This window comes from Accipiter gentilis, chromosome 5, assembly GCF_929443795.1.
Source record: "Accipiter gentilis chromosome 5, bAccGen1.1, whole genome shotgun sequence".
Taxonomy (NCBI): Eukaryota; Metazoa; Chordata; class Aves; order Accipitriformes; family Accipitridae; genus Astur; species Astur gentilis.
In genome coordinates, this window is record NC_064884.1 from 36384885 (window position 1) to 36529063 (window position 144179).

The window sequence follows — 144179 nt, forward strand, 5'->3', positions numbered from 1 at the left end:
CTTTTAAATGAAAAACCTCCAAGGCTGTACAGCACGTACAGCAGGGTGGGTAGTTTCATCCAGGCAGATGGCTGCACTCCTGCATATTCAATGCTCTTGTCTCCCCTGGATGCACTTGCACTGGGTGAGCCGGCAAGAAACAACTGAGGGAAATGTAAACCCTCCCAGATTTGTGAACTCTGCAAAGATTCACCCTTTCCAGTGTATCTATACACCATTTTCCCTCCAGGTGGAAAGTGCAGTGGTTTTCCTTATTCAGAGCTATTATTTAAAAAGCACCAGGTGGGCTGGAGCCTGCTGAGCAGTGTCAGCTCCCATGGAGGGTCCTCTGCCTTGCCTCTGCCACCCATGACCAGCTGGGGGGTGGGGGGCATGTGGGTGCTGGAGGGGGCAAGCGGGTGCTGTGCCTCCTGCCTTGCCAGGTACCATTTGCTCCTGATGACAAGCTCAGACATCCCCGTCAAGGAGTCCTGGCACAGCCACTTTGTCCGGTACCTAGATCCGCTGCAATTCCCAAATGGCACCATGTCCAACAGGGCCTTCCTCATGCAGAAAGGCTCTTGCTACAGATTTTAGGCAGGATTTGGATTTCTGTGATGCTGAGATCCCCGACTTGAATAGATCTTTACCCAGGTTTATTTGCTAAAACTTTTGACCCAAATATTCAGACCTCTGGGTTTGGGTGGTTCCCCCCCCAGCTGCCATGTCTTGCTAGTGCAGTTTACCTTACCTCAGGAACAGCTGCTGCCCCAGGTGAGAATTGCATATGTCTTTAACTAGTCAGCGTTCAAGTCAGTCCTTGATTCATAATCCAGAAAAGGCCTTTAAAATCTGCACTCAAGGCTCAGGTGGCATTTAATGTACAAGGCTAGCTAAGCTCAATACCCCACTGCATGAGTGCCACTATTGCACTGCAGCCCCCATCCTTGAGGAGGACCCTCAGGAAGGGGAGAATCGAAGCCAAAGGGGGACCAGGTAGCAGTGCTGCTCATGGCAGCATTCAGAGCCATGATGGGAACAGTGAAAAGCAAGAAGAGGACAAAGTTATCAATGTTGGTCATTTCAATGCAAAGCCAACAGGCTGCAACAGGCAGCAATATATTGACCATGCGGTATTAGAGAAGTGCCTTACCGTGAGCGGTCTGAAACCCTGTCATCTAGAGATCCTTCTTTCTAATATGCTGCTTTGTTTTTAAAAGCCTCTCCCAGGCTCTAGCAGTCAGGTTCTAGGAGGAAATATTCCGGGAGTAGTGAAAGGCAGTTTTCTGGAGACCCCCCACAGCTAAGGGCTGGGACCAGCTCCCTCTGCTTGTCATGCCGTGCGTATACCACCGCATAATTTGGCTCCCCGCTTCAGTGCTAGGCTACGGTCCCCACCTTGCACATGGCTGCTTAAATCTCAGCCCACTCCCAGACTCCCGACTGGGGTGCAGTGATCACCTTGCTCCGAAACAAAACCCAGATACAGTTCTGCAGGGGGCTGCCCCATACCCAGTGTGGATGAGCGGGCACCAGGTTCGGCTCCCCATGCCGCACAGAGCCCTCCAACAGCATCGCACTGAAACATCACCAGCCCACAGCATTTTGCTATAAAAATCCCATTCAGCTCACCAGTTAACACTGTCTTCCCCTCATTTCAGACACCAAATTGGCAAAACACACACACACGCAACATCCAAAGGAGACCGCATGCCCACTGTTAGCAGCAGGGACACCACCAGTGTGCTTCCGTGGGCAAGGGGGTCTGAGCAGCTCGGGTGGGAAGGCTGGAGCAGTGAGTGAGGCTGGAATCCCTGGAGCAGGTACGTCCAGCAGCAGAGGTGTAGCCTGAGACTTCAGAGCCAGCTCTGTGCTGGTCCCCCAGCAGCAGGCAAGTGGGGGCAGAGCCATGGGCACACGGAAAAAACCCATGTGGAAAAAACCCCATGTGGAGTTGCCCTACACCAGGGTGGCCACCCAGGTGGCAACTCACCTGGGATAACCTGCAACAGATAATCCACGCTGCATAACTGTCCCACACCAGATAATCTGCACCGGCTGCCCCACAGAGGGGAAGTGTGCCAGGGGATGGTGCCATGTCTCTTGCTCAGGCTCTGCTGTTCCCCCTCCGCTCCTACACTGGGACCAACTCCCCAGGGCACAAACCTCCTCCTCCTTGGCCCCACGCTCTCCCCACCAGGCAGCCCTTGGTGCCCCACCTGCAGGGCACCCACTGGAGACAGTGCCAGGAGCCTCCCGACACAGGGCTGGCCCCGTACCATCACTGTGCTTAACGACCAGCAGGCAAACCTGCGCTGGGGGGCACAAGCACACCATCAAAACATCTGGGAAAAGCCTCGTAATATTCGTTTGCCTCTCTTCCTAAAGATGTAGAACAAATACCGAACTGCTTAAGTACACCTAATAAATTACAGGCTATAGCTATTTGGCAGTTACAGTTTAAGCAATGCAAGACAATTTGTAAGTTATACAATTTTAACTTTTGTTTTTAAAGTTTCATTTATGATAGAAAAATCAGCAAGATAAGAGATCCCCCATATAGTTTTACTTTGGGCGGGGGGGGCAGGGAGGGGAATCAAATCCCCAGTGCTACAATACCTCAGGGTCCCAAAAGGGACTGGCAGATGTGCTAATGCTTCTGGTTGTACTGAACATGTTTTCATGGTATCTCAACTGTTACAACTGAGAACCCAAAGGCCAACGATGCCATTAACTTAAGGAAGACATACTGTGCTTGGGTCTTCAGAAGGAAATTAATTTTTTTCTTGTTTTTTTTTTTTTTTTTTTTAAAGAGTAGAGAGTCTTGTTGCTGATGACTTATACTGCCAAGAACATCATCTCTTGAGAAGCACTCTGATAGGAAATTCATAAAAATGCAACTTCTTCAAATGAGAAAGATTTCCATTTTGGAAAGTCTCTTTCCAACAGAAGTCAAAATTATACACTGTAGGGCAGCAGTCTCTGGTCCCTCAACTTTGCTTCCAGAGGGCTGGGGATCTGAATCCACGCTCAACAAAAACCACATCAGCTAACAGGCATACACCTGCAGTTGCCAGGATCCTCTTCATCTGCAAAAAAAACAGTGCCAGAAGTAAGCATCATGTCAGTTGACACAGACCTCTTCCACAACACCCTCCTCCTCAAAAGCAACGTGGCTTTCTGCTCCCCTGCTCTGCACAGATTCTGGCATCAGCCACTGCAGTTGTCATCACTTGTGGCACCTAAGATACCGAAAGACAGAAAGCTACCATTGCACTTGTGAGAAATCACCATCCCTGTGCTCTTCCTCGCTACTGCACTGGCTCCCTCAAACAGTCATCCAAGTCCAAAGGCAGGCAGCCTGCAAGGTGCCTGCAAAACCAAAGAGAACTGAAGTCCTGACACTTATCATCTATGAGGGGCCTGCCAAAAGCTGCAAAGGTCCTAGGAACAACATGACACTCTCTGGGCAATCAGGAAGGGTGATGAGCTGTCCTATACCCTGAAGGACACTGTGCCTTACTACCCTGCCGCTTTCTTGAGAAATGCTAAAACTATATACAGATGCATACAGAATGCTCACCCTAACCCCTGCTAGATAATCTCACCATCATTCCTGTTAAGAGAGACGGTATCAGCAACTTACACAGTATACAGCAAAACTGGTGAAAAAAACAAGGTTCCATCTTCAATAAAGTCAGGAATTCCAGGAAAACGCAATGCACCTAGAATAAAAAAAATGCATACTATCAAACCACCTAGCCACCCCTGAACACTCAATACAAAAGCCCTGAAAAAAAAAGAAGCTGCATACAAGCATACTTTCTACTATACATGCTGCTGAACCTTGACCAGTGCTGAAGCTCTTACCTCAAACAGACACCTCCACTTCTCTAAACTGCAAAACACTTCTGCCCAAACAGCCGTGCAAACTCAAAAGCTGCAGAGGACTGCAGGGATGGCTGAGCACCAACACCAGAGCACCCCAGGAACAGCCTGAGCTCCCTGAGCAGAGGCTGTGGCTCATAGAGCCCGGGTCCTGCCCACCCCCTTCCCACAACCACCTGGGAAAGGGGCAGGGAGAACCACCACAAGGCGTTAAGATGGCTGGAGGAGCAGCAGGGCTTTCCTCATCCATCCCCGATTTTCAGCGTGTGAAGCGCTGAACAGAGAAAGCGACCCTGACTGGAAATGACGATACCTGCTCTTGTACTATGGCTACATCTATTGTATTGGCGATGTGACTGGGTAAGGAATGAAACTTAATTTTTCTGGGGTGTAGGTAGAAAAAGATAGATGTCCTACTAAGCTATGTGAGAAAGTAGTTCATGAAATGCAATAGTAATATTGTTATCAAAAATGATGTGCTTTAGTTCCTGTAAAAAAACCCCAAATGCTATGGGGCTACGCTTCATTTCTAGCAAGACTGTGCATCCCACCTAACTTCTAACAGAACTACCTTCTGGATAGGACTGAATGACAAAGCAGAATTAGATCCCATAAGAATCCCTTCTCAAAAATATCTCTGCTTGCAAAGTAAATTATTTATGGTAAATTGCCAGCAATTCAGTCACCTTGACAGTCTCTCCAGCTGACTCCCTTAAGAGAACTAGATGAGTCCCAAAGAGAGAAAACACCAAAAAACCCATGGAACTATAAGAAATGTATCAGAAACTGTATGAAGCAGCCTAATTAACACTGAAGTAGCTAAAAAAGAAAAATAAATTGCACAACAAAACAAAAACCACCATGGGAGATGTATCAATAAAAATAGATGAAGGCTATCACCTCCTCTGAAAAACCCAAGAGGAGATCTGAGCTGACTGTAGACATTTTGGGGGGTACCAGATACCAAACGGAAACTTAATATAAGACAGAAAACAAAAAGACTGCTCTGGAGGACAAAGATGGCTTTGGAACAGGTTCTGACAGAGCGAGAGGCATTGTCACAGGGATTAGAAAGGTCCCGAAGGGGCCAGAGAAACCAAAGAAGGCTTAGGGCTGCAATGAGCTCACAAGGGAATTGAACAAAGTACAGATGTCCTCAAGGGACTGGGACCCTACAGAGGCATGCCAAATGGATGAGAGGACAGAAAGACCGACTGGGGTAATGGATGCAGACTCAGGAAGGGTTCTGAGGGGAAAAGAGGGGTGCAAAGTGTCCTCCCGAGCTAAAACGGGGCTCTAGGGCATAGGGGATGTCTCGTGACAGCTTGGCAAAGGCAGCAGAGGCGTCCCAAGGGGGCCTGAGAGACCAAAGCAGCCTCGGAGATAACAATGAGGGACTCTGAAGGGGATTGTGACAAAGTACAGATGTCGTCAGGGGGTTGGGGTCTGAACGGAGGCATCCGAAATGGCAAAGAGTAAGATAAGAGCTGTCTGAAGAGCACAACAAATTAAAATTGAAAGGAAGCTGAAGTGCTACAAGAGTGCTGTGGAGTACAAGAAAGGACTCAGAAGACAGAGAGAGTAGAGGAATTAGGAGGGGGCAGGGTGAGAAAAGAAGGCTTGGAGACACAGTGAGGGCGTTGGAGCCTCAGGAGGGTATCTAGGCAAACTACAGATGCCTGAGAGAGGAACCGAACAGAGACACCCTCGATGGCAGAGAGAAGGATAAAGGAGCGCTGCGTAGCAAAGAAAGAAGGGAGGCTCTGATGGAACGAGAGAGAGGGAAAGGGAGATAAAGTGCTATAAGGTGCTGTGGAGATTGAGAGAAGTCTGTAATTTGGAACATGCATTCACCAAAAACCCACGACACCTAGGAAGGCCTATGTTTCCTTTTTATTAGTCGGAGGAGACATAGCTGCTATTTTGTTAATCACGTCCATTGGGATCTGATGACGTCGATCTTTCCATTTTATTCCTAAAAACTGGATCTCCTGTGCAGGTCCCTTGACCTTACTTTGTTTTATGGCAGAACCAGCTTTCAGAAGGTTTTGGATTATTTTCTTCCCTTTCTCAAAAACTTCTGCTGTGTTGCCCCATAAGATGATGTCATCAGCAAGTGTTCTGGAGCTTCACCCTCCTCCAGTGCAGTCTGGATTAGTCCATGGCAAATGGTGGGGCTGTGTTTCCACCCTTGGGGCAGTTGATTCCAGGTGTACTGGATGCCCCTCCAAGTAAAAGCAAACAGTGGCTGGCACTCTGGTGCCAGAGGGATTGAGAAAAATGCATTAGCGATGTCAGCTGTGGCGTACCACTTGGCTGCCTTTGACTCTAGTTCGTATTGAAGTTCTAGCATGTCCGTCACGGCAGCACTCAGCGGTGGCGTGACTTCATTCAGGCCACGATAATCAACTGTTAGTCTCCATGCTCCATTAGACTTTCGCACTGGCCATATGGAACTGTTAAAGGGTGAGTGAGTTTTGCTGATGACTCCATGGCTCTCCGGTTGGCGAATCAACTTATGGATGGGAATCAGGGAGTCTCGGTTGGTGTGATGTTGCTGCCAGTGCACCATTGTGGTAGCAATTGGTATTTGTTGTTCTTCAACCCTCAGTGACCCCACAACTGAAGGGTCTTGAGAGAGACAAGGCAGGGTAGACAGCTGTTTAATTCCCTCTGTTTCCAAGGCAGCTATACCAAAAGCCCACCGATACCCCTTTGGGTCCTTAAAATACCCTCTCTAGGTAGTCTATGCCAAGGACGCACGGAGCCTCTGGGCCAGTCACAATGGGGTGTTTCTGCCACCCATTCCCAGTTAGACTTACTTCAGCCTGCAGTACAGTTAGCTGTTGGGATCCCCCCGTCACACCAGCAATACGAACGGGTTCTGCCCCTTTACAACTTGATGGCATTAGAGTGCACTGTGCGCCGGTGTCTAGTAGAGCCTTGTACTCCTGTGGGTCTGACGTGCCAGGCCATCGAATCCACACAGTCCAAGAGACCCGGTTATCCCTTTCCTCCACCTGGCTGGAGGCAGGGCCCTTCTAATCCTGGACAGAATATTTGTTACTCACTTCTTGTAAAAATGACTTAGAAGTCCCTTCAAGAGTATCAGAAGTAAGATCAGCCCTTCTACTCTGTCTGGAAACTGGAGCACCATTTTTCCTGGAAGAATCCCCTTTTGTGGTGTTTTTTCCTCACAACTCACGTACCCGTGCATCTAGGACCGAGGTCGGTTTTCCCTCCCACTTCCTCATGTCCTCTCTGTGGCCACACAGGTAAAACCACAGGGCACCTTGTGGTGTGTACCTTCTATATTCTCTCTTGAGCAGAGGAACACTCGCTCCTAATTGCTGAGATAAATTTTCGATCAGTTTTTGGACTTTTTGCACGGTTTTTCCACAGTTGAGCCTCAGGCTCATAGGGAGGAAGAGAGATTTTCTTTGTATTGCCAGAGCTGGTGAGCCATTTCATTAATCATCAGTGCCTCTTCGTCTTTTCCAGGTCAGTACTGCCGATGGGTTGGCATACGATGGTGGTGTGTTCCATACAAACTTCCACCAGGTGTGTTGTGTGCATTGGACTTCGGCTGGAGGAGAAGGGGAAGATGAAGGGAGGTGTCTCCTCCGTGGACTGGCTCTCCGAGGAGAAAAGGTAAAAGGTGTAATTATTAATAGTTTCTGGTAGATGGCTCCCGCAGTACAGAGGTGATGGCAATGCTGAATACAAATACCAGATTAGTTTCATGACCAGCAATTCTATCGTATCATAAACCAGTGTTACAAAGTACAACAACATAACTTTAGCCCAGTTCCCACAGGTGATAAACAGCACAACAGGGAGGATATACTGCAAGTAAGGTATTACAAAATGCAACTTTAACAAGCACACCAACTTAGAGAGCAAATAAATCAACATTGCCAGCAGGGACTATTGAACCAATATAATGAATGCTTATAACAAACTTGTTCTAATGCATTCCAGTCAGATCTGTCGTTATCTCAACCCTTTGAGCCCCACGTTGGGTGCCAAAAAAGACTGTCGTGGTTTAACCCCAGCCAGCAACTAAGCAGCGTGCAGCTGCTCGCTCACCCCCCCCCCCCCCCTCCCCGTGGGATGGGGGAGAGAACTGAAAAAAAAAAAAAGGTAAAACTCTTGGGTAAAGATAAAGACAGATAATAGGACAGACAGAAAGAAAATAATAATGATAATAACAATAAACTGACAACAATAATAAAAAAGGAATTGGAATATCCAAACCAAGTGATGCACAATGCAATTGCTTGCCACCCACTGACCAATGCCCAGTTATTTCCCGTGCAGTGATCTGCACCCAGCTCCCCCAGTTTACATGCTGGGCATGACATCGCACAGTGTGGAATACCCCTTTGTCCAGTTTGGGTCAGCTGCCCTGGCTGCGTCCCCTCCCAACTTCTTGTGCCCCTCCAGCCTTCTCGCTGGCTGGGCATGAGAAGCTGAAAACCCCTTGACTTGGTATAAACACGACTTCCCAACAACTGAAAACATCAGCGTGTTACCAACGGTCTTCTCATACTGAAGCCGAGACGTGGCGCTGTACCGGGCACAAAAAGGCGATTATCGCCGTCCCAGCCGAAGCCGGGACGCGTGGGCAGGAGCTGGGGTGCAGGTGGGAGGGACGGGCACCCGCCCCGTGCGTGGGAGAAGGCTGGTGGGTGGGCGAGCCGTGCCTGCCTGCGCCCGCCCGGGGCCGATCCCCCTCCCCACCCCACCCCCCCCCCCCCCGGCCGCGAGGGCTCAGTGCCACAGAGGACGCGAGCACAGGGAGCGCGCGGCGTGTGTAACACGCGTGGGCCGCCCGAAACTCCCGCGGGTGGCCGAGGGACGGGGGCGCGGCGCTCGGCGTCTCCCCGGGGCGAACTCTAACGAAGGAGCCAGGTGAGATGCTACCGGGACCGACGGCCCGGGGCGGGGCGGCTGGACCGGGGCGGGCGGCGGGTACCGGGGTGGGGGCGGAGGGCCGGCGGCCGCCCGCCTCCGCGGGGCCGCCCCGCTGCAGTCTCCCGGCAGCCCGGGAGGAGGAGACGGCGGGGCGCGCAGGAAGGAGCGGGGCAGCCCCGCGGAGACGGACGCCGGGCGGGCGGCAGCTCCGCGCCCCCCCCCCCTCCCCCCCCCCACGCCCCCCGCCGCCGCTCCCGCCGCCCGCGCCCCGCGGCCCCCCGGCCCCATGGCAGGGCCCGCCGCCCCCCGCGGCCCGCCGCGGCCCTGGGCCGCCCTGCTGCTCCTCGCCGCCCTGCTGCCCGCCGCCGCACCAGGTAAGGCAGCCCGGCGGTACCTCCGGCTCTGCGGGCGCGGGGCTGAGCCTTCGCTGGCCCACGCGTGTCGCCGACGGCCTCCGCGCCCCGCTGCTGCCGCGGCATCGCGGGGGGATGCCCGGGCCGGGACGAGCCGAGCCGAGCCGAGCCGGGCTGCCTCCCGTGCTGAAGCACCTGCTGCTGCCCCGGGTTTGTGCCGGTGCCTCCGGGGCGAGCTGCTCCCCCCCCTGCCCCCCCGCAGGCAGGGGAGGGGGTCCCGAGCGGAATGGGGGGGGGGGGGGGGGCTGCAAAGCCGGGCAAGCCCCGGCATTGAGGGTTTGGGGGACCCCCGCGGCTCTCGGAGACCGGGACGCCCTCCCTCCCCCCCCCCCCCCCCCCCCCCCCGCAGCTCTGCCCGCTGCGGCTCGGCTGCGCTTGGGGCAGCTCCGGGGCGCGGGGCTGCAGCCCGCAAGGATGCTCCCGGTCCAACGGAGGGCTGCTCCCCTCTTGCCTTTAGCCCGTGGGTGCCTTATTCCCGCTGGCACCGGGTGCCGGTCCCTTCGTCCCGCCTGGGCTCGCCGGGAGAGCCCCGCTTGCGCGGTTAACGGCGTTGACAGCGGGCAGCTCCCGTGCTGAGCATCTCCCTGGAAAGTCAGGCGAGATCCCTCTTTTCTTCATTCCCACCGCCGGAGCCCTGTGGATCGGACCCTGGATCAGCCTGGGTGAGGCTGGGGCTGCTGCCGGGACTCCCCGGGCTCTCAGCCTCTGGTTCCAACTGCTCTGGAGGTGGGTGGGGGGTGGCAGATCTCCCCCGTCCTCCCCCGTGTGTAAGTTACAGCGTAGGAGAACTGCAGCCCCTGCCGCACTGCTTGCACCGCAGGCAATGCCGAGCCCCGGATCTGTCTCGGCTTGTGGCCACGAGGTCTTTGCACCAGAGCGCGGCTAGAGACAGGGTGTAGAGGGACATACGGCGGCACTTCAGCACCAGAATTTAACTGCTGAGGTTACATCGGCCGGGGGACACCTGCTGCCTGGCTCTGGATGTGGTGGCTGTCTCATCTCCAGCCTGGTGCTGTAGTTGCAGAGCAGCCAGCCAAGGACGGTGGCATCTCCCCCCCCAGCAGCTCTGGGCTGGGCAGGAGAACCCGGGACCTAACGTCACCCGCAGCTCCTGGTGAGTTTTAGTGTGCAGCTAAACAAACTGGAAAGATCTGCTTAACCCGGAGCAAGGAAAAGATCACCGAGCCTGGTTTGAAGACCCTGTGCAGGCCTCTCTCTCTTCGTGGGCTGCCGAAGGTGCGTGGCTCGCAGGGTGCGTGGTCGCAGAGTAGCGGCGGGGTGTGTTTGAAGGAGGCTGAGGGCAGAGCAGCTTTGCTGGCAGGTACCCACGTATCCACTGCCGTCTCTTTTCCCATGACGTGCTGTGCCTGTCCAGGTTAAGCCTGGGATCACTCTCCTGGAAGTGGATTTGTAGTAGCGCTCCTCTGTGGCAGTGGGAAATGGAGGGGGAACTGCATCTGCTGTCCCTGGGGCTGCCTGCTGGCAAGTGAGAGGGGAGGCAGGGAAGGGAGCAGGGGAGTTTGTGTGGCGGTGGCATGGGCAACATCCGTCGGAAGTGTCACAGCCTCTGAGGAAAAGTGCTAGCTGTTGAGCACAGGCAGGCTTTTGCTTCTCTGACTGTGTAATGTCTAAAGTGATTCTGCGGGAGTCTGCAACTTCACTGAAAATTTTGGATGTAACATCCATGCAGTCTTTCTGCGTTTGCAGACCCACACCAATGCGCTGTAAAACCACGCCAATTTCTGAACAAACCCAAATGTCTTGGCATAGCGCTGCGCAGAGCTCTGCGTGCTTCCCAGCTACGGACCTCTGGAGCGCACCAAAACCTGCTGGAGTGGGAACGCTGTGCTCTTAACCCCAGAGCAGCTATACAGGACTGGGTGTGGGCTGCATGTGTGCTCCTTGTTCCTGGTGGTATGCTGGCCACGCTGAGTGGGCACCACTTCTCCTGTCTGGAGAGTAGTTTATAAGCCACTGAAGCCGGACTGTGCCCTGAACAAGTGCAGTCTCAGGCAGGAGGGCTGCTGGGTGCTGGAGTCCTTTCTCAGGGGGTAAAAGCTATTGCTGAGTGCCTTTGCTGCCCTTGACCCTGCTTTCTCATCTTCTAGCTGTGTTTGAAATGGTCCCTTCCCATCCTCCTTTCCTCCTCGCCTTTCCAGCACACACTCTGTCCAGGTGACCTGTCCCAAACTCACTCTGCACTTTGGAGCCTTTGCCCAAGTGCCGTGTCTGGGAGACGGGGAGGCTGCCTTGGCTCCGCGGAGGGGCTCCGACAAAGGAAATGAAAGAGCCCTTCAATTTTTGTCCAGGGAAAGAAAGAAAAGATCTTTTTTCCCAGTGAGGGTCTGGCATTGGGCTGGTGCTATCATTGATGATGCTTCTCTTTATCAAAATGGAATGTCTGCCCGGGATTGCTGTGGGCAGCCTCTCGGGCCAAGGAAGCGTAAGAGAAGAGTGTTGTGCTAGAGCCGGCCTAGGGGCAGATGCCATTTGTGTATTGCCAAGAGAGGTTTTTGTTGCTTGCTGCCAGAACCCGTGTGTGGAAGGATGGATACTGGCAGAGGAAAGCAGTCTTCCTGTAGAAACCCTCCTTGGTTGCTTTTATACGAACAATATTCAAGCACCACCTGTGGCCGGTGGGAGAAATTTGGGAAGGAACCCAAACAGAACCCAGCAGAAGAGGCTGTGCTCAGAGCGAGAGACTTTCTGACAGCAGCACTAACTCTCATTTTCCCTCCTTGTCTAGACTGTGTGACATAAACAGAGAAAGCAGAAGGGTCTCCAAGGGAATTTTCCACTTCATTTAGCTCGAAGGAATGCATCTTCTCAGTTATGTAGGACAATGCTGTAATGGTCTTAACTGTATAGCTCTGTACCAGCCTCTGGGTGTGTCAGAGGTATGAAAGCCCTTGTGCCGTCCAAGTCTGTAATTCCAGCTCTTCAGACAGCACATGCATTGAGGCTGGCTGGACATGTGGTTAAGAAGATGCTTTCAGAAGCTGATCTATACAGAAAGAAAATAGGGGGGGTCTGAGTAGATCGTGCAGCAGGACAAAAATGTGGCATGCTTTCACTCTGCCAGCAGAGGGAATGGGATCTCGTCTGTATGATCCAGTGCGTTGGGTGGGCATTCATATGCCCCAAAAATACAGCTCCTTCCTCAGACACGCTCAGTGCTCAAGTGACACTGATATTTCTCCTGCAGGACACTGAAATGGGAAAAGTGCCTTCTGAGTCTCAAGATAACTGAGGCTGGACTTCATGTCTGCACCAAGTTGTGTGTAGCTATCTGCAGGTGCTCTGTTGTCTTCAGTTCAATGAAGTGAAGCAGTATTTTCAGCAGGCTCAGTTTCTGGTGTGTGTCCAGGACCTGGACCCATGGTTTCTCCAGGGAGAAGCTGTGTCGCCCAGCTCTCTCCATCACTGGGGAAGTGCTACGGAGTGTGGCTAAGGTGGCATTGGGATGTGCTGGCATCAGGCATCGGGTCTCTCAAAATTACACTGCTGCAGCTCAGGTATAACCAGGAACCTTTCCTGACCAAAGACCTCCAGAGTGAGCCTGTGTTTAGTAGCCTGAGCGTGATCCCAAATATTCAAAAACCTGCAGCCAAACTGGTACCTTTTTTCTCCTTTTTAGTTTTGACATGTTAGGAGCTTGTTTAACTGGAGTTACCTGTCTTCCTAAATTAGTGTTCCTTAACTCCCCCCTCACCTGCCCAAGTGAACTGTCCATAACTAGGTGCATGCGTGTATCATGGGAACATTTACCACTTGTTGCTCGTGTGATTTCTGCTGAGGGGAAGGAGGAAACACAGATGTTTTAGCTATGCCTCCTGTAGAAAGCTAATGCACTAAGCAGGTGAAGTGCTAATGCACTAAGCAGGTGAAGTGCTCACTTCTCCAGAGGGAACGGCATAGACGTCGATGTGCCTTCGTCTCGGGAAGCTCTGTACCGCTGTTTTCTCCCCGAAGTCGCAAGCGTACTGCACTCTTGTGCAGCCTTGAGAGGGCAGTCCCAGCCCTGCAGATACTGCGCTGATCCCTCAGGCAGGTACAAGCACTCCCTGTTGTGCCTTTCTCATCCCCAAATCGCCACTCGTCTTTTCTGTTTTACAGCCCCGTGAAGCAGCAACGGTTTCACTGGTGTGTTGCACTACAGGACTGCTTTTATTCCTTGAGTGCAGTTGAAATTTTATTTGCGTGGAACTATGAGTGTTTTCCTTATTCCCCAAGACGAGAGATTGTTTCACCTCTGCAGCACATACCCCTGCCCAGCATGGGAGGGAGGGATGAACTGCTGGGTTGTGAGGCAGTGAAATCCAGAGGGGAGCAGCAGATCTTGAAGCTGGGGAGATCCTTTCCCTCTGGCTCATGAGGAGCCCAAGTATTCTGCTTCCATGTGGGCTGAGAACTTGCATTGAAGCTATGTTTGCACTGACACCACAGCCTCTGAGGAGTGGTATGGCTTACGTTTTCAGGGCAATAGAGGAGTGATGGGTCTCTTGAAGAAATGGAAGGTCGTCTGGAGGATCCTTTGCTATGCGTGACCCAGTATAAAGCCTTTGAAATCATGTTTATATCTTCTTATATGTGTTTGCTATACTGCCGCTTATTCTGCTGCGCTGTTGGCTGCAAAACCTACAGTGTGTGTCGAATGTTCACAAACTGCAGTGCCAAAATAAGCACTGCCAAGATCAAGACAGTGGCTTAAAAAGCACAAGATTTAAAAAATAAGAACTGCTGAGATCTTTTGCTTTGCTGTCTGTTCTCTGAGTCTCGGGACACACGTTTCTAAGCTTTGCTCCACACCCTGGATGTCTAGGGATTTAGAGGGATGGTATGGTTTAGTCTGCATCTGCACTGCCTGCCTCTTACCAAAGAGGCATTTAGATGAGCGAGGGGATTTTGCACTGACTCTGTACCTGGCTAGATGGACTCCTGATGCTCTGATCCCAGCTCTCGCATTTATTCCTACTTGCAGGCACCAGCAGCATTTGCCTGCAGCACCTCTGTAGTTGGATTCATTTCCTTTGGGGGCATACAAGCACCTGGAAAGTGTCAGGTTTCCCTGGTTCCTCTAAACTTTAGACAAGCTTGTAATGAAAAGGAGCTTTTTCTATGGTGGACCACACGGTTGAGTGCTTAACTACTATACTGGTAGCGGAGTTAACAAGAGCAACATCAAACTGTTTACACGGCAGCCCCTTCATTGCATGGTCTTGTCTTGCCTAGGGAGGTGGGAGGTTGTGCTGACAGGTCCTGTGCCTGTGGTCCTCATCAAGACCTGTACAGGCTGCTGAGCTCCCTCTGCCTCCTTCATCCTGGGGCGGATCCTGGTACCCACCTCTCTCCAGACCTCTCGTCCTGCGTCCTGCCCTCCTAAGGCACGTGGCTTCTGGGTTTCTGACACGCATAGCTCTGCAGACGCTGATTCCTCCTCCCGGGTTCCCTGGGACTGCTCTCTGGGATGTAATGTAAGGTCTTCTCTCTTCCTCTGCCCCTCAGAGTTTCTGCAAATGTATGTTCAAGCTTCAGGGTGTTTTGTACCGATCACAGCATTTTCAGGACGGTTAAAATCTGTGCAGGTTCTATCATACGCTTCCCGAACAGCAGTCACCCTACCTCACTCTCATCAAACTCATAACCCCTGGCCCGCTGTTAGCCCTTCACAAATTACATCTGCGCTGTGGGACGCAGGAGCTCTTCCCGCGTGCCAGGTCGGGGTGCGTACCCTGGCTGTGTCTCACCCCGTGCTGAAATCAGTCTGCGCCTGTGGCTCCATTTTGGTGTAGGTGCTTGCATTTGGCAGAGTTGGTCTATACTTAAAGCCAATAACCCAACGAGTGGAGAAACAAGGAAAGGTGGAAGAAAGACCCAAGTCATGTAGAAACTGCGTGCTCTAAACAGAGAGCTTTTCCTAAACAGAGGTAATATTGTTAGTTGCATCAGATGAAATACTGAAATCCTGTTACAAGGAAGGCGGTCCAAGCTGCTTCTTGCCCTGGAAGAAAACCTAAAAGGTACATCCAAATTTAACTATGTACGTATTAGAAAGCAATCTGGAGCAGTGTGTGTTTTAAATCACCCCTCTTCAGTGAGTAACTTGATCATCAAATCAGCTCTTCATTAAACAGAGTAAATTACTCTTTGAGGACTGTGGAGTGTGTTCATATTTCATTGTTCCAGTGCAGCTATTTCACTATTACTCAGTCATCAAGTCCTCTTGGGCATCTTGCAATGGTCCCAGTTCCAGCAAATCTTTCCGACTGTTGTATTTCTCTGGCATTAAACTGATTGTTTTTCCACTGGAGGAGTCGGTTGTTTTTAATATATACATCTGCTGCAAAATAAGAGGCAACTCTTCAAATGGTTATTTGTCATCATGTTTACTCTATAGTTGGCTGCAATATTTTGGCTGAAACTTTTTTTGGGGAGAAAGTGCAGAACTGCTGGAGCTGCAATGTTAGTTTTTCCTCATCTCTAAAAAGAAGACCAAAATAAGAGAAATTGAATAGACAATATGATTAGTTGTGGTACGCTGCAATGAAGTGCTTTATCCCTCCTCTCAGAGTGGCATCCTTGGAAGGGCGTACACCGTGGGAAGGGCCTTACTTGGTAACAGGCAACAACTACTGAGTTTACCTTAAAACTCCTGCAACAGCAAGCAGCAGATGTGACTGGCAAACCATTCTGCCGTGGCTGGTGGCTCACAACACCCAGCTCCCAGCCCGAGCCCTGCCACCCACCTGGCCAGCCCTCGCAGACCCCCCAGATGCTCCCGCTGCCGAAGGAGGGGAGCGTGGGAGCAGCACCCCATGCCCACCCCTGCTGCCCCTCCGGCAGCATCAGAAGCAGCGAGCCCTGGGCGTTTGCCCTCTGGTCTCTGCTCTCCTGTAGCAGAAGTAGCCGGGCTTCGTGTTTTCAGCCTTGGGAAGACAGCGTTTAGTTTTGCCCGTGCTACTGAGGTCCTTGGGCCAGAGCATGGCAGCATGAAGGCTGCGGCCAGATAGATGGAGGGCTGGATTTAGATGCTGTTATTCCTGCTTGGTAGTGTCTTGCTTCACATGGCAGCCCCGCTGAAATACCTAACAGCATCAGAATCCATCCCTGCATGTACAGTTGAGCTGCACTTTCACGTAATTTGAATGCCTTTCCCTTTCATCACCTTTTGAAGCCATGCCGAGTTTGGTGACGTAATTGTGTGGTCTTTAGCATCGTATGCTTTGCAGATGGCCCTGCAGCTCACGCACGGAGAGGTTGTAGCAGCATGAAGCCAACAGTGGTCCAGGGACTTGGCAGAAGGCTTGCTGGACTTTGCAGGAGTGGGTGCTGTGGGTTCTTAGTTCGCAGCCTTACCGTCTGCGTCAGCTGAGCTTCGTGTTGCCTTCTCTCCTCCCTGTGCTGTCAGTTTGACATTTCTGGTCTCCCAAAGTAAATGTATTATAAACAATTTAAGAGCGAATGGCAGTGATGGAAAGGCTCCATCTGGCTCGGCTGGACTGAGACTTCAGCCTGATTTCAGGTTGCATATATTTTTAATATACATATTTGGTAAGTGTCTGAGGTCTTATTACTGGGGAGGCGGGCTGGCAATCACAAGACCTGGTTACATTCATAGGTGCGCGACAAACTTTTCAAGTGGCATCTCACCTTTTCTGGGCTCCGTTGGCCCTGTTTTAAAAACGAGTTGAATGTTTTTTCCCACACTGTGGTGCTGGAGAACTGCCCAATCTAAGCCACTGTTCTCTTCTACTTGAAACTTTTGAAACAAGAAGTAATGACTGAAATCTTTTGTGAGATGCTCAGTGGTATCTCTGCAGGGTTTTATCAAACCTCAGTAAGAGACTGTTGGCTTTGTACTGTCTGTCTCTGCTGTAGACTCCCTCTTGTCTATTGTGTATTGGGCTGTGATTTGTGATACGCTTAAATACACGCTTACCTGCTGTGTGTGGTGGTACTCCCTGAAATCACTGGACGCTGGTGAAGGAAGTACATGCATGTTATTTTGCTGGATCGAACCTGCAAAGTGATGTGCTTTGGTGTCTGCCTCTCCAATCTGGGGATGTTAATCCAGCTGCACCACAGATTGGTGCTTGAGGATAAATTTGGCTTGGTGATCAGGTGACGTTTCTTTGGTGATAGAGACTGTGAGCACAGGTGTGGAAAGCCTGAAAATGTGGAGTATGCCAGCTTTCTATTTATTCCAGTCAGTGAACTTCAGAGTCTGCTTGGGACTGTTTAGAAAGTGATTTTTAATTCCTGCTTTTTATTGACTTCTGGTTCCTTAACTTGTTTGTTTTACGAGTGAAATTATTTACTATCAATCTAGATACTTGCTCTGTTGTAGGATCTTAGGGCAGCTTTGGTGATGCTGGAGCCCTTCTCCTGAGTCTCAGGCCCAAAGCTGTATGTGAGCAGAGGAGAGGGGAAGAGCTGCCCTTGGAGTGCATGGCCGTAAAGACCTGAATATCTTTTCCTACCACAATGACCCACCAAGAACGTTCTGAATGGCATCCATCCCTTGAAGTATCTGGTGCTTGCAGACACAGAAGAAATTGCTTTATTCCCAAAGAAACAAAGCCCACAGAAAATGAAATTAAACAGAAAAATAAGCTCTTCTGTAACGGCACAGCAACTGTATTTAAAACCTAGAAAGTCTAAACCTTAGACAGCAGTATTAGCAAGCCAAATTTGCTTGTCAGATGTGTATAGTAATGTACTTTTTTGTTTGCAATGTGATGATTGCTGTGCCAGGGCACCGAGTTCCTGCTCTTCACTCTTAATGGCTACCATAAGTCAAGCTGCTCCTCCAAGAACACGAGTGCATGCTTAAATTGGTGCCAGGGGACCGACCGCTCAGCAGGCACTGCATGCGTCTTCATGAAAGCCCTTCTTGGTCAGGGGCAGAGCTGCTGGGTTTCAGCTGCTGAGTGCAAGGTAATACCTGTTTATTGCCATGACATGTCTCGAACCATACGTGCTCCTCAGCCGCCCTCCCAGCAGTTCAGTCCCCAGTGCAGGACGTGTCATGCCCTTGGAAGTGCCGATTGTTGAGGGCCAGACACCTCCGCAAACACACTCGCTTCTTTCCTCTGCTAAAACAGTTTATTTAAATTACCCTTGGGGAGGGATGATGAGTGGTGTGAGACATTGTGGGGTTCTGGTCATGTTTGGTACCACGCTGTGCAGGTCGGGCTGGAAACCTGCAGCTAATGATGCGACAGGGGAATGAGAATGAGTGTTAAGACCTTGGAGGGCTGGAAATAGATTTCAGACCACCACTTCAGAAAAGTTAAAAGGGAATGGCTTTGTACTGGCTTAGGTCTTTCCTTGTGGTGGTGACAAGCCAGCTGTCCCACGTTGTGCTAGCACAGGGCAGAGGAACTGTGCTGGAAGGCTGGTGTGGGCATGGGGGGAAGGAACCATCCATCTATGTGTCAGCAGAGGGCAGGGAGAAGGAAATATAACACAAAACAAGTTTGTTTTTTTTTTTCCTAGCACCAGCAGGGAGAGAGGAAGGATGTCAGCCCAGTGGAGAGAGATGAAGTGAGAGCTCAGATAATGATGGACCCCAGGGTCTGGTGGGGTAAGCATCAGAGTAACTGATGAGTTAGTATGGATGTTTCTGGAAGAAGATGGTGTCCCTGAAGAGAGGGGGGATTATTTTTAGCATGTTTCCACCATTCTACCTCTTGCTTCCCTTGGGGGGAAACAATTTTTTTCTTAAGACCAGAGCCTTGCAGAACAAGCTGCTAGTAATTGCAGTAAGGGTGGCAGAAACAGACCCTATGAAGCCAAACATAAGAGCCTCCATAAAATTAGCCATAGTGTTTGCAAGATTTTTGGCCATGAGAAAGGAACCATTTGGCTTTTTCAGCAAGAGGGCCTCTTGCAAATATATATTTTAAGCTGTTTGTGCTGTACAAATATATATATATATATTTTCGAATTTCATTATCACTACAAGCAGTCCCTGTAAAAACTGAGAAGGCAAACAGTGAAACTGAAATGTCTGTAGAAGCTTTTGAGCAATTTGGGGCCCCTTTCTATGGAAGGAAATCACTGTGTTTCAGGAAGCTTTGCTGCTTTAACAAAATGTTTGTGCTACTGAACGGTAGCAGATGGCCAACCCAGAAGATAGTAGCGAGTTGCTTAAGCTACTTGTAAAGCAGTGCAAATTTCTTTGCCTTACTAGTAGCGGCCATATGTTATTGTCATAGAAGTAAGGGTTGGTTTTCAGCAGGAGCTCATTATAGGGACTGTTGGTGATGGGATGTTCAGAGCTCACAAGCAAAGCAGGCAATGCCAGATGGGTGTTTTGGTATTTGAAAGCTTCATTCCTCGGAACTGCACCAGTGCCAGCTCAGCGTCAGAGCATCACCTAGCAGCAGTCAGAGAGTGTACTGTATCTGTACATCCTTTCACTCCCCCCACTCCTTCCAAATCTCCCACTTTGGGTGTTCAAACAAGGATACATGAATAACACAAAATAAGAGTCCATGCACATTGGTGATGTATGGTTCTGGCAGGCTGCCAGATATGGCATGTTAAAGACTCTGGAAGTCTATCATGGTCCTTCTTGAGACTTACTCTCCTGATTTTTGCAGAGAGTTTGTTGACTTGAAGGGTTGATTTTCTTCCCCAGATGTCCCTCTGGCTGTATATCCCATTGGTCAGGGATGCTCTGTGCTGGATGGGGAGAAGCCGCAAGTTTTGCACCACAACTTTGGGGGCCAAACCATCAGCTGCTTTGTAGATATTTGTATTTTCAGTTCTAGATATCCCTGGGCTAAATCAAGGAAGATGGCATGGATTCTTTTTTACAAACCTGCAGAGCTGTGAGTGCATCTTTTCGATACGTTCAGCTGCTTTTCAAGGGTATTAATTGGGTAAAATCTTTGCTGACCTTCCCAGCTAGTAGTTGACAGACCATGATGTGTAAACCGATAGGGTGATTGCAAGCGGCTGCTGCCATTTGCCTCGGTCATGTCTGCTCAGCTATGGTAGGACTAGTTACAGAGTAATGTGCAACACAACCTAGGGCTTTGCATGAGGGCATCACTTTGAATATGACTGCAGAAGTTTGCTATTTGAAAATGAAATGAAATAAGAAGGTCATTTATCAGTAATGAAGATCTGTGCTTATCCATTTCTTATTTGAGCCCAACCTAGTGCAGAGCTCCTAAGAATAGTGATAATACTATTCTGGCCATTTCCTTGGCATGTGTTTTATCTAGTACCTAGGAGTTTTGCACTTTGGAAGACTTGGAGTGTGTGCTGCCAGCTTCCCTTTCCAGGGTATAAAGCTAGGGGTGTACTATTTGGAAGATCTTTTACAATAAGTAATGTGGAATAAAGTTATTTAGAAGAATCAGGGCTGGTGTTATTTCAAGACATGAATTGTGAACATGTTTATATTACAGGTAGATAAATAATGTTTTAGTGTTTTTTATTTGTGTTTTTTCATGAAGAGGAAGAAGCAAAGACTGTGTTATTTTAGGACTTTTTTTCCAATCCCTGTAAAAAAACTTAATCTCTGAGAACTGCTAATGAAAGAGCAGAGACTAATGTTGAGCCAGCGTTTTGTTCTTGGGAAACCTGTACTTTGGGAATCTCTCAAACTTTTCTGATTTATGAAAGGTTTGCAATGTAAAATAAAAATGGAGAGTTTTAACTTTTTTTTTTCCTTCAATACATGATGAAGCTTGAATTCCTACACTCTGACTTTGTGAGTCTCAGGCATTTTTGGCAGTTTCTAGTGGAAAGTTGAATGGGCACTTCAACTAGAGATGGAATGGAAAGACTTTACATAAACATGTGAATCTCTAGTAGATTAAAAAATCTGCGCTACTTTACAGGGTAAGGGAGCAGGTTTAGATATATTGAGGTGTTTTTGGAGAGAGGTGTAAACCAACACCCCCCACATACAAGTAATCCAGAGCCCTTAAGGAGGATGATTTGGTGAAGTCTGTGATATGCATAAAGGAATGAACCAAAAGCAGAGCCACACCATCCAGCTTGCCAACACTTGGATCCAAAGCTAATCTTTGCTTCAGAAATGTCTCACTGACCCTTTTTTCCTTTTCCTTTTTCTTTCTTTTTTTTTTTTTTCTGTGTGTGAAAATCACAGTGTCTGGGATTTTCAAAATCCCAGGTATCTAAAGAGCAGTTGAAGCCATGAGTTTTTGGCTAATTGTGGCTTGGTTAACACTTGTCACTGTTTCCACAAATGACTGATGTAATCCATTTGGTGGGTGTGAAAGTGCCCAAGATGAATGGTTTTTTCAGAGGCTCTGTAGAGTGGGGATGTGAATGTGAAGGTGGCCGAGAGTTCAGTTCCCCCCCACAACCCGACAGTACAGAGAAGGTTAGCATTTGTCTCCTGCTTTGACGATCTGGCATAAAACATCCCAGCAGCCAAGAGTTGCATGAGGTTTGGAAGGAAATGATGTGTTTGAATAGGAGTATTTCATTAAAAATACAATTCACAGATAAAGTGAATAATACGAACTAAGCATATAAAGCTTTGTGCTTTATGGATGTGGGTAACCACTGCTTGATGAGGTTGGAGTGAAAGCTGGTGCAGAAAGAGAACTGCACTGCCTGCTGTGACTTTCCATAAGCCTAGTCCATATCTCCCATCAGGATAATTACGCACAGTATTTTCTTCAGCCTTTGAACAAGCAGGGCCCTATTCTTCACTTGACTGCCTCTGTAACGTGCCACTGATTTTAACGAGATTGCACTGACGTGAAAGCAGAGCAATGGAGTGAAGATTTAGGTTCATAAGAAGTAATCCAGGTGCACAGCATAAAGATGCCGCCACGGTTTAGCTAGCCTCCTAATGAGCAGTGCAATTTTAGTAGGTGTGTTTTCCTCCTTGGAGATCTATGGCCATACCTGCAGGAAGCAGGACAGAGGTTGGCTCACGGGAGCACATGCTTTGGCTCTGACTTGTGTCCCCTGCCAACCCACTTCAAAGCTAGCTCGGGCTGCTGGGACATGGGGAGGGGAGCAGTGGTGGAGGGGATGCATGACAGCCTAGAAACAATACTCTCTCTTTTTTTTTTTAACTACCTTGCCTTTGGGCATCCTCTGAGGCCCACCGAGAGGGGAATAGGCTGGTTCATCTGCAAGCCATCCGTACGGGGTGAGAATAAACATGGATAGGCTGCAATGCAGTGACTCCCAGACCCAGGTCCCACGTCCAGATGGGGCAGAGCAGCATCGTGCAAGCTCCATGCTGGTGTCAGTGCTGGAGAGAAGGGTGTCTGTGGGCTTGTGGTCCTGCTCAGCAGGGTTACCCTTCCTGTCTTGCCATGCCTGTGTGGGCATCAGCTGTGCTTGGAGAAGCAGCAGCTGTGGCTGGTTGCATCTTCAACTTACAGCTCTGCGTATGTTCCCTTGTGTGGAAGTCTCTAAAGAGAGCTTTCCCTTGGTGGCAGCTCCACAGAATATGAGAAAGCCACTGAGATTAAGTCGGTCTGAGCAATTTTTTGTCTTCTTCCATGTTTTTACGAAACCATCAGAAATTTCAGATAAATGGAGCAGTGCTAGCAGATGATCTCATTTCTTCCTACCGCCATGGTGGGTTTTACCGTGTGTATTTGTACCAGGGGTCAATTCTTTCTCGTAGAAACACATGTAGAGATTATGGCTCAGAAGCAGCAGCTCTCAGCATGGGAGTCCGTATATTTTACAAGAGGGATAATGTCCATCCTGGCGCAAGCTTCGTGTTCGTGCCTTTTTTGCTGTTGTTGTGGCTTCCAGCAGCCCCTCACCCCTGACAGCCTTTGAACTGTTTGGGGGATGAGCGGCAGACTGGGACAGCGGAGGGGAAAGGGGAGCCCTGCTTTCCAGAAGCTTGCGGTGGAAGGGCCTGTTGAAACCCACGGGTTTGCCCTGGACGCCAGTGGTGGATGGATCCTGCCCATGCAGGCAGATATGCTCACACGTGTGTGCCCTTGGATCTGCCCGAGGAGCCGTGGAGTCGCTCAGGGGGATCCTGCTGCCTCTCAGGGAATCTCTCAGGGGATGTTTCTTCTCCTACCTTCTCCTGCTGCACTCAGAGACAGCGATGTGGTGGGCTTAAAGCCACTTTCTCGCCACGAAAGAAAGCGTCACCTCTTGTGATACCAACGGGCTGCTTTAACGTTGTTTAAACTGTGCATCTGGGGCCGATGCAGTTAAAGGCTGTAGGCTTTGTAGAGGCGGCTGTGAGAAGTGCGTAAGGATGCTGCACGTGCGCAGGTGGAAGTCAGGGATGTCCCAGGAGAGACGTGGCTTCCAAGGATTCAGCACCGCATGGCAGGTTTCTCTTCTGTGGTGTCCACGTCTTCTCTTCAATGGACGGTGTATTTTCGATGCCTGATTTGACAGCAAAACATGCATAAAAAAGCAGCATGAGTCAGGTGGCCCTGATTTTAAAGAGGAAGGACTAACTAAAATTTTAGGTCTGTTAGGTTTGTGGCAATGTTATGTTTGCTCTTTACTTTCCTGACATGGTTTTGAGGTGCTGTAAGCTTCATTTTAGACTGTCAGAAACACAGAAGTTACCTCACTTTTGAGTGAATAAAGAGGGTGAATACGAAAACAAGAACAAACTGGAGGTGAAAATGATGTGGAGACTACAGTCATGAACACAGTGTGGAAAGCCAGACGCTCTGAAGGGGTGCATTTTCTTCCAGACAATGTCTTGCCACAGCATGAGTTGCTCGGTGCGGGTTCACGTTCTGATTTTCTCAGGCAGTTTTCCTTCCCATCACTGCACTTCTGACTAGGGCTAGAGAACAGCCTATACAAGGATTATCTAGAGGAAAACAAGCTCAGTTAACTTTATCCTGTGCTTTTGTCACATTTGTGATTGCAGTCAGATTAAATTCAGACCGCACCACTTAAAGCACCCTTAGGCTCTGATTTATCTCAGAAACACGGCTTAAGATGTTGTAAGTTGATATTTGTGCTATTTCTCCAATTGAATATCCACCGAAGCCAAGGAATGTGAGTTTCTTGCCCGCTAGGAAAGGTCTGAGCCTCACCGGAGCTGCCAGCCGAGACAGCCGTGAGCCCTGCAGGGTGATGCAGTGTCAGCACTGGGAAACCTCAGGTGCATCTCGGGGAAGAAGCACTAGTATTCCCTCCTTCCTAAGGACGAGGGACTGAAGGGATGTGTGTGGAGGAATCGTTGGGATCAATGGCTTTATCAGGCCTGTTGACTGCTCATGCTACTCCTTTTTGTCATATGGATGGTGTAAAAGTAATAGGTTAGCTTTGCTATGTACTTGCTTTTCTGTTAAATCAGTGAGTCCCCTTCCTGCAAACCAAATTCCCAGTGATAGGCATGATAAAGGAGAGGTTCCCACTGAAGCCAGGGAGCTTTGGGTCAAACCTGGAGTACCACAGAGGCCCAGTCCCTCCTTACCCACTTCCATTTTTAAGCCTGGAAAAGGTTAGACTTAAAGTCAGTAAACAAAGAATGAAAGGATACCTGCATATACATTTGAAACTCACTCCAGTATTAAAGATTTGACATGTATTTGTTATCAAAAGCTTAAAGGCTGTAAACCTAATTCTGCTGATGGTGCCACCTAATCCAGTTGTGCTCTCATCCTGCCACTGTTCGCTGGACTCTGGAGGAACAGCTGGTGCCAGAGTGGTGGCTCTGTCCTGCATGGGAAGACAAATCCTTACGTTGTCAGTTGTTTTGGCAGTACCTCTGGCCAATGTAGTTAAGCCATGTCAAAGAGAACACTACATCAGAAATAAAATGTTTTCGCCAGATGAAGAGCCTCAAATACTTCAAATGTAAGCAAGCTAATAATATCAGGACCTTGAAAGAGTCATTGAAGAGAATCCCAAGGGAAAATTAGAAAGAGAAATTATAGAAAGAAAAACAGAGTAATACCAAGGTGACTTACTATTACCACCAGCCAGGTGGAAGAGAGGTATGTAGACAAAGGGATAATTCGAGTGGCAGTTTTAAAAGTCACTTTCCAATACTGCTTTTGAAGTAGGCAGTTTTAAAAGCACTTCCGAAATGGGTCTGCCAAATGTTCAGCTTTTTCCATTTTTTATTAGGGAGTGGAGAATAATTAAAGTTTTTATGACATACAAAGTACATTCTTCACTAAATGTCGCTCCATTTTGCATTTACAATTGAAGATTTTATTGTAGAAGGCTTACAGCTCTATATACTGTACCTAATTTTACAGTCTATGCTATATCCATCCATCTCCATCTCACTGCCTTATGCTTGGAAGTTTTCAGGAAGCCTGGTGCTGGAATGGGTTTCATGTTTTATTCTCCCAGAAGTGGCTGCTGAGTCGAACAGTGGGCTGTAGTTCTCCAGGAACTGAAACAGTGGCTTGATGCAAACCATGTGTTTTGGAGCCTAGGCTGTGCACTTTGCGTGGGTGGCAGCAGGGAGCCCCAGGGACTGGAGCTGTGCAGCTAGGAGAGCTTGCAACCTTCCTTCTCAATTCTTCTGGACTGTCGGGGTGGGTTTTTTCTTGTCTTGATGGACCTGAAAGAGCAATGATTTGATGCCTCTGCCTCCAGAGCGGGGGTAGGTTTCAAAATAAGCTGGAGACAGAGGGTGCTACCAAGCTGTCAGCTGGGAGTGCACCAAGGAGCTTTGGATGAAGTCTTGAATCAAAGAACTCAAATGCATGTAGTGAGGGATATTTTTAAATGCTTGTGAGACAAATGTCAATCTTCAACTGACGATCATAAGTGAAAAATACATGCTGTAGTGAAACAGTTACGTAAAATAAAGCAAAAGGGCTTTTCTTAAGGTATAGCTCTCCACAGCATCTTTTGAGAAGAGTGTAGAAAGGGAAGGATGGAAAATACAAGCTTTCCTTTTTTTTTTTTTTAAATTAAAACAGTGGTGCATCTGGCAGCTGTATGGCTCAGAATGGACGGCTTTTGCTGTTACTGCTCTGGGCCCAGTTGGAGGAACTGATACCATGAATTTTTGGTTGCTTAGTTTATGCATGCAGCAAAGCACAACTTACGGAATCTCAGTTCTCCCCTGCTGACTGTCATGTTTTTACCCCTTTGTCATGCTGGCTGTTTGTGAGATGTCAATGCCTTTTGTAGTTGTGATTCTGCAGGTAACCGGAGGTGGGCCTTAATCCATCCCTGTGTTTCTGTGCTTGGTACATGGTTGTTTTTGTCTGAGCATCTTGGCTGACAAGCCCTCCCCAAGGGGTATGCTCTGGATGGCCACACTGATCCAAGTGAAGCTTTTCCATCTCCTGCAATGACAGTTCAAGCCAACCAGTCAGACGTACAAGGCGGCAGGTTTAGAGGGCAGCTCTGTCCTCATGGCAGCTGACGAGGAGGACGTCCTGCCAGGAATGTGCAAACCAGATACCTGTCGTCTCTGCCTCACCTGTGGTCGCAGTGACTGTACACTTCATTGTTTTGATGCTGGTGTTCTTTGTAGTGCCTATACCTGCCTGATGAGCAATATGGTCACTGATTTCTTCTTGCAGTTTAAAGTTTTTGGCTGTATAAATACACTAGCAGAGTTAGATGAGCAACGTGATGATTGGGAGCAAGATAGCAAGGGCACAGTCTTCAGGGAGAACAGACAGACAATTAAAACCCAATAAATCAATGGAAAGGAGTGGCTTCTCTGTCACTGCATATAAGTCAGTTCCAGGTCCCTGTAGGGCACGGTATGGAGAAGCAATCTGACACCTTCTGTGCTTGTCCCTTGGGATCCAGCTTGGTTCTGCTAGCTCAGAGAGGCGCTGGTTGTTAGTCATGAGATAATCATGTTCAGCTTGAGGTAACCCTGGAAAGCTATAATCTTTAAGCAGAGAATTTCCAGAGGAAAAAGGGCAAACCTCCCCCAAAATTACCAAGGAAAGAAATGAGGAGGCTTAGAGTCACCAGTAGCAGATATGGTAAAGGGCATAACTAAATAATTTTTATTTAACTACCCCTGTACAACACAAAGGAGAGGAGCAACTCTTTAAATGGAAAACTCTATTTCTGGAACCCATGAGAAGACTTAGGATTTCGTACAACACGTAGGGTATCTGTGAAACTTATTGTTGGTAGATAATATGGAATCAAAACACGAGCAGTTGAAAAGGAAAGGTATTTTTGTAACTTCCTGAATACATTGCATTGCCTAAGAGATCTTAGGAATAGGGTGTGTTGTACAGAGTAGAAGACTGCTGGTAACTCCTCAGAAAATAAGTTTATTCAATGGGAAGTGCTCTTTGCAAAGATTTTGCCAGTGCTCCTCGTGGGAACTCCAGCATCCATTTGGCATTACGTTTTTAGAGACAGCCCATAGTGCCTCAGTCCCTGGGTGCTGTGATGTTTCTCCTTTCTTCTAGCTCTGAGGTCATGTTTTCTAGATCTCTTACTGTGTTTCTACCTCTCCTCTTGACTTTCCTCAGTGGGCCTGTATTTTTCTTAAAACATAGTAACTGGCTATGCGACACAGTTCTTACAGCAGTGAATTTCCACTGCACAGTAGAATATAATAATCTTCAGTGATCCGGCCAGAATTATATTCATTTTTTTGGACAACATCACATTGTTCTTTTGGTTAATCTGTGAGCAGCTACAACCACCAGATCCTTGTCTTGAATACTACTGCTTTGCATGTTATTCTCCATTTGATATTTACTTCTTTGTGGTGTCTTTTGATTTTTTCAATGTGTGTTACCTGTTCTAAATTTCATCTGAGTCACATATCTGTTTTATATCCATGTATCTGTAACTGTAGGGAAATGTTAAGCCTGCAAGCACATGCGTATTGCTAGAATGTTTTTATTATTATATGTATATCCTCTTTTTCACAAACATTAGTGTTTAAAAGCCTTAAATAATAGAAATTCAGGAAACTCCAAGTTAAAGTTGCAGTCTTGTCCCCACGGCAGTGCTGAAGTCTGTCCCAGAGGAGCTGGGAGCGTCAAGTCCTCTGCCTGCATTAGAGGGAACAGCCTAGCACTGTTCATGGTCTGGAATAGTATTTGGAATGTTATTGCTGGTAACTCTCATAGTAAAAGTATGTACATCTATCATTTTGGATACATCAGGAAAGGCAGGGAAGAAGCTGTTCTCCGTACAGATGCTGTGGCACCCCACAGAGCCGTACCGCTCGCAGGTCTTCTGCCATGTCCTCCAAGCTTACTGGTGTCGAGGCATTAGGAGAATGTCTCGGTTTAGGGTATGTGTTTGACAATGGAGACGTGAAGCTTGCAGAGGACACAGACTAGTTTTGACTTTGAACAAGATGCATGGGATGAATGGAGGTAATGACCAGGGTCATGGTGTGAGAAGGGGATCTGTGATGGAAAGCATTTTGAAATAAACTGGTTGCGGCCCCTTTGCCCTCCTGCCCCTATAGCAGAAGTGCTTCTTAATCCTCCTCCAGCTCAGCCCGGTGGTGAGGTCGGCCACGGTCAGGGCATCCCCACGCCTTTGCCAGCTGGTTTTGCCTGCCGTGTCCCCACAAGGAGCCCCCAGAGGTGATCTCACTCCGGTACCTCCTTTCCTCCAACTCAGTGAAGAGGCAGGTGTTGGACAACACCCCGGATGGACGCTTGCAGACCAGGGCCACGGCTGTGGTGTGCTCTCACAGCCCCTGCGGGGTGGCTGGGGTGTTTTACCGCAACGGTGGTTTGGTCACTGGAGAAACCCTGACAGGAGGCATCCGAAGGCAGCGGGTGTGAGAGAGGAGGGTAGCCCAGGCTCCGCGGACCCCTTCAAAGGGTGCTGATGCAGAAGGAAGTCTGTGCGTGGATGTCAGTAGGAGAACGTGAAGCCTTCAACAACTCACTGTTGGTTGTTCTTAAGTAATAATACATGTATTAATCGTGTAGAAATACGTTGTTGAGTTTGGAAAATGCCCTAGTCCTACTGTGCTTAGCATTCAGAGGGCTCTTCAAAGGGAGCACTGGAAACTTCTGCTGATGCTGTCAATTTAAAGAATGTCCTCTGGATGCCAGGTAACTCCTCTACGGATGTATAATGAATCGCTTTGCTTAAATCAGACATTACCATTGGATACTGGTCCTCTGCCCAAAACTCCTGGCCAGAGCCCGGTGAATTATGGCACACTTTCCATTGTGCTTTGCAGGAACTAAAGCGTTCCAGTCCCCGCTTTCTGCGCCAAGCAGAAGTGTGTGGAAATGTGCTGAGCGATTTTTTTTTTTTCCTGCGAGAAACAAAGGATTTATGTGTCGCTTGCCTCCCCTGCTTTAACTGATTGGCTTATTTTCCAGGAGGAGATCTGATGCTGAGTGTATAAATTAGTGGCATTTAAAAAGTTGATTAGCCCACATAGGGACAAGGTTGACAGTGCATTTTAAGATGCTAGGGGACCTACCAACCTGGTAAGCCTGAGGCTGGCTTTGTTCTCCCATTTCAGTCCTACTTTCTCTGATTGTACACTTATGCTTTTACACGTGTTAACTGCTGCAGTGCTATAAAGATCCCCACTAGACCTAGTGCTATGCTCTGTGCCATGGCTGTTCTGAAGTAAATCACTGAGCCCAGAGTCTTCTGGCATTAGAGCCGTCAGCACATCTCAGTTCAGAGGGCCACATCAGCACTGTTTGAGCTGGCTCACCAACTGCAGGAAATATCTTTGCAGAGTGAACTCTTCTCAGGATGGACCCGATCCAGCCCTCATTGAAGCTGGTGGAATTGCTTCCATTTTCTCAACGGAGCTTGGATCAAACCATCAACTTAAAAAAAAATAAAAATCCATTAATACTTTGCCAAAGTGACATGGTGCATTAATTTCTGGGTGGAAAACAAGTATTGTCCTGTGATATTTTGTCTGTCCTCTTTCTTCTTCTACTTTTCTGCTGATGTGGCTTTGGGATAGCTGTATGGACATAGGTAACAGTGAGAGTATGTGAAGGCGAGGAGCAAAGCAGCCACCCCTGTGTGGATTGCTGGATGAGAAAGGTGGGATGTTCTCTTTCCCTTGTTCCTCTCAGTTATGGTAAAATGCCATTTTTCTTTTCCTGTTCATGAATAACAACTGGATTGAAAGTCTTGAGTTGCATGAAGGACTACAGAGCTTTAGGCACCTGGCTCTGCTAGTAAAGCTCTGCTTTCTCCTTTTTCAAATACACTCTATTTCATAATCTTTTTCAAATCAGGTGAAAAAATAAAATGGTGTATCGGAATTGTCCCAACCCTTAAAGCCAATGCACAAAGTGATTTACCTGCTGGAAGATGGTAGAGCAGCATGTGGAAAACAATGCCCATTGCGGGCATGAAGAAGGGATGGGTGATCATGTTGCAAAGTATTTTTTAAAACAATAAACTCTTTTTCCTGGCGAAGGGCTGGCCATGATAAAGCCCTTGGTACGTGGATACTGCCACCTGAGCACGGGGCTTTCCCCCCTGGGCTTTCCTGGTGCCTCCTGCAGGGCTGGTGTCCCTCAGTCTTTCTGCACCCCTGGCCAGATCCCTGTCTTGGTTTCAAAAGTTGCCAAACAAGGGCAGTTGTAGAGGTGCCCTAGGATGTGTTTGCCACGTGCGCTATGAACTTGAGCATCACCGCTCAAGCAGTTGCATTTAGGAGAGGCTGACGCAATAGGTTCTAGGAGCATGGATGATTTACAAAGGGTCTTACCTCACAAATGAAATTCATTTTAGAGTTGCCAGCTGAAGAATCAAAAAGTAGTGCCTCTTTTTTTCTGTTTGCTTATTTGCTGTCATTTTTTGCTACAAGTACAGCTGATAGCTTCATGGTGGTAGGGCTTGGATACTTATGAGAGTACATGGTATACAGGAGTGTAACATCCCAAAGAAATAGCTCAGAAATCTAGGAACGACAGTTGGCTGAGGTACTTTTCCAGCCCTGGTGGTCGGTTTTGGGAGGGATGCTGCACTACGTTTGTAAACTGAATTGCTCAGCTCTGAAACTGGATTGCTTTTGCAGATTGGCAGTGGATTGGTAGTGGTGCAAGGTTATTACCTCAGAGGACAATTGGTTGTGCTTAGGGAGCAGTTAAATACTTCTTAAGACAGGGGTCTACTCTTTGAGGATGGTGAATGAACTCAGCAGTTTGACACATTTTATTTAATCTTCCATACTCTTTGGTAAAGCAGCAATGGTCTCAAATCCAGGGTACAGAGTCAATCAGTGTCATTTGATGCTTAGAACTTAATTTAAAAATTAAAAATAATAATAAAAACCACCCTCTTCCCCCCCAGCAAAACAAAATAAGCAAAAAATCCCACCAGTTTGCTGTTGCAGTGTAGACTACGATGATTTTTGGTCAAGTTGTCCATGACAGGATTTCGTTTGCCAGCTGGCATTTTTGGCCTTTTTTAATGAAGGTAGTTGATCGCTTTCTGATGAGTTCGTTATCTCTAAGCAGCTACAACTTCTCTCTTCAAGCTGTTACTTTGCCCATGGCTGGGTCACTGTGCTTAGCCTCCCAGACTTCTGCCTGAAGTGAAAAGAGAGGTTGGTAGATGTTTATAGACTATATGAACATTGTCTACTAACTGTGCCAAATATGTGTCCTCTCTCCAGCAGAACACGTTTTATAGGTCCAGTTTTCCAGTCCTGAAGTAATGGCACATAGAAGGAAAATGTAGAAAAATTTTTGCTGACTAGGGAAGGCAAAAGCAAACATTCTGTACCTAAGACCTGTGGTGGTAAATTGAAGTCCCTGATTTTTTGTGACCTCATATTTCAACTACTTTTTTGCACTTATATCTTAATAGGTTTGAGTTGCTTGGGATATTTTTCCCCACAGTTATATATTGATTATTAGGGGTCAGTACTTCCCTTTTCTTCTGGAGCTGTTTTGTGTTTTCCTTTGCTAGATAATTGATGAGGCCCTCTGAAGAATCTATGTGTTTTGGCAAGTGCAAGCTGCCTCCTTGTGTGGTTGTTTAGAGGATGTTTTACCCTCAGCTTAGACCTCATGCTTTGGGCTTACATCATTTGTAAAATGTTCTCCCACAGTTCTGACACGCACAGAAACTTTGGCAGTACTAGTGGACGTTTCAACTGCGAAAAGTCAATACAAGGCTTTAATCAGCCCTGCATTTTGGGGCCAAGATACTATACACAAATTCCTGCAGCTGTAGGTAATGTTGGATTTCTACACTGAAGAGAGCATGAGGGAGTGACTCTTTCTCATTTTCCAGAACATAGAAAAGGATTTGATTTTATTTTAATTGCAGGTAGCTCTTTAGATGAGGTCTGAAGATGTTTACCAGTTGATTTAGTTTGGCCAGAGTGGAGTTCCAGAAAACTGTTAAATCAGTGTGAAAAAATTGGTGATGCTTACAGGAGCAAATAATGGGGAGATGGGGAAGAATCAACCTCCAGTTCAATCAAGCACTTGGTAGCTGTTCCCAACATTTCTTAGACAAAAAAAGGAGTTGGGAGTGAATGCATCTGAAGACAGCTTTTTCATTGCTACTGATGTGGGACCATGTCCAGAGTTTGTTGAAATCCAGCTGAGTTCCTGGTGTGCCAGAGTAGGTGTTAGATGGGGAGCAGACAGCTGCAGCCCTGAACGCTTTCATAAAGGTCATCTCTACTGTCTCTGATAGGAGAGACCACAGGCGCTGTAGTAGCTGTCAGCTGTGCAGCTTTCATGCTGATCCAAAATCTTGTCTTGGGACCTGTTAGGGCCATCTTCCGCTGAGGATTCAGGCAACCTGCCCAAGTTTAGACCATTGCAAAAGGTAGGGAGAGATGCCTGGCAGGATCAGACTGCAGCCCAGGGAAGCGGTGGAAATGTTCCCTGCTGCTCAGGTGCCCTAAAAGGGACCGGTGTCCTGGGCCATTTCTGGATGCCCATTTCTGTGCTGGGTGGGACTCAGCTGGCCTGGATGGAGCTGTGGAATTGATGCTGGGAATGAACAGCAGTGCAATGTATCCATCCTGTGATGAGGAGATGTGTTACGCCAGGTAGCGAGCAAGATATTGGGGTTTCTGTTTGTGCTTGGTCCTCCTGTTGGTAAATCTACCGCTTCCTGCATCACTGGGAGTGCAAACTCCCGGATATAACCTGACGTGTCTTTTCTCCCCGTGGGAGGATGAGATTTTGTTTACAGATCTCCGCACGGCTGTTGCTGAGATCGGTGTACTTGTATACCTGGCAGGTATCCGGGAGCTTCTCTTGTTGCTCAACCTCCACAGTCCCAGGGTTGTCCTCCCCCTGGAAATCCAGGCTATTTCCTGAAGCCGAGACGAGAGGAGGGGACGAGGGCAGGAGAGTGCTCCGGTGCAGGGGCTGTGACAGCGGGAGGCAGTGCCTTGCTGTCCCACGGGGGACTTAAGGAGTGGGAGATGTCCCGACTGGGGAGGGCCAGTCCTATGGCGCAGCTGAGCCCGGCGGGACAGCAGCCCCGCAGGTGCTCGTACGAGGTGGTGTGAGCTCGGCTTCACCTTCTCCCTCTGCGTGGCTTTGGCCAGGGCCTTTCAGCCTTGTGCCAGACCAGGCTGATGGTGCCCGGGCTGCGGGCTACAGCGGGATGGGCGAGCTGCTTCCACTGCTCTTTGTTTTTAATAAGAAATCCCTTTCTTGTCGAGGCTGGCACAGAGTTTGCACAAAAATACTGGGTTTGATGGATCAGCAGTTACCAGGAAAGCCATTTAAACCATTCTCTGTTAGCTCCTTCCTGGATGCCTTCAGGTTTCTGCCTGTCAAACTGTGACACGGAAGGGTAAATACAACCTAGAGCTAACGAGTGAAATGGCAACAATGGCCAGTAAAGTGTGCTGCTACCATGAGGAAAGTTAATCAAAGCCTTAGAAAGCCCTGGTTTTAAAATCTCCACTGATCCCCTGCATTCAGCATTATGGTCGATAAACTTCTCTTTGCCTAAAGCCACATTTGTTTTAGATTGAATACTTTCCATATGGCGCTCTGGCTGGGCTGGTTCCTTTTGTATCTTTTGTCCCTTAAAACTCTCCATTTAACTGCAGTTGGAAGCTGCGGCTTTGACTGGGGGAACAAAGCTGATGGGCTGCAGCATCCCCCCCGGCCACCCTGGGCCGGCGGCGATTCTATGAACCTGCTTCTTTCTATGATACAAGCTCTCATCCTAGGCAGCTGGTGCAGCACTGGAACAGGTCCACAGGAACGCTGTGCCATCTCCGTCCTGGGACGTTTTGAAGACTGAGCTAGGAAAAACCAGGGCTGGCCTCACGCAGTGTTGGAGACAGTTTGTCTTTGAGCAGGAGGTTGAGAAGAGGCCTCCGAGGGTCTGAATTTTGCCCTCTTCCAGTTCTCCGTGGTGGTGCTGTGAATGAAGGCTGTGTGCCTACATGATCAGTGACTAAGGGGCTTTTGAAATCTGTGTTGAGCAACTGCTCAGGAGAGAAAGAAAAAGAAACCGTGTGGGAGCAGGTGGTTTTTTTAATAGAGTGCGTGACTGAGAACATTCCTTGAAAAGTAGTCAGGGAGCTTCATGAAAGCAACCATATTTATTGTATAGCAAAAAGCATTTATTGTTTGTTAAACACTTAGGACCAGGTCCCCTGCTGTGATCCAGCTAGTATGCACTGCTCTGGCAACACGAAGTGTCTGTAAAACCAGTTTAATTGGCTGATTAATCTGGGTTTGTAGCTGCTTAGTTTTGCTGGAGTGGTGAGGAGCAGGCAGAAGAGAGAAGCTGCTGAAGTCCATGTGTTTAAGCTGATGATCCATCTCTCTGTAGGCAAAATAAAAAGGCAAGTTTTACCATGCTGAGCTGCTGCTCAGTGTTTCAGTAGACGAGTGGAGTTCCCTGGGAGTGCACGGTTCTCTGCCTATGTTATACACCTCAGCCACACTGAAACCTTGCGTTTCTCACAGGGGTTTCAAGAGAAGCTCTGCAAACAGCTTTGAGAGCCACTGTGATCCCTTCCAAAAGGTAATTTAATAGAAGATCATTTGTTGGGAGTGCGTAAGAAGATGCAACCTTGTCAGCAGATCAAGACCAGTGAGCAGTTTGGTTATAGAAGGTGTCACTGAGCAGAAATATTGAAAAAGGACCTGCTTTTGATGTGTGTAGGGACATGCAGACATCAGTACTTCAAGTAACATGTTTAAGTGCTGTCATGAGTAAATACGAACTCCTGAACTGGTGCTGGAAAGCAGACCTCGCTGTTGCTCTGATGGGGTACTTTGGCGCATTGTCTTTCGTTGTCTGTCCAGGTCTCTGGCAGCTGTTGCTGTCCCAGCCTCTTGTTCTCTTGACGTTGCTGTGATTGCAATGACTGGCTTAGCCATTGAGTGAGAGGGTTTGAATACAGCGCGTAACCTCTGTGCTGGCAGGTTCACACAACCTTGTGCTTGGTGGAATGCTATTGCTAGAAGAGACTGAGACGGTCCTGCTTTGAGTGCAAAATGTAAAAGATAAGAGGTAAAAAATCACTGCAAGTGTGGGAGATCTCAATCCTGGCTGGTGCTACCAGCACCTTTCTTCCTGCTGTCTGCTCTGCTTGCTGCCTGCGCACTGGCATGGTGCGGGTCATATGCAATGGAGAATGCCACGAAAACTGGAGATGCCGTTCAGAGCAACCACACTGGTTGCTTGAGTAATCTGTGCATCAGTGTCACTTCTTAAAAGAATGCTGCCAACTTGCCAGCAAATGTAAAAATAAATGACTTGCATAAGGTACCTGTTACAGTGCTGGATGCTCAAGGGATCGTATAATGGGAATTTGGGAAGTCAAGAGTTGGAGCATGTGCAGAACAGACCTGTTAAATACAAGGCTGTCAGAGGGCAGAACCATTAGTGATGGGTTTAGAAGAAGAGAACCTGCTTTTAATGTGGATTGCTTTCTAAAGAAAAGTTTAAAAATAGTGAAACAGTTCTGTGCTTCATTTTACACTGACCTTTAGCACTTGCCAAAAAAATAATGTACTGGTGTGCCTGAACTAGGGAAAGAGGATTTAAAAAAAAAAAAAAAAAAAAGGAAAAGATAAAACAGGAAAGCTACAAGACATCCCCAGTTTCTGGCAGGAGTCCTTGTATTATGATATGTTTTCATTTTTGGTGTCTTGCACCAGTCTGTCTGAAGAGCCTGGGAAAAGACACTGTTCAGTATTGTACATCCCAGTTGGAAAACTTGTTACTGCAGTTGGGTTTTATAACAAAATTAAAAAACTATAAAATTATGCCCTTTTTTCTGACATTATTTGATAGATGTTCTTGCAACAGACATGTGGGCTGCTATACATGTCATGTGCTTCATAATAACCGCGATGGGTTTTGTGTGTGTGTTTGCTTATTTTTTAAAGAGAAAGACATACCAAACAGACCTCTGAGAGTGCGCACCCAGTCTCCAGATGGCAGGTTATCGTTTCGGTGGAAGCCACCTTATGGAGCGGGCTTCAGGGGTCCACGCAGCAGATCCCAAGGTTACCTCCGTGGGTCTGGAGAGAGCAGCCGAAGGATGAGCTATGCTCCGCTGCTGCAAGAGCGACAAAACCAGGAAGCAAGAAAACTAGGTGAGTCGGATTTCCCTGACAGCATCTAGCTGAGCTAGCACACTTCTGTAATCCCCTGTGGCTGCTAGGTGATCACAGATCACGTGTTGTAGCCATCAAAATGACTTCTTTCTATAAATGAAAATGCTTACTATAATCACATTCTGTAACATGTTCTTAACAGAAAAATGTGATGACAGGGTAGAAAGTGTAGCAGAACTTGATGCTCTGTTAAAGAGACACCATGTGCAAGTTACTCATATTAATAGCAGAGGGAAGGGCTGGGGAGAAGAGCCATAGCTCAGATTCCCCTTGCATGCCATGGGGCTGCTCTGAAATCCATTGTTTCTTGTCCTCTTCTTCACTTTGTGTCCCTACGTTATTTCAGGCCAGTGGAGAAAAAAATAATGCTTTAATTAAATATATCCAAACTTACCATTAAAACTGCTTTATGGGCTCCATACTAGTGTGTTACACTCGTATGTCCGCGTTCTCTCCAGTTCCTTCATGAGGCCCTGGTCACTAAGGGCTCCTGAGACAGTCAGATTGGCCTCTTCTGTGCTCCCTACCCTGCCGTGCAGTGGTGGTTTACACTCGTGCCCTAGATCACCTGCCCTTGATTTAAAGGATTTCCCATCTAACCCTATCAATGGGGTTTGCAACGGTTTTATTTCCCCAGAAGCTGAGCATTTCCCTTTCCACTATTTGTGTCACGTGCCTGTGTCGTGGCTGACCTGTCTCTGTCCTGCTGCCTGAGCTCCTCTTGCCTGAGCGGGCGCCAGGTCTGCACTCACCAGTTTACTTTGCTCCTGTGCTGTTCAGGTGTGTTTGCTTGAGGTTAGGCTTCCTTCTTTCAAAATCTCTCCTGTAGGCTGGAAGCCTGTCCCACAGATAGTCTGGTCTTGCGTTACAAGACGGGCGATGACTCCAAAATCACATGTGGCTGCCAGAATTCCTGGCTTTGCAATGTAAATGTCTATTCCCACTTCTGCTTTGTGGGTTTTGTATTAAACACACATCTCGCTCTCCGTTTCTCCAAAGGGAGGGAACTCCTCATTCACCTTTATCAGTTATTCCCCCTTTTCCTAACAGGAATCTCGTACTTATTTCTCATCCCTTCTCTAGTATTCCCTTTTTCATCTTTCTATGCACTGCTCGCAGAGGGGACACTCTGACGTGTGTGCTGAGGTGACAGGGTCAAGACACGTAGGTGTGGGAGATGCTCTCCTGTTTTTTTTGATGCCCAGCATGTACCACTGCTCTGCAGGTTGAGAGCCTGTCCAGGCAGTACAGAAGTCAGTGGAAATCTTGTCACGGACTTAGTGGGAGTTCAGTAAAGAACTTAATCTTGATGAGAAATACTGTGTAACATGGTTTGGAGCATCTACTTCTTGTTGTCATTACTTTTATACCATGTTTTTTTAAAGAGGAAGAAAATGTTGTTTAAATAATCAAATTATCAGGAGAAGAAGTCAAGCATAGAATATAGGACTCTTGTAATGGTCTTTTCATGTTAATAATTTGCTTTCCTGCTTCTAAATACTAACTTTACTGTTCTTACTGCATGTATATTGAACCCTCTGACATAAATGCTGTGACTCTAATTAAATTAACTTTCAGGTAAACTTCTCCTTTTGTATCTCAGAAAAGAGTAAAAGGGAGTTCTGCCTGAAAAGACTAAAATTTTTTTTCAATGAAAAAGGTTTCAGGAAAGCCTCTGTTTTTTCCCTGCATGTACAGCCTCTGAGTCAGTTCATGTGGTTTCGCTGCCATCAAGGAGCTCCCAAGGACGGAGCCAACCTGTCTATAGGTCATCTTTAACCAAAAGAAAAGTCACAGGTATGTTTCGCTCACGTCTGCTGTCAATTCATGGAGACATTTGAATGCAATGAGATAGCTTTGTGACTTTTAGACTGCAAGTCTTTTGGTGCTGGAACTGCTAGGTTTTTCTCTGTGCGTTAAAGAGCTTGACAGATGTCTCCGATTGCTTCTCTAATTCAAGCAGGATTAATAAAATGATACAACTCTGCAACATGGCTGGTTGGGTTTTTGTTTTGGGGCGTTTTTTTTTGTTTTTTTTTTTAATCTCTTCCTCTCTAGCTATTGGCAAATGTTATGCACTGCAATAACCACATGAGAAGATTTGATTAAATCAAAGCCAGGACCTCCACAACAGTATGCCTTCTTGTCAGATCTCCCACTCCCTTTTCTGAGGGGTTGATTTCCAGATGCCTAAACCTGGTCAGCAAAAGTTTTCACTTTCTTTTGGAAAGAAGGCATTACATAGTGCTGCCAAGGTTAAAAAGGATGAGTGAGATTTTGAGTCATCTCCATGCCAGCGCTGCTTCCTCACCCCCTCACATTGTGATGAAAGTGCCGCAGGGTTGGCAGCGTGTTTCGGATATTTTGATGGTGCTGGAGAACACCTTTGTCAGAACTGAGAACTGTGGTGTATTGAAGTCCCACCTCACACCTTTTCTGGGGAGGTGATGCCATCCACTTCTCATGCTCACTTTCTCTCTTCAGGTGCTCCCATTGCAAAACTTTGTGATAGGTCCCCTAAGCCACTTGTGAGTATTGGTTGGGTTCTCTCAGCCACTTTTGTGTAGCAGCTGTGTGGCTTGGAAAATGCGGAATTGTCTGAGAACCTCTGCATTAAAAACCTGATTGGAAGAAGTGAAATATGCTTCCCCGCTGCCTGCCTTCTGTGCGGGTAGTGCTGGGTTTTGGGGTAACATGTCACCCACTGAAGAGAAGGGCAATCTTTCCCTGGACTTCCATCATACATGAGTAAGGTCCCTAGAGAATAAAATAGTACTCCAGAGTTTACTGGCCCCTTTCCTTTCCTGAGACATCAATATTTTTTCCAATGTTAATCTTCTGTAAAACTTGGGCTGGAAAGTTGCACCTGTGCCTCTGGGAGACTTGGGAACAGTCGCTGTGACACTAATAGGAAGAGTAATAAATCTTTCATGGGGTGGTAGGTAGACTAGAATGGAAAAACTCTGATGGACAGATAAAAAAAGGAGCCTCATCAAAATTAAAAACCTCAAAAAAATCAAATTAGTCTTACTTAATTTTATAGTTTTGTAAATTATCTGCAAAAGATATTCTGATATGTCAAACCAGCCTGCTTCAATGATTTTTTTTCTTTCAATGTTTTTTTTTTATTTTTGCCTTATATACCATAAAAATGAAAAGCTGAATTCAAACAACCTGTTTGAAGCACTCAAAAATGTAAAATATGCAGGAATTCTCCATTGTGAAGAATTTTTGACAGTCCCTGGTTTTATTGTCCTTCAAAATGAAACAAAATTTTAAAATCTCAAAATTTTTCATAAGGCAAAATTTCTGCTCTCCAGGCAGCTGTAGCAGTCAGTTTGCCAGAGACTATGAATGCCAGTATGTTAATAAGACATTTGCTGTAAGTAACAGTTTGGGGACTGATAGAATATTGAAGGACTGCAGAATATATTAGTACTCTGGTCTTGTAAGCAGACAACTAACAGAAGAAATGATGTTTCCATCGGTTACCATCAGTAATCGATATACTTGGTTTTCCACTACCGCTGTATTTGTTATTCATCTGTGCTGTGTGCGTATTATAATGTCAGTTGAAGACAGTTACTTTTTTTAATGAGAACTCCGATGTTGTTATTCATACGCTATTTTGTTTTGCTATTTCAGAGGAGGAAGAGGTGGAGGTGGCACAAGACATAACCGTTCGAGTTATGTCCTCTCAGTCTGTGCTCGTTGCTTGGACAGACCCACTGTATGAAAAACAGAAGGTTGCAGCAAATAGGTAGTTAGCTCTGTCTTTTCTGAATGCATACTGAAGGCGAACTGCCGCCAATGCACTACTGATTGCTTTTGCATTTATTTAATTACAGTTGGTATGAGAATAATTTAGCTTAGGGCATAGGATTTTGCATATCCCTACCTGTGACAGTGGCTGGTAGGGGACGCTTCCGAGAAGCTGTTAGAAACCTGACGTGGGTGGATGTGGGGTGATGTACCTTCCTTGCCTCCCTGCGCCCTGGTCTCTAGTATTTAGAGGTCTAAGTGCTGGACTACAGGGGTTTAGATCCCTTCTGATATGTTGTCAGCACCAACTGGGGATATTTTACTATTCAAATACTTGTATATCACCATGGTCAGCAAATCCCCATGTGTTCATGGGGAAAGAAGGGGTGGGGGACAGGGCATAGCCCACAGAGGCGAGTTGTTGAGTTGGATTGTCAGAGCAGACTACAGCTTCGAGACACCCATATGGCGGGTGAAGGAAGCATTTCTGCAATGGGAAAGATGCCTGTCAGTGCCCCCTGTACCTGCTGACCCCCCAGAATCCCCCTGCAGCTGAGGCTGAGCAGGCCGGGGGCTCCTGTGAGTGGGAGAGCTTGGCTCGCAGCAGCATGCCGCAGCAGTTGGAGACCAAAATAAACAGAGAAATGGGCTGGAAATTGCCAAAGGTCTGAAAGCACTGGCTTGTGTTGCTCAGCCTGGGTACACCAAAGGGCTGTGCAACCTGGTGCTGAAACACCCCGAGGGGCTCAGCAGGAGAAGCGGTAGTTTTCAATGTTCCCAGTTTCCTTGTGGAAGCGGATATCTGGGCAGACACGTGGGAACCGAGCTGCTGGCGCTGCTTTGGAGCGAGGGGCTCCCAGCCGTCTGGCCATGCTCATGGCCATGGGGCAGTGAGGTGGTGGTGTGAAGCCCCCCGGGATGCCTGGCTTGGTTTGGAAAGCCCTGCAGCTTCCCCCGGGGGCAGGAGGTGTTTTGAGTAAGAGGCTGGGAAGAGCGGGTCATCCCTTGGGGTGAAACAATCAGGCTCTGTTAGAGGAATGCGCAAATGTTTGCTCAGGTGCTGGCTCTTGGTGGTGGTGGTGTTTTGTCGTTTGCCTTTTGGTAGGTTCCCCAGTAAGCCGCAGCAGGCTAGCTGAGGGGAAAGCAGATCCATCCCTCTTTGGTTCTGCTAATGTTAGGTTTCAGCACGCGAATTTTTATTTTCGTGTGTTTCTGATCCCAGGCAATACAGTGTTCGCTATCGGGAAAAGGGGGAATCGGCAAGGTGGGATTACAAGCAGGTGTCCAACCGACGGGTGCTGGTGGAGAATCTGCTGCCGGACACCATGTATGAGTTTGCCGTCCAAATCTTGGAGGGAGAAAAGGAAGGCAAATGGAGCGTGTCTGTTTACCAACGGACCCCGGAGGCAGGTATGTATACAAAGGTCCTTGGGATAACACAAGTCTTAGGGTTTGAGCCGTGAAATTGGCCTGACTTCAGGGAAAGCCAGAATAAGTGGTTGGAGACATGGGAAAAGCCTCGGTGCTGCTGCCTGCATCCCTGCAGCAGTGCCCCGGAGAGCACACCGGGGCTGCTCTTGCGGTGCGACGAGAACAGGGAGATGGTTTGGGTATTTCTGGGGGATGGGTCGGCACCTTGGACCCCTGCAGCTGTGTGTGCCCCTTCCTTTGGGAGGAGCAGCCCGGCTGCTGTCCCCCTCTGTGGGCAGCAAATTTAAATCCTGCCTCCAGCACGAAGAAGCTGTGGGGCCCCTTTGGTACAGGGAGGTGGTCCATGACAACCAAATTACCACATCATTCTAGCTAAGCTACAGTAGCAGTCTTGTACGGACAGCCTGTTCCTAAAAGCATGGAATAGAATTTCACCACAAGAGTCTGATGGAGAGATGTAATACAGGCACACATGGCCCTGAGCCATGTGTGCTCTTCACCTTTATCTTTGAAATGGCCACATAGGAATTTCTGCTATGAGAAGAAGGAGCAAAAGGTGTATGCTGTGTAGGACAACTTTTCTTACTTGCCTCTTCTGCATATGGCTGTTTCACAGCTCCTGCCAGCGCACCTGAAAATTTGGATGTTTGGCCACTAAAGGGGAAACCAACCTCTGTAGCAGCATCCTGGGATGCTCTCCCAGAGAGTGAAGGAAAAGTCAAAGGTAAGTCATCACTGTTGGTTTTTAACCCAATCAAGGAGCTGGTCTTCTCAAAGCCAGACTGCCACTCCACAGCCAGCTGGAACCGCTGGCTGTGCCAGGATTTTTTCACTTGCTAATGGCTTATACCCGAGCAGGATTTTCTTGTTTCCAGCCCAGCGTCTCCGCACCGCCGCTGGGAAGCCATTGTCACCCTGTGCCTGGGATGTCACAGAGCTTCCCAGCGTGCCATGTGTGCATGCTTACCTCTTCTTCCATTAATAAACAGGTCGAAACGGAGCTCAAGAAGGAAGTTTCCCAGAGGATTTGTAACACTTAGGTGAAGAAGGAAAAGTTGGGTAGTTGCCAAGAAAGTGAGTGGGTTTATGTTGTGGTTTATTTCTAATCGCGGAAGGAAAGCCTCAGCTTAAGAAGCAAGCGCAAATAGTGATTTCAACAGATATCACGCATAAGCCCTGTGTACTATAGTGTTATTGTACATGGTCATAAAGCTAATTTGTCAGTGGCTATTTATTTGCATATGATTTTAAAAAAAAAGCTTTCTGGGATTTCTTTTTTCCTTTTTCCCTCTGAAAATGAACAGGCTGATTTTTTTGGCCACTCCTGTTCTCCAGTGGTTGACAAGATTGAGTTACACAAGTTTCTGGAGGTGCCTTATCAGCACTGTAGCATCTCAGGATTTAAAAAACCTTTGGCCTGGAGGGAACTGTACCGTGTCTGCATACAAGACCTACTTTATGTGTTCTTCAGGGCAGTGGTGGGATTCCTTCCTCTTTGAAGTCAGTAGGAGTCTTGCCAGTTCCTTCAATGGAGCTGCAATTGTGTCCAAGAAATATTATTTCTTAAAGTAGGGTCATGCAGGGACATTATCTGAAATTTCAAATCTGCTCCTAATTTTGAGCAGTCTGTAGCCCTTTGTCCATTTTTGTTTGCTGATCTTTAGATGATTCATCCAAGGCAATCACTTTAAAGATACCTGATATTCAAGGGCTGAATGCTTATACATGTCTAATATATAATTGTTTTTCTTGAGTATGAAGTATTACAGGAGAGGTCTTATTTTTAAACTAAATAAATGACAAAAATTATATTTATACTGGCTAAATGAAGTTACTGAATTAGCAGTTCGTGGTCATTTTGATAGCACACGCTAACATGGAATTTTTGTCTTTTGGTCCTTTTGTTTTTCTACCCTGTCCTTTTATGTATTTATACCACGTATTAAAGTAATGAGAGAAAATGTCCTCCAGTAACCATCTGAGAGTTACCAGAAGTTACACCAGTGCCTCTGCAATTAAAGCAACTCCTTTGTATCTTAAAACAAACAAAAAAAATCCAAAGCTTACCATGCCTTCTAATACATTGATTTTTTTTTCAACTGAGAATTAAATGCATTTGCATATAAAGTATTGATGATTTTTTTTCTTTATTTTGATGACCCGTGCATGGTTTATTTCTTAACACAATGAATATGGGCTCATTCTCAGAAAAAAATTAAGTTTCCTATTTTTAAAGATGTTGTTGTGTTCTAGAGGTTTCCCATCATGGCACTGTGACTCCTCAAGTATTATTGTGTTTCTTTGTGTAGAGAGAGAAAACTGGCAGCCCTTGGAATTTATTTTCAAAACCCTGTTTTGGTCCAATACCCACACCTCTTTCAGAGGATTGAAAAGAAAAGGAAGCCTGCACATGGCTGAGATCTTACCTGCAGTCCTTGGGAGTATAGTGGGAAGCCTCCTTTTCATGCCTACAAGTACTGCTATAGGGGTGAAATTTCTCTCCGTACAGAAAGCTAATACAGAGCACAGGTACCACAGTAATCCTAAACTGAAAGATGAGAGCAGGGTGAGTTTCTGAAGTGGCAACAAGACCTTGCTTTGCTCGCTCTGGCCCTGGCTGTAGTTAAGCGCACTGTGTCAGATTTTGATTTTGTTGGACAGGCGTGCTATTGCTACCATTTGGCAATATGCAGTGCTGTTATTTCCTGGTAGAAGTATCTTTTCTGAATAAGAACTTCAATCACCCAGGCATGAATTTTACCTACTGGCCTGTAGATTACAGCTAAAACCCCTCCTAAGCAAAGACTCAGCTGGAAACACTTATATTTGACTGCAGTAATATTGTTTCGAAGATTAAAGTGAGTGCTTTGGTGTTTTCATGGGGATGCCCCTCAGGCTGCAGCACTGCTGAGGAATGAGTATATGGCTTTTGGAGCTGTTAGAGTTTCACCACAGTGGACTAGCAGAGCTGCATTTGTGTGACTAGGGTCTTAGTACAGTGCAATTATAGCTGTGTCAAGGAAATGTAGGATAAGAAAGTAATTTATAGTAATGAATAATGTCACCTGATTTTAATGATGATGTCTTGAACAATAATTATGTGAATATACCATTTGTTCTTCCTCCAAATAGTTTCTGTGAAAAAGGAAAATTTTTAAAGATTCTTATTTGCTGGGGACATAGCTACAGTCAGCAATGCAATTGTGTGTTGTCCACCATTGTAAGCAAGTTATGTTTTGGAAGAATATTCTCTGGATCATGTGTTGTTGATTGCAAATATCTTGGTAGCGAATCAGTAAGCTCAAAATTCTCTTTCTCTTGGGAAGTCTAAAACCTGCTCATGGTTCATCAGCCGTAAAAACACAGGTATTCTGATCATAGCAATCCCCAATACCTAGCATTTGCACAGTCTTTCAGACTAGATTTCCAGAAATAGTAGGACAGTGTGTATTTTCCTGGCAATGTTAGTACATGTTTTCTGCCTCCAGCACATTTTCTTTTTGTAGGTTTCCTCTGTTATTTCTGATTTAGGGCATTTGATTTTTTTCAGAGGACTCATTTTTTTCCCTTTATTAGTTGGTGTCCAGAAACAAAAAAAGGTCTCCTGGTGCAGCACACCAAACCACGCAGTAGTTGGTGCTGTAACTTTCTCATGGACCCCACACCTTCTCTGAAGTGCGCACGGCTGTCGTCTGGCTCCTCTTGGTGACACTTCACTCTGATGGGCATTGTTGCTTATGTATTTTTACAAAGGTATAGCTAATATATTCTGTCTCAGTCATTAGGTCATTGATGTGATTTGGTTTTGTCTGTTAAGGTGGACAAATGTTCAACTTACCTACATATATATGTATATCTCTCTCTCTCATGTCTTTATACTCCAGCTGTTGACTCGGCGTGCATTGCTAGTGTATTAATTTTAGTAATGCACGTTCTAATTCATCCTACCCATACAGTCTGTCCGCTGGAAACAGGACTGTTTTCAGTTTCCTCCTTCCAACCGTCTGCCAAATCATTTCAGAATACATTCTTTCATACGCCCCGGCTCTCAAGCCATTTGGAGCAAAGTCCATCACCTACTCTGGAGCTACAACGTCAGCCATAATAGATGGTCTGCAGGCCGGGGAGCGCTATATTTTCAAAATTCGTGCAGCAAACAGGAAGGGACCAGGTCCTCAGTCTAAAGCCTTCAGTGTCGCCATCCCAGCAGGTGAGCACCAAGCTATGCACCAATTGCGTAGCCCATTCTTGCCTTGGTCCCAGTTACATTAATTCTTACTGACTTAGCTTCCTCTGTACTCCATCTAACCCGTGGGATTTTACTTCCTTAATACTGTTTCTATAAGCTCTTTTCATCACTATATTGTCCAAAGAGATGCTTGTAGGTAAGTGTTGGTCACTCTGCAGCATGTAAAAGGTCATTTTATGGACATTTTAACATCTTAAATAAATGCATACCATACTCTATTTCCTGCATGAAAACACTATGTGCTTTTGTTATCCAAAGGCCAAAGAATGCAATGCTTTGGGTCTTTCTTTGGTTGCACTATTCCGGACAACTCCCACTCTTGAAAGTCACTTAGAGTGGCTTACTCAGATACTACACCCTGAGTTTGCTTCTTGCCAAAAAGATGCTGTTGCGGGGACAGAAGATCTGCTGAGTTAACTAAAAATGTGGGCCACAGCCTCAAATGGCAGCACCATGCCATCAACATGACTAAGCTCTGCTGAGAATTTGGTACCACTGATAGGATATTGCAGTCCCTGCTTTTAGATATTTGATTTTAATTGCTCTAAGTTTTACCCAATAATTCCACACAGGTACCTTCCTACAAACCAAAACTTACTCAGCTGGACTGCACAGGCTGGTTAATACAACAGTGATTATTGTCTCATATTCTCATAAGTTGTTTTGTTCTTGCTACCTGGCTGGTTTCTTCTCTTGGTCATTTTTTTGTGCTTCTTCTATTGTTGTGAATAAACACTTTTCCCCCCCCCCAGCTGCGCATGAGGATTCAGCTGGTCAGCAACAAACAAACATTGAAGATAATTCAGAGGCTAAAAAACCTGGGAATGCTGGCTTATCTCCTTCTCAAACTTCTTCTGTTTCTTCAAAAGTCCAGCCATCGCTTTCCTCTAAGCAGTCGTCTGTTCGTTCACCTAATGTTAGTGATAAAAAGAGTCTTCTTTCTGAATATAAGAATAAAATCTTGACTCGAGGGGTCCTAAGTAAATCTCAGTTACCTTCTAGAAAGTCAGGAGAGCTGAAGCCTGATCTCCAATCCACTGAGGTGACAGATGATCAAGATTCTTCCCAAGAAGCTCCAACGACGCCACCAAAAGCCCAGGATCAGAGGAGGAATGTTAGACCCTCACCCCTTAGTCGGCCAGTTCACCCTGTCCTTGCCTCAGGGAGGACCTCTGTTCGAACCCATACATCAGATGTGTTACGGCAAATGAGCACAGAGAAACGTGAGCCACCAGCACCATTACCATCATCAGTACAACACTCTTCTGCCTTGTCTGTTCCTAAATACACAGATAATGAAACGAAGCAACTGAGGCAAAGCAACACTAATGTGCCTTCTAAAACCTCTTCCCAACCGCTGCCTGCCAAAAATAATGATCTTGCAGGTAATGTGGAAGGAAAGCCAGATCCCATGCTGGTGAAAGTGTCTTCTAAAACTTCAGAGCCTGGTCGCCTGGCTTCACCATCAAATCAGCAGTCTGCTATCTCTCATGAGGTTGTCCCAAGCCATCCCAGTAGGTCTGGCTCTCTAGGTCATTCACATCAACGCTCTTCCAAATCAGCAGATTCCCATGCTCATGGTAGCCATAATGAGTTTGACAGTGAAGAAGCAAAGGACAGAGCAGGACGGCCCAGTTCTAGATCACAGCAGACAAGGCTTCCCTCAGGCTCTAGTTCTCGCACATGGAAGGATTCAAAGTTAGCTGCGGTGGCAGTCTCATCGAGGTCTGCTGTTTCTGGTCACACGTCACCTCACTCTCGCCCTTCCACCAGTACCAAATCTGATGGAAAGGAAGTTGATAAGAATTATAAGGAGGACTCACAAGATAAAACCCCCTTATTTCCTTCTCTACCGTCTTCCAGGCAGTCTTCTTCAGCAGTCTATTCCAAGAGAAGAAATTCTCAGGTCAATTCTGATTCTCACCTCAGAGAGACACACGGTGAAAAGTCAGCCCGCTCTGACTCAGAAGAACAACAAAGTCGAGTAGCTGCCCCAGAAAAGCATTCTCTTTTGCAGTCTTCTCTTTCCAAACGTAAGCCTGAAGAACAGGACAGCCGAGAGGTAAAAGAAGTGCTTGCTCGATCAAAACCAAGTGTATCTTTGCCTAAAAAGATGTTCCCCTCTCATCTTCCATTGGAGAAGACCTCCCATTCAGAGCCTCCACAGAGGGCACAAACCAGTCCTTCCTTACTGCATTCAAGGGGCCGGCGCCTCCCGTCTCCCATCTCATCCCAGAGTAACGAAGAATTGCAGGAAGATGATGATGAGGATGTAACAGAAGGCAGTGACAGAGCAAGTAGCCGCTCTGTGTTTCCTGAAGAGGTGTCCTCTTCTAGGGGATTACCTGCATCTTTCTCTCAGGGAGGCTCAAATCCATCTCTATTAAGGCAACAGAAGCCAGGTTCTCAGGTACCTTCCAACAAACCAAAACTTACTCAGCCAGATTCCAGTTCTACCAGTGATACAGGAAAAGACAACCAGTATAATCCAAGGTTGTCATCCACTTCTTTGAGACAAGCTCGTCCTTCATTACCTACTCGCTCAAGGGTCGCTACAAGAACAGTGTCCCAAACAGAGAAAAAATATGGCTTGTTGCCCTCAAAAATGTCCAAAGCTGAACACCCTCAAAAAGTTCCTTCCTCCTCTTCATCTAAATCTCGTCAGTCAGTTTCTAATGAAGAGGACGATTATTACAGTGAATATGATCAGAAAGAAGTGGAACATAAACCCACATCTTTGGCAGCAAAATGGTCCCCTTCTGTTTCTAGAGGTAACAAAAACACATATGATGACACTACTAGCAATAAAAGGAAATCCATGGACACTCTTCTACCTCACAAAGTAAGCTCTGAAGAGGAAGAGAAGGAAAAAACTCCAATATTAAAAATATCTTCTCCCGAATCACCAGGAAGCTCTGCCATAGCATCACGGATTACTCAGTTCTCTAACAAGCATACTCCATCTAAACCGAGCTTTGTCTGGCCACATTCTTCTGCATCTACCACCACACACACTGTTTCTCCAACAGTTTCTTCTTCTACTTTGTCCCCTCGCCAGCGGCTATTGAACTCCAGGCTACGGAGCCCTTCCCAACGGCAATTCGTTAGACCTCCTTATAGACAAGGTACCTTGTCTTTGTTGTAGTAATGCCACTGAATTGTGTTTTTCCTAAGCGGTTAGATGAAAAGCCTTCCATCAGAATGCAGGTTCAGTTATTTAGTATAATGTATTACTTTTAATTTTGGTGGTTCTCAGGGAGCCCGGTTCTTGAGGACATTGCCTAATCAATGTAATGTGGTGCCCCAGGCCTTTGCTCCTGCGGTCTGGTCAGCACAGGATCCCATGAGATGACAGTTAGGTACTAAAATGGAAGAAGGGCTATGTTCTTCATTGAGCAATGACTTCACTGAATGCTCACTGAAAGCACATTTGTACTCAGAATATGACAGCCTCTCAGGTATATTGCTCTTCATCCTATGGATAACTAAAAGGCTTTTGTAGGTTATATAGTGCTACCTTGCCCACACCTAGGCAAAAAGATGTTTCCTCATGCTGTCCTGGCATGCTGTTTCCTTTAATTAATTTTTAAGCCACTTTCCTCTTTTTTTCTAGGTGACAGCTCAGGGTTGCACATTCCTCTTGAGTACTGTTCACATTACAGTCAGGCCCTCTAATACCTTTATGGCTGTGATTTACCCCAAATGTGAGAGGCTTGCTTTCTGGCAGAATATCTGCTGACCCTGGGTAGTGGAACAGAGGGTCCACTACACGTCAAGATGTGTCACCTATCGATTCCCTATGTTACCTCTGGAGAATCCCAGACAGTCTTGGTGACTTTGCTAGGTAGAAATATTTTTTCTCCCTCCAATGCATGGACATCCAAAATAGTACTGAGTCTCCTGAGTGTTTTAGTAAATAGCTTCCATGCTATAGGTAGTTAATAATGTTTTGTTCAATGCAGCCTCAGTGTTATACAGTGAGGACCATGCAGCTGGGCTATTGTATTTGCTATGCTTTAGTCAGACGCAGTGTTGTGTAGAGGTCCACCAGCTCGCAGAGCTTTAAGATGGGAGTGGACCTTAAATAATACCGTGGAGGATGAGATGCATAGCATGAAAGAATAATAGATTTCTCTATGGAGATTGTATACCAGCTTACTGCTAGCCATGCAATTGGGAAGTTAATAGCTGAGGAATGTTCAGTTAATATCTATATGGATTTTTTTTTCTTCAGTTAATATAAGTATGTATATTTATATATATTTTTCTGGAGGCAAATGTCTGAGCTGGGATGTGAAATTTGCTGTCCTCTCTGAACTGGACAGCCCACAGCTCAGTGCCACCGCTTTTCCACTTCTGAGCTGAGTGTGCCTCTGTATAGCACTGTTTTTTCAGCTAGAGAAGGAAAGTCCTTCCTTTTACAGGTTAAAAAAAATAACGGTAATTCTCATCCTCTCTCCTTTCAGTTCGTCACTACAGCTTTGTATAAGGGTAGGATTGAACAAGTGGTTGTGTTTAACAAGGGTTTCTTCCCTAGCCCGACTCCTCAAGTGTTTACAAAGATCACAAACATTTTAATGGCTGTATTGCCATCTAGAAATGTTGCCCTGCTTTCTTAAAAAAACAAGAAGGAATAAAGAGACCTAATAAGCATGGTAGAAACAAACCATGAGTGTTTTACCTCTTCAGAAGAAACCATTTCAGTTGCTTGCGTCAGCTGCGGGGATCTGACAGTGTCACAACAGTTGCTCCGAGCAGAAATGAAATGCCTGGTTTGCCAAGTGTGGTGAGGGCTCTCTCTGCTCTTGTTTACGTCTAGAAAATGCATTTCTTTGCATTTGAAAATGTGGTTTGTAGGTTGAACAGCTTTCTTCAGAATAACGTGTTTTCTTCTCTCTTTCAGGGTACAATGGCAGACCTAATCTTACAACGAAAAATGGAAATGGAAAAATAATACCTGGTAATAATGGAAAACCAAGTGGACAGAGAGTAATCAATGGCCCTCAAGGAACAAAGTGGGTAGGGTGACCTTCTCTCCAAATTCAAGATGTTTTGGCCTTTTATTGTACTTACATTTTCATTAAGAAAAGAAAGGAGAACAGTGCCCTCAGTCAATGAAGCTGTAAAGTGAGGTTATACTTGGTGATTTAGTTTCTACTGTTCCATTAAAATCTAATGACAAATTCTGCATTTCATTATTTGAACATTTTAAATGTCTGATTTAAAGCTTGATGGCTTCAATTTTCAGCTATAGCATTGCTCCCATAAATTTAGTGAAACATTTTTTCCTCAAAGTCAGTGGCACTTACGCTCCCCAGTGACTCAGGGCTTGTCTGCTGTGCAGTGTGAGTGGGGACTGCCCGGGATAGCTGCTGTGAAAGACGTGTTCAGCAATGCTTCTCCCAGACTCACACTCCAAGGAGAAGCTCATGAGCAAGAGTATCGAAATGTAAAGTTACTCCATAAGTGTCACTGCTTTAAATGCACATAGGTGGGTATCTGTAAGCATTTTACCATTCGTACAGACATGTTTCCAGTGGTATTTTCAGAAAAGTTCAGGTGCCATTGATAGGAAGCCCCATTAGGTGCCTACATGCCTAGACCTTTTCTTAAAATCCTTTCCAGTGAGTTTATAACCAACCAGCGCAAGGAAGGAACTGGTGTTTCCTGTGTGTTTGCCCAAATGCTGGGCAGTAGGAGACTATGACCAGCCTCCCTGGCATCAGTAGTGCTTCTCACACACAGTATGACACATAAAGACATTTATTTTATGGCCACTTCAATCTTAGATTTGCATTAGAGGAGTATAAAAAGGTGCATCAATTGTGTTGCATTCAAGGGAAGCATCTTGAGAAGCATGCCCAAAGCCCTTTAAATAGACTTCAGAAAGTGGGCTAGAAAGGTCCTTGGGAGGCCATGGGGCATCTCTCTCTACCCCACGACAGAAGGGCATTGCTGCAAGCAGGACGAACACCTTGTGAAGGTGACACAAGAGGATCTGTGTCAACATCTGGGTCCTGGAGGGCTCCAGAGACTGATCTCATGATCTACTGTCCCTCCTGCTACAGTCTTTTCCCCAGCACCAAATGTAAGTCTGTCTTACCAACCTGGAACTGCTGCTCATGTCCTCTTCCCAGTTTCCTCCCAGCACTTAACACCTTTTTGCATTTTTGTGTTCTGTGGCTCAGTGTCTGTTACCTCAGGTTAAAACAGCATACAATTCAGCTATTTTGGGTTGAAATAGCAATGAGGACTGGATTTTAACTGCAGTTACCTCTTGAATTCAATCTACGATCTTGGACAGATTTGTTTTATGAGACAGAGGCTTTTCTTCAGTCTCCTACACCAATTAAAGTCTTAGCTACTTTGTTTTCACTGCTGTTTCAACCTAAATTAACCAGTTTAATTTTTATTTTTTTTAAAAAATTTTATTAGTAGACATACTTTTAAATCCTGTCTTCAAAAGGGCTCAGGGTCATGCTGAAATCAGTATTACAGGAATCCACCTTAAAAGTTGCACAGCCCAAGAAAATCAAGGGAGTCGCTCCTTTGCACAAGAGAGCTACAGTAGGCGATACACATATAGTTGTTGTGCAACTCTGGACCCCAGATCATGGGGATTTGCTTTCTTCAGTAGTGATTTTTCAGTGATTATTATACAATTAGTGACTTGATTTTAAAAGTCTGTGGGTGTTGTAGCTATCCCTGAACGTCAGAATTAGCATGTGAATTTCCCCAGGATTTCTGTTGCTGTGAAATTTCATTTCACCTCCTCTTGTGTTAGCTAAACTTGAGTCCATCTATTGCTTTTAGATTGTAGATCTTGACCGAGGGCTAGTGTTAAATGTTGAAGGAAAATACCTCCAAGATTCCCAAGGCAACCCTCTCCGAGTGAAATTAGGAGGGGATGGACGCACAATTGTTGGTAAGTAACAGCTTCCTTCTTACAGAAAAAAATCTACAGTTTTTGTGCACATGGTGTACGAGTCTTTGAGCTGTAGAAAGCTTCAGGCATCCCCAGGTCCCATGCCAGCCATTTGAACTTGCTTGTACCTTAGGTCTCCATCAGGAAGTCAGCACATTGCAGGACCTGGGGAGGCTTTGGGGCATCCTGTGGGCTCCAGAGGACAAGGCAGCAAGAATCACCCAAGTCCATGTCACTTGTACGAGCATTAGAAGGGACTGCAGAACTGAGCCAGAATAAGGATCGATGCTTGTTTATATCTTTGTATACATAGAAATAATTATTCCCTACCTCTAGCACTGTACCAGTCATATCTATGCGATTATTTTATTTTTCTTCTGAAACTGACCACAAATAGTAAAAATCCACCTCTGTGTGATCGTGAAAACACTGCTGTTTGCGTATCAGTCCACCTGTATAGATCTCTTGAATGCAAATTCAGTGCCTGCTGTTAAACTGGTTAGCATGAATATTTGCAGTATCCAGAATTTGGCACAAAGGTTTATCTGCAGTGACAGCATCTCACCAGCTTATCCCAGTTTTTCCTTGCACATGTTTGACATTAAGGAGCAGAATATGGATTCATCATACCTTTCATCAACAGTTACGAGACTGACTTAGATTAAATGCAGACACTGTCTGCGCATTGTGCTTCTGAAGTGAAACCTCGCTGCAGTCTTCCCAAGAAGTGTTTTTCAAACAGCTGATAAAAGTGAACACCATTGTGCTTCATCTGAGGTTCTTCTGAACCATTTTCCAGCTTCCTTAGCCATGGCTCTTTCCTAGATAACAACCTTCCTTGTCAGCTTAGTCACAGGAGGCTGTAATCACACTCTCAGTGCTCGTGCTGTCTACTGTTAATGAATACCATGATATGAGGCTGAAATGGATTAATGGTGAGATTTTTCGGTTTTGTTCTTCTCTCCTAGATGAAAAGGGTGCCCCAATGGTGAGTCCTGATGGATTACCTTTGTTTGGACATGGCAGATTTAGTAAACCTGTAGCAAGTGCACAGGATAAACCAATAATAAGCCTTGGAGGGAAACCTCTGATTGGTCTTGAAATGATTAAGAAAACAACCACGCCTTCAACTACTACTACAACAATACCCCCAACAACTACGACAACTACTACTACAACCACTACAACAACTGTTGCTACAACTACCACCACCACTCCTGAACCAACCACCACTGTACCACCCACTGAGAAACCACCCCCCACCTGTCCTCCAGGCACCTATGGACAGTACGATGACGAGGGCAACTTGCTGTTGGGATTCGATGGCCTGCCAGAGTGCAATGCAGAAGGTAACTTCCTTTTGTGGTGTTTGAACTTCTTTGGTTGTGCTGTTTGTACAACACAGTTACGCAAATGTAAAGCAGGAAAGAATCTGCCTCTGAAGATTTTGGTCTGTGTGATAAGGTAGGAGCTGAGATGAGAGCAGCTGAAGAAGGGTTTGGGCATTAAAGAGTTTTCACTGGAAAATGTCAGCTTTGCCCAAAGCTGAAGTTTTTGGAAATATGTTGATTTCAGCAAAATTCTTGTGCTGAATCCAGCTTTGTCACATATATTCACGCACGTGAGCACAAGTATAGGCAGCAGTTTTGTGGTTAAAGCACTCACATATAAAGAAGTCCTCACTCCAGTTCAGGCCAGGGGAGGACCTGAAGGCCATATACATTTTGTCTATTTTGTGTTCATTTCTTACAATAAATTCTGAAAAGTCTCTCTTTTGAGCCATGGTGGAACCAGCTTTTGCAAAATCAGATTCCCGTTCTCTTGCCAGCCCTCGGAGATAGAGGTTGTCTAGCAGGAATGTAACACAGCACGGATGAAGCTGGGGAAGGACAGCCCTGGCTCTGCACAATGAGACAGAGAGTTGTACACTAATTTCTTTCTCACCTGAAAATATAAAACAGTGTCGGTGCATGTCATTATTTCCCTGTTGCAGTTGTACAAGCTTAGGATGTGGTGCCAAACTGAAATCCAAAGTAAACGAATATAAATGCACTAGAGTCCTTGGGCGTTGAGCCTGTTCCTACCATATTTTACCCTTTCATCCCCTGAATGTTGCATTGCAAACCAGTTAGCTGCTTACTTTGCAAAACCAGATCAGGGAGCCCCATGGTAGTCGTTATCCTTTCCATTTATGGGTAATCCCCAACTCAGCCTAAAAATGGGCAGTAGCAGCATGGCCATAACCTAAACAACAGGTTGGCAGTCAGACATCTGCCAACTGCAGTAGCCAGTTTTAATGGGTAATGAAATACCCATACCTTTCCCCCATACACCTGTATCTCTGAAGCCGAAGTAGATTTACAAGTAGGTCATGTAACCATGGCCTAGGGAGCTGAACTATCGCTTTGAAGAGTGTAGAGGTATGGAAAGATGTGGCTTCAGCAGCTCACATTGAGTCTAAGGATGACATCTTTGGAAAGGATCTCAGAAGCAGAAGACTGAAAATTCCCTTGTCAGCTACCCTGGGTAAGTAATGAGTCAGAGATGTTAGTGCCTTATACAGGTGGAATTACAATGATTTATAGTGTTAATATTTATCTAACAATTAGCCCCATGTTTGACAGTGTATTTATAGAAGTGTGCATGCATATGTACATCTGCATGGATGTGTACACACACAAACATATGTATATAAAAATGACCATCATCATTAAATATTTCTTTGAAGATTTTTGATTTTCCCTTTGGTGCTTTCATTGCTCTTAATTGTATATACAAAAGTATTACAAATGTTGTTATATATGGTCACCCTGGTATTTTCAAAGTTGCCTAGAGGGGACCATGATTTTTTATAAAGTCCCTCCCATTCCCACCAGTTCCTTTTGCTTACATTAAATGTTGCTTATATACTGTAATGCTTCCTCTCTTTGGCCTGTGCTATTTGAGACCTGAAGGACCTCTTCTGAGAATACATATTACAAGAACAGTAAGAGTTCATGAAATATGTCTGGGGTTAATCTGAGTGTGGGCTCCAGAAGCTGAACAACAAAAAGCTTTGCAGTATTATTTTTAGCAGAGTTGTGGGCTGGGGAATTTTCATGTGATTTTATGAATATTTAAAAACATTCTGCTTGGGTTTTTTGCTTTCTACCAGATGGGCTTGCTGAATCCTTGAACTTTGTTAGAGGCGTGAATGAAAACTAGATTTTTACACAGGTTGCGTGTTCAATGGGAATGGCCCTTAAGTCACTCCTAAACTGTCTGGCATTTCAACAGTATGTCTGCAAATGCGTCACAGTGGGAGACTGAAAGGACAAGATGGTGCTGGATTTCTACTTCTTACCTGCTATATAGCTTGAGCAATATTAGTCCCTACCTGGCAATTATGAAAGTTTCTCTGAAGAGTAATTATTAGGATTTTCTTGATCTTCTCTCTCTCTCTCTCTCTCTCTCTCTTTTTTTTTTTCATCCTGGTGACCTTCCTCAACAGTTGACAAACACAGCAAAACAACCTGCCTGTTCCGCAGAGGAATTTGCTTGAAAAGAAAGCATCTTTGTGGTATTTATTTAATGATGGCTGTTTCTGTTTAACAAGTGCAATGTTTATTTCAAGAGGGTTAAACAACTTCTACTTGAGCTATCAAAATATTTAATGCAGTTTTCCCTTGACCATTTCCAAATCATATTTTTATGTTGTCTTTCCCTTTAATCTGAGTCCGGAAAATACACCAGATCATTTAAAGAAATATTTTTTCTGCCAAAGCTTGATATTTGTTGCTAAGTGCTTTACTCACAAACAGACGGGGGCTGCAAGAGCCAAAACCCACCGCCAAATGTTCTACTTAAGCTTTGGCAAATTCGCTTACTCTCTGGCAGGATTTTTGCTCAACCCAGCAGAATTTATTGTCAACATTTCACTAGATTCAGCAGTCTTTAACTTTCAAGAGGGAGTTTGGCCACACAAGCGTGATTTGTCAGTGAAATCAGCTAAACTTTTTTCATTAACTCACAAGGAAAAAAAAGGTGGAGCCTTAACCACACGTTACATGTGATAAAATCAAGTGATGGTTGTGCAGTCTGCTGTCCTTACAGATGCCAAAAGACTATGGCGAGCGGTCATAGCAAGACTTAGCCTCATTTGGTACAGGCAGGGTTCACTGAAGAGCTGCAGCGAAGGGTGATGGAGCAAGCTGGAGAACTGCAGCTGGTGTACATACAGAAGATTATAAGGTCTTTTGGGAAGTACCCCTATCATCACCATGCCACAGCTAATGCTAAAGAAGCACAGACAGCGAAGCAGAAGAGACTGAACAAGTACAAAAATAGAAAATAAAATTTGTTTTTGCTGGATTGTACATAGGCCAAAGGCTGACTAGCTAATAGGTGTGAAAGAGTTGAAATCTGCCCATGAAGGACTTCAAATTTCTGCATATCTGAGCCTCTTGTCTACTTGGATGTAGTCAAAGGTAAGCACATACATCACAGACGTTGGTTGATGCTGGCCAACTGTGGTAAGAAGATCTGCAAAATTCAGCAAAGGATCTACTTTGTCACTGATTACCTTCAGAGGAGTCAAGTGGCTTCCAAGTGGATGATCTCCTGAAGAATGGCTGCAGAAGTCTACCATGAGAAAATGTCAGATTTTGCTATATGAAAGTGTGACAAGAATTAACCCATTTCCTGTGTTTTCAAAGCTTATTTTGGCATTAAAATCCCTACTTTGTATTCAAGAGAAATTTATTGTAGGAGAAAAAAAATCAGTCTTGTACAATAATTGTTGGTTCTAAATAAAAAAACAAACTTCAAAATGAAAAGGTATAATTCAGAGTATATTTGTGAACTATTGGACATTGGCAGTTGAAATTTTGCATTGTTCGTATTACTGGTTTAGTGAAAATAACGTTGCTTTATATCAAATGTTACGGGAACATAGTTTTTGTGTAGTATCCTGAGGTCAAAGCTGTCTTTGTCTTGTCTTTGTTCACACACTGGCACCTCCCCAGCCCCAGCATTTCACTGAAGACTTCTGATTGTACCTGCAGTGGGTTCCAGCACAATTGCTTTTGCTTTGTTTGCATTGCTTTTCATGGCTAATCTGAGCTTTGTGTACTCTTTGGCTTCCCTGAATAACATGTTGAGAAATGCATTTCTCAGAGTGTGCAGGGAAGCCTCCAGGATTCACAAGATGAGGTCCTTGATGGTTGATGTATCTGGTGCTGGATACATGACCTGCAGAGATATTGAGATGATATGTAGGGATAGGCATCTCAGAAGTCTGTGGGTGCATTTGCACTGGTGTTTGGGGTGGATCAGGAGAGTGGTTTTGGTGTGCACCTCACAATCGTCTCTTCTTGCTATGCTTTCGTTTGCATTGTGGAGCAATCTCGCTGTGCACAAACTGAATTCCTGTTGGATGAAACTAAAGCAGAAGCAGTGCTTCAGGATAGACACGTATGTGCCTCAACCTGTAATGGGCATTCAGTCCACTGGATCAGACTAGAGTTAGTGCAAAGTAAAACCCTGGAAAATCCATCACCAATTACTTTATTCTACAGATCCATTTCTTTTGGGCTGCATTACTTGCTAGCATAGACACAGTCTGTAAATATCATGGCTCTGTGGGTTGTTTGATTTTTATTCCCCTGCAAAAATATTTGAAAAGAAGTTTTCAGTTTATCTGAATTTCTTGGTTGTTTTTTTGCATATAAATTTCTCACACTTGCTGCTCCTGAGACTATAAAATGTTGTCAAATCCTGACCTGAGTGTTACGTGGTTGCTGGCAGCCTACCTTTGTTCCAGAGCTGCTGCGGCCTGGGGCATTACTCTCAATTTTGAGTAGCAGCCCTGAACCCATTTTCTCCCATCAAAACTCCTGGCTACTGCAGTTGGCTACTCATCTGTTATTCTAAATATGCAGAGCGGACTGTCACTGTGTTATCTATAAACTAGGCAATTATTTTATTTCTTTATGAGTCAAGTGGCTAAAGATTTTTGTTTTGAACTTTATTCCAGAAGTGTTTTACTAGGAAGGTAGGGATGAGACCATTGAATTCTTATAGCATTTTTTTCTTTCTCCTTCAATAGATACGTTCTCAGGACTGGATTCAGATGTGACAGCAACTCCAGAGGCATATGTGATATATGATGATGGTACTGTTTAACTGTAAAAGTCTATTGCATGTGGCATGTTTGGGATTGTTTTTTTCCCTGTCTTCTTTCTTTGGAATTAGGTTCGAGGGGGCAGGTTGGTGAATGGGAGCTTAAGCAAGCAGTGGTGAGCTGGAAAAGCTTTCCAGAGTCCCATGTCACATGTGAAGAGCAAGGGTGCAAAGGCAACTGTTTCTGAACGTGAAAGTCCCTTTCTATCGGTCCTGCAATCTAACAGGAACCCATTGTGGAAATAAATAATGTTCAGGGCTTGGTCATACAGTCACCGCTTCAAGCCTAGATTTACTTTCTCTGGTACAACTTCTAACTCCAGCCCAAAGTCAATGAACTCTTCTAAAATAGAAAACCCAAATAATGTCTGAGCCCTGGAAACTTGAAATACTTTAGTGAGTTTTTAGCACTCCACAGCACTGTGAATATATTTTTTTTTTGGTCTTTTTTTGATGTGTAGTCTGCATTTAGACTATAAAACATGCTCATACTGAATGAGATCACCTACATATAAAATAATCTGCTGAATTCATGTGGAATTTAAATCAAAGAGATTTGAAATCAGATAAAAGGAGAAGAGGGAAAGATTTTTGCAGAGTTATATTCATGCCATCTTGATATTATAATCCAGGACACACAAAACTTAGCTGAAGAGGAAGCCTCAAGTCTCAGCATTTAATTATACGTTTGCATAGGGAATGCAAAGCCTCAGTTACTGGAACTAGCATTCACTTTGCGCCATCAGGGACTTCTGATGTTCTGCTCCTTTTAATCCTCAGATTCCTGCTCCTACCCCCACATATTAAAGCAGATGAGTACAGACCTCTGTTAAACTCAAAGCTTTTTAGTAGGATTTATGGCTCTAGAATAATAAAAGTTTTTTTCCTGTGTGGATGCAGTGCTGGGATCTTAAGTCAAACCAACAACAGAAAAGCATTTGAAAAGAGAGTGCAGCAGCTGCGAGGAAGATATCATAGACGTGCTTTTTATTCTGATCACTTCATACTGAGGCCAACATTTAGAATGTGGAGAGGAGAGGATGAACTAAAAACTGCACAAGTCCTACATCCCCTGTTCCTTACATCCCCAAGAAAGTGGAATATCTTCAGTGCACAGGTCTTCTGCCAGGTCTCCCCTTAGGTACAGGTCACCTGCAGAAAACAAATGCTTTAGCAGTTTAAACAGAAAACGCTCAAAGCCATGAGCCAAGTCCCACAGCCTGTATAAGGACACGGCAGGGATGCCAAATGCTTCTTTCCTTTCATTTTGTTTGTCAATGTGGTAGCAGAGTAGCTTTTCAAAGAGCAGTAGATTTAACAGGACTGAGTAATAAGGAAGACTGAATATCAGGAGATTCATGTGGGCCAGTTTGCCTTCCGTCATGGGCCTAACCGGATCACGAATGGCAAGTACAAGGCTCCATGCCTCTTAAGTTGCAGGAAGGTTTAAGAGCAGTATGAACCAGCTCCAGCATTTTAGAATAATAACACAGAGTTTTCTTAAAAAGCCATTTTTTCATTCCCTTATCTCCTTCTTTTGGCATCTGAGGGCTGTGGCCAGGGATTCAATTACTGTGCTGTCTTCTCTTGGGGTTTGTGAGGGGAGGTGACAGACAAAGTCCATTCAGGATATTGCTGTATGAATACATTTGTTTATTGTCATCCTTTTTACCTGTGTGAGTGAGGTCTAAATCAGCAACACCACCAGTATTCTAAGGCAAAGGCTGTGCTCGCTGTCTATCACTTTGGTAGAAACCCTTGCAAGGCTGAGGTGTGACCAGCCTTGACTTAGAGGCCCCTAAGGAGGGTGCAGCAGCTAGGGCAGGGTGCATGGCACTCCTTTGGAACTGTGGCTGGTTGCAGAAATGTTTCCTTTCTCATAATTAAGCCAAAATAACGAAGCAAGCTAACATTTTCATCTTGTTTCCTCTGAAGACTACGAGTTTTTTGAGAGTACTTTGCCACCAACCACCACCACGGTCACCACCACTGCTTCTACGACGACAGAATTGGAAGTTGTCTACCCGGAGACAAGTGTTGTTGGCACTGGCCCTGTGTCAGAATATGATATTGCTGGGAAGAAACGGTTCACTGGTAAGGATGTCCTTTGGTTTATGTAGCTTACTACTCATGCTGCAAAGAATTCTTCTTCTAGCAAGGTCAGGCCTTAGGCTGAGACCATTGTGCAAATATGTCCAACAGACTAGTGTGTGGTCCTTGTAAGGACTGCCACCTGGGAAACCCAAACAGCAGTACTTTGTAGCTTCAATGCTTGCATGTCTATGTGCGGACCCACACCGGTTTTGTTGAAGCAGTGCAAACCTCTTTGTACTCTTCTCAGTGTGAGTGCTCTGCTTTGTATTCTGCATTGTGTTCAGTTTAGCTGAAGTCAGTAAGAGAGCAGGTGTGTCTACTCTGGTGCCCAGTTCAGCTCAACTGCATCATTTTAAGTTTACACCAGTAGTTCAATCAGTGCAAGTCTCCGTGTAGGTGTGCGTCTTCCTCTGGGGGACCTAATTCTTTTCCACTGACCCATGGAGCTCTAGTGATTTCACCCACCTTGCACAAGCATGTATGTCAAAGGTATGCTTCAAAGTCAAGGGATGAATGGTATTTTGTATACAAACTTTCCAAAAAGTAAAACCAAGAGAGGTAAATTTGACTTTGCTCTTTGTATCTTTGCTCTGTAGAAGGAACTTGGTGAAGGAACGCCCAATACATTTACATGAGACATGAGGCTGGCTCCTGTGTACGTGAGCCACTCAAGTGTGTAGGTAGGTGTTGCAGCTCTGACTTCGGAGCTGCTCTGCTTCTTTGTCAGAGAAGCAGCTGGGGGCCAGACCAGAGGGATTTGGAGGTGGTAGGGCACTGTGTTCCAGCTGCCACCCCAGGCTGGTGACAGTCCCCCCTGCTGCAGCCCTTTACAAACCTCTGGCATTTGAACTGAGGTCAGGTCAGCTGCTGGCTCACCTGGCATTTCAGATGGGAGTTTAGGGGATGGAGAGTCAGCTTTGACTCGTCTTGCCTTCCCTTCCAATATCCACAAACTTCACGTGGCTTAGAGTGGAGCTGTGTGGCTGGAGTAAAAGATTTGGTTTTATATATGCCAAGACTTTTTCCAGTGCATCTTCAGTTTCCCTGTCCAAACAATTTCATGATGTTTCTATTCGGCTCTCTCACTGACAGTGCTTCTTGATTCATTTAGCTGGAGAGGCTAAAATTAACTTCATTGCAAGATCTGGAAAAAATTCCTTTAGGGCATGAAATCCAATAAGATAAACCAAGAAATGTTAGTTTATGAACATTTCAAGGCACTAGGGAAATAATATTACCATTTCAATGAATTGTATTATTGCAACTGAATAAACATTTCCAAAGCAAGTTTTATAGTCCTTACTTTGAATGTTACAGTGACTTTTAAGGCAATAAAAAGATGGTTTAATCTTTTCCTGAACTGAAGTGCAATTCCAGTCTGTATAAAGCCTTTAAAATAGAAGTTGCAGGTTGGGAGCGCATGCCTCAAGGTAGGGACTCATGAATCCTGGTCCCTTAGTACCCAGGGGACCACAGCAATAACCCCTTCGTTTAACCTGGTTGGACTTTACCTTGGAATTACTCTTCTTGTTCCCTCTGTTGTTTCACTCAGGAAACAAATCCTGTTGCTTCAGGATGTTTGTGTAAAAATCAACCACTTAGACCTGTAAAGTCTTGAACGATCTAAGGCCCTGGCAGGGATCTGTTCCCACGTGTGGAAAGGCAGAGAGTTTGGGTGACATTTTCACCCTACCTTCCGGAGCAGCTGGAGGTAGCATGCGGAGGGTCCTGCAGTCAGGCTGCTCTCTTCTGCCTCTCGTAGCAAAGGCGATCCTTCTGTCTTTGCATAATTGGGTACAGTTGCGAGCCTGGGGTAGACCTGGATATTGGCATCCCATTCCCCCAGCTCATCAATCAAATTGAGCGCGAGCCACGCTTGGTTGGCAGCAGTGAACTGTCTCTGGGCTGGAAGGTGAGGAATTTAAAAATGTATCACAAAACTTGACTGGAAGTTGCCAGCCTGTGCGCTACTCTGTGGTACCTACAAGCTGCTAACCAAACGCCACCCTTCCCTGTCTCTTCCAGCTCCTTATGTGACCTATCTCAACAAAGATCCAGCAGCCCCCTGCTCCTTGACAGAGGCTCTGGAGCACTTCCAAGTGGAGAGCCTCCATGAAATCATCCCTAACGACCTCAGAGAGAAAGATCTGCGTCCCCTGAAAGCCCCTCACAACATCACTGTCGTGGCAGTCGAAGGCTGTCACTCCTTTGTCATCGTGGACTGGGCCAAACCTGCTCGAGGAGACATGGTCACAGGTACTCTCCTGAGGTTGCTCTCCTGATGGGGTGGTGGGGAAGGGGCAGGTTTTCTTAGATGACCATTTTTACCTTAAACTGAGCCAGTGGCTCATGAAGTTCTCATTCCTCTGCAATTTTCTGTGGGAGGTGAGCTACTTTCTGAGGGATGAGAAAGGTCCCTCTGTTGTCCCTCAGTGCCAGACCAACCAGCCCATGTTGGTCTAGATGTCTCAAGATTTTGGCGCTGATTTTGTGCCAGCAGTTCTGAAGGCACTTCTTCTTGCTTGGATGGTAGCTGTGATAGCACTTTGCTCAACTGAGCACTTCTGCCCCCAGGTAGTGCCCTCAGCTCCACTGCAGGCACTTCCCAAGCTTGCCTTTGGAGCATCTTTCACACCCAGCTTCAGTCTGCTCCAAGCAAAGGTGGCTGTGTGGCTGGGGCTCATCTGGGTCTTGCCTGGCTGTGAACATGGCTACAGGAACAGTCTGCCCGCAGAGGGGCTTCTGGCTTGGCGGTCTTCTAGCCTGCTTTTTTTGTAGGAAAAGAATGTTCCAGAGTCAATTATCTCCAGGGGAGTCTGTAGCCCAGGCTATGCTTACTTGTTTTGCTGAAATTTTGCTCAAACATCAGTCTGACAAGCAAGGTTCAGGGATGGAGAATATGTCAAACAAATGTATTAAATTAGATCTCCTTTAATGTCTTTAGACCTTTTGAGAGCCAGATTGAAGCCCAACTGACTTCAAGAATGAATCTCAAAAGTTGCTGGAAAAACACTGGAGTAAATAACCAAAGTATTTTAGAAATTAATCAAGCCTTGTTTGTCAGTGGACCCAAAAGATCTGAAGTAAGCATTGGAAAAGGCCACTGCTTTGGTGCTAATGTCCAGTTTTTGAGGAGCCTCACCCAGCTCTGTGGCTGACAGCCGTGGCAGAAGGGTGGGAGCTGGTGGAGCCGAAGCAGTGATAATGGTCAAGAAGGGAGAAGGTGGCACAGGCTATGTGGTGTCTGTCCCACAGCATGTCATTCTTCAGTGCTGTTGTGGTGGGTTGACCTGGTTGGGTGGCAGGTGCTCACCAAAGCTGCTCTATCACTCCCCTCCTCAGCTGAACAAGGGAGAGAAAATATAACAAAAGGCTTGTGAGTCGAGATACAGACAGGGAAAGATCACTCATCAGTTACCGTTACCGGCAAAACAGACTTGACATGGGGGAAAATTTGATTTATTACCAGTCAGATCAGAGTAGGATAATGAGAAATAAAACCAAATCTTAAAGCACCTTCCCCCCACACCCCCCTTTTTCCTGGGCTTAACTTTACTCCAAATTTTCTCTACCTCCTCCCCCCCAGCAACACAGGGGGACGGGGAATGGGGGTTGGGGTCAGTTCATCAACATGTTGGCTCTGCTGCTTCATCCTCTTCAGGGGGAGGACTCCTCACTCTTCCCCTCCTCCAGCGTGGGTCCCTCCCACAGGAGACAGTCCTCCATGAACTGCTCCAACCTGAGTCCTTCCCACAGGCTGCAGTCCTTCAGGCACAGACTGCTCCAGTGTGGGTCCCCCACGGGGTCACAAGTCCTGCCAGAAAACCTGCTCCAGCGTGGGCTCCTCTCTCCACAGATCCGCAGGTCCTGCCAGGAGCCTGCTCCAGCGCGGGCTTCCCGTGGAGTCTCAGCCTCCTTCGGGAACCCACCTGCTCCGGCGTGGGGTCCTCCCCGGGCTGCAGGTGGAGATCTGCTCCACCACGGACCTCCCTGGGCTGCAGGGGGACAGCCTGCCTCACCGTGGTCTTCCCCATGGGCTGCAGGGGAATCTCAGCTCCAGCGCCTGGAGCATCTCCTCCCCTCCTTCTGCACTGACCTGGGGGTCTGCAGGGCTGTTTCTCTCACATGTTCTCACTCCTCCCTCTGGCTGCCGTTTCTGTGTGTCCCATAACTTTTTTTTCCTTCTTAAATATGTTCTCCCAGAGGCACTACCACTATTGCCTTGGCTGGCAGCGGGTCCGTCTTAGAGCCGGCTGCCATTGGCTCTGTCAGACATGGGGGAAACTTCTAGCAGCTTCTCACAGAAACCACCCTTGTAGCCCCCCACTACCAAAACCTTTCCATGCAAATACAGCTGTTGATTCAGTACCTTACTGAGCACAGTTTGTGTGCCTTTTTTTTATTTTCAAAAAACCCTGGCATTTCTAAGTATATTAGTTTCTGCACAGTCTGTGTATCACTTAAAACAGTGAATCTTTTTGCCTTCACTGTGTTTTAAATCAGAATTCACACCTGCGTACCATCTTCTGATGTAATGCTCCATCATTATTAGCTAATGGCAGGAAATTCTTGCAGCCTGGAATTTTCTAGGAGAGTTAGGCATTGAATCACTTTCATATTCAAAGATGCTTCCACTCCTTTTTACCCATAAAACCTACCATGACACCTAGGGTTATCATTTATTTCAAATTTATTTAGAATCCTCACAACTATTTGGTTTTCCCATTTACAGGCTATCTGGTTTACAGTGCATCCTATGATGACTTTTTAAAGAATAAGTGGTCAACCAGGACTGCAGGGACTACTCATTTGCCAATTGAGAACCTGAAGCCCAACACACGGTACGGATTTGATCCATTCTTTTTCAGTTCTGTTAGAGAAGTAAAACAAATTTTGAGAATTGTCAATCATTTTTCTTGGTCTTAGTATAAATATTTACATCTGATCTAGATTTTACTCATTCTGTTTGACAGCAAATTGGTTTATAAACTGCCCAGCTACTTACATGATATCTTTACCATATTAACCCTGGAGCAGGTGACTGTGTGTACACGCATGTATGTTTGTGTATCTAAAAACGTATATCAGTAACAGAGAAAATCTTATTTTCAAAATGCATTTTCTGGTCTTATGCATAACTGAATCAATTTTTTGGGGGGAAGAGTATACTGGTGTGGCCAAGATTTGATACCCAAGGGCTGGTGGAGAGAGGTACCACTCTCTGGTCTGTTTTTGCTGACTGTTCATGAGTTGTGCTGGAAGAGAAGGCTTAGTGGTATATAATGAGGCTGTGGCAGTTGCTCAAAAGTCAGTTTGGCAGGAACTTAAAGATCTTTATCTTGAAAAAAGTCTCACTGAAATGGCAGAAAAAGAATGCATGCTTTGCATGATATTGGAATAATTCATGGCAATTGGGTGGGAAGTAAATGGCCACAAAGGGACTACATTAAAATTACTTCTTTTGACAGATGCTTGGTGTCTGTCATACTTTTCCCTCAAATTCTGAGTCTGAAATACTTTTGTAGCTGCCTTGGGCTAGGTGATTGCTTTTCACGTGCTGATGACTACAGTCTCTTGGACATGGGTGGCAGGTGTTGGTCACATATTTGGTAATGTGGGAGATGCACTGGGACTGTGGGCTGGGACTAGCATGCCTCACTTGATGATGAGCTACAGATCAGAGCATCCACTCCTAGGACAGGCACATAGGGTTTGTGCCAGGGCAACACACAAGAGAGAAACAGTGTCCCCTAAAGTCTTTTCTTTCCAAGTTGATTTATAGATGAAGGTTAAAAGCATTTGAGTGAGAACCTCAACCTAGAAAACAGATAATTGTTTGAGCGTAGCCTTCATCTAAAGTCTTAATAGATTAAATAATGAGATAAATAAATTATGAAAAATGAGTGCAGTGTAGCATTTGGGTCTCAAATACGACCAGGCATATTTTTTCTCACCACGTTACAGTGCTTCTCTGCACAGCCCTGGCTTTAGCATAGACTCACACACGCCTTGCCCCTGCAGCTGCTCCTGCTGGGCCTGAAACACCCAAGCACCAAGAAATCACAGTATCTGTTAAGAAGTGGGTGCTGCTCCCCTGTCTCCTCCCTGGAGATCTCCCTCCAACCAAAGAGTTCTGAGGACATGGCATCTCTTTGGGAGAGCCAGCGCCGGAGCAGCTTCAGCAGTGGTTCCTTAGGCAGGTGCACCAGGGACATGTCCACCAGAGGACACCTGCAGCATCAAAGACCTGGGAAATTAGCAAGCAAAAGGTGTATGGAGAGGCAGGATAAGCACACACAGGACACTCAAAGAGTTAAAAAAACAGAAATAAGATGTTACAGGAAAAACTTTGTGCCATCTTCTCCTCTCCTGTTCTGTCTGCAGTGCTGTCAGTCACACACTTCATGAGGCTTTTTCTTACATATCCAAGAGATAAAAAAAGGCAACCTATTCTGAAGTTTAATAATCTAAACCTCAGTGAAAGTCCTTTAGAGTGGTTCATGGTGCATTAAAGCAATATTACTTGCACAGTAGAGAGCTGCAATTGTATGCTCTGCATCTGCTAGTGCCCTTGTTACAAACGTATGGAGGGAGGTATGGGGCACAGTTTATCTGTGGGTTTCGCCTGTTATAACAAGATGGAAGAGGTCTGAGATCTCCTAAACTCTGTTCCTAGATAGTGAGGGAAGTGGATTCAGCCCATCCCGCCTTTGTACATCCACGTCCTTGTGACTTGAGGACACCTTTTTCCCTAAACCTCTCTCCTCCTGCCGCTAGTCCCAGTTCCTGCCTCCACATCCCAGAGTCCTGTAAACCCCCAATCCTTTTATCCTTCACCAGTTTTTGCTCCTCTACTCTCACCCTGTCCCCCACACAGGCCAGGGAGGCATTGCCTGTGTACCCAAGCTTCCCCTGGCCAGGCTCCTCCATCTCTTGCTTCTCTTCCATTTCTACCTTCTAGCTGCAACTCCTCACTTCTTCCCTGTCTTTCACTCAAGTCTCCCTCTCCTGCTGCCCCAAAGACAGTGGCGAAGGCCAGTGTGCCCAACATCTCAAGGACTCCAAGTCACCAGAAAAAGCGGTTGCAGTGAAAGCACCCAGGAGCCCTGCAGCCGCTGTCCCAGCCACGCTCGGTGCAGGGGAATAGGTGGGAATTGAGCTGCCAACCTGTGATACATCTGCTGAGACGTACGTTAACTCCAGGCTTCAGAAGGTCACAATTTGACTGTATTGGAATGGAGTTTTATAGGAACAGCAAGGTTGTAGGTTCATGCATCTCCATGAACCTAGTAACTCCCATGTCGAATATTACGGTTCTGTTTCAAGGTAGGGAGATTCAAGCAAGTGCTGTTTGTTTTAAGCATATTATTTCCCCAGCATCTTACTGAAGAATGTTATAACCCATTGGCCTCTGTCGTATGCTCTGTGAAGGCAATAAAGGCTTCATGTGGGGTCTGTGGTCGAGAAGGAGCATTCTTTACAACAGAGAAATTGTGTGTATCAGCCAATCCTACTTACATTCTCCAAATCTACAGAGTGGATTGATTGCAGGTTTTTTTGGTCTTAAAAATAACTCCCTAACCACTGGGAAAAGACCCCTTGCTAATTAAGAAAATATGGCGTGAAATCTGAAGTTAGCCTAAAAAATTTGTGTTTGCTTTGTTAGTGCATTTTGTGAGAAATATCTGATTAAGTCAGAGTTACTGTATGCAGATGCTATTGACTGCTGGGCGTCCCATGAGGGGCTATTGGTGGTGCAGTCTTGTGGCATGCATGGCATATCAGAAATGAGAAATATCTGGCATCTTGGCAGAAGTCAGCCCCAGGGAAGATTTGAAGCTGTCAACATGTCCTGGAAAAATCTGCCTGGTGTTTAGGTTTTACAAACAAAACAGAAGTCTATGTTTAACCCATGTCATAAGTTTTCTTCCGAGGCCTGATCTAACCTCCATTTGAGAAGTGGAAGTTTTTCCATTAGCAAAACTCCAGTCAGCTTCAGTGGGCACAGGAGCAGCTTCCTTTTGACGTGTGAATGTAAATGCTAAAATAACTTTAAACCTTATTAAATCTTAAGAACAGCAGCTTTGACAATGTCCTTTCCCTAAACTTAATTCTCAGCCGTCACAGAAGACTGATGCAGAGGGCTGGACAGCATCCACTCAACCACTAAATGCAGGTTCCCGCAGCCACAAACATAATCCTTGTCATAGACATTTCGATGTCCTTCTTAAGTATCATTAGGCTTTTTCCTGCCTTTTTGCAGGAAAGCTGTGTTAGTGCCTGGTGGAAGTCTCATGACTTAAACCACTGTCCTTTACCACCATAACTCCGTGTCTTATTGAATCTTCTTCCCTGTCCACTTGGGTTTTGTTCCCTTGAGGGACATTTTGATCCCACAGTACCAGCTACCAATTCCAGTGTTGTACAGAACATTTCATAGGAGGTTCTCAAAAATTTACTCAAGGCTCACAACTGCAAACAGAGCCTGGATCTTCTGGCTCCGGGGATCAGATGCACCAAAAATTTCTGTTTCCTCTCCATATCTCCATTAAAGCAAAGCCACAATATGTCCAACAAGCAGCATCAGCCACAGCTGGCTGCAGTGTATCACCAGAGCAGCACAGAAGAGGTAAGATGTCAATGAAGCCCTTGTCCTGTGCAAGCGGTAGACCTGTGTGGCACATAGCTACCTCACATGAGCTGTGTAGGAAGCTCCTCTTCCAGCTCTGCTCTGGTGTCTTGTTATAATATTTGCTGTAAACTTTCATGACAGATGTAGTGCTAGGCTGTTTTGGATGGAAGGAGACACTTTGCACTAGCTTGTGAGCCCGCAGGCAGCTGATTTATGGGTTTTTCTTCTGGAGGTGCGGTGCAGTTGTAGGAGGGGGCCTCTGCTGCCCTCTCCACGTGCTCGCGGGAGGAAACCTGCCCGTCCTTCCCAACTCCCTCCCCTTCATCCACCACTTGCTGGACGTTGGGTCTGTGGGGTACCACCACACCGCCTCGTCCCCCCGCCTTCCCAGGCAGCGCATGTCTCTCCCTGCCAGACACCGGCTCCGGCACGCCGGTTGCCCTCCGGCGAGCAGCGGCCGCGTGCTCTGTGCGTGCCCTCTGCGCGCCCGCCCTGGCTCTCACCCAGCTCCGACGGTGGTCCAGCACCACCCGTCCCACCGTCCTCGTGGCTGGCACACGGTTGCGGTGCTGCGGCTCCTGCCCGGCCACCTGCAGCATGTGTGGACTGCGGCACGGGCCACCGCGTCCCGCGGCCGGCGGGCGTCCCGCCGTCGCATCCTGCCGTGGGATGGGGCACGGGGCTGGGCGTCCGTGCAGGCATGCCTTTGGAGAGGCCGCAACAAGGATTTTACAGCTAGCTAATGTTTTTTAAAGCAGCTGCTTCCCTAATTGGCGTGCTGAGTGATTATCTCACTTTGTGGCTGCGAGTGCCAGCTATTTAATTCCAACAGAAGGGAGACACCTTGAATTAAGTCGTAAAATCAAGTGACAGGTATGGTGATGTGATTAGTCATATCGTCTAAATGAATAAAAATACTACATTTTCATTGCCCCATTACAGTTTACTATGTCCTTCCTTGACATGTCAGTGGAAGTGGTATATAAAATCTCAAAGGTGGTTTATTCTTTGGAGGAAAAGCTTTTTTTTTCTTGTCTGTATTGAAACTTAACTACGAACGGTATTGCATCTGTTGCAGTTGTGATTCTTCTGTGCCTATTGGTAACAATTCATTGCAATTCTGCCTAAGCAAAGTGTAATCAAAGCACAATCAATGTATATATTACAAATTTTTTTCATATATTTTTGTGGTGAAGAACACTTGAGTTATGCTGATCTGAGAATTCCTGGCAAATTCATCAGCTGAAGGATTCTGACTAATGAAAATGTCAGATGCCTGGACCTAGAAAGGCTTTGGCAATTTCTTTTTTATTTGTCATGTCTGAGAAAGAAATATATCCTGACTGCATTATTTTATTGACATTCTTAGTACAGCAATTATAGCATCGTCTGTGTTTAAATCACAGGTCAGCAAGTCATGAGACCTGGCTCTCTTTCTGGCACAACTAGAGGCTTCTTGTGTACATAAAGGCTTAGGAACTAATTTTCCAATTTAGCAAAGAGAAATGTGCTCAGAACTTCATCGCTGTTTTTTCCAGACAGTCAGGCAGGCAGTTTGAACAATCGTGTCCCAGACAGGCCTCTATGTACATAACAGAACCCCTGAGCACACAGTTGCCCTGACTGTGTAGATAATCAGTTCCTGCATTACGCATTAGGTACAAAACTGTATGGTTTTCCCTACTTAAGTAGGTGCACAAGGTTCTTGGGCTGCTCACTCCTATTTCAGATGTGGATCATTGGACTTACGTACCTCATGGGAATGTTTTGAAGCTGGCATTAATACACACGTATGAAATGCATTGAAAGGGTTGCTCAGAAGGTGCCACTGTGGTATCTGATCATGCCTCTTTGGAAGCAGTGGGAAGTCAGGCATCCGTATAGATGTTTTCACTATGCTTTGAAGCATTATGGAAAAGATGTGGGCTGGAAAACATTTTTCTCCTGCTCTTCTGAAGTAGTTACGCCAAGCGCTGGGCTAAGTCAGTACAGCTTGGTGCTGAGTTGCAGCTGTTTTGTGAGCCAGAGTGAGGGATTGCTGCCCTGTGTCCCATCCCTGTGGTCAGCCTTGTGCCACCGGCCCCTGCCCTGATCCAGGTGGAGAAGGTGCGAGTGGGTGAAGAAGGTGTGGATGGATGCAGGTGTCCCATGAGAGCGTTGGCAACTCAGGGGATTAAAGAAGTGCTCGGGCTGCCATGCTCTGCTCAGGTGGCCAGAAGTAGAGGAGCACACTGGAGGCTTTTTGCCTCCCCTCTCCTCTTTCTCTAGCCATGCTAAACCCTCAGAAGCTGCGGTCAAGAAATCAAGGTCAATAGTTAAAACCACGGGCAAATATTTATGCCAGCAAGAGGACTGTGCTAGGCATGAGCAAAAAGCACAGCCTTGCTAGATTTCGCTATTTAACGTGCTTTCTTTTTGCCACAGTGTGTGTGTCTTTTAAAAGAAAGCCGTGAGTCATTTGTGAGCATTGTATAGTCGTTAATTACAGGCAGAACAGGCTACAGAAAGCAGGACTGGAGCTGGTTTCTGGTGTCAGCTGTGGGACACAGCAGGGACGGGGGCACGTCCCCCACGCAGGGGTGGGAATGTGTCTCGCAGAGGGTCTGTCCATGCATGTGCTCCAGGTCTGGCGCAGATACGAGGTGAAGCTCGTGCCACAGATGAAGCCCAGAGTATTTCAATTCCTGTAGCTTCCACATCAGTCTCACCTAGAGGATCTGCCTGTAATTTTTACGGAGTGAACAAGATAGCCTGGCACATACCCTGGAGATAACCGTCTTGCTTCATGGCAAAACCCAGTGTTCACATGACTGCCACCCTTCTGCTGAAGAAGTGGGTGTTATTTGCACATCTTTTCAGCCTTTTCATAGAGATCAGTTTGATTTTGAGACGAAGCAGTTCACTTTGCTTGAAAAATGATGTTCCTTTTAATGAAAAAAGAGATTCACCTTTGCCAAAGGGCTGGTTCAGCCGGATCCCCTCTGATTTATTGTTGTGAATGATTTCACGTGTACTTGGCTGGGGCTTAGGCTAGAGAGGGTCCTTTCAGGAGCGACCTCCGGGCCCTGTTCTGTGGCTAAGTCCTTGAGGAACAGATACGTCTGATGGTACAAGAAAGTGTACATGGCAAAAACTGAGTGGCAGACTAAAGCCAGCAAAGTTCCTGCAACAGGATTGTGTTGAATTTTCCTGCTGCAGGCTAGGCTGTAAAGCATGAGCATCTTAGGTGGTATTAAACCACGTTATGCTTGTACGTTGCAAGGGCTACTGTCATCTCCTGTGGACAGAAGGGAAGAAAGGGGAGTGAAGTTTTTAATACGGATAGTGTCCATGCTTGGTGCATAAACTGCGCCAGGTGGCAATAGCTTCTGGGGACATCAGGCCGCGTTTGCTATGAACCACGCCGTCTCAGCCCAGCATGGGCCATGCAAGCGGAGCAGCACTGGCAGGTTTCTGTGCAGGGTGGGGAGAGCTTTGCCACCAAGAGCAGGCTGATGGTTTTAATGGGGCAGGCTCACTTTCACCAGCTGAGGAGTGTCAAGCCTACCAGTTGGGTGGGATATTGCCATGGGAGGTAATCCAGCGCTCAGTGGCAACCAGCCCTACAAGTAAGCATTTGCGCTGTTATGTGGGTCACGTATGGAGCTTTTGGAGATATCTACTTTTGAATGAGAGGCTAAATCAAGATCCAAATGCTATGTGGATATTCCAGAGGTGCAGTAATTTTTTTTTTTTATATTATTAATTTCTTTACAAGAATGAAATTGAGCAAGCAGGCAAGAAAGGAAAACCTAAACTCAGGCACTTTGAAAATGCTGTGCTGGAAATTTTTACAGTAATCTTCCATTCTAATTGGTTTCTGCTGGACTGGATAAAAAGATAAAAGGAAAAGAAGAAAACATTAATCTGGGAAAAAAATGTCAAGAGTAGACATCAACTAAAAATCATTGCATTTGGAAATGAACTAAAACTGTGCTTACACATATTCTTCTCTAAGGGTGAGGATAATTTTGCTTCTGTTGAGCAAAGAATGGAGGTCTAGTTGTGAGTCATGTGCTTCGAGTTAAGCATGTGATTGAAATACTTTGGGGGAATCAATAAGGCAACATGTGAAGCTTTCTCATATTACTCAAGTATTGTGATCTTTAAAGCTGCTAGAGTTTTTACAGAAGGGTCAAAAGCTTAGCTTCTGATCTCATATAAAGCTGATCCAGTTTTAGTTTGCGGTTTACACCACTGCTTTTGTAGAAGTTAATCTGGTTTAAAACTGTTCCTGAGATCAGAATTTAATTTCCTTGCAACTTTTTCTTTTAGTCTATTGTTATTGGTTGTTTCATATAAAGTGGATGTAGTTGTGTGTGGTTTTTGGAAGGGGGATGATATAAATAAATGATCCAAAAATATGCATGGAAGCAATTGCAAAAAGGAGAAATTTGTCTGTAACAGCCAGCTCGTATCCCTGCTTAGTATCCAAATCCATTTAATGCAAAGGACACCTGAACTCAGTGGAATTCTGCTGGTTTGATTCTCATCCTGTTTTAGTATTATTTATAATTTAGCCATTGCAGTGGAATCAATGTTTTAGTCTTATTTTCCTTCTCTTTTTCTTTCAGGTATTATTTTAAAGTCCAAGCAAAGAATCCCTTTGGTTATGGACCTGTTAGTTCTTCAGTCTCATTTATCACAGAATCTGGTACGCTTTGCTTTTTATTTTCATCTCAAAATTAAGTTCCTATTAACAGATGTGGCAGGGCAGTGACTGAAAACAGAACAGTAATAATGGTGATTATCCTGAACTTGCTGCTTTGAGATTTTTTTTTTTAGGTTAATTACTTGTTTTCAGTAAAGCTAGGGAAATAATACGCACTCCTAATGCCCCTATGAAAATATAAGTGATGTTAAAGTGACCTTCACAGGAAGAGGAAGTTGAATTTAAAATAAGAAAGACTACTAATGTTCAACAATACAGAAGCAATGGGAAGTTTAATGTCTTTGATTGATTGACCAAACATTTAGTAAATTAGCTTCCTAATTGTGAACAGCTGAACAGTTGGAAGTGGTTGTCTTTGGAAGAAATATAGGAAACAATTGTTCCATCAGATGGGCAAAAGCTCTCTGTTCTTTTTTTTGACAAGGCGTGCTGCTCTTTCACAGGGCTAATAGCGCATTAAAGAGCAACGCCCCCTTCTAAAAATAGTACGTTACAGGAGCTATTTTTACCCATTTCTTCTTCTTCTTCTTCTTCTTCTACTTCTTCTTCCATTGAGCCAGAGGCCAATGACTCCACTGAATAATAGAGGAAAAATGTTTCAGTCTTTATTTGAGCGAAAGGTCTGCTGTCTCTTGCAAATTTTACCCTTTTCACAACAGGGGGTTTATGCAGTCTCTGCCTTTGCTCATTTGACTTCACCCTGTAGTTCTTGCTTCAGAACTATGGAAGTCAGTCTTCACAGAAGGGAGACAAAAATGAAAGATAAGTAAATGGTCCTGCATAACATATTCAGATTTCTTTTTAAAGGATTAGGAAGCTCAAGTATAAATCCAAGCATAATATTTAACATTGGACAAATAGGACAGTGTGCCCAGGTGGCCAAGAAGGCCAACAGCATCCTGGCCTGCATCAGAAATAGTGTGGCAGGAGGTGGTTGTCCCCCTGTACTGAACATTGGTGAGGCCGCGCCTCCAGTCCTATGTTCAGTTTTGGGCCTCTCACTACAGGAAAGACATTGAGGTGCTGGAGCATGTGGAGCACAAGGCTTATGAGGAGCGGCTGAGGGAACTGGGGCTGTTTAACCTGGAGAAGAGGAGGCTGAGGGGAGACCTCATCACTCTCTACAACTGCCTGAAGGGGGGTTGTAGTGAGGTGGGTGCTGGTCTCTTCCGTCAGGTGGCTGGAGATGGGATGAGAGGAAATGGCCTCAAGTTGCGGCAGGGAAGGTTTAGATTGGATATTAGGAAAAATTTCTTCACTGAAGGGTTGACAGGCATTGGAACAGGCTGCCCAGAGAAGCGGTTGAGTCACCATCCCTGGAGGTATTGAAAAGACCTGTAGAAGTGGTGCTCAGGGACATGGTTTACTGGTGGACCTGGCAGTGTTAGGTTTGCTGTTGGACTCGATGATCTGAAAGGTCTTTTCCAACCTGAATGATTCTATGATTCTGTGCTGTATCTTGCAAGAAGTTGATTAGCTGATTAGCTGGCTGCCAGTGTGTGGGCCTAGTTTTCCCACCCAAAATCAGCCACCTTGTGAGATTTATTTAACAGGCTAAATCCACCAAATTTAAAGTTTTATTTGCAGCACTGATCTTTCATTTCTCATGTGGCCAAAGGTGGCTTTCCAGCTGGCACAAGTACAAAAGCAGTTGCTAAATCTAAAGCCAGGTGGTATAGTTACAGTGATGAAATAAGTCAGAAGAGAGAGAAAATGCTAGTTCAGAGGGCTCTTCTAGTGCAACTGAAAGGTTTGAGCTGATGGGAATATTCAGTAAAGAATGGCTTCATAGGTTCAAGCAGCTTATTGAAAATGTTCAATCTTACCACTGGTAGGACACTGAAGAGAACAGAAAACCATAGTTTTCTTTCATCAAACTGTAAAAACTCCCTGGAATTTTTCTTCCCCATCAATAGACAAGCATCATGCTTTTTCTTCAGGTGTCTCCTGTACCATAAGGGCTAGTTAAGAGATGACAGAAACTGCAACGTAATGAATACAAGCTAATGCATTAGATCATTTTGTTTTGTTATCCTTATGCCACACCTATTCCAACCTTCTTTATTTAGAAGAAAAGAGTATTTCAAGCAAGGAGAAGCTCCTGCAAAAATTCTGCCACTATGACAAAAAGAGTTTAAAATGATAAATTTCACATATTTTTGAATAGCTCTAAACAACCGTGCTAAACATGATGGATGTCTGAGACTGAGATTGGTGTACAAGATGTAGGTTACGTTTCCCTTTGGAAGGTAGGCCTGCAGGTGTGACTTACACTATATATATTCAGAAACTGTTCTACTGCTCTGAAGATCTTCTGAAAAGAGGAAATCTGTTTCAAAGCTGTCTTTAAACTTTGATACTAATCCAGTAGGGTTTTTACAGTATCAGAATAAATATACAATCCTGTGGCAAGTTTCATCAACTGAGAAAAACAGTGGAATAACAAACACTCCTTAGCTCTGCAAATTGAAAAGACATATAAATCACAAATTCATGATGTAGCTAAAGGCAGTTACTCTGCAACTGACATTCTCTTGAGTGACACTGTATGTTTCATATTATAAAGCAAGGTTTGGAACAAAATATTAAATTTTTTATTTGTTTCATTCTTCTAGACAATCCCCTCCTCATTGTCAGACCACCTGGTAAGTCTTATTCTGCTGTTTCTTTTATGAAGCGCATAAAACCTGTGCAAAACAGTTACAATATAGGCTTTAGAAGCATATTAACTCGCAGTTTGAGTTACAGTTTTAAGCAGGAACAGGTAGTAATTCATTGTGCTAATTCACAAAACATTTTCTTTCTTAGAACACCTTATTCTGGTCTTTGAAAAGAAAATGTGTAAAGATATGTCAGAATAAGCACTTGATTTTGGCCCATTTTTTGGCTGGTGCAACAGCTTTAATTGCTTAGTAATAAGCACTGAACTACATTACTTCTGTATCTGTGTCCTTCTGTTGCCTGAGCATAGCTTGAACAGCGGGATCAGGTTTTCCTATCTTTAGCTGTTATGCTCATCTGTACTACTCATCATGCCTTTATAAATACTAAAAAATTCAGGAATTTCTTATTGACCTGAATGATATGCCACGAAGCTGCTGAGCTTGCTTTGCATTTCCAAATTTGCAGTAAGCCAATTCAGCCCCTAATCAGAAGAGCTGATTTCCTGGTGCTGGGACCAACCTTGCCGACGTATGTTGGTAGGGTAACCCCAGGCGGCACGTGCTCTTGGAAGAGATGCTGGAAAAAAGACCTCATGGTTATTATGCTCTGTCAGCTTTCCTAAGCAGTTCAAATGGTTGGTTCTGGGGCTTTTTGACTACATTGTTCATGAAAACAATGTCCAGTGTCTCGCTTCCTTCTGTGTCTTATTACGCTTGTTAGTCTGGTTTTTCCGTGTCCTCTCAGATGTCTCTGATGGTGCGCGGATACTGCAGAGCACACTGCGTCTCTGGCGGTCAGGGTGGGAGGCTTCTGAGAGTGGTGGCCTTCCCATGTCCCCAGTCACCTTCAGGTTTTTTGCTGTCAGTTATTTTGTGGGTCTGTTCATGGAAAAGGGTTGTTGGAAGGCGATGGCTTTTGTGCTTGTAGTTTCTGCTTCGACTGGACAAAGTGAAAATATTTTTGTGTGGCTGCAGTAGTAGACATAAGATAGACCAAAAAGAGGTGGCAGAGCTCTGGGAACCTGTGGAAATGAAGAGCTTCTGAACACCCAACGTAGCTCTTACAGGACATGCTGAGTTTATCCTTCATGATTTTTGGAGGTGGGCAAAAGTGATGGACAAAAGCAGACTATTCACAGCAATACAGCTGCATTCAAGAAATAGCTAGTTTATTGTTTTATTCTAAAAAGAAAGCTATGGCCAAAATCCTGCAATCCTTTCACCATGTGACTAATTGTGTAAAGTCAGTCCAGTTACATTTGTGTCCACACCGGTGGAGTTTTGAGGATTGCTGATCAGTGATTGCTTCTCACATGCAAGCTTTTGCAGGATTTGGTCCATGTGCCTAGTGAGAGGGAGGAAGAATGACTAACAGAAAAAACTTTCAATCTCATTTGTAAACCACCTCAAAATAGCACAGTAAAAGCAGGGCTTTGTGCTCTAGCTATAGAGAAAAATAGCAGTTATCACATTGGAAGCTTTTTGTGTAATTCTATATACATTACTACAGCAGCAGTTTCAAAAGAAATTATATTGTCTTGGTTAGTATAAAGCAAACATTCAGGTAAGCCAGTAGGAATATTTAGTCTTTTGCAATACAATTAAGCAGTCTCCTCTTCAGCAGTGCTCTGGACTTCTCTAGGTAGAGAAGGTGTCTGACTAAAACCAGTAAGACTGTTTGCTTAAAACTGTGATTCAGTACATGAAATCAGATTTTTTAATCATTTTAAGTTATTATTGTCTACTGCCTAGAAGGGATTTAATGAAGTCCCTTGCTTTTTAATTTTTTTTAATAATATTTGTTCTTGAAGAAGTATTTCTGGATATAGAAAAGTCATGCATTAATCTGCTGCAGCATCTCTTGTAAAATGTATTATCAGGTGTTAACCTCAGCAAAACTCAGACTGAAATGCTGAGGTCTGTCATTAATATCAATTTTTTTTTTCTCCAAGGTGGTGAGCCTATCTGGATCCCATTCACTTTTAAATACGACCCCACCTATTCAGACTGCAGTGGCAAGCAGTATGTGAAACGAACTTGGTACCGCAAGTTTGTAGGAGTGGTTCTTTGCAACTCCTTAAGGTACAAGATTTACCTCAGCGATGACCTGAAAGGTACGCACCAAGATTAATTTCCTGATATACGATTACTTGTCATCTAGCTTTCTTCACCTCATCTGTGCAAGAATTGTGTGATGTCTGTCTGGGAGTCCTTCTCTTGAAAAGGTCCAATGTGATAGCCAAGCTGCCCTGCTTTTTGCATTACGCTCACACCCTGGGCATTAGCTTTTAAGCAGAGCTCTTTAGACAGAGGACAGGAGGAAGTTTCCCTTGAAAAGCCTGTGTGTGTTTGTATCCTGAGAAAGCAACGTGCTTTGTACTGTGAAAACAAAGTGCTGCTCCCCACACGTCTCCCTGGGAAGTCCCATGCTTGCTCCATGGGCAGGTGAGCCCCTGCTGCACACAGTCCGAGAGAGCAACTCACCCGAGATCCCCAGGGCAGGTCGAAGTGGGCAACACTGAAGGAAAGACTGCTCTTACAGTGACTGGGTGAGCAGTACTCCTAAGAGTAAACAGTAGCTCTTATATGGGTGTAGTTGCTGAGACATAATGAAGAAAATTTTCCATATTGTTGATCTGGGGTACTGGGTTTATCTCAATGGCTTTTCAGATTGTGTTACTGTGTTATACTTATTGCAGTGCAGGACATGGACCTGTTAGAACAAGTTCAGAGGAGGGCCATGAAGATAATCAGAGGGCTGGAGCACCTCTCCTGTGAAGACAGGCTGAGAGAGTTGGGGTTGTTCAGCCTGGAGAAGGGAAGGCTCCGGGGAGACCTTACAGCAGCCTTGCAGTACCCAAAGGGGACCTACAGGAAAGATGGGCAGGGACTTTGTACAAGGGCATGGAGTGATAGGACGAGGGGTAATGGCTTTAAACTGAAAGAGGGTAGATTTAGATTAGATGTAAAGAAGAAGTTCTTCACTGTGAGGGTGGTGAGGCACTGGAACAGGTTGCCCAGAGAAGCTGTGGATGCCCCATCCCTGGAAGTGTTCAAGGCCAGGCTGGCTGGGGCTTTGAGCAACCTGGTCTACTGGAAGGTGTCCCGGTCCATGGCAGGGAGGTTGGATCTAGATGATCTTTAAAGTCCCTTCCAACCTAAACCATCCTATGATTCTATATTGAAATGACCGGTCCAGTTGAAATTCCCTCCACCTGTCACCTGCAGTGCAGAGAGTCCATGGACTTGCAAAATGGGGACTATTCCTTACTGACCTTTAACCCATTTCTCTTTTCCATAATTTCCCCTTCCATACTGCGAAGGTAACATTCTCCCTGTTTCCAGCCACTGATTGTTCATTGGTAATACTGTGTTTGTCACTGTAATACTTCTGCTTTCTCCTATGTGTATTTTCCTGGTGGTGAAGAGCATCCCAAACAAAAGTAATGCTGAGTCAAGTAATCTGTCTGTATCACCCTTCAGATACCTTTTACAGCATCGGGGACAGCTGGGGAAGGGGTGAGGACCACTGCCAGTTTGTGGATTCGCACCTGGACGGAAGAACGGGACCTCAGTCATACGTTGAAGCCCTGCCCACCATCCGAGGTACAGCAATGGGGGAGTGGGTTGCTGGCCAGGTACATGTCATCCCATCCATACGATTAAGGGGTAGGCAGCAGAGCACAGCATGGGGGTCTTTGTCCATGGCTGCTGGAAGCTCTCTGAGGAGTCTAGGTGATGCAGTAGGTGATGAGGTAATGTTGTACTCAGGCCTAGCTGACAAGTTATGAAAGTCCCAGATGGCCTTGTGGGTATTGAGAGAGACAGAAAGAGAGGGGCATGTAATGGAAATAATTCACAGGAACAAAATGCAAAAACAGAAAGAAAAAATTATATAGGTCTATGAAACCTTTCTCCTAATTATAAGAATTATAAGACCTGCCTCATTGAATCGAGGTGCAAAAACTCTTCTACATGCCACAAAGAATCAGCTACATCTTTGCAAATACAGCTTTTGCAAATGGTTTCTGGCCATTTCATTCAATGCAAAACACATAGGAGTATGTCTAGTGACTTAAAGTCGGACTGCAGGACTTTTATTCTGACCTGGTAGATATCTCCCTCTGAGTGAAAATTCTCACCTTAAAGGAGTTCCTCTGAGTAAACTGCTCAGCCAAGAGGGTGATGGCTTGCTTCACAGAATGGACCCAATCGTGAAAGTCAGCTAATCTTTTCAATAAGTCTATTGAATTAAATTATTCAATTGGCTTTAATGGTTTCCATGTTAAATTATTTGTTGATACTCTTTTCATGGTGGCGTTACCAGGAAGAAACGTAAATAGTCACTGATATTTATACATCACTGGGAAGTACTGCATTTCTCAGTTCAAAAGAGGGATGATTAATCCAGATGTGTATTACTAGGTCTAGGAGACAGAGATAGAGAGCACACAGAAGTTATATTATTGGCACCAGACTTGAGTTTTTCAGATGTTCCAGTGCACGAGCTATGTGGAGAAGAATGCTGCACCTCTTCTAATGCTTTAACCAGTCACATTCTTTCTGAAGGTGAAGAAAAAGGGGGAGAAAAGGCTTAACTCCATATTTACTGCATGAAATGATACCTTTTTGTTTTTGTGAAAAGCTGATGTTTGTTGATAGTCTCTTGAGCCCTATGAGATAATACGATTTGATGGTATTTTTTGCCCCAGAGTCCTTTGTATATTTAAACTGGCTTACAGACTTCATAAACAGAACTGAAATATATCCACCTTTTGAAGTGAAATGCAGAAGCTCTTTGGCACACCATAGCATTACACAATAATTCAAGAGATTTTGAACAGTAAAACCAATCAAAACTACAAGAAATACAAAAGACCAGAGTTTAATGATTCAAGAAAGATCTAGGACAAATACCAGGGCTAGCAAATACCCTTTTGACAAAACTCCCTACCAAAAAGCTTCTAAGTTTTCATTTGGGCTGTGGGATTAAGTCTCGCTGCCTCTGTTACTTTTGTTAAATTACTATGTCTTTGTTTTGAAATGCAAACGGGCATTTTTCTCCTGACAGGGTATTACCGCCAGTACCGCCAGGAGCCTGTATCGTTTGGACGCATTGGACACACAACACCCTACTACTATGTTGGCTGGTATGAGTGCGGTGTGCCCATCCCAGGGAAATGGTAGCAGTCTGCTTTCCTGTCTTAGGCAGACCATGCTTTTCAAATGATTTCTACCAGAGGACTGTGAGCAACTGATTCGGAAAAGAAAAAAAAAAAAAAAAAAAAGACAAATGAGGCAAACCAGTGAAGACCAGCTGCTCAAGAAACCCTCGTGAAGCCAAACATGGTCCCCCCTTTACCAGCCTAAATCTGTGGTGCTGCTTGATTTCTGCTTGGAAGTGGCAACAGGATATAAGTTCGGAGTCTTACCTTCCTCCTCTGGGTCTTTAAGGCACGGAGAGGGGGTTGCAACGTGTGCGACCTGTGAAAACTAGAACTGTATTAGCCATGAAAATTTGGAAGTTTCCTTTATCTTGCAGGAACGACCTAAGCATGCTGTGCTTGCTTAATGGGATGCTAAACTGTTCTTTGCTGCCTGTCAGGGCTCCCCTATGCAATTGTGCCATGTAATTGGCCACCCACCAAAGGCAATATATTCTCCTGAAGACTTACCCTGTGGGCTCACCCACTGCTGGACTAATCACCAGGTCACAGTGTAAATTCACTCTGAGATATATGTATATCTATATCTATATAAATACAGTACTGTACATCTGCAGAAGTACTGCTTAGAGATGCTGAGATTTTCTTGTTCACTAGATAAATATGGTTTGAATTTTTATGTAAAAGGTGCTGTTAATTCTTTGAGATATTACTATGCGCAATATATTAACCAAGGAAAGAGCTGTATTCTTCTTGTGAGTACTGTTGAGCTAACATTTGAATTATTGATTAAAGACCCATGCCCCACTTCCTTGGTAGCCTTTGGACTGGACATTCAATGGGAATCTACCCCTCTATACATGTTAGAGTGGCACTGTATAGTCCAGCAAAAACACATATTCAGCAGTTTATCAGCACGACTTAAACTTTCTATCCTTTACTATTTAAAAGTTTTAGTGCAACTTTACTTCAATCCATTCTCATCTTACTTGGTATGTTATTTATTCCTTGTCAGTACCTTTCACTTCACTGTGTGGAGGCATGGGATGAGTAACTTGCAGATTAGAAACTGCTTTTAACTTATTTGCCCTCCAAAAAGAAGCCCAAGCCACCAATACAAGAGTCAACTAGCAGGAAACTCATTTGGCTTTGGTCCATCCTGGGTACTTCTGAAATCTCTTCCATCCAGACCAGAAAGCAAAAGCCGACATGGATGAAAGGTATAATGATGGCTTTTTTAGCAGACATTTGGAAGCTTGCAATAACATAGGATTTTAGTAGTCCTTCTGGGAAATCTAGCATTAATGGTTTACTCGGTAACTTTCATGGTCTTACCATTTCATCGTAGCATCTCATCAGCCTTTGCTCTTGTTAGTAAGACACACACACCCCCCCCCTCTATTCTGACAGCACAGGAGAGTTAGCAGCATACCTGGGGGACAAATCTGGTCTCTGGTCCATCTCTCACTCTCATTCCAGCTTACATGTAGTGTAGGTCTAATACCTTTTCAGTTGCTTCCTGTAGTTACTGTAAATTGTATGGGGACAAAAAAGGAACTAAAGTGATTAAAAGAGCATTTTGGTTTTCATGGTGATTTGGGTTTTAACATTTTAATTGTTCTCACATGCTTTTGCTTCAGTACAGTGCCAAATATATGGTCTTGAAGTATAACTTTTTTCCCTAATAAACCTATGATACATGGTTCCATTTCTATTTCATCCTTTCTGGTCATCTGTGTCAAGTAATCTGACAAAGTGACAAATTGTTAGCTTTCTAAAGTCTTCCTTTGGACAGGAGTAGGTGTCACCTTTTTCTAAGGGCCTGGAAGCATGTGAGTGTGTTGTTCCCTTTCAAAGGTGGTTAGCAGCCAGCATGGAGTTACCAAGGGCAAATCATGGCTGACCAGCCTGAAAATATTCTTTGTGGAGATGACTGGCTCTGTGCACAAGGGGAGAAATGTGGATGTCATTGGCTTTGGCTTTTGTAAGGTGCTTGGCATGGTCTCCCACTGTGTGCTTGCAGCCAAACTGGTGGGATATGGCTTGGATAGTTGGGCTTTAAGGTGGATGTAAAATTAGCTGTGTCGTGAGGCTCAAAGGGTTGTGATAAAAAACTAGTGCAAAGTCCAAATGACAGCTGGTTGCAAGTGTCACCCCCCAGTACTGAGGCCAATACCGTCTAATGACCTGGACGATGAGATGGAGTGCACGGATGGAGTGCACGGATGGAGTGCACCATCAGCAAGCTTGTGGCTGTTACTAAACTAGGGCTGGGGAGTGGTTGATGTGCTGGAGGGCAGAGCTGCTCATCAGAGGGACTTTTACGGGCTGGAGAAATGAGCTGTCAGGAACCTCATGCAGTTCAGCAAAGGGAAGTGGGAAGTCCCACATGTAGGATGGAATAGTCCCTTGCAGCAATACAGGCTGGGGTGACTGTCCAGAGAGCAGCTTTGCAGAAGAGGACTTGGGTGTCCTTGTGAACAACAGGTTGAATGTGAGCACTCCAGAGATCCATTCCAACCTAAATTATTCAGTCTCTTTTTATGATTCTAGAGGAGGCATCCAATAATGAAATGTACTTTTTTGTTATATTGAAAAGTCATACCTTGCTCCAGAGCCCAGTCTTCAGCACATGTGAGTGGGACTTGTGCCACTGACTCTAAAGAGCGGGGCCTGACTTCACCAATCACGGTTTGGTCTGCTGCTTAAAGATGGATGTTCCCTCCCCACAGCCAATGCATTCCGCATTTTCACCTTCAGAGACCACAGGTGGGTTTTGGTTTGTTCATCTGCAGAGATGTGGTTCCTTCCTTCCCAGCTGGAAATACCCTTGGGCTGGGACAGTCCCATTCAGGGATGCCATCATGGGTGAAGAGCTGAGGACACCGTTTTTTCTGCAGCCTCAGCTGGGGAGGAGCTGGGGGTTGCTGGGGGCAGGGGTGGAGGGCACTGCGTGCTCTTCCCCTCCAGTGTAAATCCTCTCCGAGGCTAAACCAGCCAGGGCAGAGTCAGCAGTAGGGCACAAGAGGGAAACAGATGAAATGCAATGGTATGCAGTCTGTTCCCTTCACTTTGAGGTCTGGGTAAGTCCTCTATGCTCTATGAGGTGATCTGATTGACACATTTGCATCCTTTGCCCCATGTACAGGGTAACACATTATCGTGAGAGTAGGTAGTTTCTTGAAGAGATGATACTATTTTTGCTCTTTGTTCATCTAAGAGGTGGTGGGATTAAAGAGGCAACTAAAGCCATGTGGGTCAGGAAAGCCACTTCCCATCCAGATCCTCTCTCCAAGGCCATGGCAGTGCCCTGACCAATGGGCCACCCTCCCCTTTCCTTCCTTCCTTCCCCGCTGTCCCCATGACACACTGTTTGGTCCTGCTGTGCCACCGTAGGAGAAGCAGCATGCCTGTTTGGAGGTCAACCCTGTCTCCATTGAAACAGCTGCATGGCTTTGTGACTGCGCTGCATACCAGGGGACATTGTATGGCTCCAGCTGGTGCTAATGGGAGAGGGACGGGTCTTTCCCTCCGTCGGCTCTCCTCCCATGCCCCCCTTGCTGGCAAAGCCACATTTGCATCTTGTCTCCAAGCCCTTGGCGCCAGCTTGAAGAATGCTATGTCCCTTCAGAGGTTCTGAGGGGTGTTGCACCAACCCTGCCTTCTTGTCGGAGCAATCCTTGAGGGAACAGGATGGAGGAGAGGGAGAATCCCCACAGAGAGAAAATCCACACAGCTTGTGCCTGTATTGCCTCTGGTCCAAATCTCTCCGGGGCGGAGGGATGCCAGGGCCCTGCCTGGCGGGGAATTATACAGAGCTGAAAAAGAAAGGGATAAAAACACAACGGGGGAAGGGGTGGGGAGGAAAAGGCAGGCAAAGAAGTCGCTCGAAGCATTGTCTGGCCCTGGTCAGTTCCAGATGCTAATCTCTGATCACTGTACCGTATTTTTGTGAGAATTGGCATTTCTGCCTCAAAGGCAGCAGGAACAATCGCCAGCATGTGAGAAATGCCAAGGGCTCTCAGGGGCAGCCAAAGCCCAGCATGTGGACCCGGGATGCAAACAGAAGAGCTCTTTGGTGATGAAGGAAGAATTGGGTGTCACTTGGAAGGATAATTGAAGGCCTTCGTGGGAGGTAACCGAACCCACTGAACAATGTGAAATGCTCCTTGTGGTTCCTCCCTACAAGAAACTGTATGGTTTTCTGTCCCCCAAACCCATGTCCTTTTTTCTCACCAGGCAGATAGATGTTATTCTTGTGAAGAGCTGCCTTCCTCTGGCAGAAGAGAATGAGGTAAATGCAGAAGGGAATGAGGTCAACACTGCAGCAGCCCAGCTCTGCTTCCCAAGGCAAAGCTGGCACCCACAGATGTCTAAAAAATCCTACCCCTGGAGAGCTGCCAGTCTGCCTGAGGGCCCTTAGCTGGTAACATTTGAAAACAAAGCCATGCCTTGTACTGCTGCTCCCTTTCTCATCATGCTTCTGTGTCCCATAAAGCAGGAAGCACTCCCGTGGGACTTGGGCCACATCGCTGTGCCAGTTGCACCACAGCAGTCAGTGAAAAGTACAGCCCTGGTGGGAATGAGCGCCCGGAACAGAATAACGCCAGAATCGTGGCTGGGTGCGATAATCATGGTGTCAACATTGGGCAGCCAAGTGTCAAAGGCAACAGGCTGGGGGCCAGGTCCTCGGGTATTAACAGTTGCCATAACTCCTCAGTGTTGGTGGTGTTGCTCAGTGCCAGCTGTGTCACCCAGCTCCAAACACAGCCTGACCAGCAGAAGAAGAGCTGGGGGAACCTTCACATTTGAGGCATACACCGAGGAAGCACACACTTGCGGCAATGAAGGTCAGCCGCAGACGGAGTGCATTAGCAAGGACACGGTCAGTGGACTCAGTGATGTACTTCTCCTCTCTCCAGCATAGGTGAGACTGCACATGGAGTACCGTTGGCCCTCCACTACAAGGCAAACTGGAGTGGGTCAAGGAGAGGGTGGCCACAATGGTTAGGGGACTGGTGCACAGGACGTACAAGGAGAGGCCGAGCACTAGGTTTGTTCAGCCTCAGGGAGGGAAGGCTTGGCTGGCAGTGGTGGATCTCATTGATATCTTCAATGGTCTAATGGGATTGTAAAGAAGATCAACCACACTTTTCTGAGAGACACAGTGAAAGGATGAAGGGCGATGGACACAAACTGCAACCTGGGAAATTCCAATGAAGTATTAAGAAAATGTTTTTATCACGGGGGTGATCAAGCACAGGGATAGCAGCAGAGAGACGTGGGGAAGACTCCATCCCTGCAGGTGTTCATAACTAGCCTGGAGAAGGCCATGAGTAACCTGATGATGTCCTTGCTTTGAGCAGTGTGTTGGACCTGACTTCCAAAGTTTCCTTCCAACCTGAAGAAGTGTACATGTCTACGTATAATACCAACCGCTCCATCATGCAGCCAGACAAAACCAGAACCAAAATTTCATAGAAGCAAAGTGCAAGCTCCAGGAAATTTTCACAGTGGATTTATTTATTGGACAAAAATGATCATAGAGTCACAGAATGGCTGAGGTGGGAAGGGACCTCTGAGGATCATCTAGTCCAATCCCTTCTGCTGAAAGCAGGGTCACCTACAGCAGGTTACTCAGGACCGTGCCCTCTCATGTTTTAAATAGCTCTGAGAATGGAAACTCCATGGTCTCAGAAACCCGGGCCAGTGTTTAAACACCATCCCACAATAAAAAATATTTTTCTTTTCTTTAAATGGGATTTCCTGTATTTCAGTTTGTGCGCATTGACTTCTGTCCTGTCACGGGACACCAGTGAGGAGAGCCTGGCTCTATCTTCTTTACTCCCCACATCAGGGATAAGATCCCACTGATCCTTCTCTTCTCCAGGCTGAACAGTCCCAGCTCTCTCAGCCTTTCCTTATATCAGAGATGCTCCAGTCCCCTCATCATCTTTGTGGCCCTTCATTGGACTCTCTCCATTATGTCCCTCTCTGTCGTACTGAAAAGCCCAGAACTGAACACAGAGTACTCCATGTGTGGCCTCACCTGCACTGAATAAAGGGGAAGGATCACCTTTTTGGAAATAAATACCTTCATTTTAAAAAAAAATGCCTTTTTTCCCCACCCCACCCCCCAAATGGAAGTTGCAAGCTGGTTCCCAGATGAAAGCGTGACCATTTGTGAGGAAGTGAGGGGAAGCTGTGAGGGCAAGAGAGGGAAGGAGTGTAGTCTCCTAGAGTCCCATGAAGAATTTCTGACCTTGGGTTTTTTTGCTGTGAGTAGTTCCTGCACATGCTTTCCAAATGTGACTTGTGCAAGCTCACAGCTGCATCTGAGGATCAGGTCACAAGTGAGCATTGGCGATACCCTCATGTTTATGCAAAAAAGCCTCTAGATGGCAGGAGATGCTGTTTGGCCAGGCCTTGCAGCAGGGGATGAGTGGCAGGAGTGCAGATGGCATGTACCTTCAGCATTGCACACACATAGCGGGAAAATTGTTTTAATGAGAGCACAGTTTTGGTTCAGGAGCACCAAAGTCCATTCCTGGGTCTTTGAGAGAATCTCTAAGAAGGAGTCTGTCCCTCACAAGGCAAAACTTGCAATCTATTATGTCTAAAGCTTTGGAAGGTTATAAGTAGAAACAGACAAAGTGCAAATACACAATGTGCTCCTGCTGTGCTTTCTCAGGAGATACTTTTCGTAAAATTGCAGACACTGATTTTCCCCAGAGTACTGTGGGCAGCAAGAGCCAGTTTATCTTGCAGTAGGAGTAGAAGCGTTACAGACTATTTCCAGGAAGCTTTCAAACTCTTCTTGAATGTAATTGCAATAGTGTTTCTGCCCACCTAATTGCTTTCCACACTTCATCCTTCAGAAGTTTTTTGTTCTGTGAGCTGCAGGTCATCTTCATCCTTTAAAAATATGGGCTGTGTTTATTTAAACTGGTAATAAAATCCCCATAAGCCTTTCCTGATTCTCTGTCATTAACCTCAATTTTTTTCCCTTCATTGACCTTCTCCCCTCTGTAATTGAAGATTCTTTCTTGGAGCCGAGTGAAGTACTGACTGTATCCTGAAAGCCTGGTCTAAGGTATGTCCAAAAATGCTTCACAATGGAGTACTCAGAGGTTGACGTTGGCACCCATGGGCATGATCTGTGTTGTCCCACTCAATGTCTTGTAGCAGATGTTTGACCTGCCTTGCCCATGCATTTCTCCCCTGCATAAACAGAGGAGATGTTAACACCACAACTCTGTAAGTCCCCCCGAAACACACAGTAGCAGCATTTCCCCCTTCCCTATGGTCAGTAGCATCATAAGGGAATGAAATGGAGGCAGTAAAAGACGGGAGAGGGCCTGGGATTGAATCTTCTCCACTCCTCCAGCTCATTCAGCATCTCTGTCTTCATGCTGGCCCCTTCATGCCTGGCCCAGGCTGCAAAACTTCTCCTGTATGAGCCCTTCTGATGCCGGCCATGGGTGTCCCTACCAAGCAGGAGTGCTGGCATCATGTCTCTTGCTTGTGGCAAGCTCATGGGCTGGATTCAGGCACTAGTGAGTCACCTCCTTCCCCCAGGCTACACGTGCCATCACACTGGGTGGTAAGAATCATTTTGGCCAGCCTTGGAAGGCTGGTATTCATAGATCAGCTGCAGAGAGGAGGGAAGGGGCTGCTCCAAATAGCTCCTCGGAGTGTCCTGGCTGCCCTGCTTTTTGGTTGGGACTGCCTTGAGAAAGACAGAGACCACCTGCAGAGCTGCACCCCTCATCCCACCAGACCTCCTCGGGCAGATGCTGGGAGTCCCGTCCCCTGGGGAAGGGCAGGGTGAGAGCCCAAACCTGTGCGACACGGTGACCCATACGGGCAGAGCTGCTTACAGATGAGAGGGTGCAAAAAGCAGATACACTATGTATTTCTGTGTTCTCTACCAAAACAGCAGAGTATGTAAATACAAGTCAGCTGAGGTTGTGTTTAGTTTATGCTGCTAATCAGCAGTGAACAAACAAGAGAAAACAACTCCAAGTGGTGAATATGTTACCATTTCCTCTCCCTGAATGTGAGAAAAACCAAGACCTACAAAATGAATAGTATTGTCAACACCGCTTTAGGCAGCGTAACCTAAACAGAGAAATAACTAACCAGAATGAGGACTTGTCCATTAATTTCAAGTAGCACAATGGGTTATTATTATCTCTACTGTTCTTTTTTTGGTACTGTCCTGCTCTGAATGTTTACCTTTCAAAACTACACACTGATAAGCTTGTCCACTGTACTGCATCAGCCTGGGCTCCTGCACAGAGTGTCCATGGTCATGGTGCAGCCCGTCGGCTCTCCTGCCAGTTACTCTACTAGTCCTCACTCTGCAAAGGCTCAAAGCTGATCTTTCCAATAAACATGGCATGACTTTCAAGGTGATGGGGAATCTTCCTCTGGTGGGAAAGCTGGTGATTCCCAGCTTTCCCATGTGGTTTTTGCACAGAAATGGTTTAGGTTAGGTCAGAGGTTCTTATAACTGACCAGACATTTCCCAGTTGCCTTTACTGCTGCTGCAGTTCTCATTTTACATTATAAGGTTATACTATTTTTCTGGATTTTCAGCTCTCCTGCTAGAAATATACTTTAAGATCTTTTGTACCAAAGAGAAATCTGCTTTGGTTTCTTCCTTTTGAAATTTTCTTTTGAAAATTATTCTGGAATCATGTGCTGAGAAATCTGCTTGGACTGTTTTTCTTTAAAAGTCCAAAGGTTCAGAAACAAGAAAAACCATGTTGCTCAGAGTAACTGAAATGCCATTTATTCATACAGTTAGTAAATTCTTGTGTATATCTGGAGTATATTATAATATCATATAGATCGATCAATATATCACATCACATTTGATTAACCTGTACTGAAAACAGGATTGCTTCAAAGAGTCATCATATAACATATAGAGACAAAAAGGTTTATAAGGATGGTTTGAGTTGCATCTGAGGAGAAGAATGTATGACACTGAAGTATATAGTGGATGTGCAACACATGGTACTATATACCAAATTCTTAGTGAGTCTTAGTGGTACACTAATGTTTCTAACAAGCGGATTAAGTAGGTATTAGAAGAGTTATGGTGCTTACACATTTTGCCCAACACTGAGTTTGTGTCCTAGGACAGAGTGAGGGCATGGGCTTGCTGTCATGCTGAAGACCCTCCACAAAGCACTTCTGCAGTCTTTGCAAGGTTATTGGACCTGCTTTAGAATGCCAGCAGCAGGAGGAAAAATATCCTCCTTAGACAAGGGAAAGATAGGCTAAGTGTCAACAGTGGGAGAGCGACTTAGTGCATGTGAAACCCACATGCAAGTTGCAAAAACTTGGCAAATTCTGAAAACATTTGGGAATCTTTCACTGGTCCATCTGCCACAGCACTCTCAAGAGGCTGTACAATGTCCCTTGCTACTGCCAGTGACCCCCAAACAGCTTCGAGTCAGTTCAGCTGAGTGATCAAAACGTGATGCACTTCTTGTGATCCTTCAAGCTTCTGACATTCCCAGGTCTTGGCTTCTTTTGCAAAAAGAGAGGGCTGAACCACAGTCTGCCAATGCAAGCATGTTTAGTTCAGGGATCTTTGCTCTGTCATCAGCAACAGCAAACTGCTGAAGACAGGTGTCTAATTTCTCCATGCTGAGGGGCATTCCTATCATCCTGGTGCCTAATTGTTGTTTTCCATTCTTGTCATCCAAGTTTTCATTTATACAAACATTCTGTGCACCTGAGGGGTCACAGCTCCAAAGAAGAGCTTCAGGCTTGTGAAAAACATTTCCTTGAAATGATCGTGTCATGTATCAGTTGGGAGGTAAAAATATTGTAATGTGGGTTAATCTCTGCAGCATATAGAATATTGAGATTTTTATTCCTGTTGCGTAAAACAAGCAAGATATTGCCTAATTTGCCTCTCTTCATTCAAGGCTTTATTTGTTGGCTCCGCTACTGTGGAGGGGAGTGTGCTTCTGCACAGTATGCATTCATTTTTCTATTCCTATCAGCTGCTGTAAGCCACATCAAACACAACACATTTGTTTTCCAAACAGAAAAAAAGGCAAGAATCAGTATGATAGCCAGTTGTCCTCTGGGGTTTTGCTGACTTTGCCATGTGTCCCTCGTTCATCCCTTTATGATGATAATATATGTCTGTCTGTGGCATGCAACTAAACCTGAGGTCTTACATTCAACACCTGGTATTTCATTCAGTAGCAGTGCACCAAAGGCTGCTTTGGTCCTCTTGGATCTCAACCTGCCAAGGAATAACAGGAAAGGAGATTGCGAGAGTGTCAATGGGGCCACCTCTGAGGGTTTTTCTGTATAAGAGAATCCCCTGATAAATATTACCCTTGTCTTAAAGTGGCTTTATGCAATTACAGAAGTATAAAAGGGACCTTCTGAAATCCCTACTGACTCCTGATGCTTCATAGGGCTGGACTCAGACATCTTGGGGATCTCTCAGCACGGGTCAAAATCTGGCCACGGGTTTCTCCAAGTTTCACTGCTCCTGGGAGACTTGTGCCTTGTTCAGGAAACCCAGTTATAGGGAAATCTCCTCAGTATGGGGCCTTGTTTTCAAATATCTTGTGTGTTTTCCATCACCTTTTGTTTCTGTTGTTGTCATCACTGTGCCTGAAAAACTTTGCAAAAAGCCACTTTGGTACAGGAGCCACACGTTTCACACACATGGCACTCTAGTCCTTTTTCAAGGCCTCAACTAACAGCCAAAATCGCAGGTTCCTCCATCATTTGGATACCCAGGTGTAGGTTAGCCAGCTGCTAACAGCTGCAAGGAAACAGCTGGATCTGGAGGCTCCAGACCAGCTGACTAATCCCCACCTCCCTCCCTAGATTGCAGTAGAAAACCTTCTCACTTCTTGAAAATGCAAAATCTGCCTTCTGAAAGCTGAGGTTTCCTATTTAAAAAATGGCATTAATTAGCAGCGGTTGGTTGCCTCAGTACTGGGTTAGGGACAAGTTATGGTTTCACTTCAGTTGTCAGCCTCAGGAGAAGAACATTTAGTGATCTTGAATTTGAATTTGTATATAAAGTTGGACAACTAATTGTTTATAGATGCAATAAATTAAATGCTCTGTGTGCTGCCAGGAGGGCAAAGCAGCCGTGGCAATATACCCACATGGTGTGTCAGCAGAGATGTCTCTGTTGTGCTTCACCTATAAGGCTCATTACTTTTAAGGTTGGAAGTGACTATAGAAAAGTTAATATTTTAGAAAAAGTGAAGAGTGCCATGTAAGGGCTTGTTTGCCATTTCCCCCATTCCTGACCGATTCTAGTAGTCCTAGTCACACAGCAAATGTGGCTTCCTTTACATGCATATTATTGCTATGTTTCCCTATTTTATGAGAAATGTTTTTTTGGCTACTGTTACATTGCTTTGTGTTTTATGATGTTGAACTGGGAAGTGGTTCTCCTCCAAGGTCTGAGTAGATCTAACGGGAAATAATACATGCCAGAATGTGCAGATATGGTTCGACAGAGATAGTCAAACCCCAGATGAATTGCAATCCTTCCACTTATGTAGGAAATTGGGATCTTAATTTCTAGAATAACCACAGAGAAGCCAACAGAGTGGTGCCAGGTTTACATTTGGCTCTCTTGCTGTGCGGATGCTCCAGTTGTTGGCTGTGTCGACATGGTCAGCTTAACCCGCTCTTGAACTCCAGAAAGCATCTCAAGGAATGATACATCCACATCTGAACATGTCTTGCTTGCTTAGACGTGACTTCCAGACTTTCAGCTTTTTATATAGTGTTTAAATAGGCCACATTCAGAGACATGTATTTGCTTATCCAGTTTGTCCCTGTGAAACTAGCAGAAGCTAGCCAGCTGTAGAGGGGCTGGAAGCCAGTTATAGAAGAGACTTTGCTGTTTCTGAAAACAGTCAATCAGTCACATGCTTTTTGCAATGTCGTATGATGAATACTTCATATGAACTAGCTACAGGGGGAACTCCATATAATAAATGTTGGCATTGTTACCAACATTTGATATCTTGCTCTTGCAAATGGGCTTTAAAACAAACCGCACTGTACTTCCAGAGTTGCTGAGCAAACAGGCTTAGACAGTAAGTAATTATAATCTAGAGTTGCAGGAGAAGGAAATGGAGGGTAGAAGTGATTTCTCATCCTCCCGAAAATAAAAGGGGCAAAAAATGAATTAAGAAGGCTGATGTGGGTGTTCAAAGAGACCTTTTGCAGGTCTGCCATCAACAGAGAAGGAGTGATGTGAGCTAGGACAGTGCTGGGGTTGTGTCACAGAGAGATGTGGGAGTTACCTGAGGTCACAGGGCTTTGTTTTACTGTAACTTCTGTGTGCTCCTGGCACAAGGTAAAATTGCTGCCAAATGCCCAGACCTTCACTGGAACTTTGCTTTCAGGAGCCAGAGTGTTTCCTTCTAAGTCAGCAGCATGGATGTAAGAGAGATGAAGGCATATAGGTATGGGTATGAGTATGGGTAAGACACATTCCTGTATGAGAAATGGTTGAAAGCAAGGAGATTTGAGCGTCCTTCGGTGCCCAATAAAATTGAGACAGGCCCATAGCGGACTGCAGCTGTCCAGGAGAGACCTGGAGATGAGAAGAACCCAGCAGACCCCAAAGACAGAATGGTTAAAAATTCTTTCCCCTTCTCCTAAGGTTGGTGTGAAAGAAGAGTAGCAGAAAACTTGGCATTCAGTGTGTGGGAAGCCGACTTGTATGTAAGTGGGAGGAAGAAGAGTTAATTGCTGAGTGGGAGGGAGGCAGAACTTCACACTGGGAGGTTTTACTTATTTTATGGGGCTTGCTCTGGGCTGCAGAGCTTTTATGGGTCTCTGAGGAAACATGTGAGCTGGCTAAAAGTTCTGCTGAGCTGGAAAGAGGACAAAAGTACAGTGAGCTGGAGATAAGAAAAAATACTTAACCCAATTTATATTTACCCTTTTTGTAATCCACACATTATTCATATGCCAATATTTTCTCTTCACCCCACCCAGTCTCACCAATAGAATTTTCAAAGCACTGAAGTGTCAGGACAATTTTTTTCTAAGGAACACTGCAAAAGTCCCTGGAAATCTTACTCTGAAAAAAAATGTTACATTCCTAAGCCCTGCCATTTCCAGGATACTCGGGACAGGGACAGAAATCCCTGAAGAAATGAGAAGTCATCAGCTCGGTTTGGGGTTTCAGCGGTTTCACCGTTTGGCCTGTGCTGAGAAGGCATTCCAAAATACACAGCTCCTGCTAATGCCATTGCCAGAGCACTGCTCCCTCACCCATGTTTTAAAGAGTTTTCTCAAATATATGAAGTAGAAGAAAGGACCAAGAGTGGAAAGACCTAACAGAGCCAGAACATTTCTGAGGGAGGTAATTACATGTTGCATCTAGACCATGTCTGGCCAGGATGAGTTTGTGCCTGCTCTGTACTGCCAGTACAACACAGACTGGTATGGGACAGCTCTAATGCCGTGCTTTTCAAGCCCAATCACTTCCCTTTGTGACTGAGACATCCTATTCCAGGTCTAGGTCTCTGTTGCCTCCTAGAAGCCACAGGTTTTCTGAAGTAAGCAGTTTCTACAACTGTAGCTCATTCTTCTCCTTATATCCAAACTGAACCTCTTTTATTTCAGGTTACGCCCATTGTCTTATCCTCCCACTGTGCACCACTGTGAAAAACCTGGCTCCGTCCTCGATGGAGGGTGCCCTCCCCATAGGTACCAGGGGCTGCTGCTGTCAGGTCTCACCGAAATTGTCTCTTCTCCAGGTTCAGCAGGCCAAGCTCTCTCAGCCTCTCCTCATAAGGCAAGTGTTTCATTCCTGACCATACTCATGACCCTTCGCTGAAATTTGTCGAGTTTATTGATGTCTTCCTAGTACTGAGGTATCCAAAAATGGATGCAGTATTCTGGATGTGGTCTAGTGAGTGCTGAGTAGAAGGAGCAGTCAATTCCCTTGATCTGCTGGCTGTGCTCCTCCTCATGCAGCCCAGGGAGCTGCTGGCCTTCTCTGCTGCCTTTGGACAGGAAGGGCAGAGAGAACAGTCCCAACTTTGCTCATACTTAAATTAGTCACAAATTTTATCCTGGTGGACCTGAGAGCAGAACTTGGACCAGACTAAATAGCTTTCAACCTCAGTACTTCACCTCTGCCTCCCATCATGAGCTGAGGAAGAGAGAAACGTAGGGATGCAGAAAACAATTTTAAAATTAACTAAAATAGATTAAACCACAAAACTCAATGAATTTTTAAACTGCTAACTACTAAAACTTGAAGGGATGAAAGTAGAGAAAACTGCTATTTGTCTGATCCATGCAGCTAAACCCAACTCCCAGCCATACACTAAGACCTTGCTGGGCAGGCACCTCCTCCCACCTAGCACCAGACCAAGTCTGCAGTGCTCTCAGCCTGAATCTTTAAGTGCTGAGCCATTTTCCTACACCCATATGACTAATGCACACAAGACCAGCCATGTCTTTGTTGGGGCTTAAGAGACCTGTACCACCCCTCTAGCTTTCCTCGAAAGCACTGCCTTGTGGGGCCCCTGTGCTCCCTTGCAAGTGGGTCATATCCCCAGATGCATGACTGTACAGAGTCCCTGGTCATACTGGAGCTGCATCTGCTATTGCAAAACATGAAACTGATATGGAAATTCAGAGATGTGGTGAAATGCTGGCTTTATGAAGTCAGTGAGAGCCAAAGGAAAATGTTTGTATTCCTTTATCAAGCTGAGCTGCCTGTAGATCTGTGATTCCTTCTTCACATACTTGGCACTTATGGTCATGGTACTGCCTGTGAAACATCCTCACTGGCTCAAGGTCAGCTGCCCACAGCATCCTGGAGGCCTGGGAGGACAGATGCCACCAGCCAGCAGGACACTGACAGCAGCATTACTGTGATCAGGGGACTGGAGTGGTGACATGGTGCATTTCGGTAAACAAGAAGATTCAAATTTCAAATCTGCCGAAGGGTTGACTGGACTGGACCTGGAAAGGTTAGCTGTTTCTGGTAATGTATCATATTCTTTCCATCTGCAACAAGCTTTTATTGCCATTTCAGCAAAGTTTGGTTAATTTCATTTCCAGTGTTTTTTCTTCCCCATGATGCTCTCTGCTCTTCAGGGGTCTGACTAATAGTAGAAGTGCTACAATTCTTTCCGCTGTCTTACTCCTTGTATTTGCAGCCAAATGTTGCCGATCCAGAAGGTTTACATAAGTATAACAAGCATGCAAATCTCTGCACTGGACCCCTAACCATTAGGGATTTTGCTGATCATTGCTAAAAAGATCCTTTTTGGGGACCCAGTTCTGCAAACACTTATGTGCGTGAGCAGCTTCCATAGATTTATTGACTCATGGGCATTTGCAGGATCAGATCATGAAATATTTGTTTTGCATTCAAGAAATTTCCCACTTAAACCCAGGAGTTATGTCTTCATGGATCCAGGAAAAGTTTTTGGGTTATTCAAGATGAATATTTTGAACTCTTGTCAGGGATGAGAATCCATTCCTGGACAAGGAGGCAACAAGCACATGGGAGATACTGACTTAATTTAGAAGAGAGGTTGGAAAGAGAGAAGAGTTTAGCTAGCCCTTAGCCTTAAAGCTTGCTGTTTAATTACTGCAACTCACACAAAATCACCAAGTGTGACACTGTACTTCTCACCCCAAGGATAGTTGTATCAAGTAAGCGTTTTTTTAAACAGCAAATTTAGAGTTCTCTTCATTTCCATTCTTGAGTTGGAGTGTTTTACCCTCACAAGGTTTCCTCTGAGATCGCAAAAGCTGGGCTCAAGAAAAAGAAAACCTCTGGCACACTTCTGCTACCTTCATTTCAGAAGTTACAGGGCAAGCAGAACACCAAGGACTGCAAGAATTGCCCTCAAAGAGGACAAATTTGCCCTTAAGGGCAGACAGTGCTGCATCTCGGCAGAGCTGCAGAGCAGCTCGGTGTTGCACTGTGCTAACTGCATCTGTCACCCTTGTAGGGCTAGAGGTGGGTCAACGATCATGGACAGGAGGGGGTTCAGTGCTTTCCGTCTTCACTGCCTGCTCCTCCAAGCGGGAATAGTCAATTAAAATGAGCCTGAACTAGTACCTCTCTTCAAGCACAGTCCAGAGCTTAAGTGATTTATGTTTTTACAGGCTGGATGGACTGCAAGCAGCCCAGCAGGTGTTACTCACGTCCCAACAGGTAACTGTCAGCACCTGAGTGCAAGCTGAGCTCGTGCATTTCAGCCCAGCTTGTTAGCACCAGTTAGAGAGGTGCTTTCTCCCTCTCTTAATAATGCCATCTTAGTGTTTAATTCCTTGTTAACCACTTCCTACACACTCATTTCTGTATCCCCAGGTGCCCTGGATAGGTTGGATCAGCATGGTTTGCTGTGGCTTGTGGGAAAAATAGTTCGAGCTGCCTATAGTTAATGTCTTGACAGCCACAACTGGCCTTGCAGGCTCATTTCCCACCTGGTGCCACACCAGCGCTTCCGAAAGGGCATTGCTGAGCTAGGAGCACCGTGGTTCAGTCTGCTCTGATGGGGGCAAAGAGGAGAGCTATTCTGCTGTCCCTGCATTATGGCTACCTGGGGCTGTGCTGGCACCAGCACGTGGCTGGAGCAGGAGCACGCTTTTGAAGTATCTGCCTTACCCACTCACAACCTGCAAGGATTTGTCCTGCAGACTGGCCTCAGGGAGCTCAAACTGGGCTCCTGCCAGGTGAAACCAGTGGTCCCTGGGAGTGCCTGTAGCGTGTGCCACCTCCTCATGGACACCTGAACCAGGCTGGAGCTGGGCTGAAGAAAACCCCAAGGCACCGAGTTGTGTGAGGTGGGTCCTCAGCACTGACCCACTCCACAGATCTGCCTCAACTGTGCTGCACTGCTTGCTGGTGTAGATGAAGCCATGGCCTCCTCCAAAATCCACCTCGGTTATGAAGTGCAGAGTTTTGACAATAGCTAAACATTCTTTGAGTTACTACATACAACAACAGGAAAGCTAGGAAATAATAACTAAAAAATAATCCTGCACACAGAGAGTGAAGCTAGGAAATCTGGTTTGGATAAAGGCAGCACAGCCCTGAACTTTCACCCAGTTTCACGCTGCACTTTTATGCCATTTGGAGAAAAGTCTTTACCTTGCCTTCCTCCGACCTCCCTCAGAACCACTTCCACTCCCGACAGCCTCCTCCGGCTCATCATTGCTCTGCTGCTTTCAAATCCCCTTGTAGCATCCCTGTGCAAGTGCATGGCATTTGAGGGTATTTCTGCTCCAGTTTGAGATCTCAGGGCTACTTATTTGAATTTTCCCTGTGGTGGCCTGATCTACCCTAGCTGGGGATCATATGCTGGAGAAGAACTAAAGCCCATGGAAATACTTTGACCACAAAAATTAGGGGTAAATTCTTGCCCTTACTGAAGTTCATAGGAGACTTCCCATCATTTTTGGCTGGACAAGACTTCATCCCGGAGTGCTGCTCGCCTTTAGCATCACTGTGAGGGATCAATGTGCAGCCACAAAGTTTTCAATGCACTTCAAACCTGAAATGGGCAAGAAATGCATGCTAGTCAGTGTTGAAGAAATCCATCAATCTGATATTTATTTTAGAACAAATAAAAGCACTCCCCTCCTTTCCCCCCCACCCTAAATGTTTGAAACACTCCATTGGAAAGAAGTCAATACTTCCAAAGGATTTTTTTCACATAAACATGAAGAGCCTCTCAGTGTTCAACTAGTGTGGTGGTGGTCGTGGCATTCCCCTAGACAGGGGGTCTCCATCTGTAGCACAGCTGCTGACACCTGCCCACCTGGGTGGATGTGCTGTACCTTACCCTCAGCCCCTTTCCACAGCTGGGGAAAGGCGCAGGGTGTAGCCTCAGGAATTGGGAGCTAACCTGGGCATGGCCCCTCTCAGCAGCTGCTGCTGCCAGATGACTGCACTGGCTGCAGCTGGCTTCGCTCCAGTCCATTTTTAAAGTTAGTTGTCACCTCAGATTCAGGTAAGGTCATAGCCTCCGTGCTTGGGGATTGGAGCTTGGCGATTCAAAGTGAATGGCTTGGGGTGCCAGAGGCTGGCCACACAGAAAGACACTCATGCCTATTATTTTAGAAGAGTTCATGCATTCTAAGCAAAGCCAATAGCTTGTGGAGCCCTTTGAACTGTCAGGGCGGGGGGGACAGGATACCTGCCTCTGGGGAGGGACACTGGGTGTTTGGTGCAGCTCTGAAGCCTTACCGTGTGCCACGGATTCACAAAGTCTCGCGATATTAGCAGAAATAAGAGGACAAAGGGTCTGAGAAGCCAAAGTTCTGCCTGGCAGCACCACTAGTGTGCAGGGAGCATCACTGGGAATTCAGAAACCTGCACTTATAGTCGGAGCAAAGCATTTGTCATGGCTTCATTGCATTTAGGATATTAGATGCAGGGTGAGAATAAATGCAGGGTAAGTGAGCCTGTACTCACCGATAACCCAGTGAGTGCAACCCAGAGATATCCCAGCTGTCTCAGGCTGTTGCCTTCACGGGGTCAGAGAGAGGGCACCGCCAATACCTTAGAAATCCCCACTTGTCAGAAGATAACTTCTGAGATAGAGATGTTTTAAAAATAACGCCAAGGACAACAAACACGTTAAGGCTGAAGGACAAATTGCCAGATGACTGCAGACGCAGGGTTTCTCTTTTATTTCAGAATCCAAATGCTGTAAGGTTTGTTACCAGATTCAGACTTCAATTATTTGATTTTTTCCTTGACTGGAGAGGAATGATGAAAAACAAGAAATTAGTAATAATGTTCTACATCTGTTTGGCAAACAATTTCTCCTTCTTGCTTTAAGCATGTTCAGCAGCTCTACATCTCTGTTGATCTAAGAATATTTAGTGAGCAGCAAGGGTGAAATATATTGACTTCTAAATAACTATATTAAAATTGCAATGAGAAAAACAGAAAGAGAAAACTTCAAAGTTCTAATTCTTGTATGGCTTGGCACGTTCCTTTTTGTTTATTATCTGTACTGGTATAGTGCCTGCATCAGGGAGCAGTAGCCCACTGTGCTTTGGAAAGTGGGTAACAAATGTATCCCTGCCCCATGGACCTGACAAGCAAAGTCAGAGAAACTGCAGGGAGTGTAGAAATGGTAGAATTCAAGTGACACATAACTAGGAGAAAGATAAGCTTTAGGTCAAGCCTGCAGAGGAGAGAGAGTAGAGTCTTTGTTTTTGAATGACAAAGCTGTAGGAAATGGGATACAGTGGAAGCTGTTTTCAACACTGATTTTCTTTATCACATTAAACAATAACTTTTGTTCTCGACATCTTTTTCTACTCTGGTGGTGGTTTCCTTTTGGAAGCAAATTGCTCAACTGGTTTACGGTCCAAGGGCCCATTTCTCATACGAATGATGCATGCACAGAAGGGCTGAGTGGGAGAGGCTCCTCCAGCCCCACAAGGACTGTCAGGATCTGACATTCTTTTCTGACCAGAAAAGAAGAAACGTTGAAGCCCTGGAAAAAAAAAAATATGCACAGCAAATCCAAAGGAAATGAACATTTCAGACTGGGTGAGCGGATTCTTTATTTTCCAAATGTTTGTTTTGATTTTGACCTTTTAAAAATGTTTCCAAATGTTTTTTCTTCTCAAATAACTTACCAAACCTTTCAAAAGGAAATGCCATTTCAAATGTTAGAAAGCAAATCCTTGGGATGCTGGAGTGTCCAAATATTCCAACTATCCCCCAACTTTTCTCTTTGTACCGGGACATACATGGGTGTGAGAGCTTTGTGCAGCAGCAGCTCCTCAACAAGGCGTGGGGATGGCTAGAGGCAGGGATTGGCAGAGGTTTGCCCGCGGCATGGCTCCGGTGGTCAAGCTGGTGCTGGCTGCTTCTGCAGAGGCCAGCCCTGAAAGGACCCACACCCGCTACCCAAGCTGTCTCCCACTCCATGCAGAAAGTACATGTGAGTGAGATTTTGACCTAAAGCCACATGTACTTGTCTTCCTTCCAGTGGCTGTGTGTCAGCAGTGACAGCTGGAGGTACTTACGGTCCTCAATAGTCCCATTTTGTTCCAGTTTGCTCCTGACCACATCAGCCCTTCTTATAAGACAAGTGTTGCCTCCTGTTCCTTTCAGCCATGACCCACATATCAGTCAGTGTAGACATGGGAGCGTCTCTGCTCTCTGCTCATGCTGCCTGCCACTGTATAATTTAAGAGAAAAACTGGCGAGGGATGGTCCAGCAGCCTGCAGGACCATGTGGAGCTGCCATGGAAAGGTTCTCGGTTCTTGGGGAAAAGTAGCCATCTGATGGATATTAATGATACGAAAGACTTTCTGAACTGATCCTAGGATAGGATTCCTTAGTTTTAGGACTGCATGTCAGACTGATACTTAAAACAATTTCCTTGGTTTTATCCACCTGCCTATCAGAAACAATGATTCTTCAGCTCGCCTCCTCTGAAGAACAATTCATGACAGCTTGAAAGCCCTCAGCTGAGTTGCATCACATTCTCAGCACCTTCCAGGCATCCCAAATCTGAGTTCCCAGAACATGTCTCCCCTAAATCCTTCCAAGCTGGGCTCCCTTACTCAGTGGTTTTGGCTGCCACGGAGAATTTATGGCTTGAACTTTGATGGAGCCTGAGTTCTGCTATCAATCAAAGGAATATTTTACTGCCACCAGGAAAAAAAAAAATGTAAAAAATTAAAAATTGAGGGGATAGCATGTAAAGTTTGGAAAATTTTGTGACTTGGAAAGCAAGCATGAACATTTAAGGAGAGCCCACCATATCTTTATGACAATACCCCACCCTTCTGACCTGGAAAGGACAATAAAGACAGAATGAATCTTGTCACGAGCTACTGGCTTAGAGGTGTTTATTCCCATTTCACCAAACAAGTGAAATCTTTCCATGCCAGAAAGACTAAGCCTATCTCTGCAAGTTAATGGGAGAAACTCAAGTCTGCCAAAGGAGGATAAGTCCTTATGGCAATCAGCAGTTTTGTAGCTCATTATCTCTTTCTTTCAACTCATAAGGCTGTTTTCCCCATAAATATTTCAACATCCAGGAGAATGTGGTGAGAAGCCAGAAGCACAGCATGCATTCAAACCTGCTCTCATAAATTTGTCTCACACTGAAGTTGTCCTGAAGCCTGACCCAGCTGTGAGTATCATCTTACACAAGCTGGAAGGAGGGGAGGAGAGCTTAGCCACCTTGCTCCTCCAGATGCCCAGTGCAACTGGGCTGCCTTAACCATATAGTCTGATGCACAGAGGAGAGTAAATGAGAGAAAGAATATTTTGAAAAGCTATAAAACATGCAGAATATCCCCCGATGCATCATAAGTCTATGTATTTAACAACTATAAATGATCATCAGGAGCAGTCTATCTGCTGCAGGGAAAGGGAGCAAGCTCAGCTATTCTTTTCATGCAAAAAATGTGCTGGCCTTTCCCCTGTAGATCTTGTTTCTAAGCATCTGAAGTAGTCTGTTTGGGACAGTTGCTTCTCGGTGGCCATGTCAAGAGAATGAGAAAGTGTGTGATATTATTTCCACTTACCAGCAGCAGCAACTGGCAAATGCCTGGCTTCACTTTTGCTGTCGAGATGGGAGCCATTTTAGATCAAGCCAGTCCAGCAATGGGAACGGGAAGGACACAAAGGATCATGAATCCCCTTTTAACCCTTCCCCATTCAGTTTTATGGAGAACCTAGTTTTGCTGGATAGCAGGATGTCAACGTGGGGCACAGGGCCATAACAACACATGGTGGTGTCAAAGCAGCTCGTAGCAAGACTGGTCTGACCTCAGCTTGCAGCCTGCTCTCCAGTATCCTGGTTTGAAGACACACAGTACTTTGGATGCCAAGTGCTGGATCCAGTGTGGTTCCCTAGGCCAGACCAGGAGCCAGGCCTGGTTTGCATCTGTCTTTGGTCACTTCCATGCTGTCTGAACTCATACACATCTGTGTTTATGATACATTATCAGGCTGGTTTTTTTGCTCCATGCCTCTCAAGATTCATATTTACAGATCAAAAATACATCTTATTTTCATATGAGAAGTGTTGTTTGGAAAACTGGCCAAAGTAACAGAGGGCTGTGAGACCACGGAGGTGGAAAGTATCTCCAGAAGCAGCTGAAAAGAAGAGAAAGCCAAAGCCACTTCTCCTTGAGAAGGTGATTATAGTTGGTAGAGAGGGGTTCTGTTCAGTCCTGGGCTGTTTATGACCACACCTAATCATGACAACCTTCTTCATTGCTTTTGCACAGGTCTTTTAACTTCCCTGAACATCTTCCCATTCTTCTGGTTTACAACCACCAGTCAACTGCTTGAGGTCGTATTTGTATGTGTAATACCAGAAAACAGTAAACCACTCATGAATTTGGTGGTTAATCCCAGTTACCGTTACATTTTCTTCTCCTTGCAATTTTATTCAAACCTCAAGGACCAGCAAGTGTTTCCCAAGGTCTGGAAGAGACGATACAGCAACTGTGTTACCTCTTGGCACAGAACTAGGAACAGGAATTGCTGTGGATATGGCAATAGGAGGGGGTGCGGTGGCAATTGATACGGATTTCTGCACATTCAGTCCAGTATATGGAGAATAAACTCTCAAAGTTACTCTGTTACGAAGTTACTCTGGAAGCCTGTTTAAGCTGTTCATTCATTAAGACTGATGCTTCATTTTACTAGGTGAGTCCATGCTCTCTTTTCCACATTGCAAAGTCCTTTCACGCCAGGGTTTAGCTCTTGTGGGAACTTAATGCCTAGAAGGAGCATGCTGGGATTGTATATAGTGAGGCCATGAATGTTAGGTCAGGACTTAAAGTCACAGCTTAATTTAAAGACAGATTTGAGCCAGACCTTAGCTACAGCCAACAGCACTTGGCAGAGGAATAGCACAGGAATATTGCAGGAGGGGAACCCAGAATTTCTTGGGCAAGGGAGATGTGGAGGATATTCATCCAACTTTGGGCATCTGACCCAGAAATAAGACAGGAGTGTCTTGACAGAGTTTCCAGAAGACCATCAAGACTACCTTGATGCCTCACTTAATACCACCATCTGTCCTCACACACCATATCCTTAAAACTATGTCACTGGTATGGGAATTACCTTTGCAACAAGGGAACAGAGTAAGAGAAGGAAATCCTGGACCCCAATAGTATCATTCACCCTTTGGCACCACTTTTTACCTGGGGGAACGCAGAGCACGCTGAGTGCAGTGTGGCTTGTGGTTTGTGACTTGGGTAAGGTAAAACCCTTTTTTCTATGGGTTGTTTTCTTTGCTGTCAAGTATGGAGCAGCTCTATGGTGATCAGCCACGAGTGGATTTGGGAGACAGTGTGAAAAAATGGCAGGCTGGACTGGTTAGACCCTGCACGGGGTGTTAGAGACTAGGGTGCAAGTGCAAATGCCCACGAGAGCACAGGGGTGCTGGCTGGCTGGATGAGACCCAGAGTCAAGGGGCAAGAGGGCCAGTGTTACACAGTGGGGATGTATTTGCTGTTCACTCCATTATATAGCATTCAATCACCGGTCAGAATTCAAAGTTAGCTACTGTGCTCCAGTCCTCGCAAAACAGGTACATGCTCAGCTTTGCACCCATTAGAGGACCAGTTCTGGCATTCTTGTTCAGCACGAGTAATGCCCTAGTGCCCATGCCGAAGGGATGGATTGCAGAGAATAGCGCTGCCCAGGCAGGGAAGCCTCCTCGCGTGTCAACTGCCTGGTGCAGAAGGGCTGTGCAGGGCGCAAGCTACTACAGCCTTAGAAAGAGCCTCACTCCTCTCTCATTCCTTTCCAAACCTTGATTTTTCACAAATCTGTACAAGCAGTGTTAGTCCTCATACGCACGAACAGGGCAATGAGTAAAGGAACTTTGGTTATGACTAGGAGACCTGCCAGGGAAGAAGAAAATGAACCACTGTGGCTCCAAAAGTTGGGAGGGCTGTGGTAAACAGAAATTTCCAAACCTTGGTAAAACACCTTCCTTCTTATAACACAGATGGAATTACAGGGAACTTATTGCGCTTGGTAATCGATCAAGCTGTTTAAAATAGTGCAAGAAAACATCAGTTGCAATGTCAGTAAAAAACATTTATGAAAGTACTGATGAATATGATTTTAATCCCATATAAAACTGTGGTGAGAAAAAGGAAATTTCTGTTGGATGCTCTCCACAGTAAACCTTACTTTTTGGTTGGTATTAATCCTCCCTGAATAGCTTCTGGTCTGATCGTATTTTACAAAAATGTGGAAAGGCACACCAGGCCAATCACACACTGTGCTTTGTCCAGGTAGCTTTTCACACGAAAGGAGAACAGGAAATTAACACTGGAAAAATAACAAAATATTCTTGGTATTGATTAGACTTTCCTGATCCTTCCAAACCTTCCACAGTCGTAGAGGAGAAGGTAGTAAGTAACAAGTGAGCTGTCCCCCACTGGGAGATTGCTATATTTCACAAGCAAGACCTAGCTCTGCCAAACCCTTGAAGAGACAGAAATTTCAAAGGATAGTTTAAAGTTCTAGTTTTGTTTCTTTTTCTTGGGGGGGATGGTGGAGTGTAATTGAAGTTTCAACTGAGTTTTGCAACTGCAAAGCTAATGCAGAACTAAATATAGCCAGGGAGTAAATTTCAAAAAAGTTTTAGTCTGCCTTCCATTTTTGTTCTCCTAAGTCAGGAAATTAGACTTCCAGGGGAACATCTACATGGAGCACAGTATGGTGCAGAGATACATAAGCTTGCCTTACTTGTATGAGTACCAGATATAGTACAGCCATTGCAGCACGAAGTTCCCCATTGACTGCTTTGCAAATGCCTGGCTCGGCTGAGGTGAAGCTAGCTGAGGTGTTTCCCCTTTCTCCCTAGGTTGTGGGGCAAACATACTCCACCTCGGTCCCATCAGCCTTTTCCCCAAAAGCAGAGGCCAGGATGCAAAAATCAGTCCTTTCTGTGCAAAAGTTCCTGGGGACCTTACCTTGAAGCCTGCAGTTCCTGGGAATTGTTGTAATTACAGGACGCAAAACACAGTAGACAAGTTCTTTACTGCTAGGACTGCTCTTTGGACCAGCTCACCTGCACTAAACTCCAACTACCCTGAACTGTTCATTCCCCTCTCAAAGCACTGTATTATTTATTATTATGGCCTTTCATTGGCCAGGCCGGATCTTTCTGAAAGCTCACCTGATGTCAAAACAGGGTGCTGACAAAACTGTAAAATACATGCCAGTGCCAAGGAAGTAATGCAGAAAATAGGACAATAATGACAAGCTGGGATTATTGTTAATACTTGTTGAATCTTGAGGGAAGAGTCATCCCGGACAAAATATGGTGCCTTCTCACTAAGTCCATGCCCATACTCTATAGATGTCTGATTGGCAGAGCTGTCAGCTGACTACAAAAAAACTGTTATAAGACAGGCCAATGATAGTAGTCAAGTTTAGTTAGATCCACATAGTGTTTGCATGGATATTTTCTTACATGGCTGCCAGGAATTTTACTGGACTCAGACTGACACAAGCCAGGTTTAAATCAATGTTAGAGACTAAGCTGAGAACTACAGTCTTGGTCCCATTTAGTCTAAATGGAGGACCTTAGTGTGCAGATCAGGCCTACAAAGCAGACAGCAAAGTTTCAGTTCTTTTCTCCAAACATCTGTGGCTTAACCTCTTCCTAACCTGGTTAGTACTCAAAGCCATTGACAAATCAAGCAGCTACTCCTAGAATATTAAGCACAAGCTGCTGGGTTTGTGCCATATATTACTGATATCTGTCCTTTACTTTTAAATGAACAGAAAGGAAACGTCTCGCTCAAATTTACATCATGGTCGTACCCATCAGAAAAGTTTTCTACCGTGAGACACATTTGTCAGCAGTGACTTAAAGCTTTTTCCTGTGAAGGTGATGTCACTGAGTCACTTAAGCACTTTTGAAGATTGGTCATCACCTCTCATTTTTTATGGCATTCATATTAGGAACAGCATCATTAAACTAAGTTATGGGTCCCACTTGTTTTAATGATGCAAGAAACTCTATTTACAAAGTAGTTAGGATTTGGGTCTTTAAAGCAAAGATGAGAAAGTTAAACCAAACCAAAAGAAACTCAGCTTTCCTAGATTTAAATCCTTCTCACTCTATGCTTTGGATATGAAAAGAAAACTTGGAGGAGATTGGATTGGAAATGACAGTGCTCTTTCGAATTACAAATCACATTTTGTTACAACGGCACCGGAAAGACATTATCAGCAGGGTGTCTATAATTTGTTGACATGTACAACAACTTGGAATTATGCACATTTTTATATAGATACGCACTTTGATCACAGTGTGCTATCAAGGATTTTCGTGCTGGGATCTGACCTTTTCTGCATGAGAGCTCTGTGTTCCGTAGTTCCGAAATGGCTTGTAAACAATTTTAGCTGCCCTCGTGGGTGGAGCTGATGATTCTGCACATTAGTGTGTAGAAGATCTATGAAAAGCCATGCAGCCCTGTAGCTCTTTGACTCCAGGCACCTGTTTCCTTTAGATTTATTTCTTCACATATTTGCACAAAGTTTCAGCTTTTCTTTATTCCCCGTTTGCAATGGCTTTCCTGTGGGGAAACAACAAAGTAGAAAAAAAATCTCTTTCATAATACCTCATTTAATTGTGTTCTGTTCTGTGCCTTTACAACGCAGTCTGTGACTACTTTAAATCCTTAGAACAAGCTGAAGTTTATCAGGCAAAACCACAGGTGTTTCTGTTATTATTCAAAAGCTTGTAACAGAAGTTGAGGGAGAGGGATGTGCAAAGCTGCATCTCAGATTTGGCCTTTTTATTAGCATACATCTGCAGGGAGCTTTTGGTTTCTGCTCTCTGTGTTTTTTTCATATTTTCACACACCACATTCAGCATTAGATCTAGTACTGGAAAGAGTACACAGGGACCCATTTGATTATTTAATATGGTTTATCTTCTGCATTTGTGTGATACCCATTAAAATGGGCATTTGGCCTAGCACTGTCCAAGCAGTGGGCACTGCAAGAGTCATGACTCCACTCCAGGAAGAGACAGAGATTCAGAAAGTCAGGTATGAGAGGGGACCGGCTAACAGTGACATGCTTCCGAGGTGGCAACTCACACTAAATTAAGGAGTTGAAATACCCTACCAGTCCACACATCTGGCAAGCCTATGAATGATCACAAAATCAGCAGGGAAAAGCCAAGCAAGAAATTGTCTCAAGATCATCTCTCATTGAGAAGATTTTCTTAGAAATAGGTAAGAAAGCAAAAGGGGAAATCTACTGGAGGCAGCAAATATCCCTGCCTCAGCTGTCTGAGTGTGGCTCAATGCAAACCAACCTTCATCATATTCCTCCAGTGGGGCAGAAGAGTCTGAAAACAGAGATGAATTCTGGGTGTTCCTAAACTACTTGAAATGTGAAATTGCTTTAGAGGACTTTTCTAAAGAAAGCTGTGGGACAAAAGCAATGCCCTTTTTAAAATTGTCTTCCTTTTCACAAACAGGGATGGCAATAGTCAACTTGATTTGCCTTCCTAAATCTCTGGGGCACCCTGAATCAGTGAAACCCACATCTGTTGTTAGCTCGGACAATTAGGCAATATTGGGTCAAGAAAAGACCACCTGGGCTGCTGGGTCCTGACCGTGGGGCCTGCTGGCGGCCAGTGCTGAGATGCTTGCACTGGGAGCGCTGGCAGACCCCACGTACTGCAAACCAGCAGCCACAGCATACTGCCCAGCACCTTACAGCAAACTCCAGGCCTTCAGCAGATGAAACTAGAAGCCAAAAAAATGATCACGTTTCTCAGGAAAGCAGAGGGCAAGATCAAAGTACTGTCAGTGTCCTCAGCCCATGCAACAGCAGAGCATTTATGAAGTTGAATAGAGATGAGCTCCAGAGTTGCAAGGAAACTCCCTGTAAAACAACTGGAGTTGCCCTTCTGGCATCTCTAAGTTTGAAACGTGGAGGAAACAAATCTGTGCTCACCGAGCTGCCTGTCCCATCGGTCTGTTCAGAAAGGGGCTTATTTCCCTTTCTTCACTTCAGACGCCAGAAGTAGTTGCCAGGGCTCTCCTGCAGGGACCAGGAGCAAGACTTTACTCCACATTAAAGTGCCTCAGGGCAGGGTATGACACACACTATGTGTGTGCACGCATGCCAGGCTGTGGCTACCCACGTATGGTGCAAATTTGCCACGTGCACCTGAACCTGTCCAGAGTCCCCCCAGCTGGATAGACTGGGGGATGCAGAGACACACACCCACAGAGACTGTCTCCAACCTGCTCCCCATGGTTTTCTTCTTGCCACAGAGGCATGCTGCATCTGTGTCCCTTGCTGCGTTCGAGCTCTCTGGGTGCCAGAAGTGAAGCAGGAGCTGCCTGTGCCTGCACGCTGCCTGACGTCGCTGGCTGGCAGCCCCTTGGCCTTCTGCTGTGTGGCCAGTGGCTGAAGTCATGCAATTGTCTGCAGCGGAGAGGAATTTGAGATACCAGCCCAGTTCTAGTCTCTAAACACATTTATCTTAGTGCTGTTGTCACTAGCGTGATTAAAAGGGGAAAAATGGAGAGAGACAAAGTGTCTGTGCAAGACTAACTTGATGAAAAGGGAAAAAAAGAAGAACATAAAAGAGCTTGATTAATGGACTCATATCCAGGCCAAGGGATAGATACACTGAGAAGTGCTTTGATTCATTCCTATTCACTTCCCATTTTGATGCACATTCACTTCATTGAGGAAGGGCTTGACTGGTTTATGCCACGTGCACATTGCCACTGCGCCAGCAATGACTCAAGAAAGTGGTTACACAGGCACGTGTTGACCTGCCATCTCTCCTCCCTTGGCTTTCTCAGGAGGGATCTGCACAGGGATGGGAAGGTGGCCCTGATAAACCTGAGGGTTATGTCACCATTCCCTACATACTGGTTTCCAGTTCCTTGTGTCCCTGAAGTGACTGTGGCCCAGGATGAACAGGAAAGACTGCCACAGCAAATGATGAAATGAAAACTGCTTCACAGTCATGAAAATTGCTTCACAGTCACATTTAGGTATCGTATTGTGCCTTTCCCAGACTTGTCATTAGTATGAAAAAATGGCATGCCCCACAACACCTCAGCAGCGATGAAAGTGCAGACCTCTGTGCATTGCTTGGGAAAATCTTCAACTCTGTCCAGAAGAGATGCTAAGCCTTCATTTGGAGAAGCTTAGCAATAGATAATCTCTCACTGTGGGCTCTCCTGCGTGCCTGGATATTACCAGCAATGGATAAGATGTCCTCTTTCCTGTGTGAGGGTCACTAAAGACTGAAAGCAACACCATTGAAAAGCTCCACAGGCAAAACTTGGCTGGATAGTGAAGGAGTGACAATCTTTGTCACAAAACTTTGGCTTAGTTCCCAGACAGCTGTTGAATACTTTTCTTTCCGGCCATAAAATGTAAGGTTCTAGCATTACTAGCTGGAAAATGCCATCAGGGTTTTATCCAGAGGTTTTGCTTGCAGTTTTGCCTTGTTAAACGTTTGATTTGTTTTCCATGTCAGGCGACTTTATTCTAACGCAGGTTTAAAGAGCAGCTAGGCTGTCAGCAGTATTCAAAACTGTTTTTCTAACTTGCCATTTACTAGAAGGACTGACTTCTCTACTCCCTTCCCAGTGCCTGGGGGAATGCTGCTGCTTCGGTTAGCACAGGAGAAGGCTGTGGTAGCTTTAGAGTGAATGGACAAGCCCTCAACCTACTCTTCTTGCAACATCATGTCAGCAATACATTGAGAGGCCATTTCACCAATTGACTCCAACCCTGGAAGACATCCAGTCATTTTACAAAAAGATCACTTCATGGCTTTTGCTTTTAAAGAATCTGCAAATGGCCTGGATGCCCAGAAGACCAGATGCTGAGGCTCATCAGTAGCTTGAAAGCAAGGAGCTACAACTGGCAGGCAGAACTGTGAGAAGTTAACATAATGGAAAAAACAACACATTTTCCATGTAAAACTTTTCTGTTAAGTAGAACACGGCTGCACCAATTTTTTAAGCATTAAATAGCCTTCCAATCCCATTCCATGTCCCAGAGAAGAGGAAGTATACGCAGGCCAAATGCTGGAAAGAGGGAGAAGACGGAACTGGTGACTTGCAGTCCGGTTGCAAGGAGACCTTCACACCCTAGGCGATCAGAGATATTGTGTTGAGTACGCTCTGTTGAAGGCCTTATCTGGCAGGTGCAGGCCATGGGACTGACTTCTGGCTGATGTGAGACTGGCTGAACCAGAGCGTGTTCGTGCCAACGTGCAGAGCCATCTATTTGCACATCTCAGTTATTCTTGGCATAGTGTATGTGATCAGTTTTGCCTTCCCCTCCTCACCCCAAGGTACATAAAGCTATTCTTGTAGGCTGAAACACATCTAAAGGGCATTGCCTTGCATTGCCCAGCCAGCGACACTGTCCAGCTGGTGTGACTGGAGGAAGTCACTTGGAGGACAGTTTCCATTCAGGTGAGAACCATTTATACAAATGGAGGCTATCTGACATGACCTTGCCATGCATCCCTAGGGAAGTACGGCAGCCCCATCTCCCAAGGAGGCAGGGGCAGCAGCAGTGCCTGCCAATTCAGCTGTTCCCAAACCTGCCAGCCCGGCAGCTTGTCAAGCTCGAGCTGCCACCCACGTTGGGCACAAATCCTCCTGGCTTTGTCCTTCCAATACACGCCCCCAGCACATCTCCAGAGAAAACCCCTGCCTGTTTGCGGAGGCTGCCTGCAGCGCGGCTTGCACCAGCCTGAGCCTCCCACTCTTTTCCTTAGACGAAAGGGCTTGACAGCTCTTCAGTCTGACAGCTCGTTCTCCCATGGCTTTAATGAAGCCCGTAATTGTCTTGGAGTACAGTAGTTAATTTTGGACTGTAGAAGCAGCCAGTAATTGGATAGGAAAAGAAAGGGTCTTTATATTACCTGCCAAATTGACCTCCCTTTCTCAGACACCCTCTCTTCTCCCACAGCATCTCAACTGCAACTTTCTTCTACTTCTCTCCTCACTGGCTCCAGGCACCTCCTCATCCTCCCGCAGAGGACCACATAGCTTTCCCTTCCCCTGCCTCCCCATAATGCTTTCCCCTGCTCCCTTTCCCAAGTGGTGCCAGATGCCATCTCCCTTCCTGCCTGGTCCACTCTCCTCCCAGCACAGCCCCAGTCCAGGGCATGCAGCGGTGGCAGGGTTCTGGTCGTACCATGGCCCTGCCTGCAGAGCCAGGTCAGTCAAAAGGGAGATGTCAGCCTGAGTACATTTTCAGATTGCCTTCATTTTTAAATCTGACTGAATTACGGGGGCGCAGCTTCACAGCAGAGAAGCCTCATGCTGTTAAGCGAGCAAGAGCCAGAGGAAGGCCAGGAGCCTTTCCAAGTGCAGAGAATGGTTTCAGCTCAGTGAAGCCACCTACGAAGGCTCAGTACAGCGCTACACAGGTACTTTGAGTTACGGAAGAGATTAAGTACTCTGCTGTGTCAGAGCCTCAAACCATGCAACTTCATGACAGCAAAGAAAGATGTCTCAGCAAAACAGAGCCAACTTTCTTTTACAAAACTTGTGACATATTGGATACAGTCTCAGAGAGAAGCTGTGAAGTATCAGGGCATGTATGACTGCCTATTGATATCAATGAGTTTATATGTCAAGCACATTCCCTCATGGGGTTTGCTTGCATTGAGATGAATTTGGTAAATGAGAAGTCCTGACAGGAAAGACAAGTTTTGGTTCTGTTTGAAGCAGGTTATCAGAGCAGAAGAGGTAATTTCACATGCAGGGCCAACTGTCAAGCTGGGCTTTACTCTGCTCTGGGGTGGCAAAACGAAGCAGGTCTGTGCCAAGTTTGTGGCTGCCTTGATCAAAAGCCATCAGGAAATCAGCTGGGGCAGTGCCAAGGCATGGGGCGGTAGGCAGAGATGAGTAGGGGGTCTGCTCTGCCATCAGAGGCTGCAAGCACCTGCAGCTTTCACGGTGTGTTGGTGGGCTACTGCTCTTGTTGCTTATTTTAATCTGGGAAGTGCTGGTTTCTGCTTCTTTCCTATGGGACTAGTGTTCTATTTTGATAGGCAAGATAGCATTTTAAGGGATTCTGCACATTTCTTTGTTAAATCCGGTCCTGGCAATCTCAGTGCTGAGACCTGTTGTTGGTTGGTTTGCTCAGGCACACTGAACTCATCAATAACGATTGGAAATGCATTGAAAAGTTACTGCTTGCCACAGGTGTGCAGAGAGACCTCCAACACATCTACCAGGCTCATGCAGGGTGCCTAATTTTGCTTTTTTCTTCTTTTCTTCTATTGTAGCAGTGCAATGGAAATATCCTTGTGGGGTCCAAGCCCCTGGCAAGCTTTTTGCATTACAGCTTCCGCACTTTTGGAGCAAGAGGATCCATGGGGACTTTGAGATGAAAGGTGCCAGGTGCAGAGTTAATGATCTTCAAGACCCTGGGACTTCAAAATACAGAGATGAACTGGGAGTTGGGGAGAAAAAGGGGGTGTGGAAAGGGGCTTATGAGCCGTCTCACTTGTCAAGGCATTTTATGGGCAGTATCATGCACAAGCTCAGTGGTACAAGGCAGCCAGGATTTTGCTGCTCTCCGATGCAGAACTTGTGCAAGTGACAGGGTAGCTGTTTCTGGGGTGTCCTGTTGGTGCCCCTGAGGCTTGTGGGGGTCCCTGGGCTGGGACCCCTGGCCATGAACGGAGGTGCCTCAGTTTGGAAGTGCCGGCCATCCCGCAGACCAGGAATAGACCACACTTCTTCTGGAGAAAAGTCCTTTCCACACCTGCCCCGTTCTGCTTTGGTGGGTAAGGTAAGCCCTCTGCCCACATGTTAAAACCACCAGCGTGCTCTTTGCACACACAGCAGTAGCACCACGGGCTGGAGCTGCCCCACACCAGGCAGGGTAGGAGCAAACTCCAGGGCCCCGGTTTCACCAGCCCCTGCAAACAGGTTTTTTTGCAGTTCTCCATCTGAACAGCTACCTTGTTAATACTCCCAGAAAACAGAGATGGGGGAAGTACTTGGAGGGGCAGCAGAAGGTTGCCACCAGTTTGAATCTGAGGGCTGCTGAAGTGCTCCTGGGGCAGGGGTGCGCAGGGGAGCAAAGCCAGCCCTGGTGAGCCGGGCAGCAGGGGCTTCCCGCGGCGAGCTGAGGCTGGTGATGAAGCCCGGTTCAGTGAGATGCTCTGCACCTCCATCTGCCGTGGCCAGCGAACACCTCGGCTCTGCAGGCTTGCACTGCTCCTTGGGCACTTCTGCATGGGTGTTATGGGAGACAATTTTTCCTTCTGTTTTTAGTTTGCTGACAGATACGTTGTTACCTGTCAGCAGGACTTGTTTCAGAAAGCGTTTGAGTGACTAGCTTTGCCTCTTAGTGACAGTCATTTATCACGAAGCAGTGTTGTTTATGTGGTGCTCACATACGCTCTCTCATGGCTGCATAACCATGTAGCCTTCAGTGGCAGTATTGGAGTCAGATCCCCAGTTTCTGAGATAAATCTCATGCATGGGTATGTCTGTTTAACCTGACTTCTTCTTTACACAGTTGGTGCATAGCGATTACTTTTGTGCCTCCATCAGGTCCTGTCAGCAGCTTCATTGTGCTCAGCTCTGGAGAGCATAATCAGATTTGATCTGTGTGTTTTCCACGGTCATTTTCCAAATGGCCCAGTGTGGAGTAATACGACTTCTTGCAGTTCTTCGCACAACTACGTTTTGTTGGCCACAATTGATTATGGGCCAATAGTTACCCCAGCAAGACACCCATAGATCAGAGACACAGGGCTCGGATTCCTCACTAACAAAGGAAGCTTGTTTTTGCAGAGGTGTTTCAGCATGGAGACAATCAATATCCAGCTCTTAATATTGAGGAATGGCTGGTTTCTGGATGAGCCTCACTTTTTCCTGTATGCTGTATTCTTATAGCTGTCGAGCAGACAGGAAAGTTTGGACTCCAGGAGTGGAATTTTTTGCTCTGAGAAGTGGATTACTAGAGACACATGAGATTGGATTGCAACATGTGAAGAGTAAAACATTAATTCCTGTTTTAAAAATGTGCTGTTAGAAATTGCTCTCCTAGCAACAAAGCACCATTTTGTTTGCCAAGTGCTGAACCTTAACAACACCGTATTTGTGCTAATTCCATCTGTTTGAATTCGAGACAAGAGTTACTAAAGGAATCAACAGCAAGAAATGCGCCAGTTTCAGAGATTTAATAAAAAGTATAATACCATTGCCATGTAACCTGTCATCTCTTTGAAAACCTGAATTATAGTGATTGTCCCAAAGCTTCGGGATCACATGGAAGAAGCATGCAAAGGAGGGGAAACACTGCTATGAAGTGTTAATAACTTTATGCTGCTCACTGATACACTGTTGGACTTAATGCAGAAATATCTCTATTTTTGGGTATTTCCCCAAAGTCTTGGCTAATGTAAACAGAAGAAACTGGATGGCTAGATGCACAGAATAAACGTTTTTCTCCTCTTTATATAGTGTGTCTTTAAATAATTTTGGATCTCGGCTGCCTACACGTGCTTTCCTCAAAGAGAAGAGACAGGGCTGGGGTTTCTAAAGCCTGCAGAAGTGAACATCGCTGCAGTTAGGTTCAGCCGTGGGTGAGGGTACATTGCCTATCTCAGTTGGAACCCTCCTGCAGCTGAGGGGATTGGGTCTCCCCAGAGGCAGTTCACCCTTCTTCTGGGAACTCCTCCTACCTTCTCCCAGCTTCACTTGCTAATTTCAGCTAACAGCAAGCAGCTTCCTTTTCTTGCTCTGTGGTGGCTGGTGTCCCTTCTTAATACTGTAACACATATTGCTCTGAAAAGAAATGAGGATGGCATAGGAAGTCACTTAGTAGTGCAATTTTTAATACTGACCTGATACCCTCTAAAGTCTTGGGTGCATCTTTTAATGCCTCTCTTCAAATTTCCTGTCTGCTGGATGGTTTCTGACACACAAAAGCCTAACAAGGAATATGCTGGAAAAAGTTTTGAGGAGAAGTGCCAAGCCTCAAGATGGATCCATTGAGGATAGCAAGGGTCTTCTCCTAGGGCTGTTCTACCCAGCTGCAGATTTTTCTCCTTGGGGTAAACCCATGGGACCAGAGACACACTTATTGAGGAAGGTCTTGGGAATTTAGTTTGGGGTACAACACAAAGCACCTACAGTAGCGCACCATGTGCCTGGGCAGCCCCATGTCAGCAACATGCGACCAGGTAAGAGAGGCAGAAATTCTCAGAGCACTTGCAGAGCTGGCGAAGGGCACAGATGTCTGTGGCATCTCCAGAGGAGCAGATTTTACCGATGTTGTCAATTATAAACTTACATTTGTTATTGTTGTTTGTTTCCTTTTAAAAGATAGATTACAGGGTGATATTAAGAAGCAGCAGGAAATTATTATAAGTTTAAGAAGCCTCCTTTTGCAAGTGTCAGCCTGGCACAAGCAGGTTCAAATATTCCTCCTTCCCTGTCATTGCCCTTCAGGAAGAAGTGACTGTTTTTACATACAGCTGAGTGCATGTCCATTCGGTGTGACAGGCTACATATAAGCAGTAGAAGAAGGTGCTAGGATCAACTCTAAACCCTATTCTCTTACCCTCCCTAAAAAGTTACTGTTAAAATTTGCTTAAAAACTATTTGTACATAGTTCTCTAAAGTACACAGAGAAAGTCATAGGTCAAGGAATGATTTTCCAAATGCTCACACATTAAATAAAGTGAAACTCTTTAAAAATCCGAATGTTAAGAAGTGTCTTTTTCCATAGGAAGGCATGGTCTTGGGCTTATTTATTTATTTATACTTAGAATTGACATTTAGAAATGTACACAGCTGAAAATGTCAGGACTTATGGGACTGTATGATCTAATGTTGGTCATGACACAAGAATCGGTAAACGCATCTCACCCAGCAGAAATAGTCTGCGGCTGGCATAATAAAACAACCACTTTAAATCTCATTCCAGATGAAGCTCAGTTTAGTCATATTGTTAGCTGAGCCTTCCATCATATGGGCACTAATGACTCCAGAAGAATATTTGCAGAGAAAGAAAGAAAGCAGCTGGATACAAGGAAATTGATTCATATGTTCTCCAGACAGTTAGACATATGCACCCTTTGCAGACTCCAAGACTATAAAGGCAAAATGCACAGCCTCTATTAGATACTTTCAGTGCAGTAGGCAGCTACAGATTAATTTATCTGAGCGAGGCTCCCAGCGGGGCTGGCTCGGGCAGTGCCTTGCCACGTAACACCCAGGGAGTCATCCCCTGGCTGGGTGCTCCCAGCCTGCAGCGCCGCGGTGCAGAGCCCTGTCCCCTGCAGTAGAGCAGAGCCACCACTCGTGTTGTTGATAACAGGTAGTCGCTTCCCCTGTGTGGTGTGGGGAGATGGCCGTTTGCAAGTATTTCAGAAAGAGAGAGGAATAGGAATAACTTCAGAGACCATGGTTTGAAAAGAAAATACCCATGAACGATGAGTACGTCACAATGCTGAAGACTCAGGCCCCTCTCGTCTGTGTACTAACACAAAATAGCAAGGCTCACTGGCAGAGGGTGTACAGCAACTGGCCTTAACGACAAAAATATCAGCATCATCCCCTCTCTGTACGTGAAGCTGCTGCAGAGATGTGTGCTCCTTTTGTGGCCAAAGGTCAAATTATTTTGTGTAAGGATATGTGGACAATCAAGTACTAGCACAGGAATAATCTATGCACTGAACTTCTGAGCTTGCTCCATGAGACCTGACTGCACAGTATTCACCTGAGTTTAGACCAGTGTGATTACACTGATTTCCAGAAGGAGTAAAACTGCATTTTGGTCCTCCTCTGACATCCGAAAGCTCTTCTGTAGTTGCATGAAATGCAACAGACTGTGACCATTTTCACCCTCTCACATTTCAAGTAGCTTAGAGAAAATTTTGTCGGCAGAGCTGGTCCAAATTACCTCGATCCTTTCTGCCACAGCTTATTATACAAACAATGTATTGAGTAGAGTATATGGTAGGAATAGAGTTAAAATGGGCTAAAGGAACCTAAACTAAATTTATTCCCTGTCTAAAGTCCTCAGTTTAGGTTCATCTCAAAGTGAGGAAGTAAAGATGGGCCACAGCTCACTTTTCAGTGACGGCAGCTTATCGTGATGTACACAAGAGAGCATTGCTCAGCCGTGAGTGTGTAACAGGCACAGCAGACAGCACCACACAGGTGGGATGCAGAGTGCTTCCAATAAAACATTCCAGCTCGTAGAGCTGAAAAACAACTCTTCCGGATATCAGAAGGGCCTCGAGGCTAGATCCAAAAAGGATTTAGGCAGTCGCACATCAGCTAAAAAATAGCACAGGATCACATGTGCCTACTAAGAAGTATTTAATTTTTGTAAGTAATGGCACCTATTCTGAGTAACAGCCTGCACTACTGACCTGACAACTGTCTTATTCCTCTAGCACTTCTCAGATTTTAGGCCCCTGAAATAAGTTTTCAGGTCTTTCCCAAACCTATTTCCTACTTTTTCTGAGAGATTTTCTACGTATTTTATAAAGCAGTTTCTAAGGAATAATTCTTTCCTGTATTTTTCCTGCTTTGTATCATCACATAGTGATTAATACCAGCCTCCATTAACTCCCCTTTCTAAGTCATTTTATAGTCTGCATGCAAAACTCCATACCAGCTGAGTTAATAGAGTGTATGTTTTTTCTCTCATGAGGCAGTTCCCAGTAGGTTATAGGCAAGTGTTTGTACTTCACAGTATGAAGGCTTCATAAGCATCCTTTTAATTGCACACTGGTACTTAGCAGAGATCATTCAAGACTGCTCATTTTGGGCTGTGTGGCATTGCAGGCATAAATTTTTCATTTACTCCCATCTGTTTTCAAAATTGTTTTTTCTGGAAAAGTGGTAGGGGCTTTAATAAAGCATGCAAAAGGTCAAAAAACAACCTCTCTAATTGAACGCACTCTTGGGAATTCATTTGGGAATAATACTCATCATTTTTTGCCTCCCTGTCTGGCTGCCAGTGTTGAACCACAGAATTATAGCAGCCCACTAAAATAAGCTGGTTTGTGTGTCAGGTCCAGCCACAGTCATCTCTAATCCTTTCCATTTGCTGATACCAGAAGAAGAACGGAGGAGAAGCATGCAGCTGGGGTGGGGTGTAAAGAAGTGCTGAAGGTGGCATAGCTGGATATGAGAAATGCCTTCCTTTTGGTAATGAGCCCCTGTAGTCCATACGCAAAGGACCACAGGGTGAAAGGAAAGAGCAAATGACAGTTGTTTCAGAAGAAAGCTGTGCAGTTCACTCCCCTATCTAGGGCTCACAAGGTACAACTTTCCCTCCAAGTGTCCCTGCTTGCCAAAATCTCAGAGACTGAGGGAGACAAGCATGTGGGGCTCCAAACCCTAAAGCAGTGGATGACAGGCAGCGCACAGCCACACCATCTCTGTTGCTGGTGGCTCTTGGCTAGGCAGGAGCAGAAGCACCGCTGTGGTCTCGGAGGGGACGCACGCAGCGCCGTGCCCGACTGAGACTGGCCTTACCCTGCCTCCATCAGGGGCTGCCAGCTCGCAGGATCGGTTCGGAGCGGGCTGCCAAGTTTGTCAAGAGGCTGTATAAACGGTAATTAGCATCTCGCCCGGTAGCTTAGCTTAAAGTGAACGGAAGATGGCCAAATCCCATGCAACCTCCTGCAAACCATCCCCTTCAACATCTTTGGTGCTCCTCTAGCCAGTGACAGCTGCTGAATGGTCCTCCCATAACTCTAACCTCAGTGATGAGCTGAGATCCAGATATGATGATTTTTTGTCACCTGCTGACAAGTCCCTAGAGACATCCAGTCACCTGCACAGCTACGGAGACACCAGCCTCTTTAAATTTCATGCTGGCAGACCAGGAAAGAAATGCAATCGAATTAGATCATTTTACAGTGCTGCCAAGCTTTTTATTAAATTGAAAAGCCTAGGTCTGAATGAATGAACAAGCATCTTCAGATACCAAAATGGATTGCACAGGAGTATTTGAGACTTTCCACGCTCTGGAGAAAACTTACTTTTAACAAGTGAGATTGGCCGGATGTGTTCTCCTTCAGTCAGTTTGCTCTCATTTTTAAAAAGCCTCTTGAGAACTTGCTCGTGTAGAAAAACAGGGAAGGATTAATACTAAAGGAGTGCCAGATCCATAAAAGTCCAAGACATAAATGAAGCTTTTGTTAATTGTAGGAGTACAGGGATTTATACTTCTAAAGGCTGTTCTCTTGTGCTATAAACTTAACTAGATACTTGAACATGGTCTTCACAGCCTTATCTGTGTTACTGTAATGACTCAGTTCTATGGGATTTTATACACCATCACTCCTAGCAGCATGGGAATGGTTTGCCATTAAAAGTGGTAAAATGACAGTGATCTGTATTCATGTCTTCTGAAATAGCCATCACAGGCACTCGGGCAGGCAGAGTAGGAGCCACGTCAGGAAATAAAGGAATTCTTCATTTCTACAGTGAGGTTAAAGCCGTGGTGTCTCTCCTGCACAGCAGAGCTCTTGCCACTCCCCAGGACACAGGTCACTGAAAATCTGCTTCTCTCAGGATTTCCCATTTGAGACCACCTCACCCTACCAGTGAGGCACAGGCTGACAGCCCAATGCAGAGATGCCATTCCTCCAGAGCGTGATACGGCATTTGAAAGCTGCTCAGCCAGGCACCACATCACGTGCAGGGAATCATGCTATTTGCAGAACTTGTTTCTGGTGAATTAGTTCCCAGCTCCTGCAGCCGGGGTGGGCTGGAACATCCCAGCAGGGCTCTCCTCAGAGCCAGCAACTGACCCTGTAACCTGTAGTCTGGCTCTGCCCATGCAAATGTGCCAGGAGGATTTTATCAAGGTGTAATTGAAATAATTCATAATTCACCGACAAAGCAAAGTAGGACAAGTAAGACTCCGGGCTTGCTCTAGAGCTAGTTATGGAGAGCAACAGACACCTGATTACAGCCAAATGGCCAGGGCTCCACTGTGCATTTTTTCTGTGCTGGACCTGTCACCTCGGGAGGGATGGGACAGGAGCTGTGGGGTTTGTCACTTGCCATTCTTTCTCCCTCCCTTTTCCTCTCCTGTGACAGGTATGATAAAGGCCTTATGGCTCCAAACCTGCCCCTCCTTCTTGGGGTAGCCACTTTCAATTTTCCTCCACTGCTGGGAAGCCCAGCACAAGCGTTGGCATGACAAGTTCAGCCAGTGAAAATGCTGGCTGAGCTGATTTGCTCCAGCTCTACCACTGTCCTGTGTGAGAAGATCAGTGGGGCATGCAAAATGTCCACTTTTCTTCGTTGCTCTTGAAATGGCTACCAGAGGTACCTAGAGCAAAGGTACACACGTGGACATGCCTTTGAAGAGTGTCTAAGTGAATACAATCAGTCTTCAGTAGCAGAAGCTTTTCTCTTTGACCAAAGTATAGATGTAGCATGACTTGTTTGCCTCTGAGCAGGGAGAGATGGGAAATGTTATCTTTTTCAATAAAAGCCAGCCGTAGATTTTATAAAATAATCAATAGCTCTGGATCTTCAAGAGACACGTGTCCTCGGTGCAGCTGCGGGGTCCACAGCTGCTCTCTTAAAGTTAACCATAAGAACACGGGACTGGTTCAGTGCTGGGAGATCAGGCCTGACAGATGTCCATCACAGCTGCTCTTCAGAGCTTCCAGGAGACAAGAGCCCACCATCTCTCCATCACAATCTTCCCTCACATTGATCTGAAACCTCTTTTGCTGCAAATTAAGCGGATTTCTTCTTGTCCTCCACTTTAAGCTATGTAGGGAAACTGGTGAAAGAGAAATGAAAAGTGCTACAAGGCAGAAGCAAAAGGCACAGATGTAAAGAGGAAAACAGCCAGACAGGAATGCTACAGAGAAAGGTCAAATAGCTATATGCAATCAAAAATAAAAATGAGTCAATAATGCAATTTTGGTACTGTCTTTCTGTTCCATTAGCATAATTTTAAATTTGGTGCCTGCTCTTGTCTGTCTTGTCAATAAATTTTACAGGAGTTCTCTCTATGCCCAGGTCCAAATTGTAAATAGAAAAAGATATGGAGCAGATCTTTGGATTTCCTTGCTGGACACATCTGCTGGGCTGGACAGCATGACACACAAACAACTGCTCCTTGCACATGGTTATACAACCAGTTGTGCACAGTAGTTCCACAGAAACAATTTTACTTTGTTTCACAAAAGAAAATCAGGGCAGAGAGTGTAAAAACCCTCAAGTCAAGATATTCTTCTTGCTTCTCCATTATTCTCCAGGTGAATTATCCCTTCAGAGGAAGAAACTAGACTGGTCTGAGGCAGTCAGTTCTTGACAAGATCATGCTGATGTTTTTTTATCCCCTCATTCTCTTTCAATCCTTATTAATTGTTTTGTTAACAGCCATGGTGCCACGGACATCATGCTGATGTCTGAGTCATTAAAAGAGCATATGACTGACTGCTTCCCGCCGCTCTCTTTTGATAAAGGGGTCTGGGTCCTCTGGGGCTAAAACAACAGATGCTAGTGAAACACCTGCCAAAAGAGCAGGAGGGGACGGAATGATGCATGTGGTGGTATCCAGCACCAGAAAATTAATGAAACCCAGAGCCTGACTGTTTCATCACTTCAAGAGAAAGCCGCAACTTAAACAGAGATCAGAGAGGATCTTAACGCATTCTTGTGTGGCATCCCAGGCCTACTGCAAGTGTCTTTCCAAACCAGGGAGTCCTCTCCAGAATGATGCTGGTTTGGGCAGCATCTCTCAGGAAACGCCATTTTCGGTGCCACAGACGACATGTGCTCTGAGTCACCCAAGCCCAGCACACTTCCCCGGCTCCCCATGAAAACCGTTGCGCTGTACGTCCTGATCTGTGGGGAGGGCTCGGCATGCTCGTGGTCCCTGCGCTGAGAAGGAAGGTAAGGACCAGCAGGGCTGGGGCCGGGCTGTGCCCTCTGCCCACTCGGCGCAGGCAGGCTGTCCTGTCCCTCGGGTGACTTTCCCTTCCCGTCCCACTGGGGGTTCCTGGAGGAGCTGGAGGGGCAATGGAGGGATGACTCCTGCAGCAGGAGCTCCTGAATATATGTGAACAGAGCTGGGAGAGCATGTGTTGCCGCCCAGGTCCTGCCTGCGCCCTTCTCTCGGACCAAGGAAAGCAGAAACAGTAAATACCGGGTTTGCAGATGCCTCTTGGCATGACTCCTGGGGACACCCCAGACTGGAGGGGACTGCTCTGCCACTCAAGTCAGCAAAAGATGTGAGCAGTCTGAAACACTTTTTTTTTATGCCATGCAACAAAAAGCTGTCTTGGTCCTCACAATTTCCCTGCTTTTGTGCTCCTAAACTCAGCAGGCTCCCTGTCATGACTGGGTTGGACTCCTATAGGCGGAAAATACTCTCTGTCGCTTGCAGTTTGCTGAGCCTGAACAGCAGCGTGGAGTTAAATGGCTGGCTTCCAGGCTGCCAGCACCTTGGCAAAGCTCTCCGAGGATAAAGAAAAGAAATTTTTAATAACTGAAACCCAGGCTTCTCAAAATGACTCAGAGGCAACTACCCTCATGGGTGTGGAGAGAATGGGAAGGGGACCTAGGAAAAATACAAACAAAACCAAACAAAAAAGATGTCTCTAGGGGAAATGTCAAGTGCTGCTACCATGGGCTTCTGGAGACAGGTCTCTGTAGAGTTCTCCAAGATTTGCTCCAGATTTATACATTCTCCAACATAAATGCAGCTGACCCAGCATCTTTCTGAGAGGAATGTTAAAACTAGGAGAATTTCTAAAGTAAAATTGCTAATTTTTCAAACAATAATTTTACCAATGGTCACTCCTATTTACTTAGTCATGAAGAAGCTAGAGGTTGAATTCACACTCAGTGATTTTAAAAACCATTGCCCTGGAACCATTGCTAACATCGACATATACATTTTCCTGCATAACTGTAGTAGAATATTCCTAGAAGGTGCTGCCTCTATATAATTTGGGTAACAATGTCTTAAACACATAAGCTACCTTCTTCCTGAAGCAGTTTGCTGAATAAGCAGATTTTGGGCTGATTTCTTCTCTTACTTATATCATTAACTGTCCTATTAGCTTTAATGGGTTGGAATAGGCACAATTCTGTCCCCTGTAAACAAAATCAAACTCTTATTTTCAGAACATAGACTTGCAAGGGCAGAGAAATCCAAACCTGTGGTACTGGTAGTTCTAGGAAGTTCAAGAAAACCACCCAAAAGTCCTATCTGAATACGTATACGCCTTATTAGCACCATAAGCACGTTAAAAAGCATGGTAATACTTAAAGAAGACTGGGAAACTGGGAAAGCAGATTTCAACATGAAACTTAAAAAGTCCTTAAAGGCAATATTTAACAATGAAGAACGTTCAACAGTTTGTTTCATAGGTCATGAGGCCCTGAGACTTGTGTAATTACCAAAAAGTCGTTCCATGTTTGTGGGTAAACTGGAGTGATGTAAAGTAACACTATAAAAATCTGGGTGAGGTTTTCAAAAATACTTGAACTGGGTCTAACAGAGTTCCTTCCTGTATTGCATTGCATCTTGATGCAAGGCAAGTCAGAGCCAGACAAAGCTTCTGAAAAGCCCTTCGTCTTTTCTCCAGCATTCAGTTTCAGTGCTCCCATGTAGGAAAATAATACCCTTTCTTACCTTTGGACTATAAAATCATGTATTTCAATCATGATGATTGAAAACAAGTCTAGTTAAGGTGGCAATAAAGGCTGACTTGCACCTCCTACCACAAAACCAGATGACATCTACATGGAAAAGACCCTCAAACAGATGATAATTACTCAATATTTTACTCCAAACCTTTAGCACAATTTCTGAAACATAGCTACGTCCCACCTATACTGCAAGACCACAGCTGCTACATACCTGTGCTCCTTCAACTTCTGCTTGCGGCACTTGAAAGGACCAGAAAGCCAAGCCTCTTCTTCATAAAGGCTTTTCTTGGAAGGTTGTTCAAGGTGCATTGCTGAAAGCCTGCAAATGAGAGGGAGTGGGGGAAGTTAACAAAGGAGATGAACTAGAAGAAAATTATGTAAAGGCTGGGGCATACTCAAAAAGAACAAAAAAATCTGAAACAGAACATTTTTCCCTCTTCTAAATTAAATCCACCAAGTTTCTACCTAGTTTGTACACTACAAATCAAGGTAATTCATGAGTTGGTGGGTAATAGTGCCAATAAAACCTGATTTGCTGTGAATTACCAACGCTGAACTCTGGAGTTTCTGGGCTCTGACCTGTAGTAAGGGAAAGGCTGTGCTGAGGTTTTTCCTTCATTGGTGGCATTAATAGGCTCAGCAGCTTCTGTACAGCCATCTCTTTCCCTGAAACGCAGAGCGTCTTAGGAACTTAATGTCTGCATCTCTGCTCTGTCAAATCTGAGGAAAACTGGCTAGAAGATTCAAAATTTATTAGGGATGCATATGCAAAGTATACACCTATGCATTATGATTACAGAAAACTCAGTTCTTTATGAACACAGGTTAAAGGTATGGCAAATTAGGCTGAAACCAGAGTTGAGTGAAGCAGTCTTCAAAGATTTTGGTCAATCCTAAATCTATTATGATTTTATTATAATTGCAAATAGTAAAGTCAACAGTTGGGGGGAGGGAGCTTTTATTTTTGACAGCATTTGCTGCAAGGCAGTGGTGAATAATCATGGTGAATAATCATGTAAATACAGTATTTCCAACAAGCACTGTGCTGAAGCTGCTCCTGTAGGCATTCAGATGTGGCTGAAAAGACATGTAATACCATATGACGTTGGCTAACTAATCGTGTAGCTCAAATATTGAATCTCAGATATGTGAACAAATAGTTGTGGTAAGTAACTTGTGAGCCAGTCACAGACAGATGTTTACACATGGAAAATATTCGGCTAATAGTAAGTATTTCTGGAGAAGCCATGGTCTGTTTACAGGCAATTTCTGGCATGAGGGGACTATATTCATCAATTAAAATGTTTAGTCTGAATTGGTTTCCAACTCTAATTGAAACTAAATGAAGAACTAGCTAATCTGGATTGTAGCATTTTTCTTTTAAAAAACTCCAACACATATGCCTCTTCTTGATGTATTGGTAACTATGCATGAGTTTATTCAACTTTGTCTTTTCTCAAGGGTGTGGTAAGCATGCTGTTTTTCTTGATCTTCTGTGCTGGTTGACAGTTCCTCAGTGAAGTGTCTCTTAAAACTTAAGAAAGAAGGAAATTAGTAAAACCCAGAAATTATAGCATGTCCAAATAACGCTCATGATATCACATAGGTCTGCCAAACCATGGCAACTCATAGCCGGTTGCAAAGTGGGTGCTCAGTTTAAGAAGGAGCATCCTCACCCTGTGCCTTTCCATGGAAGATTTGCTCTAACAGGAGCCTGGATAGGACGCCTCGGCAGGCTGCACCACTCATTCTGCAGACAGTGGCTATCACCCAGCCAGGGAGACCCTACTTTCCCTGGCACATTTCTCCAGTCTCTGTTGCTGCTTTGTGTTGGGAAGGAGAAACCTCATGTCCCACTGCAGCTGTGTAACAGAAATAATCTGCTGTAGACATCAGGATGCTGGTTGGTTGCAAAACCACTGTAAACCAAAAAACATTGCTGACAACAAGAGCCTTGGGGTAGGAGGGCAGAAGGACTCTGCAGTTCATGTACGCTGCCAAAATTCATGGCAATCTGAAATAAGAAACCCTTTGAAAGGTCTGCCCCAAAAGAGTAAAGGCATTTGGGGTAGTGGTTAAACCTCAAATTCAGGTTAGAGGTGAGGACACCAATCACTGCTGTCACAGTCTGGGATATGCCTTGAAAACAGTGTGCAATGTAAATTCTGCTGGTTCTTCCCTAAGGATGTGAGCCTAGGACCACATCAGCACACACTGCATGCCTCTTTGGATCTCAGGGGTCACCCAAAATCTCAGCCCACCACAGGGTGTTCTTCACCAGGAAAGTCCAAAAGCACTTCCCAAGTGGGGCTGTCCATAGGCAAATGCCAGACTGGGACAAAACAAATGGGTGCCCATTCCTCCCTGCCCTTGTTTTCATGCAAGAGAAACCCAGGTCGTGTAGGAAATAAACCATGCACTCTCAAGACAGTTTCGGCCACTGCTCCTCAGTTCCCTGCCTGTAAAACAGAGCTACCAAAAGGTCCATATAGGCTGGTTCTGGCAACCAAATGAGTAGTGTTGATGAACTAACTATTGTGGCTGCTCACCCTTGTGATTTTCCAGGCATTTGAGAACAGCTGGATCTGTCTATAAGGGAAATGCGACACACTGTCTCTTAGTTTTATTGTTGTTTTTGGCAACGTGGAAATATCTTCAGCATGCTCCATTACCCAATACCAGAAGACACACAGCCTTCTCATAGAGAATACAGTTTCAGCTTGTATCTTACAATGTAATGAGCAAGACAGATTTGAAAAATATTGCATTTAATGGCAGTTTAACTGTATATACAGTCTTTGGAAAGCATCAACAGCTAAAGAGAAAAACAATATTGGTACTCAAATGTCTCTAAAACCACAGAGCCTGTGACTGGAGCCAAGAAATAAAGCCAGTATTCCCACTCTATGAAGATTAAAACAAGAGTCATTTGGGAACCAGGAGTGTTGACTGGACTGCACAAACTGTTGGAATGATAGGGTGTGCTGGAATAATCACAGAGAAGCTAATGTCTCATGAAGTGAAAACTGGTTGGTGCTTTTTCGATAAACTTGTTACTGAAATGCTGGAAACATTTTTGTCTTTTGTTTTAGTAGGAAAGCCAGATGCAGTAAATTAGGCAGGTTTGCTGGGTGCAGATCTCAGAACAAAGATATTCCTTTTTGCCAATTTTGTTCAGGTTTTCTACTATGCTAAGGATGACAAATAGCAGAGGTCTCAGGTGACTAGAAGAATGTGACTAACCTTCTACAAACGTGTCCCTCAACCCCGCAGCGGAAAATGAATGGACGAAGCAGAAAGAGCAGTCACTAGTTTAGTGCAGTATCCAATGTCATTTCTTCAAGACACTGTTCCATGACAGTGAGGGAATGCTGGTCTTGATCTTCATTAAAAAAGGAGCCAAACAATGTGGGCTAGTAAAACACTGTCTTGAAGGCTCAAAAACCTGGAGGCAAGAAAAAAAAAAACACCAAAAAACCACCACATATATTCTTTTTAAAATCCCATGATTTCCTAAACTAACCTGACTTATGATTTCTGGGCACTGGGGCTTGGCTGCACAGCAGGCTCGGACAAGCCACAGCAGTGGGAGAAAGAGGAGAGGAATGGGTGGCAGAAAGTGGCTCAGTTCCCACTCTGGAGCTGCAGTGGTGCTGGCTTGGCTGGTCATGCAAACAGAAAGCAAACAGCACACCGAGCCTGTGCTGGTAAGTGGTGTTGACTGATGTCAGTAGAAAGAGTAGTCCTGAGCTCGGTGAGAACTTCTGGGTGAAGACAAAAGACAAAAGGTTTCCAGGCAGAACTAGTAAACAAAAGAAAAGTCCAAGAGGAAATTCCTGTGGGAGTGCTGTCAGCGTTACCATGACGGATGCCGATTGCAGTCCTGGGCATGGGCCTGTACAGCTCGGACGCGAGCACCCTTCAGTGAGATACTGTCCAAGCGGTGATCCCCTGCGCCCCTAGAGAGCCCCTGCGGTGGTCCGTGCAGGGGTTTGGCTCCACTGGTGTCCCAGTCAAACATCTCCATATCTACTGGTTTGTGTAGCCATTAGAACACTGCCATAACCCAGAACTGGCCAGGGGTCCAGCAGATTTGGAAGCAGGCTCTCAGGGGCTAGAAGAGCATGAGTGAAACATCGGCTTTTGGAAACCTGATCAACATTTCTCAGCTTGTCAGTGGCTCTCTGAGAGAAATGCAAATTTCTGAGGCTCCATATCTTCTAAATGACATAAAATAATTGTGAGATTGCAGAGCCAGGCCAAAACTGTAGCTGCACAGAGCTCTTTCCCAGACAATTGGAAGTGTGTGTGCATGCATGTTAGAGACTTCCATCCCCTTCGCAGCCCCAGTGCCTGCATCCTCCTCAGGCTCAGCACGAGAGGAGAAGCGGGACTGAACCCAGCTCAGGTACAGCCTGTCCTCTGAAGGTATCTGCAGACTGTGCATGCCAGGGCAGTGCTGCAAACCCTGTGGTCCCAGTGCGCTTTCCCGTCTGGCACCAAACTTCCTCATTAGTTTGAGCGACAGGGGCTGCGCTGCCAAAAGGAGATAGTTTAATTACTCTTTCCCTCCCTCCTCCCTTATGAAGTGGCTGTAAAACTGCTCACTGCTGAACCTGAGCCATCCCAAGGAACTGAGTGAGTGAAATATTTTAGAGGGCTATTTATTTAGGCATCAGACCCACAGGCTTCCTTCATAGCTGTCTGTACAACTCTGAAGCCACCAAGTATTTCCGTAGCAAATAATACGATTTCTTAGGACTGTATTGTGTTCCTATACACAGACTCTCTCATACATCTCCATGGACGGATGGTGCAAACTGGAATCAAATACCAGAGGAGCTGGTTCAAATCAAGGGACATCAACATAAGGCCACCCCAGACTGGAAGGCACTCCGACCAGGGTTTCGGGACTCGCCCATTCTTGAACATAACAGCTTCCATGAAATCTTCAAGGGTGGGACAATGTGGGATTAGTTTATTGGGAAACGAGGAAGTCAGCTTGCATGTACTAGCTCAGAGCGCTGGCTTGATCATAGCATCTCCGGAAATTTTTCCTCTCAGTAAAAAGCCAGTTTAGCTGTTACAAGACTGTAATTCCCTTGCTCTATCTGCCAGCAGTATATGGAACATGCTTGGTAGCCATTAGCCTGGTGAGCCCCACAGCAAGGAAGTGGGTGTTTTTAATAGACAAAGTGGCAGATGGGAAGACACAGCATGAGATGCAAAGACCACCAAGAAAGTTGGTTGTCCTGATAAAACAATTCTGAAGCATGAACACAATGAAAGCAAGACTTGGATCTACTTATTGAACTTTGGGCGGAAATGGTAAAGAAAATGAAAGGAAAGCACTTGTCTGTCTCCTATATGGGTTCGGTGAGGCAGGGAAGTGAATGAAGCATTGATGCTTGCAGAAATGCTTGGAACACCTTGAAAGAGCAGACAGGAGCACTGGAGTCTTGTGACTTGAAAGAGAATTCAGAGGTGCAATATCAGACTATTCTAAAATACTTTTTTTTTTTTTAAACCTTAAAGCAAGAAACAGAGAGGGATCAAAAGTTCAGAAATAATCATTATACTTTGGCTATCATCTCCATGCATATTTTGAGGTATTAAAGCAGGATCATATAGGGGAGTGGGATTCCAGTCTCCAGGGTGAAAGAAAATAAATCTAGCCCCATAGACAGGCTTCCAAATGGCAAGAAGATGAATCCCGGTGATGATGGCCGTATTGTGCACAAGGCCAAAGACTCTACCTGGAGCAAGCCCAGGAAGCAAGACAGAGACACACCAAAATAACAGAGCTTGAGGGAGACAGACTATGTTCCTGGAGCTCGAGGAAGAGCAAACACAGTGTCCTTCCTTTAAAGGAAGAGGTAAGAGAGATAGGGAATTATTAACTAACCAACATAATTTTAGTTAACCAGAGAAATAGCAAAGAAGTCATCAAATGATTTATTTTTGGGCTCCTAGTAGGTGAAAAAGAGATGAAGAGCAAATAACACAGATATCTCAATGACAAATAATTTCAAACCACTCCTCCTCCTTTCAAGGACCAAATAACAGGTCTTGAGAATGAGGTGAAGCAGAGATGTAATACATCCTGACTTTATAAGGCTTTGTCCCAATGTTTTGCAAGATATCCTTACAGGACAGCTTGGGAAACAGGAACCAAGTGGGTACAAACTGGTTGGAAAGCCATATACAAAGAGTAGCTGTCGGTGGTGCAGCATTGCATTGGAAGTCGGGTACTGAATAGACCTCTACTGGGGACAACAGTATTCACTGTTTTCTTCAATGACTGGAAAGATGAAAGAAAGAGCATGCTTATTAAATTCAGATCTGCTGCCAAGTTTCCAAAATGCTTGAAGACATGGTGAGAGTTTAAAATGATCTTGACAAGTTGGAGCAGAGGTCTGAACAGATGGAAAGGGGAACAATTGGGGAAGCAAAATGTAAAATGCCCTGCCTGGATAGAAAAATATCGTCTGCTTCAGTACAAGATTGGATAAGCTGGCAAGATCATAGGCATGTAGAAGAAGACCTGGGGTTTACGCATGATGTCAGGCTGCCTGAATCAACAGTGTCAGACTGCTGCAGAAAAAAACAGATATTTTACCGGGATGTGTAGGCAGAATTGTTGCAAGGCGTGCAAAATTAGGCAAGGTTGAAAGAGAGGTGGGAGCCTTGCCAGAAAGCTGAAAGGAGATGCTCTAGCAGTATTCAGATATGTAAAACTGAATAGAGGAAGAGAATTAGCTCTTTTCTGTGCCCTCTCTAAGTAAGATAGGGAACATTGGAGGAAGCTGAAGGACAAGAGATTTGAGGTTAGTTAGATATTAGGAAATGTTTTCTCAAAGCAAGGCCAGCAGCCACTGAAACAGATTCCCTCGGAGGGCTATGAAATCTCCACCCTGATGAAAGGCCAGAAGTAGATGGAGCTGATCCTGCTCTGAGCAAAGGGGACAGATGCATGGTTTTACGGAAATGCCTTTTCAGCTTTGTTTTATGTTCTTCTGGGGGCAATAAAACAATGACCCAAACCAGTGGCAAAATCAATTATCCAAGCTGACGTGCGGTAGATATGTGTGAGTCGGCTGCAGGCTCAGGATTGTGAAACTTGTGAAACCGAAGACAGCAGCGATGGTGAGAAGGCAAAGAGACCACAAGCCTGGGAAAGTGGGATCAGGGGCAGCGCTGGTGGGACTCAAAGGCTTGTGGGCGGTGGTGCAGCCCATCGCTCTGGCCCTGCGGGCACAACCTGGCCCCCTCCCTGCTGAGCACCCAGCAAGGGTCTCAGGGTGCCCCAGCCCAGCTGCCCAGCCTGTCCCCAGGATGTCCAGAGGAATCCTGGGCCTTTTGGCAGGCAGGGGGCTGTGGTGGGCAGGATGGTGGAGGCTTGGGACTGCAGAGGACAGCAGGGAGCAGGACATGCCCACCTCTTGTGGTGCTGGCAGATCTCTTAATGCTTGCTTTGATGGTTTGGGTCGTCTAAGGTTGCCTAAGATTTTCCACTCTAGAGAGATTATCTTCGGTGACCTATAACTTTTTAAAGTTATCTGACAGAGAAACTTTACAGTCCTGATCTCAGATAAGAGCAAATTCTTGGTGATCCTTTCTGAATATCGAGGGGATAGGGACAAAGAGTATTTTCATTACTATGCAAGTGTAATAGTCCACTTTGAACATATGTATTGGTCTGCAAGGCAAAGAATAGTTTTGAAGTATGTCAGGAAGACAGGGAGTAATAGCGATCCCTGAAAGTCTACTGATAAATGATATTTAGTTTTCAGGCTATGATGTATGTGGTCGCTTAGGATTTCAATTGCATTAAGCTTGAAAAGAATTTCCAGCATGTTAACAAAACTGCACTTATGTGCAAGTGTAATATTGCTCAAATCAGCTTTTCAATGTCTTATTGCATTCATTGCCTCACCCTAAAGAAACCTGTCATGGCAGACAGAGTGCTTTAGTTCATGATGAGGGGCCAGTGACACCACAGTCTGTTGGCTGGGACCAACAGAGATTTGAGCTGGCATTGAGGAGCTACAGGGCTTTTAAAAATAAACTTAGCATGAGACACCAATTAAGTTTACCAGCAGTGCCTTACTCATGTCACTCTTTGTCTACACAACTACAGGGATGGACACAAGTCTCCTATTGCTTGAAGTTTAGCTACAATTAATCAGCACCTCTCCAGGCAGGGTTCCTGTAGCTCCTAAAAACATTGGCAAGGATAAGTACACATCATATAGGGCTTCCTGTCATAGATAGCTGTATGATCATCGTCTTCTCCAATATATAGCAAAAAGGACCTTCTGGTAAAGCAATTGCTGTAGGGAAGAAGTTGAGGTGATTTAGGTCTTCTGTACTTTGTTTTGCAAAAGCAGCACACCAAGACTCCTGGGGGACGTCAAAGGGAAACTGCTAATTTGTGAAATTAGCTGAGTCAGGGGCTGAAGGCGGAAGACAGTAAGGAACGGTTGTATGATACCGATCACTGCAAATAGGAGAGAATAAGCACAGTTATGCTCCCCTCCCTTCCCTGCTGGCCAAGCAGCCCAGAGCAGCGCTGACACGATCAGTGAAATCGAGTGAAAAGCGGCTTGCAGGAGTTCAAGGGGTGCTGGATGAGACCATGTGCATGTTGTTGTAGGCACCCAAGTTACATGGAGTTATTAAAATGAGGAATAAGCACAAGTCATTCATGTGTGTGCAATTTCTCTGATTTCCCTTAGAAGATCCAGGAAAATTTTTGGTTTGTGTTTTAAAATTTTCTCTCCATGGGGGTCAGATGTTCTTATCAATGTCCCTCCACTTATGATGTTTCTCATGAAAACTGAATGAGAAGGTTCGTATCTCAGAAACGCTGCAAAAGCTGAGAAGGAGAGTAGCTGGGGGTGGTGTTTAGCGGGATGTGGGGCATAGGGACTCCAGCAGCCAGCAGTGTCACCGGGCTGGCAAAGCCCCTGCGTGGGAGGGGTGGTCTTCCTTCACCACTACCTGCTGCATTGGCCACATCTCACCCCGTGGACCTTTCCCCAGGACTACTTCAGCTGTGGGGTGGGTGCAGAGGGCACGGTGGTGGGGTGGCATGGCCAGCAGCTCCCAACGCCTGGGTAGGTGGCTGTCCCAGCCTCCCTGCAGCCCATGACATGCCCCTCCTGCCACCGAGGGACATTTCTGCCTGTCATCTCCTCACCTTTCCAGTTTCCCTTGGAATATGGATCCAGCTGAAATCATAGCCCTTTACTGTGAGTTAAACGAGTGAAAGGTGATGGCCCGTGAAACACCCAGGGACAGAGTATGTCCCATCTTCACTCCCTGCGTTTTGGAAAGTTGTGGACAAGTCAAACATATAGTGAGTGCCATCTGCTGGCAAGTGCGAATAGGTTATTGAGGATAACGGTACACGGTGTGGGGTTATTGCACCCTGCATGTCTCCTCTGCTCTTTGGGGCTGCAAGGCAGTGTTTTTGCATCCCCGGACTCCTGTTGCACCATGACCATAGGCACCAGCAACTAGACAGATGGACAGCATGAGCCCCGTGTCACCTTCTGCATCCATGAGCTGGTGTTACCTACGGCTGCATGCCAGCAGAGGCAGATGGGCAACCCTGAGAGCAGGGGCCTTGGTGTGTGGGACCAACACCAACACAGGGCAAGAGGGAGCCAAGGTGGCCTGGCCGGTGGGAGGTGGTGCTGGAAGGTGTGGAGAACGGTGCTGAGCCACCATGGGAGGAAGCAGCCTTGGGCAAGTCTCTGCCTGTGCCTCCCTTCAGAGCAGAGTCCTCATTTCTGGGTAGATCTGCCCCTACCACTCATCAGGTGAGAAAGAAAGCTTCCCTTACAGTGTGTATAGTTTTGTGATAGTTCTGAGTTGTTCTGGGGGTTTTTAACCCTGTGACGGCAGTGGTAGGTAGAAGGCACACAAGACCCTACAGCACAGGGTCCATACAGCCTGCAATGTATGCACAGTGGGTCGGATCTCATAACATGACTTGAGAGCTTCTTCACAGTGCTCACTGCTCTGTTTTAAGCCAAAACAGTAGGGGATTTTAGAGTGGATGTGTATGTGGTTTCTATTTACTTTATCATGTAAAAAACAAATTACACATAATCTAAATAAAAACATTTTATTTATCTTTGTTGGTGAGAACCTCAAGAGGTAAGAAAATAAATACTGTTCACCAAGCATCAATTTTTTTGTGCAAATACAGAGGTGTAATAATGCAGCAAACCCCAACCCTTTGTCAGACAAAAGTATTTCTGTGGAGGCACTTCCAAACCAAATGCCATTTGAACAAGTGTTCTGTAGGAATTTTTTGCTAATAGATGCGAGGACTGAGCAGCACTTGGGAGAGGTCATTTTTGTTCACTGATGGGATGGTGTAAATCCCAGTAGAAAATAAGATAGACATGTATTATCTGTGAGATAGTTATACTCAGTGAAGGAAGACAAAAGCCTAATTATATATATCTTATCAGCTAAAAAAGCTGAAGTATGGTGTCGACTTGGAGGGAACTAAACTGCAAAACATTTTTTCTGTTATAACACTCACATATTAATTTGGCAAAAAGGTTGTTTCCTTCCTGCCAGTTTTTCAGGGACACTGCTGTACTTGGTCTGCCTGAGGATGCTGGAAATTCCCCACAGAATAAAAATATGTGCAATGCATATGAAAACCCCTGTTCACAGTTTTCAAGTGATCCTAACTTAGGCATTGCTTCCTTTTTTAGAGAAAGTAATCAGTAGTGGTGGTATGTGAATCCACGAGCACTATAGATCTGATCTTGAAATAGATTTTTCTTACTTGAACTATGCAATGAGATGTAATTTTTAAGACCAAAGTTGAAGAAGGCTGTCAACCTCAAAGACAGTTGGTCTTGCAACAGCCTTTGGGTGTAAACATGAAAGCTCTGAAGAATGAAAACCATGAGCAGTATTTCTACTGTTTTGGCTTGAAGTCTTACTGGTATAGTTGTTCCAAATGTTTCAAACTTGAACTAGTGGAGCAAGCACTTCCCAAGTTAAGATCTGCAACGGACCTTTGAAGTCATAACAAAGGCAAAATGGGGAAAAGTGTTTTTTGACCAAGTCCTCCAGATGCCACTTTGGTCATCTGCTGTGTTAACTTGTTATGGGCAATGCCTATAAAAACAGTGTTTTATAACCAGGGAAATAACTGACCAAGAAGACAGATGAATGACGAAGGGCACCATTCTGGAGTGCTGCTGGATTGGCTTGTTTAATGGACAAGGAGATCCTAAGGACACTGAAGGTCCCTAGGAAAAGGTTAGGGCAGGCATCTCAGATTAAGTCTACTTCTGCACAGACTTCTATAATTTGTTTTGTGATTTGCAATGAAGAATCCAGCCAGCTGCTCTCTATACTGAATTTCCAAAAATCTTTGCTTTTGGCCAGGCTAGTGGGATGGGTGCATCTGTTGTCTGCGTCTGCACGGCTGTTTGCATGCCCTCATGCTTTGGCAGGTATGCAGTGTGATCTCAGGTGAATCTGGCAAGAGCAAGGTGTGCTGTTGCTCCAGAAGCACCAGATCTAAATAAACGAGTGCAAGCAAACAAGGCCCTGGAGGTGCCTGCCTTGGGGAAGGGTTTGGATATTTCAAATTCTGGTCTACATGTGCCATTAATCTGCAAAGATAAGATTAAAGACTGGAATTACCAGGTGTCAGCTGCTGTAAAGAGACCTCCTCTGGCAGACGTAAGGACCACCTAGCAGTGAGACAATGGTGAGACAGCTTATGGGTCTGAGCTGTCGCATGGTGGCAGGATCCAGGCTGATACCCAGACAGTCAAGGTGGCTTTAGACCTGGGGAATTGAACTCAGCCCTCTACTCTCTCACAGCACAGAGTGAGAAGTTGAGGTTTCAAGCCCTTTTCAATCTGTCCTTACTTTTGTGGCAAATGCAAATACACTAAAACCTTGATATTGTTCTCTCTCAGCGCCTATATGTGTATAATAATCATTTAACTATGCTCTTGCTATACCAACCTAACATATTGATTTCCTTAGCAGCAACCTGTCTGCGACTGAAGGTGGATGGTGTTGCAGTGTGGTACACCAAGTATTCAAATACCTGGCTTTCCTGCTGTGTTTAATGTAAATCACTCTTGCTTTGGGAACTGAGCCTGAAATGGTCAAACCACCAAATTTAGTGATGCTGGGGAGGACAGCAGAGAGATGGAAAGCTGATATGGCCACTGTAGTCAGCCCAGATGCCTACTGAGTGGGAAAAGACAAGTTATATACCACCAGGCCAAGCAGAACGTATAGCTCTGACCTGATCTGAGGTCAGTAGACATTTTGTCACCAACTTCGGTAGGATCTGACCTTTGCTCAAGTATCCCATGCAAGTCCATGAAGAAAAGGAACATGATGCAGAACATGCATATTATGCCCCAGTACAGACCTTAGTTTTGCTTAGGAGGCCAGGCAAGAGCTGTTAATAAAATGTTCTTTACACAAGTGTTATATCCACGTGTGTACATTTGCACATGAGATCCCAACTGAGACGTGAAAGGCTGTCAGTGCCCCACATCCATCCTTGCACTGTGAGCAATGTGGTTTTGGAAACATGATGGATTAAGCAAACAGCTTGCCAGTTGCTAATGTAATAGCCTTTTTCAACTCAATTTATTTATACTTGAAAAAAACAATAACGTAAACTTCTTCTACAAATATTTGCTGTTTATTTTTACAATATGTGTTTTTAAAAAATTGATTAACCTCCAAATGTGTTTCATGATTACTCCAGTAGCTAACTTTTTATGTTCATATGGTACATACACATGCAGCAAAGGCGGATGCATTGTGAAGGGGACTCAATTCTCTGAGATTTGTTTGTAAACACCTCAAAGAGAGGAACTCACAGATGCTTCTGAGAAGGACAGAGAGACCCTAGCTATGTAGCGTGAATTAAATCTCTGTCAAATGGCTTTATAATCTGTTTTTTAGAGATCACAAGTAAACAGAGATGCCTTGTTTATAAACAAACCTCTTCATTTCAAAAAACCATGCATCTAGTTGTAGACAATAGTAAGGTTTCAAGAGGTTTCTGCTGTTGCTCTTGTGTTCTCATGTACTTGAGGTGACACCCAGTTTTCTGCTCCTCCGTGCTTAGAATTTTAAATAATAGCATATAAAATCTGACGTGGTTGAGAATAAGAAAGAGCAAAGTATATTGGACAGGATTTTGTAACACGTTTCCTCCACTTGCAGTATGTGCTGGTTGAAAACAGACAGACTGAATCCAGTATAACACGGATCAATGTGTGCAAATTCCAGCTACAGTTTTAGGAAACAGATGTGAAAAGTGGGACTCCTAGAGCAGGGTTCACCTCCCCTAGACTTAGATGTCCACAGTGCACTTGCACAGAGCCAATCATCTCTGCTCTAGGAGGAGCTAAATTGTGCCCATTTCTCACTGTGTATAGGCAGTTTGACCTGCTCATTCAGCTGTTAGGTGACGTGGATCCTACCCTGTGTAATGCACTGAAGACCTCATACTCAAAAGTACCAAGCTCTGTTCTTCCTTGAGACTGTTGACTTTGGTCACTGGGAATGGCCTTCCTCTTCCCTTCTCCATACTCCCATGGGGCCTCTCCCCAGTGTTCAAATGCACTGCAGGGCTCTGCTGACACCATAACTATAAATTTCTATTGCACATGTACCAATTCGGGGGACCTCCAAGTTTTCTCACGTGAAGGTGTATTTTTCTGAAGATACAGAATGCTGCTGCCCTCCGTGGGGTTTGCAGCTCCCTCCAAGCACATCTGTGACTCAGATAGCCTCACCATTTACACCGAGAGTTCCACGTAGGTGCCAGAAATGATGCTTTAGCGCAGCTGGGAAATACAGTTGCTAAGCGTACACGTTTCCCAGATAGACATCTTTAGCCCAGCTAACTGAAGAGCAGTGAATGAGCCGGGGCAGACTCTGAGGGGTCCCTCAGGAGGGCACACAGGATCCAGGCAGGCTTGTAGAGCCTGTGCTAAATGCCACACTGCCCTTATGGCCACCATCCCCTGCCCCGTCAGAGACACTGGAGCCCTGGTTGTACGTGCTGCCAAGGGGAGGTGGGTGTGGGAAGGCAGTCCAGCCCACACATGGAGAACCCCGCTCTGCACTAGCGTCACACTGGAGGAGAGCCTTCACGGATGGGAACACCCTGCTGCTCTTGGTCTTGGAAAGGCCTCTTTGACACATCTCTCACTGGAAGAGTGAAAAACTGTTTCCAGACATGTGGCCTAAATTTCTTTCCCCACTCCTCCATTAACATGTAGATACCCCTTACCCTACCCTCCCTGTACGACTCACCCCAATCTTCTGATTTGTGCAGGACCAAAAATAGAAAACTAAGATGGTTTATTTAATTTTGTAATGACAATTTTACAAACATTGCTGGTTGGCTTAGCTGGATTTTCTTGGGGGTGTGGAATGTGGGAAAGAAAAGATTGTTTTTGTTTTGGGATAAATTTTTTGGACTCTGTTACACTTTCTGTCTTTTCCCTATAACTCTTGGCAAAAAGACTTAAACAAGATTAGGAGAAGAGCTCCAGATGAATAAGCCTGTGTGAAATTAAAGGATAGTTGTTTTTTGTTCAACAGAGGCTAATTAGTATGTTGGAATAATCTGTTCATGGTGGACCAACTTCTGTTTTCCAGACATTCAAGTCTGGACACTGGAGAAGACCTTTGTACAGAGGTCCTTGTTTTGAGGACTCCAGTTTTCTTGGATGATACGAAAACCGGGAATCCTGAAGATATTGTAATCATTTTCAATGTAGTTGTGCTTTTCCCAGCAGATGTCTGAATGTTTATAATGCACATATATTTATGATGCACATAAACATCTTCAGCTTACAAAGGGAAGTTATAACAGATAAATGGAGAGTCAGCTTGCACTGCTCCAGCAGTTCTGTGTGCAAACCTGACACATTACCTTCTGTGTCAGCGGACAGGCTCTGCTATACTGAATAAACTACCTTTAAATCATCCTCTTGAATATAACACCATCTCTTCACCTAGTTTGAAGAGACATCATCCAACAAGAAATGTGGATTCTAGACCCAGACATATAAAACAGATTTTAGAACCCTAATGAACAAGAAAAGGAGACAAAAGATAAGAAAAAGTACTGTAGATGAAGAGATAAACTCCAAGAATATTTGATAAATGAGGTAAAAATAAAGCCCACATCTGGCTTTGTACTGAAACTTGAGGAGGTCTGGCAAGCAAAACCTTTAAACTGCCCTTTGTTGGCTCTTGGAGATAACAAGAAGATAATGTTCATCCTTTTATCTGAACCCTTTGGATGCTGATGGGTCACATTAGCAGAACTTGTAGCTAAGTTGTCCTTTAGATAGATATAAGAAATGAGAGTGCAGTTCCTAAGTTTTCATAAAAACCTGAACTTCCTTTCCTGATTCAAGGCATGGTGCAGCAGATGAGAGATAACGGGGGATTTGCCCCAATGGGACCCTTTCCAAGTGCCTGTAAGTACCTCTGGTAACAGAGACTCCCTGCCCACATCCCCCCCCACCAAAATTTCTTGTTTGCCCAGTTAGGGCCTTGCCATGGCTCCTGGTGGGAGTTTACAAATTGGTTGAAACTGTACTTGTTGAGCTGCTGCTGAGCTAATGTTGTAGGAGAGTCCTTCTTCCCGAGCATAGCCAGGCAGAGCAGTGTGAGATCAAGTGGCGGTGAGATGCTGGCTGCCTCCTCTCTCTGCTAACTCCAGCTCTTGGACTCACCCGCACAGAGCAACAGAGAGCGGCAGAGGTACCACTCCCGCCCACTGAAAGTGTTAACACAAAGTTTAGGTGAAGGAGTTAAAATCCCATTACACCAGAAATTGTGAAGGTTCAAGCAGCAGGGTGGAGTCACACAGCGTGAAGATAGCAGTGCACAGCTGGTAAATGTTCATGGTGTATTAAGCAGAAGAATATGGAGCTGTTTACTGAACTGGACAGGAAAGGCAGGGATCACGCAGGATAAAATTCAGGTCTCCTTTAAATTAGTGTTATTGAGTAGGCATGCATCTGTGCACATGATGGCTGGAACTGACCTTTTTAAGCAGCCTGGTAAATTTAACATTACTGGTTGGAGCCTTTTTTAATATATATTTTTTCTGTTTGTTCTCATTTTAACTGTGCAACTTTTATCTTAATTTCCTAATTAATCTTGAAAGTCAAATGAATCAAAAAGAGACATGTTGTTTAACAGTGTCATTAGAGCACTGTGTTCAACAAGCAGAGGAGTTAGCAGTGGGCACCTGGAATAAGATCTAGTTTTAGTGAAGATCTGTCCACGTACACCAGGTTTCTAAGGTCCCATTATAGCCCATGGAGTTGAATGAGTCAGCAGCACCTTACTAGCACGTCAGCTAAGCAGCTACCACCAGCAGGTTTCAGTTGCCAAAGCACAAGCATCTAATGCCACCTGAGACACCATAAGGCACGTGAGAAATCCACACGGGGCTGATAGATAGAGTGCAGAGCCTACAGGAGACCCACACCTTGCTGGTGTTGCACATGGGAGCCAGTAGGGATATGAGGGCACATAAAATGGCACAAGCTTAGACAGTCTTAGATCTCCATTGACTAGCTTGTATCTATGCCTAGGCAAGAAAACCTCTGTACACAGTGTGTTTCCATGAAATTAGGCAGCCTTCAGGCATTCATGAACCTTTGTGTTTCCAGCAAGTTGCACTCAGGGTGTGCGCAAAGCTACTCACAGACCTCTGAATTATTACATACAGGTACTTGAAAGCAGAATTGGGATCAAGCAGTTTCTATCCTGGGCTGGCAGTTACTGATTTTTAACTTCTCAAAGAAAGATCAAATTGAGGTTCTTGGTGGGATGAAGTCCCTGTGCAAGGAATTACTATGGGATGAAAGTATTCTGTACTCTCACCCTGCTTCTATGTCCTTCCCAGCCACCTGCCATTGGACGTAGGCACATAATAGTCCATCTGTGCAGGTGGACTTTGGGTCTGATCCAGCATGTCTACTGATATTTTTCTACCACAAATTAGTAAGGGAATTCTCTTATTAACTTCAAAGTACAGTCGTCTGAGACACTAAACGCCCAAGTGTCCTTCTACACCCAGTGAAGAGAAATAGGTATCCAGGTGTCCTAAGGCAAGAATTGCACCTAAAGGAGGCTTTTTCTCCCCAGGAGGCCCGAGGTGACTGACCTGGGCTTAGATAACTAGTTTTAGGTACATAAGTGAGGTGATAGAGCTTCTACCCGCCCTATTCCCAGGCTTAGGAAGAGGTCTGGGGGACTTGGAGGAGAGGTTTTCAAGTGGTAACAGCTTCCACTCAGATCACGAGAGCTCTTGGCACCCAATAAAAAGAATAAAAAGTATGTTTGATTCAAAGCCTTTCCCTTCCACCCCCATTCACTTGCCTTTTGATTTTGAATTTTCCTGCCAGGATCTGAATAATCTACAACATACTGACTGGCATGGTTCCCTCCAGCTGAAAGACAAATGGGAAGGGAGAGGGGAGATTACCTCTTCATCTTGGCAGCAGGCTTGCTTTAAGTGAAATCACTGCATCGGTCTGTTGTTGCAGCAACACTCCTGTAAACTGCTGTGTATACAGACAGGGGAGGCACAACTGGTGCATTATTCTATCGATGCCAGCCAAGCCATAAGCAGATGTGCCACTAACCAGTGAGTGGCAGTGGTGGTGATGCACTGTTCCGCTCCTGTCTGCTTGCTTAGCAGGCAGCACACTGCAAGCTGGGCTGGAGTGAGAGTCCAACTATGTGGGTTTCCACATAGTTAGCGCCTCTATATATGCTAACCGCATAGTCAATGGGATTGTTCACATGCTTAAAATTAAGCATGTGTTTAAGACCCGATGGCCCCTCCTTACCCATATGGGGCCCTGGATGCTGCTCAGGACTGCACAACTCCTGAACTCTCTGAAGAGTTCACCACTCTGCACGCTGATGGTGCTCAGCTGTACTG

The 144179-nt window shown here is 45.4% G+C and overlaps 1 protein-coding gene across 1 annotated transcript; it reads left to right on the top strand.

Moving 5' to 3' along the window:
• Positions 1 to 9065: 9065 nt before the first annotated feature.
• Positions 9066 to 83625, top strand: FNDC1 (fibronectin type III domain containing 1). The gene is made up of 20 exons (XM_049801629.1): positions 9066 to 9158; positions 36443 to 36652; positions 38372 to 38470; positions 40319 to 40433; positions 41658 to 41845; positions 42483 to 42590; positions 45888 to 46076; positions 46868 to 49240; positions 51019 to 51134; positions 52929 to 53040; positions 54009 to 54389; positions 59126 to 59191; positions 61135 to 61293; positions 63319 to 63549; positions 66026 to 66134; positions 74539 to 74618; positions 77252 to 77281; positions 79252 to 79413; positions 80783 to 80905; positions 82371 to 83625. The coding sequence occupies exons 1-20, from the start codon at positions 9071 to 9073 to the stop codon at positions 82484 to 82486; spliced, it is 5055 nt and encodes a 1684-aa protein (XP_049657586.1). The 5' UTR covers positions 9066 to 9070; the 3' UTR covers positions 82487 to 83625.
• The last annotated feature ends 60554 nt before the right edge of the window (positions 83626 to 144179 follow it).

Bases quoted from the DNA above. Each gene is read 5' to 3' on its own strand.
- FNDC1 (XM_049801629.1), top strand. From the start codon at position 9,071: ATGGCAGGGCCCGCCGCCCCCCGCGGCCCGCCGCGGCCCTGGGCCGCC. The intron at 40,434-41,657 runs GTAGTTAGCTCT...TTCTGATCCCAG, and splicing joins CAGAAGGTTGCAGCAAATAG to GCAATACAGTGTTCGCTATC. The intron at 49,241-51,018 runs GTACCTTGTCTT...TCTCTCTTTCAG, and splicing joins TAGACCTCCTTATAGACAAG to GGTACAATGGCAGACCTAAT.